Source organism: Oncorhynchus kisutch, linkage group LG13 (assembly GCF_002021735.2).
Source record: "Oncorhynchus kisutch isolate 150728-3 linkage group LG13, Okis_V2, whole genome shotgun sequence".
Classification (NCBI taxonomy): Eukaryota; Metazoa; Chordata; class Actinopteri; order Salmoniformes; family Salmonidae; genus Oncorhynchus; species Oncorhynchus kisutch.
This window is the reverse complement of record NC_034186.2, coordinates 58,493,638-58,637,816: the sequence shown is the minus strand read 5'-3', so window position 1 is coordinate 58,637,816 and position 144,179 is coordinate 58,493,638. Positions and strand designations below refer to the sequence as shown.

The window sequence follows — 144,179 nt, the reverse complement described above, 5'->3', positions numbered from 1 at the left end:
TTCATAACCCCCCAAATTAGCGCTAGAGCACACAGGCTAATGAGCTGACTGTGAACCTGGAGGATACAATAACCACACCACACCTCATCTATCAATACTGAACTTTCTCTTAGCTACCCAAATAGGCCCAGGCATGACTTCACTGAATCTCTCTATTTCTCTCAGTATTTACAGCCTTGATCATGATAAAATACAGTTATTGAAATGGCCCATGCCTTTTCTCTCATATCCCATAGCATTGTCTGTCTCACAGGCTGGTCTTTCTCACCCCATCCAACTTGAGTGACTATACCTGGCCAGTGAGCTCACCAGTCTCAGCCAGAGCCCCAACCAGCACTGTCAGTGTCAAGCCTAGTGGTGGTAACGACAGCTGCACAAACTCATTCGGTGTAGTTCTTATTTCTTACATACTGCAAACAAACCAAATGCATTATTTTTCCATTGAGTCACAATCTCCTGATAGTTTTCTGGTGGACACAAAACAAACATGTTACCAAGACAGACCTTGTTAGCTTTCAGAGACCTCGCTAACAGCTAAACCCACTTGGCCTGTAAGCCACATGGTCCCATCCCGAGCTGCCGGCCGCTGTTGCCGCGGGTGATGATGAAGATGTTGGCACAAGCAGCAGAGACTCCGGTGCCATCTCCAAGGGAACCAGCATGCACTGTGGCGATGTGATCACCTCTCAGGCGACTGACACCTGCTAACCTCAGCCTGCGACGCTGCCCAACTGGAAGCAGATTGATAAGGCTGTTGTATGAATGACACAATGCCTTTTATGACAGGTTATAAAAGGTCATGACAAGGGAGATAAAGACAAAGGTTATGGTAAAAAAAATACTGTGTATGCTACTTTATGTAGGAACGACGATGTAGGCTACTTTAAGTAGGAAAAACTGTGGGATACTATATGTAGGAAAGTCTATGGGATACTTTATGTAGGAAAAACTGTGGATACTTTATGTAGGAAAGACTGTGGATACTTTATGTAGGAAAGACGAATACTTTATGTCACTGACATGTATTATGATAATTGACTTAACACAAAGTTCTGCATTTGATTATCATTATCTCATTGTTGCTTCAGTTTAATATGTTTAAGAGGTTTTACTTGGGTGATTTTCCTTAACTGTGTTGACCACGGTTAGTATATAAAAAATACAAGTCGCGCTCTCTTTCTCTCTCTTTCACTCTCTCACTCCCTCTCTCTCTCATATTCATATATATATATATATATATATATATATATATATATATATATATATATATATATATATATATATATATATATATATATATATATATATATATAACTCCCAGTAATGTATTGGGTAAAACACTAATGTTTGGGGATCATTGTGCCTTCAGGATTAGTATGACATGTATGTTGAATGCATACAGTATTTGGCAATATCATAAGATGTGAATTGAGTTTGTAAGCTTTTCTTATATGATGACATATTGTAAAGTTTTCCAAGTTGGAGCTGAAATATACGTAGGCTCTTGAGCTCCTGGGTAGCTCAATCAAGTTAATTAGAGTGCAATCATCGCTTTATCATTATTTAACATTTTCCCTCTTTGATGTTGATGTTTCGGGTTCATCCCTCCCAGCTAAGTACTGTACACACTCCAAGCTTTTTCATATTTAGGTGATGTCCCCCTGAAGGAGCTGTTTGACAGAGCTCAACTCCATGTAAACAGAATCAACTTTTCTTTCCTTGTTAAGCCTAGGCAATATTCTCAAAGGAATACAGCCATGAAATACTGCTGGGCCATGTCAAATGTATTACTGTACTGTAAAAATCAGGCATAAAATGTTTATACTACCAGAAACCAGCAGTATTTTGTTCAAGGCCACCAGTTTATTCATAGACATGTTGTTTTGAATATTGGTCATTTATGTCATATAGGGCATTTGCCCAGGTCAGACAACCTCAATAGCTCATTGCTAAATGGAAGTCTTTTAAATGTTCATTGGTTCATTAGATAAGTGTGCCCATTTTGATTGGTAAAAGCATTCACTGGGCATTTTCTTATTGGCTCTCCCTTATGGGCCAGATGACCATTAAGCATCCATGGGTCCAAAAGCCTTTTCATTACCTATGTCACACGTCGCCACCGACAACAACAACAAGGAGGGAGAAAGGATTTAAGCTCCCTCTTTAAAAGTGTAATGCTATATTTATAAGCCAGTATTTATAAACACATTTGCATATATCAAGATGAAAAAGTTGTTTGAATTGGGGGCAATTTGCATTTGGTGAAACATATGGCGGAGCCGTGGAAGCCATGGGCCATGCCTTCATTACCCGATCTTCGTTTCATCAGCTCCTCGCTCCCCCGCTGAGCCTCCCCACGGTGTCGCCTTCTGTCCCCGAGGTTCCAGTGACAGGGGACAATATGTCCCCAAGGTGAGGAGCAGGGGGAAAACCGTGCTCGCCGCTACTCCAATGATTATTTAATCAGACTTTTCACTCTGGATCTTAAGAGAGGAACAAGGGGAGAGAGACGGAGAGGTACAAAGTGGTGCTTATTACCCATTTGTTCAATGCTGGGAGGAGGACGAGGGGAGACGAGGTGATTGGTGATTCGTTAACGTGGAGAGAGGAAAGATGAGAGAGAGAGAGAAGATGGAGAGAGGTTTATGACAGAGAAAGAGGAGGGTGAGTGGAGAATATAGTAGAGAAGAGAAGTGAGAGGAGCGGAGAGATGGGGACGGTTGATAAGAGAGGAGAAAAAGTCCAGTGAAGAAGAGGAGAGCAGAAGTGAGAGGAGAGGAGGAATGAGAAGGGTGAGAAAGGAGAAGTGAGAGTAGAGGAGGGGAGAGGAGAGGAGGAATGAGAAGGGTGAGAAAGGAGAAGTGAGAGTAGAGGAGGGCAGAAGGGAGAGGAGAGGAGGAATGAGAAGGGGAGAGGAGAGGAGGAATGAGAAGGATGAGAAAGGAGAAGTGAGAGTAGAGGAGAGGAGAGCAGAAGGGAGAGGAGAGGAGGAATGAGAAGGGTGAGAAAGGAGAAGTGAGAGTAGAGGAGGGCAGAAGTGAGAGGAGAGGAGGAATGAGAAGGGTGAGAAAGAAGAAGTGAGAGTAGAGGAGGGCAGGAGGGAGAGGGGGGGGCATGCAGGTGAAGTGCCGGTTGGCAACTTGGCACTTGCCCATCACGGCTGGCTGCAGCTCGGCGTGCCACTTGCGCCACATTTGCATGTGCAAAAAGGGCTTGTGTTGATCCGCTGCGGTGGCAGTCTCTCTCCCCTCCTCTCCTCTAAGCCTGTGTGGTTGTCACTGCTTGTGCTGTGTGTAAGTGTTTATGAAAGGGGCTCATCACAACTCTCCTTAGCTCTGATGTGTTTTGACAGACGATACCTAGTCTGGTCGCATCTTTTCATGACTTCAGTGATTGAAAATAACCTGTAGCCCGAGTGCACAGTCAGGGAGGGCAGAAATAGTACAGGTCACAGTTGTCCGTCACGGTTTCTCTCCTCAATGTTTGTCTTGCTATTTCCATAGTTGATTACATTTGGATGCTGCTGGATTTAGAGCCAGGTGGCTTTTACTGAAGACTACTTTTAGTCAAATATGGTGAGGTGAAAGACCTGTTTAGCAGATTCGGTGTTATTCCATTTGAAAATGAGTGACCCATATTGTTATTGGAGAAAAATCGTTCAATTGCACTGAAATGACCAGTAGTGAAGAAAGTAACCACCCGTTTAGAATTTGTTATTGCAATTGCTGTATATACTGAACACTTTCCCTTCTACAATTTTGTTCAATCTTTTCTGCAGGAACTGTACTGCAAGAACAGACAACAGAGAATAAAAGGACATTGTCTTTCCTGCACAGAGTAGCCCAGTCTTTCCTGCACAGAATAGCCCACATAGTCTTTCCTGCATAAAGTAGCCCACATAGTCTTTCCTGCATAGAGTAGCCCACATAGTCTTTCCTGCATAGAGTAGCCCACATAGTCTTTCCTGCACAGAGTAGCCCACATAGTCTTTCCTGCAAAGAGAAGCCCACATAGTCTTTCCTGCACAGAGTAGCCCACATAGTCTTTCCTGCAAAGAGAAGCCCACATAGTCTTTCCTGCATAGAGTAGCCCACATAATCTTTCCTGCATAGAGTAGCCCACAGTCTTTCCTGCACAGAGTAGCCCACATAGTCTTTCCTGCATAGAGTAGCCCACATAGTCTTTCCTGCACAGAGTAGCCCACATAGTCTTTCTTACATAGTAGCCCCAATTGTATTTTCTACATAAAGTAACCCCAATAGTATTTTCTACATGGAGTAACCCCAATAGTCTTTTCTACATAAAGTAACCCCAATAGTATTTTCTACATAAAGTAACCCCAATAGTCTTATCTACATAAAGTAACCCCAATAGTCCTATCTACATAAAGTAACCCCAATAGTCTTATCTACATAAAGTAACCCCAATAGTCTTATCTACATAAAGTAACCCCAATAGTCCTATCTACATAAAGTAACCCCAATAGTCTTATCTACATAAAGTAACCCCAATAGTCTTATCTACATACAGTAACCTCAATAGTCTTTACTGCATAAAGTAACCCCAATAGTCTTTTCTACATGGAGTAACCCCAATAGTCTTATCTACATACAGTAACCCCAATAGTCTTTACTGCATAAAGTAACCCCAATAGTCTTATCTACATACAGTAACCCCAATAGTCTTTACTGCATACAGTAACCCCAATAGTCAAATTTACATAAAGCAACCCCAATAGTATTTTCTACATGGAGTAACCCCAATAGTCTTATCTACATACAGTAACCCCAATAGTCTTATCTACATAAAGTAACCCCAATAGTCTTATCTACATAAAGTAACCCCAATAGTCTTTACTGCATACAGTAACCCCAATAGTCAAATCTACATAAAGTAACCCCAATAGTCTTTTCTACATGGAGTAACCCCAATAGTCTTATCAACATACAGTAACCCCAATAGTCTTTACTGCATAAAGTAACCCCAATAGTCTTATCTACATAAAGTAACCCCAATAGTCTTTTCTACATGGAGTAACCCCAATAGTCTTATCTACATACAGTAACCCCAATAGTCTTATCTACATAAAGTAACCCCAATATTCTTATCTACATACAGTAACCCCAATAGTCTTTACTGCATAAAGTAACCCCAATAGTCCTATCTACATAAAGTAACCCCAATAGTCTTATCTACATAAAGTAACCCCAATAGTATTTTCTACATAAAGTAACCCCAATAGTATTTTCTACATAAAGTAACCCCAATAGTCTTTTCTACATAAAGTAACCCCAATAGTCTTTTCTACATAAAGTAACCCCAATAGTCTTTTCTACATAAAGTAACCCCAATAGTCTTATCTACATACTGTAACGGCTCTCTTCTATCTCCTCCTCTGACGAAGAGGTAGAACAAGGATCGGACCAAAATGCAGCGTGATGATGATTCATGATATATTTTAATGAAGGAAAACCTATACATACAGAAACTACAAAACTAACGAAATCAAATAATGAAAACCGAAACAGCCCTATCTGGTGCAAACACAAAGACAGGAACAATCACCCACGAAAACACTCACAGAATATTGCTGCCTAAATATGGTTCCCAATCAGAGACAACGATAATCACCTGACTCTGATTGAGAACCGCCTCAGGCAGCCATAGACTACGTAGACACCCCACAAAACCCCTAAGACAAAAACACACCACAATAACCCATGTCACACCCTGGCCTGACCAAATAATTAAAGAAAACACAAAATACTAAGACCAAGGCGTGACACATACAGTAACCCCAATAGTCTTATCTACATACAGTAACCCCAATAGTCTTATCTACATACAGTAACCCCAATAGTCTTTACTGCATAAAGTAACCCCAATAGTCTTATCTACATACAGTAACCCCAATAGTCTTTACTGCATAAAGTAACCCCAATAGTCTTATCTACATAAAGTAACCCCAATAGTCTTATCTACATAAAGTAACCCCAATAGTCTTATCTACATAAAGTAACCCCAATAGTCTTATCTACATACAGTAACCTCAATAGTCTTTACTGCATAAAGTAACCCCAATAGTCTTTTCTACATGGAGTAACCCCAATAGTCTTATCTACATACAGTAACCCCAATAGTCTTTACTGCATAAAGTAACCCCAATAGTCTTATCTACATACAGTAACCCCAATAGTCTTTACTGCATACAGTAACCCCAATAGTCAAATTTACATAAAGTAACCCCAATAGTATTTTCTACATGGAGTAACCCCAATAGTCTTATCTACATACAGTAACCCCAATAGTCTTATCTACATAAAGTAACCCCAATAGTCTTTTCTACATGGAGTAACCCCAATAGTCGTATCTACATACAGTAACCCCAATAGTCTTATCTACATAAAGTAACCCCAATATTCTTATCTACATACAGTAACCCCAATAGTCTTTACTGCATAAAGTAACCCCAATAGTCTTATCTACATACAGTAACCCCAATAGTCTTATCTACATAAAGTAACCCCAATAGTCTTATCTACATAAAGTAACCCCAATAGTCTTATCTACATACAGTAACCCCAATAGTCTTATCTACATAAAGTAACCCCAATAGTCTTATCTACATAAAGAAACCCCAATAGTCTTATCTACATACAGTAACCCCAATAGTCTTTACTGCATAAAGTAACCCAAATAGTCTTATCTACATACAGTAACCCCAATAGTCTTTACTGCATAAAGTAACCCCAATAGTCTTATCTACATACAGTAACCCCAATAGTCTTTACTGCATAAAGTAACCCCAATAGTCTTATCTACATAAAGTAACCCCAATAGTCTTATCTACATACAGTAACCCCAATAGTATTTTCTACATGGAGTAACCCCAATAGTCTTATCTACATACAGTAACCCCAATAGTCTTTACAGCATAACATAACCCCAATAGTCTTATCTACATACAGTAACCCCAATAGTCTTATCTACATACAGTAACCCCAATAGTCTTTCCTGCATAAAGTAACCCCAATAGTCTTATCTACATACAGTAACCCCAATAGTCTTATCTACATACAGTAACCCCAATAGTCTTATCTACATACAGTAACCCCAATAGTCTTTACTGCATACAGTAACCCCAATAGTCAAATCTACATAAAGTAACCCCAATAGTCTTTTCTACATGGAGTAACCCCAATAGTCTTATCTACATACAGTAACCCCAATAGTCTTATCTACATAAAGTAACCCCAATAGTCTTATCTACATAAAGAAACCCCAATAGTCTTATCTACATACAGTAACCCCAATAGTCTTTACTGCATAAAGTAACCCCAATAGTCTTATCTACATAAAGTAACCCCAATAGTCTTATCTACATAAAGTAACCCCAATAGTCTTATCTACATAAAGTTACCCCAATAGTCTTATCTACATACAGTAACCCCAATAGTCTTTACTGCATAAAGTAACCCAAATAGTCGTATCTACATAAAGTAACCCCAATAGTCTTTACTGCATAAAGTAACCCCAATAGTCTTATCTACATACAGTAACCCCAATAGTCTTATCTACATAAAGTAACCCCAATAGTCTTTTCTACATGGAGTAACCCCAATAGTCTTATCTACATACAGTAACCCCAATAGTCTTTACTGCATAAAGTAACCCCAATAGTCTTTACTGCATAAAGTAACCCCAATAGTCTTATCTACATAAAGTAACCCCAATAGTCTTATCTACATACAGTAACCCCAATAGTCTTTACTGCATAAAGTAACCCCAATAGTCTTATCTACATAAAGTTACCCCAATAGTCTTATCTACATACAGTAACCCCAATAGTCTTTACTGCATAAAGTAACCCCAATAGTCTTATCTACATAAAGTAACCCCAATAGTCTTATCTACATACAGTAACCCCAATAGTATTTTCTACATGGAGTAACCCCAATAGTCTTATCTACATACAGTAACCCCAATAGTCTTTACAGCATAACATAACCCCAATAGTCTTATCTACATACAGTAACCCCAATAGTCTTATCTACATACAGTAACCCCAATAGTCTTTCCTGCATAAAGTAACCCCAATAGTCTTATCTACATAAAGTAACCCCAATAGTCTTATCTACATAAAGTAACCCCAATAGTCTTTTCTATATGGAGTAACCCCAATAGTCTTATCTACATACAGTAACCCCAATAGTCTTTACTGCATAAAGTAACCCCAATAGTCTTATCTACATACAGTAACCCCAATAGTCTTTACTGCATACAGTAACCCCAATAGTCAAATCTACATAAAGTAACCCCAATAGTCTTTTCTACATGGAGTAACCCCAATAGTCTTATCTACATACAGTAACCCCAATAGTCTTATCTACATAAAGTAACCCCAATAGTCTTATCTACATAAAGAAACCCCAATAGTCTTATCTAGATACAGTAACCCCAATAGTCTTTACTGCATAAAGTAACCCCAATAGTCTTATCTACATAAAGTAACCCCAATAGTCTTATCTACATACAGTAACCCCAATAGTCTTTACTGCATAAAGTAACCCCAATAGTCTTATCTACATAAAGTTACCCCAATAGTCTTATCTACATACAGTAACCCCAATAGTCTTTACTGCATAAAGTAACCCAAATAGTCGTATCTACATAAAGTAACCCCAATAGTCTTTACTGCATAAAGTAACCCCAATAGTCTTATCTACATACAGTAACCCCAATAGTCTTATCTACATACAGTAACCCCAATAGTCTTTACTGCATAAAGTAACCCCAATAGTCTTATCTACATACAGTAACCCCAATAGTCTTATCTACATACAGTAACCCCAATAGTCTTTACTGCATACAGTAACCCCAATAGTCAAATCTACATAAAGTAACCCCAATAGTCTTTTCTACATGGAGTAACCCCAATAGTCTTATCTACATACAGTAACCCCAATAGTCTTATCTACATAAAGTAACCCCAATAGTCTTATCTACATACAGTAACCCCAATAGTCTTATCTACATAAAGTAACCCCAATAGTCTTATCTACATAAAGAAACCCCAATAGTCTTATCTACATACAGTAACCCCAATAGTCTTTACTGCATAAAGTAACCCCAATAGTCTTATCTACATAAAGTAACCCCAATAGTCTTATCTACATACAGTAACCCCAATAGTCTTATCTACATAAAGTTACCCCAATAGTCTTATATACATACAGTAACCCCAATAGTCTTTACTGCATAAAGTAACCCCAATAGTCTTATCTACATAAAGTAACCCCAATAGTCTTTTCTACATGGAGTAACCCCAATAGTCTTATCTACATACAGTAACCCCAATAGTCTTATCTACATAAAGTAACCCCAATAGTATTATCTACATACAGTAACCCTAATAGTCTTTACTGCATAAAGTAACCCCAATAGTCTTATCTACATACAGTAACCCCAATAGTCTTTACTGCATAAAATAACCCCAATAGTCTTATCTACATAAAGTAACCCCAATAGTCTTTTCTACATGGAGTAACCCCAATAGTCTTATCTACATACAGTAACCCCAATAGTCTTATCTACATAAAGTAACCCCAATAGTCTTATCTACATACAGTAACCCCAATAGTCTTTACTGCATAAAGTAACCCCAATAGTCTTATCTACATAAAGAAACCCCAATAGTCTTATCTACATAAAGAAACCCCAATAGTCTTATCTACATACAGTAACCCCAATAGTCTTTACTGCATAAAGTAACCCCAATAGTCTTATCTACATACAGTAACCCCAATAGTCTTTACTGCATAAAGTAACCCCAATAGTCTTTTCTACATAAAGTAACCCCAATAGTCTTATCTACATAAAGTAACCCCAATAGTCTTTACTGCATAAAGTAACCCCAATAATATTTTCTACATAAAGTAACCCCAATAGTCTTATCTACATACAGTAACCCCAATAGTCTTTACTGCATAAAGTAACCCCAATAGTCTTATCTACATAAAGTAACCCCAATAGTCTTATCTACATACAGTAACCCCAATAGTATTTTCTACATGGAATAACCCCAATAGTATTATCTACATACAGTAACCCCAATAGTCTTTACTGCATAAAATAACCCCAATAGTCGTATCTACATACAGTAACCCCAATAGTCTTATCTACATACAGTAACCCCAATAGTCTTTCCTGCATAAAGTAACCCCAATAGTCTTATCTACATACAGTAACCCCAATAGTCTTATGTACATAAAGTAACCCCAATAGTCTTTTCTACATGGAGTAACCCCAATAGTCTTATCTACATACAGTAACCCCAATAGTCTTTACTGCATAAAGTAACCCCAATAGTCTTATCTACACAAAGTAACCCCAATAGTCTTTACTGCATACAGTAACCCCAATAGTCAAATCTACATAAAGTAACCCCAATAGTCTTTTCTACATGGAGTAACCCCAATAGTCTTATCTACATACAGTAACCCCAATAGTCTTATCTACATAAAGTAACCCCAATAGTCTTATCTACATACAGTAACCCCAATAGTCTTTACTGCATAAAGTAACCCCAATAGTCTTATCTACATACAGTAACCCCAATAGTCTTATCTACATACAGTAACCCCAATAGTCTTTACTGCATAAAGTAACCCCAATAGTCTTATCTACATACAGTAACCCCAATAGTCTTTACTGCATAAAGTAACCCCAATAGTCTTATCTACATAAAGTAACCCCAATAGTCTTTTCTACATGGAGTAACCCCAATAGTCGTATCTACATACAGTAACCCCAATAGTCTTATCTACATAAAGTAACCCCAATATTCTTATCTACATAAAGTAACCCCAATAGTCTTTACTGCATAAAATAACCCCAATAGTCGTATCTACATACAGTAACCCCAATAGTCTTATCTACATACAGTAACCCCAATAGTCTTTCCTGCATAAAGTAACCCCAATAGTCTTATCTACATACAGTAACCCCAATAGTCTTATGTACATAAAGTAACCCCAATAGTCTTTTCTACATGGAGTAACCCCAATAGTCTTATCTACATACAGTAACCCCAATAGTCTTTACTGCATAAAGTAACCCCAATAGTCTTATCTACCCAAAGTAACCCCAATAGTCTTTACTGCATACAGTAACCCCAATAGTCAAATCTACATAAAGTAACCCCAATAGTCTTTTCTACATGGAGTAACCCCAATAGTCTTATCTACATACAGTAACCCCAATAGTCTTATCTACATAAAGTAACCCCAATAGTCTTATCTACATACAGTAACCCCAATAGTCTTTACTGCATAAAGTAACCCCAATAGTCTTATCTACATACAGTAACCCCAATAGTCTTATCTACATACAGTAACCCCAATAGTCTTTACTGCATAAAGTAACCCCAATAGTCTTATCTACATACAGTAACCCCAATAGTCTTTACTGCATAAAGTAACCCCAATAGTCTTATCTACATAAAGTAACCCCAATAGTCTTTTCTACATGGAGTAACCCCAATAGTCGTATCTACATACAGTAACCCCAATAGTCTTATCTACATAAAGTAACCCCAATATTCTTATCTACATACAGTAACCCCAATAGTCTTTACTGCATAAAGTAACCCCAATAGTCTTATCTACATACAGTAACCCCAATAGTCTTATCTACATAAAGTAACCCCAATAGTCTTATCTACATAAAGTAACCCCAATAGTCTTATCTACATACAGTAACCCCAATAGTCTTATCTACATAAAGTAACCCCAATAGTCTTATCTACATAAAGAAACCCCAATAGTCTTATCTACATACAGTAACCCCAATAGTCTTTACTGCATAAAGTAACCCCAATAGTCTTATCTACATAAAGTAACCCCAATAGTCTTATCTACATACAGTAACCCCAATAGTCTTATCTACTTAAAGTAACCCCAATAGTCTTATCTACATACAGTAACCCCAATAGTCTTTACTGCATAAAGTAACTCCAATAGTCTTATCTACATAAAGTTACCCCAATAGTCTTATCTACATACAGTAACCCCAATAGTCTTTACTGCATAAAGTAACCCCAATAGTCTTATCTACATAAAGTAACCCCAATAGTCTTATCTACATACAGTAACCCCAATAGTCTTATCTACTTAAAGTAACCCCAATAGTCTTATCTACATACAGTAACCCCAATAGTCTTTACTGCATAAAGTAACTCCAATAGTCTTATCTACATAAAGTTACCCCAATAGTCTTATCTACATACAGTAACCCCAATAGTCTTTACTGCATAAAGTAACCCCAATAGTCTTATCTACATACAGTAACCCCAATAGTCTTTACTGCATAAAGTAACCCCAATAGTCTTATCTGCATAAAGTAACCCCAATAGTTTTATCTACATAAAGTAACCCCAATAGTCTTTTCTACATGGAGTAACCCCAATAGTCTTATCTACATACAGTAACCCCAATAGTCTTATCTACATAAAGTAACCCCAATAGTCTTATCTACATACAGTAACCCCAATAGTCTTTACTGCATAAAGTAACCCCAATAGTCTTATCTACATACAGTAACCCCAATAGTCTTATCTACATACAGTAACCCAATAGTCTTTACTGCATAAAGTAACCCCAATAGTCTTATCTACATACAGTAACCCCAATAGTCTTTACTGCATAAAGTAACCCCAATAGTCTTATCTACATAAAGTAACCCCAATAGTCTTTTCTACATGGAGTAACCCCAAAAGTCGTATCTACATACAGTAACCCCAATAGTCTTATCTACATACAGTAACCCCAATAGTCTTTACTGCATAAAGTAACCCCAATAGTCTTATCTACATACAGTAACCCCAATAGTCTTTACTGCATAACATAACCCCAATAGTCTTATCTACATAAAGTTACCCCAATAGTCTTATATACATACAGTAACCCCAATAGTCTTTACTGCATAAAGTAACCCAAATAGTCTTATCTACATACAGTAACCCCAATAGTCTTTACTGCATAAAGTAACCCCAATAGTCTTATCTACATAAAGTAACCCCAATAGTCTTTTCTACATGGAGTAACCCCAATAGTCTTATCTACATACAGTAACCCCAATAGTCTTATCTACATAAAGTAACCCCAATAGTATTATCTACATACAGTAACCCTAATAGTCTTTACTGCATAAAGTAACCCCAATAGTCTTATCTACATACAGTAACCCCAAAAGTCTTATCTACATACAGTAACCCCAATAGTCTTTACTGCATAAAGTAACCCCAATAGTCTTATCTACATACAGTAACCCCAATAGTCTTTACTGCATAAAATAACCCCAATAGTCTTATCTACATAAAGTAACCCCAATAGTCTTTTCTACATGGAGTAACCCCAATAGTCTTATCTACATACAGTAACCCCAATAGTCTTATCTACATAAAGTAACCCCAATAGTCTTATCTACATACAGTAACCCCAATAGTCTTTACTGCATAAAGTAACCCCAATAGTCTTATCTACATAAAGAAACCCCAATAGTCTTATCTACATAAAGAAACCCCAATAGTCTTATCTACATACAGTAACCCCAATAGTCTTTACTGCATAAAGTAACCCCAATAGTCTTATCTACATACAGTAACCCCAATAGTCTTTACTGCATAAAGTAACCCCAATAGTCTTTTCTACATAAAGTAACCCCAATAGTCTTATCTACATAAAGTAACCCCAATAGTCTTTACTGCATAAAGTAACCCCAATAATATTTTCTACATAAAGTAACCCCAATAGTCTTATCTACATACAGTAACCCCAATAGTCTTTACTGCATAAAGTAACCCCAATAGTCTTATCTACATACAGTAACCCCAATAGTCTTTACTGCATAAAGTAACCCCAATAGTCTTATCTACATAAAGTAACCCCAATAGTCTTATCTACATACAGTAACCCCAATAGTATTTTCTACATGGAGTAACCCCAATAGTATTATCTACATACAGTAACCCCAATAGTCTTTACTGCATAAAATAACCCCAATAGTCTTATCTACATACAGTAACCCCAATAGTCTTATCTACATACAGTAACCCCAATAGTCTTTCCTGCATAAAGTAACCCCAATAGTCTTATCTACATACAGTAACCCCAATAGTCTTATGTACATAAAGTAACCCCAATAGTCTTTTCTACATGGAGTAACCCCAATAGTCTTATCTACATACAGTAACCCCAATAGTCTTTACTGCATAAAGTAACCCCAATAGTCTTATCTACATACAGTAACCCCAATAGTCTTTACTGCATACAGTAACCCCAATAGTCAAATCTACATAAAGTAACCCCAATAGTCTTTTCTACATGGAGTAACCCCAATAGTCTTATCTACATACAGTAACCCCAATAGTCTTATCTACATAAAGTAACCCCAATAGTCTTATCTACATACAGTAACCCCAATAGTCTTTACTGCATAAAGTGACCCCAATAGTCTTATCTACATACAGTAACCCCAATAGTCTTATCTACATACAGTAACCCCAATAGTCTTTACTGCATAAAGTAACCCCAATAGTCTTATCTACATACAGTAACCCCAATAGTCTTTACTGCATAAAGTAACCCCAATAGTCTTATCTACATAAAGTAACCCCAATAGTCTTTTCTACATGGAGTAACCCCAATAGTCGTATCTACATACAGTAACCCCAATAGTCTTATCTACATAAAGTAACCCCAATATTCTTATCTACATACAGTAACCCCAATAGTCTTTACTGCATAAAGTAACCCCAATAGTCTTATCTACATACAGTAACCCAAATAGTCTTATCTACATACAGTAACCCCAATAGTATTTTCTACATGGAGTAACCCCAATAGTCTTATCTACATACAGTAACCCCAATAGTCTTTACAGCATAACATAACCCCAATAGTCTTATCTACATACAGTAACCCCAATAGTCTTATCTACATACAGTAACCCCAATAGTCTTTACTGCATACAGTAACCCCAATAGTCAAATCTACATAAAGTAACCCCAATAGTCTTTTCTACATGGAGTAACCCCAATAGTCTTATCTACATACAGTAACCCCAATAGTCTTATCTACATAAAGTAACCCCAATAGTCTTATCTACATAAAGAAACCCCAATAGTCTTATCTACATACAGTAACCCCAATAGTCTTTACTGCATAAAGTAACCCCAATAGTCTTATCTACATAAAGTAACCCCAATAGTCTTATCTACATACAGTAACCCCAATAGTCTTTACTGCATAAAGTAACCCCAATAGTCTTATCTACATAAAGTTACCCCAATAGTCTTATCTACATACAGTAACCCCAATAGTCTTTACTGCATAAAGTAACCCAAATAGTCGTATCTACATAAAGTAACCCCAATAGTCTTTACTGCATAAAGTAACCCCAATAGTCTTATCTACATACAGTAACCCCAATAGTCTTATCTACATAAAGTAACCCCAATAGTCTTTTCTACATGGAGTAACCCCAATAGTCTTATCTACATACAGTAACCCCAATAGTCTTTACTGCATAAAGTAACCCCAATAGTCTTATCTACATAAAGTAACCCCAATAGTCTTATCTACATACAGTAACCCCAATAGTCTTTACTGCATAAAGTAACCCCAATAGTCTTATCTACATAAAGTTACCCCAATAGTCTTATCTACATACAGTAACCCCAATAGTCTTTACTGCATAAAGTAACCCCAATAGTCTTATCTACTTAAAGTAACCCCAATAGTCTTATCTACATACAGTAACCCCAATAGTATTTTCTACATGGAGTAACCCCAATAGTCTTATCTACATACAGTAACCCCAATATAGTCTTTACAGCATAACATAACCCCAATAGTCTTAGCTACATACAGTAACCCCAATAGTCTTATCTACATACAGTAACCCCAATAGTCTTTCCTGCATAAAGTAACCCCAATAGTCTTATCTACATAAAGTAACCCCAATAGTCTTATCTACATAAAGTAACCCCAATAGTCTTTTCTACATGGAGTAACCCCAATAGTCTTATCTACATACAGTAACCCCAATAGTCTTTACTGCATAAAGTAACCCCAATAGTCTTATCTACATACAGTAACCCCAATAGTCTTTACTGCATACAGTAACCCCAATAGTCAAATCTACATAAAGTAACCCCAATAGTCTTTTCTACATGGAGTAACCCCAATAGTCTTATCTACATACAGTAACCCCAATAGTCTTATCTACATAAAGTAACCCCAATAGTCTTATCTACATAAAGAAACCCCAATAGTCTTATCTACATACAGTAACCCCAATAGTCTTTACTGCATAAAGTAACCCCAATAGTCTTATCTACATAAAGTAACCCCAATAGTCTTATCTACATACAGTAACCCCAATAGTCTTTACTGCATAAAGTAACCCCAATAGTCTTATCTACATAAAGTTACCCCAATAGTCTTATCTACATACAGTAACCCCAATAGTCTTTACTGCATAAAGTAACCCAAATAGTCGTATCTACATAAAGTAACCCCAATAGTCTTTACTGCATAAAGTAACCCCAATAGTCTTATCTACATACAGTAACCCCAATAGTCTTATCTACATAAAGTAACCCCAATAGTCTTTTCTACATGGAGTAACCCCAATAGTCTTATCTACATACAGTAACCCCAATAGTCTTTACTGCATAAAGTAACCCCAATAGTCTTATCTACATACAGTAACCCCAATAGTCTTATCTACATACAGTAACCCCAATAGTCTTTACTGCATACAGTAACCCCAATAGTCAAATCTACATAAAGTAACCCCAATAGTCTTTTCTACATGGAGTAACCCCAATAGTCTTATCTACATACAGTAACCCCAATAGTCTTATCTACATAAAGTAACCCCAATAGTCTTATCTACATACAGTAACCCCAATAGTCTTATCTACATAAAGTAACCCCAATAGTCTTATCTACATAAAGAAACCCCAATAGTCTTATCTACATACAGTAACCCCAATAGTCTTTACTGCATAAAGTAACCCCAATAGTCTTATCTACATAAAGTAACCCCAATAGTCTTATCTACATACAGTAACCCCAATAGTCTTATCTACATAAAGTTACCCCAATAGTCTTATATACATACAGTAACCCCAATAGTCTTTACTGCATAAAGTAACCCAAATAGTCTTATCTACATACAGTAACCCCAATAGTCTTTACTGCATAAAGTAACCCCAATAGTCTATCTACATAAAGTAACCCCAATAGTCTTTTCTACATGGAGTAACCCCAATAGTCTTATCTACATACAGTAACCCCAATAGTTTTATCTACATAAAGTAACCCCAATAGTATTATCTACATACAGTAACCCTAATAGTCTTTACTGCATAAAGTAACCCCAATAGTCTTATCTACATACAGTAACCCCAAAAGTCTTATCTACATACAGTAACCCCAATAGTCTTGCTGCATAAAGTAACCCCAATAGTCTTATCTACATACAGTAACCCCAATAGTCTTTACTGCATAAAATAACCCCAATAGTCTTATCTACATAAAATAACCCCAATAGTCTTTTCTACATGGAGTAACCCCAATAGTCTTATCTACATACAGTAACCCCAATAGTCTTATCTACATAAAGTAACCCCAATAGTCTTATCTACATACAGTAACCCCAATAGTCTTTACTGCATAAAGTAACCCCAATAGTCTTATCTACATAAAGAAACCCCAATAGTCTTATCTACATAAAGAAACCCCAATAGTCTTATCTACATACAGTAACCCCAATAGTCTTTACTGCATAAAGTAACCCCAATAGTCTATCTACATACAGTAACCCCAATAGTCTTTACTGCATAAAGTAACCCCAATAGTCTTTTCTACATAAAGTAACCCCAATAGTCTTATCTACATAAAGTAACCCCAATAGTCTTTACTGCATAAAGTAACCCCAATAATATTTTCTACATAAAGTAACCCCAATAGTCTTATCTACATACAGTAACCCCAATAGTCTTTACTGCATAAAGTAACCCCAATAGTCTTATCTACATAAAGTAACCCCAATAGTCTTATCTACATACAGTAACCCCAATAGTATTTTCTACATGAGTAACCCCAATAGTATTATCTACATACAGTAACCCCAATAGTCTTTACTGCATAAAATAACCCCAATAGTCTTATCTACATACAGTAACCCCAATAGTCTTATCTACATACAGTAACCCCAATAGTCTTTCCTGCATAAAGTAACCCCAATAGTCTTATCTACATACAGTAACCCCCAATAGTCTTATGTACATAAAGTAACCCCAATAGTCTTTTCTACATGGAGTAACCCCAATAGTCTTATCTACATACAGTAACCCCAATAGTCTTTACTGCATAAAGTAACCCCAATAGTCTTATCTACATACAGTAACCCCAATAGTCTTTACTGCACACAGTAACCCCAATAGTCAAATCTACATAAAGTAACCCCAATAGTCTTTTCTACATGGAGTAACCCCAATAGTCTTATCTACATACAGTAACCCCAATAGTCTTATCTACATAAAGTAACCCCAATAGTCTTATCTACATACAGTAACCCCAATAGTCTTTACTGCATAAAGTAACCCCAATAGTCTTATCTACATACAGTAACCCCAATAGTCTTATCTACATACAGTAACCCCAATAGTCTTTACTGCATAAAGTAACCCAATAGTCTTATCTACATACAGTAACCCCAATAGTCTTTACTGCATAAAGTAACCCCAATAGTCTTATCTACATAAAGTAACCCCAATAGTCTTTTCTACATGGAGTAACCCCAATAGTCGTATCTACATACAGTAACCCCAATAGTCTTATCTACATAAAGTAACCCCAATATTCTTATCTACATACAGTAACCCAATAGTCTTTACTGCATAAAGTAACCCCAATAGTCTTATCTACATACAGTAACCCCAATAGTCTTATCTACATAAAGTAACCCCAATAGTCTTATCTACATAAAGTAACCCCAATAGTCTTATCTACATACAGTAACCCCAATAGTCTTATCTACATAAAGTAACCCCAATAGTCTTATCTACATAAAGTAACCCCAATAGTCTTATCTACATACAGTAACCCCCAATAGTCTTTACTGCATAAAGTAACCCCAATAGTCTTATCTACATAAAGTAACCCCAATAGTCTTATCTACATACAGTAACCCCAATAGTCTTATCTACTTAAAGTACCCCAATAGTCTTATCTACATACAGTAACCCCAATAGTCTTTACTGCATAAAGTAACTCCAATAGTCTTATCTACATAAAGTTACCCCAATAGTCTTATCTACATACAGTAACCCCAATAGTCTTTACTGCATAAAGTAACCCCAATAGTCTTATCTACATACAGTAACCCCAATAGTCTTTACTGCATAAAGTAACCCAATAGTCTTATCTGCATAAAGTAACCCCAATAGTTTTATCTACATAAAGTAACCCCAATAGTCTTTTCTACATGGAGTAACCCCAATAGTCTTATCTACATACAGTAACCCCAATAGTCTTATCTACATAAAGTAACCCCAATAGTCTTATTCTACATACAGTAACCCCAATAGTCTTTACTGCATAAAGTAACCCCAATAGTCTTATCTACATACAGTAACCCCAATAGTCGTATCTACATACAGTAACCCCAATAGTCTTTACTGCATAAAGTAACCCCAATAGTCTTATCTACATACAGTAACCCCAATAGTCTTTACTGCATAAAGTAACCCCAATAGTCTTATCTACATAAAGTAACCCCAATAGTCTTTCTACATGGAGTAACCCCAAAAGTCGTATCTACATACAGTAACCCCAATAGTCTTATCTACATAAAGTAACCCCAATATTCTTATCTAAATACAGTAACCCCAATAGTCTTTACTGCATAAAGTAACCCCAATAGTCTTATCTACATACAGTAACCCCAATAGTCTTTACTGCATAACATAACCCCAATAGTCTTATCTACTACAGTAACCCCAATAGTCTTATCTACATACAGTAACCCCATAGTCTTTCCTGCATAAAGTAACCCCAATAGTCTTATCTACATACAGTAACCTCAATAGTCTTTACTGCATAAAGTAACCCCATAGTCTTATCTACATACAGTAACCCCAATAGTCTTATCTACATAAAGTAACCCCAATAGTCTTTTCTACATGGAGTAACCCCAATAGTCTTATCTACATACAGTAACCCCAATAGTCTTTACTGCATAAAGGTAACCCCAATAGTCTTATCTACATACAGTAACCCCAATAGTCTTTACTGCATACAGTAACCCAATAGTCAAATCTACATAAAGTAACCCCAATAGTCTTTCTACATGGAGTAACCCCAATAGTCTTATCTACATACAGTAACCCCAATAGTCTTATCTACATACAGTAACCCCAATAGTCTTTACTGCATAAGTAACCCCAATAGTCTTATCTACATAAAGTAACCCCAATAGTCTTATCTACATACAGTAACCCCAATAGTCTTATCTACATAAAGTAACCCCAATAGTCTTATCTACATAAAGAAACCCCAATAGTCTTATCTAATACAGTAACCCCAATAGTCTTTACTGCATAAAGTAACCCCAATAGTCTTATCTACATAAAGTAACCCCAATAGTCTTATCTACATACAGTAACCCCAATAGTCTTATCTACTTAAAGTAACCCCAATAGTCTTATCTACATACAGTAACCCCAATAGTCTTTACTGCATAAAGTAACTCCAATAGTCTTATCTACATAAAGTTACCCCAATAGTCTTATCTACATACAGTAACCCCAATAGTCTTTACTGCATAAAGTAACCCCAATAGTCTTATCTACATACAGTAACCCCAATAGTCTTTACTGCATAAAAGTAACCCCAATAGTCTTATCTGCATAAAGTAACCCCAATAGTTTTTATCTACATAAAGTAACCCCAATAGTCTTTTCTACATGGAGTAACCCCAATAGTCTTATCTACATACAGTAACCCCAATAGTCTTATCTACATACAGTAACCCCAATAGTCTTTACTGCATACAGTAACCCCAATAGTCAAATCTACATAAAGTAACCCCAATAGTCTTTTCTACATGGAGTAACCCCAATAGTCTTATCTACATACAGTAACCCCAATAGTCTTATCTACATACAGTAACCCCAATAGTCTTTACTGCATAAAGTAACCCCAATAGTCTTATCTACATAAAGTAACCCCAATAGTCTTATCTACATACAGTAACCCCAATAGTCTTATCTACATAAAGTACCCCAATAGTCTTATCTACATAAAGAAACCCCAATAGTCTTATCTACATACAGTAACCCCAATAGTCTTTACTGCATAAAGTAACCCCAATAGTCTTATCTACATAAAGTAACCCCAATAGTCTTATCTACATACAGTAACCCCAATAGTCTTATCTACTTAAAGTAACCCCAATAGTCTTATCTACATACAGTAACCCAATAGTCTTTACTGCATAAAGTAACTCCAATAGTCTTATCTACATAAAGTTACCCCAATAGTCTTATCTACATACAGTAACCCCAATAGTCTTTACTGCATAAAGTAACCCCAATAGTCTTATCTACATACAGTAACCCCAATAGTCTTTACTGCATAAAGTAACCCCAATAGTCTTATCTGCATAAAGTAACCCCAATAGTTTTTATCTACATAAAGTAACCCCAATAGTCTTATCTACATACAGTAACCCCAATAGTCTTTACTGCATACAGTAACCCCAATAGTCAAATCTACATAAGTAAACCCCAATAGTATTTTCTACATGGAGTAACCCCAATAGTCTTATCTACATACAGTAACCCCAATAGTCTTATCTACATAAAGTAACCCCAATAGTCTTATCTACATACAGTAACCCCAATAGTCTTATCTACATAAAGTAACCCCAATAGTCTTATCTACATAAAGAAACCCCAATAGTCTTATCTACATACAGTAACCCCAATAGTCTTTACTGCATAAAGTAACCCCAATAGTCTTATCTACATAAAGTAACCCCAATAGTCTTATCTACATACAGTAACCCCAATAGTCTTTACTGCATGAAGTAACCCCAATAGTCTTATCTACATAAAGTAACCCCAATAGTCTTATCTACATACAGTAACCCCAATAGTCTTTACTGCATAAAGTAACCCCAATAGTCTTATCTACATACAGTAACCCCAATAGTCGTATCTACATACAGTAACCCCAATAGTCTTTACTGCATAAAGTAACCCCAATAGTCTTATCTACATACAGTAACCCCAATAGTCTTTACTGCATAAAGTAACCCCAATAGTCTTATCTACATAAAGTAACCCCAATAGTCTTTTCTACATGGAGTAACCCCAAAAGTCGTATCTACATACAGTAACCCAATAGTCTTATCTACATAAAGTAACCCCAATATTCTTATCTAAATACAGTAACCCCAATAGTCTTTACTGCATAAAGTAACCCCAATAGTCTTATCTACATACAGTAACCCCAATAGTCTTTACTGCATAACATAACCCCAATAGTCTTATCTACATACAGTAACCCCAATAGTCTTATCTACATACAGTAACCCCAATAGTCTTTCCTGCATAAAGTAACCCCAATAGTCTTATCTACATACAGTAACCTCAATAGTCTTTACTGCATAAAGTAACCCCAATAGTCTTATCTACATACAGTAACCCCAATAGTCTTATCTACATAAAGTAACCCCAATAGTCTTTTCTACATGGAGTAACCCCAATAGTCTTATCTACATACAGTAACCCCAATAGTCTTTACTGCATAAAGTAACCCCAATAGTCTTATCTACATACAGTAACCCCAATAGTCTTTACTGCATACAGTAACCCCAATAGTCAAATCTACATAAAGTAACCCCAATAGTCTTTTCTACATGGAGTAACCCCAATAGTCTTATCTACATACAGTAACCCCAATAGTCTTATCTACATACAGTAACCCCAATAGTCTTTACTGCATAAAGTAACCCCAATAGTCTTATCTACATAAAGTAACCCCAATAGTCTTATCTACATAAAGTAACCCCAATAGTCTTATCTACATAAAGAAACCCCAATAGTCTTATCTACATACAGTAACCCCAATAGTCTTTACTGCATAAAGTAACCCCAATAGTCTTATCTACATAAAGTAACCCCAATAGTCTTATCTACATACAGTAACCCCAATAGTCTTATCTACTTAAAGTAACCCCAATAGTCTTATCTACATACAGTAACCCCAATAGTCTTTACTGCATAAAGTAACTCCAATAGTCTTATCTACATAAAGTTACCCCAATAGTCTTATCTACATACAGTAACCCCAATAGTCTTTACTGCATAAAGTAACCCCAATAGTCTTATCTACATACAGTAACCCCAATAGTCTTTACTGCATAAAGTAACCCCAATAGTCTTATCTGCATAAAGTAACCCCAATAGTTTTATCTACATAAAGTAACCCCAATAGTCTTTTCTACATGGAGTAACCCCAATAGTCTTATCTACATACAGTAACCCCAATAGTCTTATCTACATAAAGTAACCCCAATAGTCTTATCTACATACAGTAACCCCAATAGTTTTACTGCATAAAGTAACCCCAATAGTCTTATCTACATACAGTAACCCCAATAGTCTTATCTACATACAGTAACCCCAATAGTCTTTACTGCATAAAGTAACCCCAATAGTCTTATCTACATACAGTAACCCCAATAGTCTTTACTGCATAAAGTAACCCCAATAGTCTTATCTACATAAAGTAACCCCAATAGCATTTCTACATGGAGTAACCCCAAAAGTCGTATCTACATACAGTAACCCCAATAGTCTTATCTACATAAAGTAACCCCAATATTCTTATCTAATACAGTAACCCCAATAGTCTTTACTGCATAAAGTAACCCCAATAGTCTTATCTACATACAGTAACCCCAATAGTCTTACTGCATAACATAACCCCAATAGTCTTATCTACATACAGTAACCCCAATAGTCTTATCTACATACAGTAACCCCAATAGTCTTTCCTGCATAAAGTAACCCCAATAGTCTTATCTACATACAGTAACCTCAATAGTCTTTACTGCATAAAGTAACCCCAATAGTCTTATCTACATACAGTAACCCCAATAGTCTTATCTACATAAAGTAACCCCAATAGTCTTTTCTACATGGAGTAACCCCAATAGTCTTATCTACATACAGTAACCCCAATAGTCTTTACTGCATAAAGTAACCCCAATAGTCTTATCTACATACAGTAACCCCAATAGTCTTTACTGCATACAGTAACCCCAATAGTCAAATCTACATAAAGTAACCCCAATAGTATTTTCTACATGGAGTAACCCCAATAGTCTTATCTACATACAGTAACCCCAATAGTCTTATCTACATAAAGTAACCCCAATAGTCTTATCTACATACAGTAACCCCAATAGTCTTATCTACATAAAGTAACCCCAATAGTCTTATCTACATAAAGAAACCCCAATAGTCTTATCTACATACAGTAACCCCAATAGTCTTTACTGCATAAAGTAACCCCAATAGTCTTATCTACATAAAGTAACCCCAATAGTCTTATCTACATACAGTAACCCCAATAGTCTTTACTGCATGAAGTAACCCCAATAGTCTTATCTACATAAAGTAACCCCAATAGTCTTATCTACATACAGTAACCCCAATAGTCTTTACTGCATAAAGTAACCCCAATAGTCTTATCTACATAAAGTTACCCCAATAGTCTTATCTACATACAGTAACCCCAATAGTCTTTACTGCATAAAGTAACCCAAATAGTCTTATCTACATACAGTAACCCCAATAGTCTTTACTGCATAAAGTAACCCCAATAGTCTTATCTACATACAGTAACCCCAATAGTCTTTACTGCATAAAGTAACCCCAATAGTCTTATCTACATAAAGTAACCCCAATAGTCTTATCTACATACAGTAACCCCAATAGTATTTTCTACATGGAGTAACCCCAATAGTCTTATCTACATACAGTAACCCAATAGTCTTTACTGCATAACATACCCCAATAGTCTTATCTACATACAGTAACCCCAATAGTCTTATCTACATACAGTAACCCCAATAGTCTTTCCTGCATAAAGTAACCCCAATAGTCTTATCTACATACAGTAACCTCAATAGTCTTTACTGCATAAAGTAACCCCAATAGTCTTATCTACATACAGTAACCCCAATAGTCTTATCTACATAAAGTAACCCCAATAGTCTTTTCTACATGGAGTAACCCCAATAGTCTTATCTACATACAGTAACCCCAATAGTCTTTACTGCATAAAGTAACCCCAATAGTCTTATCTACATACAGTAACCCCAATAGTCTTTACTGCATACAGTAACCCCAATAGTCAAATCTACATAAAGTAACCCCAATAGTCTTATCTACATACAGTAACCCCAATAGTCTTTACTGCATAAAGTAACCCCAATAGTCTTATCTACATAAAGTAACCCCAATAGTCTTATCTACATACAGTAACCCCAATAGTATTTTCTACATGGAGTAACCCCAATAGTCTTATCTACATACAGTAACCCCAATAGTCTTTACTGCATAACATAACCCCAATAGTCTTATCTACATACAGTAACCCCAATAGTCTTATCTACATACAGTAACCCCAATAGTCTTTCCTGCATAAAGTAACCCCAATAGTCTTATCTACATACAGTAACCTCAATAGTCTTTACTGCATAAAGTAACCCCAATAGTCTTATCTACATACAGTAACCCCAATAGTCTTATCTACATAAAATAACCCCAATAGTCTTTTCTACATGGAGTAACCCCAATAGTCTTATCTACATACAGTAACCCCAATAGTCTTTACTGCATAAAGTAACCCCAATAGTCTTATCTACATACAGTAACCCCAATAGTCTTTACTGCATACAGTAACCCCAATAGTCAAATCTACATAAGTAACCCCAATAGTATTTCTACATGGAGTAACCCCAATAGTCTTATCTACATACAGTAACCCCAATAGTCTTATCTACATAAAGTAACCCCAATAGTCTTATCTACATAAAGTAACCCCAATAGTCCTTATCTACATACAGTAACCCAATAGTCTTATCTACATAAAGTAACCCCAATAGTCTTATCTACATAAAGAAACCCCAATAGTCTTATCTACATACAGTAACCCCAATAGTCTTACTGCATAAAGTAACCCCAATAGTCTTATCTACATAAAGTAACCCCAATAGTCTTATCTACATACAGTAACCCCAATAGTCTTACTGCATAAAGTAACCCAATAGTCTTATCTACATAAAGTAACCCCAATAGTCTTATCTACATACAGTAACCCCAATAGTCTTTACTGCATGAAGTAACCCCAATAGTCTTATCTACATAAAGTAACCCAATAGTCTTATCTACATACAGTAACCCCAATAGTCTTTACTGCATAAAGTAACCCCAATAGTCTTATCTACATAAGTTACCCCAATAGTCTTATCTACATACAGTAACCCCAATAGTCTTACTGCATAAAGTAACCCCAATAGTCTTATCTACATACAGTAACCCCAATAGTCTTTACTGCATAAAGTAACCCCAATAGTCTTATCTACATAAAGTAACCCCAATAGTCTTATCTACATACAGTAACCCCAATAGTATTTTCTACATGGAGTAACCCCAATAGTCTTATCTACATACAGTAACCCCAATAGTCTTTACTGCATAACATAACCCCAATAGTCTTATCTACATACAGTAACCCCAATATCTTTCCTGCATAAAGTAACCCCAATAGTCTTATCTACATACAGTAACCTCAATAGTCTTTACTGCATAAAGTAACCCCAATAGTCTTATCTACATACAGTAACCCCAATAGTCTTATCTACATAAAGTAACCCCAATAGTCTTTCTACATGGAGTAACCCCAATAGTCTTATCTACATACAGTAACCCCAATAGTCTTTACTGCATAAAGTAACCCAATAGTCTTATCTACATACAGTAACCCCAATAGTCTTTACTGCATACAGTAACCCCAATAGTCAAATCTACATAAAGTAAACCCCAATAGTATTTTCTACATGGAGTAACCCCAATAGTCTTATCTACATACAGTAACCCCAATAGTCTTATTCTACATGAAAGTAACCCCAATAAGTCTTATCTACATAAAGTAACCCCAATAGTCTTATCTACAACAAGTAACCCCAATAGTCTTATCTAACATAAGTAACCCCAATAGTCCTTATCTACATAAAGAAACCCCAATTATGTCTTATCTACATACAGTTAACCCCAATAGTCTTTACTGCCATAAAGTAACCCCAATAGTCTTATCTACATAAAGTAACCCCATAGTCTATCTACATTACAAGTAACCCCATACGCATCGAGTAACCCAATAGTTTTATCTGCATGGAAGTACCCCCAATAGTTTCTAGTACCCAATAGTCGTATCTACATACAGTAAACCCATAGTCCTTTACTGCAGAAAGTAACCCCATAGTCCTTATCTACATAAAGTTACACCCCAATAGTCTTATCTACATACAGTAACCCCATAGTCTTTACGCATAAAGTACCCAAATAGTCCTTATCTACATACATTACCACCCCATGGTCCTTTACTGCCTAAAGTAACCCCATAGTCTTATCTACATCAAGTAACCCCAAATAGTATTGTTCTACATGGAGTACACACCCAATAGTTCTTAGCTACATACAGTAACCCCAATAGTATTATCTACATACAGTAACCCCTAATAGTCTTTACTGCATAAAGTAACCCCATAGTCTTATCTACATACAGTAACCCCAATAGTCTTTACTGCATAAAAGTAACCCCAATAGTCTTATCTACATAAAGTAACCCCAATATCTTATCTACATACAGTAACCCCAATAGTATTGTCTACATGGAGTAACCCCCAATAGTCTTATCTACATACAGTAACCCCAATAGTCTTTACTGCATAACATAACCCCAATAGTCTTATTACATACAGTAACCCCAATAGTCTTTCCTGCATAAAGTAACCCCAATAGTCTTATCTACATACAGTAACCTCAATAGTCTTTACTGCATAAAGTAACCCCAATAGTCTTATCTACATACAGTAACCCCAATAGTCTTATCTACATAAAGTAACCCCAATAGTCTTTCTACATGGAGTAACCCCAATAGTCTTATCTACATACAGTAACCCCAATAGTCTTTACTGCATAAGTAACCCCAATAGTCTTATCTACATACAGTAACCCCAATAGTCTTACTGCATACAGTAACCCCAATAGTCAAATCTACATAAAGTAACCCCAATAGTATTTTCTACATGGAGTAACCCCAATAGTCTTATCTACATACAGTAACCCCAATAGTCTTATCTACATAAGTAACCCCAATAGTCTTATCTACATAAAGTAACCCCAATAGTCTTATCTACATACAGTAACCCCAATAGTCTTATCTACATAAAGTAACCCCAATAGTCTTATCTACATAAAGAAACCCCAATAGTCTTATCTACATACAGTAACCCCAATAGTCTTTACTGCATAAAGTAACCCCAATAGTCTTATCTACATAAAGTAACCCCAATAGTCTTATCTACATACAGTAACCCCAATAGTCTTTACTGCATGAAGTAACCCCAATAGTCTTATCTACATAAAGTAACCCCAATAGTCTTATCTACATACAGTAACCCCAATAGTCTTTACTGCATAAAGTAACCCCAATAGTCTTATCTACATAAAGTTACCCCAATAGTCTTATCTACATACAGTAACCCCAATAGTCTTTACTGCATAAAGTAACCCAAATAGTCTTATCTACATACAGTAACCCCAATGGTCTTTACTGCATAAAGTAACCCCATAGTCTTATCTACATAAAGTAACCCCAATAGTATTTTCTACATGGAGTAACCCCAATAGTCTTATCTACATACAGTAACCCCAATAGTATTATCTACATACAGTAACCCTAATAGTCTTTACTGCATAAGTAACCCCAATAGTCTTATCTACATACAGTAACCCCAATAGTCTTTACTGCATGAAGTAACCCCAATAGTCTTATCTACATAAAGTAACCCCAATAGTCTTATCTACATACAGTAACCCCAATAGTCTTTACTGCATAAAGTAACCCCAATAGTCTTATCTACATAAAGTTACCCAATAGTCTTATCTACATACAGTAACCCCAATAGTCTTTACTGCATAAAGTAACCCAAATAGTCTTTACTGCATAAAGTAACCCCAATAGTCTTATCTACATACAGTAACCCCAATAGTCTTTACTGCATAAAGTAACCCCAATAGTCTTATCTACATAAAGTAACCCCAATAGTCTTATCTACATACAGTAACCCCAATAGTATTTTCTACATGGAGTAACCCAATAGTCTTATCTACATACAGTAACCCCAATAGTCTTTACTGCATAACATAACCCCAATAGTCTTATCTACATACAGTAACCCCAATAGTCTTATCTACATACAGTAACCCCAATAGTCTTTCCTGCATAAAGTAACCCCAATAGTCTTATCTACATACAGTAACCTCAATAGTCTTTACTGCATAAAGTAACCCCAATAGTCTTATCTACATACAGTAACCCCAATAGTCTTATCTACATAAAGTAACCCCAATAGTCTTTTCTACATGGAGTAACCCCAATAGTCTTATCTACATACAGTAACCCCAATAGTCTTTACTGCATAAAGTAACCCCAATAGTCTTATCTACATACAGTAACCCCAATAGTCTTATCTACATACAGTAACCCCAATAGTCTTATCTACATAAAGTAACCCCAATAGTCTTATCTACATACAGTAACCCCAATAGTCTTATCTACATGAAGTAACCCCAATAGTCTTATCTACATAAAGTAACCCCAATAGTCTTTACTGCATAAAGTAACCCCAATAGTCTTATCTACATAAAGTAACCCCAATAGTCTTTTCTACATGGAGTAACCCCAATAGTCTTATCTACATACAGTAACCCCAATAGTCTTATCTACATAAAGTAACCCCAATATTCTTATCTACATACAGTAACCCCAATAGTCTTTACTGCATAAAGTAACCCCAATAGTCTTATCTACATACAGTAACCCCAATAGTCTTTACTGCATAAAGTAAACCCAATAGTATTTTCTACATAAAGTAACCCCAATAGTCTTATCTACATACAGTAACCCCAACTGTCTTTACTGCATAAAGTAACCCCAATAGTATTTTCTACATAAAGTAACCCCAATAGTCTTATCTACATACAGTAACCCCAATAGTCTTTACTGCATAAAGTAACCCCAATAGTCTTATCTACATACAGTAACCCCAATAGTCTTTACTGCATAAAGTAACCCCAATAGTCTTATCTACATAAAGTAACCCCAATAGTCTTATCTACATACAGTAACCCCAATAGTATTTTCTACATGGAGTAACCCCAATAGTCTTATCTACATACAGTAACCCCAATAGTCTTCACTGCATAACATAACCCCAATAGTCTTATCTACATACAGTAACCCCAATAGTCTTATCTACATACAGTAACCCCCAATAGTCTTTCCTGCATAAAGTAACTCCAATAGTCTTATCTACATACAGTAACCTCAATAGTCTTTACTGCATAAGTAACCCCAATAGTCTTATCTACATACAGTAACCCCAATAGTCTTATATACATAAAGTAACCCCAATAGTCTTTTCTACATGGAGTAACCCCAATAGTCTTATCTACATACAGTAACCCCAATAGTCTTTACTGCATAAAGTAACCCCAATAGTCTTATCTACATACAGTAACCCCAATAGTCTTTACTGCATACAGTAACCCCAATAGTCAAATCTACATAAAGTAACCCCAATAGTCTTTTCTACATGGAGTAACCCCAATAGTCTTATCTACATACAGTAACCCCAATAGTCTTATCTACATAAAGTAACCCCAATAGTCTTATCTACATAAAGTAACCCCAATAGTCTTATCTACATACAGTAACCCCAATAGTCTTATCTACATAAAGTAACCCCAATAGTCTTATCTACATAAAGAAACCCCAATAGTCTTATCTACATAAAGTAACCCCAATAGTCTTATCTACATACAGTAACCCCAATAGTCTTTACTGCATAAAGTAACCCCAATAGTCTTATCTACATAAAGTTACCCCAATAGTCTTATCTACATACAGTAACCCCAATAGTCTTTACTGCATAAAGTAACCCAAATAGTCTTATCTACATACAGTAACCCCAATAGTCTTTACTGCATAAAGTAACCCCAATAGTCTTATCTACATACAGTAACCCCAATAGTCTTTACTGCATAAAGTAACCCCAATAGTCTTATCTACATAAAGTAACCCCAATAGTCTTATCTACATACAGTAACCCCAATAGTATTTTCTACATGGAGTAACCCCAATAGTCTTATCTACATACAGTAACCCCAATAGTCTTTACTGCATAACATAACCCCAATAGTCTTATCTACATACAGTAACCCCAATAGTCTTATCTACATACAGTAACCCCAATAGTCTTTCCTGCATAAAGTAACCCCAATAGTCTTATCTACATACAGTAACCTCAATAGTCTTTACTGCATAAAGTAACCCCAATAGTCTTATCTACATACAGTAACCCCAATAGTCTTATCTACATAAAGTAACCCCAATAGTCTTTTCTACATGGAGTAACCCCAATAGTCTTATCTACATACAGTAACCCCAATAGTCTTTACTGCATAAAGTAACCCCAATAGTCTTATCTACATACAGTAAGCCCAATAGTCTTTACTGCATACAGTAACCCCAATAGTCAAATCTACATAAAGTAACCCCAATAGTATTTTCTACATGGAGTAACCCCAATAGTCTTATCTACATACAGTAACCCCAATAGTCTTATCTACATAAAGTAACCCCAATATTCTTATCTACATACAGTAACCCCAATAGTCTTTACTGCATAAAGTAACCCCAATAGTCTTATCTACATACAGTAACCCCAATAGTCTTTACTGCATAAAGTAGACCCAATAGTATTTTCTACATAAAGTAACCCCAATAGTCTTATCTACATACAGTAACCCCACTGTCTTTACTGCATAAAGTAACCCCAATAGTATTTTCTACATAAAGTAACCCCAATAGTCTTATCTACATACAGTAACCCCAATAGTCTTTACTGCATAAAGTAACCCCAATAGTCTTATCTACATACAGTAACCCCAATAGTCTTTACTGCATAAAGTAACCCCAATAGTCTTATCTACATAAAGTAACCCCAATAGTCTTATCTACATACAGTAACCCCAATAGTATTTTCTACATGGAGTAACCCCAATAGTCTTATCTACATACAGTAACCCCAATAGTCTTCACTGCATAACATAACCCCAAATAGTCTTATCTACATACAGTAACCCCAATAGTCTTATCTACATACAGTAACCCCAATAGTCTTTCCTGCATAAAGTAACTCCAATAGTCTTATCTACATACAGTAACCTCAATAGTCTTTACTGCATAAGTAACCCCAATAGTCTTATCTACATACAGTAACCCCAATAGTCTTTACTGCATACAGTAACCCCAATAGTCAAATCTACATAAAGTAACCCCAATAGTATTTTCTACATGGAGTAACCCCAATAGTCTTATCTACATACAGTAACCCCAATAGTCTTATCTACATAAAGTAACCCCAATAGTCTTATCTACATAAAGTAACCCCAATAGTCTTATCTACATACAGTAACCCCAATAGTCTTATCTACATAAAGTAACCCCAATAGTCTTATCTACATAAAGAAACCCCAATAGTCTTATCTACATACAGTAACCCCAATAGTCTTTACTGCATAAAGTAACCCCAATAGTCTTATCTACATAAAGTAACCCCAATAGTCTTATCTACATACAGTTACCCCAATAGTCTTTACTGCATGAAGTAACCCCAATAGTCTTATCTACATAAAGTAACCCCAATAGTCTTATCTACATACAGTAACCCCAATAGTCTTTACTGCATAAAGTAACCCCAATAGTCTTATCTACATAAAGTTACCCCAATAGTCTTATCTACATACAGTAACCCCAATAGTCTTTACTGCATAAAGTAACCCAAATAGTCTTATCTACATACAGTAACCCCAATGGTCTTTACTGCATAAAGTAACCCCAATAGTCTTATCTACATAAAGTAACCCCAATAGTATCTTCTACATGGAGTAACCCCAATAGTCTTATCTACATACAGTAACCCCAATAGTATTATCTACATACAGTAACCCTAATAGTCTTTACTGCATAAAGTAACCCCAATAGTCTTATCTACATACAGTAACCCCAATAGTCTTTACTGCATAAAGTAACCCCAATAGTCTTATCTACATAAAGTAACCCCAATAGTCTTATCTACATACAGTAACCCCAATAGTATTTTCTACATGGAGTAACCCCAATAGTCTTATCTACATACAGTAACCCCAATAGTCTTTACTGCATAACATAACCCCAATAGTCTTATCTACATACAGTAACCCCAATAGTCTTTCCTGCATAAAGTAACCCCAATAGTCTTATCTACATACAGTAACCTCAATAGTCTTTACTGCATAAAGTAACCCCAATAGTCTTATCTACATACAGTAACCCCAATAGTCTTATCTACATAAAGTAACCCCAATAGTCTTTTCTACATGGAGTAACCCCAATAGTCTTATCTACATACAGTAACCCCAATAGTCTTTACTGCATAAAGTAACCCCAATAGTCTTATCTACATACAGTAACCCCAATAGTCTTTACTGCATACAGTAACCCCAATAGTCAATCTACATAAAGTAACCCCAATAGTATTTTCTACATGGAGTAACCCCAATAGTCTTATCTACATACAGTAACCCCAATAGTCTTATCTACATAAAGTAACCCCAATAGTCTTATCTACATAAAGTAACCCCAATAGTCTTATCTACATACAGTAACCCCAATAGTCTTATCTACATAAAGTAACCCCAATAGTCTTATCTACATAAAGAAACCCCAATAGTCTTATCTACATACAGTAACCCCAATAGTCTTTACTGCATAAAGTAACCCCAATAGTCTTATCTACATAAAGTAACCCCAATAGTCTTATCTACATACAGTAACCCCAATAGTCTTTACTGCATGAAGTAACCCCAATAGTCTTATCTACATAAAGTAACCCCAATAGTCTTATCTACATACAGTAACCCCAATAGTCTTTACTGCATAAAGTAACCCCAATAGTCTTATCTACATAAAGTTACCCCCAATAGTCTTATCTACATACAGTAACCCCAATAGTCTTTACTGCATAAAGTAACCCAAATAGTCTTATCTACATACAGTAACCCCAATGGTCTTTACTGCATAAAGTAACCCCAATAGTCTTATCTACATAAGTAACCCCAATAGTATTTTCTACATGGAGTAACCCCAATAGTCTTATCTACATACAGTAACCCCAATAGTATTATCTACATACAGTAACCCTAATAGTCTTTACTGCATAAAGTAACCCCAATAGTCTTATCTACATACAGTAACCCCAATAGTCTTTACTGCATGAAGTAACCCCAATAGTCTTATCTACATAAAGTAACCCCAATAGTCTTATCTACATACAGTAACCCCAATAGTCTTTACTGCATAAAGTACCCCAATAGTCTTATCTACATAAAGTTACCCCAATAGTCTTATCTACATACAGTAACCCCAATAGTCTTTACTGCATAAAGTAACCCAAATAGTCTTTACTGCATAAAGTAACCCCAATAGTCTTATCTACATACAGTAACCCCAATAGTCTTTACTGCATAAAGTAACCCCAATAGTCTTATCTACATAAAGTAACCCCAATAGTCTTATCTACATACAGTAACCCCAATAGTATTTTCTACATGGAGTAACCCCAATAGTCTTATCTACATACAGTAACCCCAATAGTCTTTACTGCATAACATAACCCCAATAGTCTTATCTACATACAGTAACCCCAATAGTCTTATCTACATACAGTAACCCCAATAGTCTTTCCTGCATAAAGTAACCCCAATAGTCTTATCTACATACAGTAACCTCAATAGTCTTTACTGCATAAAGTAACCCCAATAGTCTTATCTACATACAGTAACCCCAATAGTCTTATCTACATAAAGTAACCCCAATAGTCTTTTCTACATGGAGTAACCCCAATAGTCTTATCTACATACAGTAACCCCAATAGTCTTTACTGCATAAAGTAACCCCAATAGTCTTATCTACATACAGTAACCCCAATAGTCTTATCTACATACAGTAACCCCAATAGTCTTATCTACATAAAGTAACCCCAATAGTCTTATCTACATACAGTAACCCCAATAGTCTTATCTACATGAAGTAACCCCAATAGTCTTATCTACATAAAGTAACCCCAATAGTCTTTACTGCATAAAGTAACCCCAATAGTCTTATCTACATAAAGTAACCCCAATAGTCTTTTCTACATGGAGTAACCCCAATAGTCTTATCTACATACAGTAACCCCAATAGTCTTATCTACATACAGTAACCCCAATAGTCTTTACTGCATAAAGTAACCCCAATAGTCTTATCTACATACAGTAACCCCAATAGTCTTTACTGCATAAAGTAAACCCAATAGTATTTTCTACATAAAGTAACCCCAATAGTCTTATCTACATACAGTAACCCCAACTGTCTTTACTGCATAAAGTAACCCCAATAGTATTTTCTACATAAAGTAACCCCAATAGTCTTATCTACATACAGTAACCCCAATAGTCTTTACTGCATAAAGTAACCCCAATAGTCCTTATCTACATACAGTAACCCCAATAGTCTTTACTGCATAAAGTAACCCCAATAGTCTTATCTACATAAAGTAACCCCAATAGTCTTATCTACATACAGTAACCCCAATAGTATTTTCTACATGGAGTAACCCCAATAGTCTTATCTACATACAGTAACCCCAATAGTCTTCACTGCATAACATAACCCCAATAGTCTTATCTACATACAGTAACCCCAATAGTCTTATCTACATACAGTAACCCCAATAGTCTTTCCTGCATAAAGTAACTCCAATAGTCTTATCTACATACAGTAACCTCAATAGTCTTTACTGCATAAAGTAACCCCAATAGTCTTATCTACATACAGTAACCCCAATAGTCTTATATACATAAAGTAACCCCAATAGTCTTTTCTACATGGAGTAACCCTAATAGTCTTATCTACATACAGTAACCCCAATAGTCTTTACTGCATAAAGTAACCCCAATAGTCTTATCTACATACAGTAACCCCAATAGTCTTTACTGCATACAGTAACCCCAATAGTCAAATCTACATAAAGTAACCCAATAGTCTTTTCTACATGGAGTAACCCCAATAGTCTTATCTACATACAGTAACCCCAATAGTCTTATCTACATAAAGTAACCCCAATAGTCTTATCTACATAAAGTAACCCCAATAGTCTTATCTACATACAGTAACCCCAATAGTCTTATCTACATAAAGTAACCCCAATAGTCTTATCTACATAAAGAAACCCCAATAGTCTTATCTACATACAGTAACCCCAATAGTCTTTACTGCATAAAGTAACCCCAATAGTCTTATCTACATAAAGTAACCCCAATAGTCTTATCTACATACAGTAACCCCAATAGTCTTTACTGCATGAAGTAACCCCAATAGTCTTATCTACATAAAGTAACCCCAATAGTCTTATCTACATACAGTAACCCCAATAGTCTTTACTGCATAAAGTAACCCCAATAGTCTTATCTACATAAAGTTACCCCAATAGTCTTATCTACATACAGTAACCCCAATAGTCTTTACTGCATAAAGTAACCCAAATAGTCTTATCTACATACAGTAACCCCAATAGTCTTTACTGCATAAAGTAACCCCAATAGTCTTATCTACATACAGTAACCCCAATAGTCTTTACTGCATAAAGTAACCCCAATAGTCTTATCTACATAAAGTAACCCCAATAGTCTTATCTACATACAGTAACCCCAATAGTATTTTCTACATGGAGTAACCCCAATAGTCTTATCTACATACAGTAACCCCAATAGTCTTTACTGCATAACATAACCCCAATAGTCTTATCTACATACAGTAACCCCAATAGTCTTATCTACATACAGTAACCCCAATAGTCTTTCCTGCATAAAGTAACCCCAATAGTCTTATCTACATACAGTAACCTCAATAGTCTTTACTGCATAAAGTAACCCCAATAGTCTTATCTACATACAGTAACCCCAATAGTCTTATCTACATAAAGTAACCCCAATAGTCTTTTCTACATGGAGTAACCCCAATAGTCTTATCTACATACAGTAACCCCAATAGTCTTTACTGCATAAAGTAACCCCAATAGTCTTATCTACATACAGTAAGCCCAATAGTCTTTACTGCATACAGTAACCCCAATAGTCAAATCTACATAAAGTAACCCCAATAGTATTTTCTACATGGAGTAACCCCAATAGTCTTATCTACATAAAGTAACCCCAATATTCTTATCTACATACAGTAACCCCAATAGTCTTTACTGCATAAAGTAACCCCAATAGTCTTATCTACATACAGTAACCCCAATAGTCTTTACTGCATAAAGTAGACCCAATAGTATTTTCTACATAAAGTAACCCCAATAGTCTTATCTACATACAGTAACCCCAACTGTCTTTACTGCATAAAGTAACCCCAATAGTATTTTCTACATAAAGTAACCCCAATAGTCTTATCTACATACAGTAACCCCAATAGTCTTTACTGCATAAAGTAACCCCAATAGTCTTATCTACATACAGTAACCCCAATAGTCTTTACTGCATAAAGTAACCCCAATAGTCTTATCTACATAAAGTAACCCCAATAGTCTTATCTACATACAGTAACCCCAATAGTATTTTCTACATGGAGTAACCCAATAGTCTTATCTACATACAGTAACCCCAATAGTCTTCACTGCATAACATAACCCCAATAGTCTTATCTACATACAGTAACCCCAATAGTCTTATCTACATACAGTAACCCCAATAGTCTTTCCTGCATAAAGTAACTCCAATAGTCTTATCTACATACAGTAACCTCAATAGTCTTTACTGCATAAAGTAACCCCAATAGTCTTATCTACATACAGTAACCCCAATAGTCTTATATACATAAAGTAACCCCAATAGTCTTTTCTACATGGAGTAACCCCAATAGTCTTATCTACATACAGTAACCCCAATAGTCTTTACTGCATAAAGTAACCCCAATAGTCTTATCTACATACAGTAACCCCAATAGTCTTTACTGCATACAGTAACCCCAATAGTCAAATCTACATAAAGTAACCCCAATAGTATTTTCTACATGGAGTAACCCCAATAGTCTTATCTACATACAGTAACCCCAATAGTCTTATCTACATAAAGTAACCCCAATAGTCTTATCTACATAAAGTAACCCCAATAGTCTTATCTACATACAGTAACCCCAATAGTCTTATCTACATAAAGTAACCCCAATAGTCTTATCTACATAAAGAAACCCCAATAGTCTTATCTACATACAGTAACCCCAATAGTCTTTACTGCATAAAGTAACCCCAATAGTCTTATCTACATAAAGTAACCCCAATAGTCTTATCTACATACAGTAACCCCAATAGTCTTTACTGCATGAAGTAACCCCAATAGTCTTATCTACATAAAGTAACCCCAATAGTCTTATCTACATACAGTAACCCCAATAGTCTTTACTGCATAAAGTAACCCCAATAGTCTTATCTACATAAAGTTACCCCAATAGTCTTATCTACATACAGTAACCCCAATAGTCTTTACTGCATAAAGTAACCCAAATAGTCTTATCTACATACAGTAACCCCAATAGTCTTTACTGCATAAAGTAACCCCAATAGTCTTATCTACATACAGTAACCCCAATAGTCTTTACTGCATAAAGTAACCCCAATAGTCTTATCTACATAAAGTAACCCCAATAGTCTTATCTACATACAGTAACCCCAATAGTATTTTCTACATGGAGTAACCCCAATAGTCTTATCTACATACAGTAACCCCAATAGTCTTTACTGCATAACATAACCCCAATAGTCTTATCTACATACAGTAACCCCAATAGTCTTATCTACATACAGTAACCCCAATAGTCTTTCCTGCATAAAGTAACCCCAATAGTCTTATCTACATACAGTAACCTCAATAGTCTTTACTGCATAAAGTAACCCCAATAGTCTTATCTACATACAGTAACCCCAATAGTCTTATCTACATAAAGTAACCCCAATAGTCTTTTCTACATGGAGTAACCCCAATAGTCTTATCTACATACAGTAACCCCAATAGTCTTATCTACATACAGTAACCTCAATAGTCTTTACTGCATAAAGTAACCCCAATAGTCTTATCTACATACAGTAACCCCAATAGTCTTATCTACATAAAGTAACCCCAATAGTCTTTACTGCATAAAGTAACCCCAATAGTCTTATCTACATAAAGTAACCCCAATAGTCTTATCTACATACAGTAACCCCAATAGTATTTTCTACATGGAGTAACCCCAATAGTCTTATCTACATACAGTAACCCCAATAGTCTTTACTGCATAACATAACCCCAATAGTCTTATCTACATACAGTAACCCCAATAGTCTTATCTACATACAGTAACCCCAATAGTCTTTCCTGCATAAAGTAACCCCAATAGTCTTATCTACATACAGTAACCTCAATAGTCTTTACTGCATAAAGTAACCCCAATAGTCTTATCTACATACAGTAACCCCAATAGTCTTATCTACATAAAGTAACCCCAATAGTCTTTTCTACATGGAGTAACCCCAATAGTCTTATCTACATACAATAACCCCAATAGTCTTTACTGCATAAAGTAACCCCAATAGTCTTATCTACATACAGTAAGCCCAATAGTCTTTACTGCATACAGTAACCCCAATAGTCAAATCTACATAAAGTAACCCCAATAGTATTTTCTACATGGAGTAACCCCAATAGTCTTATCTACATACAGTAACCCCAATAGTCTTATCTACATAAAGTAACCCCAATAGTCTTATCTACATACAGTAACCCCAATAGTCTTATCTACATACAGTAACCCCAATAGTCTTATCTACATAAAGTAACCCCAATAGTCTCATCTACATAAAGAAACCCCAATAGTCTTATCTACATACAGTAACCCCAATAGTCTTATCTACATACAGTAACCCCAATAGTCTTATCTACATAAAGTAACCCCAATAGTCTTATCTACATACAGTAACCCCCAATAGTCTTATCTACATGAAGTAACCCCAATAGTCTTATCTACATAAAGTAACCCCAATAGTCTTATCTACATAAAGTAACCCCAATAGTCTTATCTACATACAGTAACCCCAATAGTCTTATCTACATGAAGTAACCCCAATAGTCTTATCTACATAAAGTAACCCCAATAGTCTTTACTGCATAAAGTAACCCCAATAGTCTTATCTACATAAAGTAACCCCAATAGTCTTATCTACATAAAGTAACCCCAATAGTCTTATCTACATACAGTAACCCCAATAGTCTTTACTGCATAAAGTAACCCCAATAGTCTTATCTACATAAAGTAACCCCAATAGTCTTATCTACATACAGTAACCCCAATAGTTTTTACTGCATAAAGTAACCCCAATAGTCTTATCTACATACAGTAACCCCAATAGTCTTTACTGCATAAAGTAACCCCAATAGTCTTATCTACATAAAGTAACCCCAATAGTCTTTTCTACGTGGAGTAACCCCAATAGTCTTATCTACATACAGTAACCCCAATAGTCTTATCTACATAAAGTAACCCCAATAGTCTTTTCTACATGGAGTAACCCCAATAGTCTTATCTACATACAGTAACCCCAATAGTCTTTACTGCATAAGGTAACCCCAATAGTCTTATCTACATACAGTAACCCCAATAGTCTTTACTGCATAAAGTAACCCCAATAGTGTTATCTACATAAAGTAACCCCAATAGTCTTTTCTACATGGAGTAACCCCAATAGTCTTATCTACATACAGTAACCCCAATAGTCTTATCTACATAAAGTAACCCCAATAGTCTTATCTACATACAGTAACCCCAATAGTCTTTACTGCATAAAGTAACCCCAATAGTCTTATCTACATACAGTAACCCCAATAGTCTTATCTACATACAGTAACCTCAATAGTCTTTACTGCATAAAGTAACCCCAATAGTCTTATCTACATACAGTAACCCCAATAGTCTTATCTACATAAAGTAACCCCAATAGTCTTTTCTACATGGAGTAACCCCAATAGTCTTATCTACATACAGTAACCCCAATATTCTTTACTGCATAAAGTAACCCCAATAGTCTTATCTACATACAGTAACCCCAATAGTCTTTACTGCATACAGTAACCCCAATAGTCTTATCTACATAAAGTAATCCCAATAGTCTCATCTACATAAAGAAACCCCAATAGTCTTATCTACATACAGTAACCCCAATAGTCTTATCTACATACAGTAACCCCAATAGTCTTATCTACATAAAGTAACCCCAATAGTCTTATCTACATACAGTAACCCCAATAGTCTTATCTACAAGAAGTAATCCCAATAGTCTTATCTACATAAAGTAACCCCTATAGTCTTATCTACATACAGTAACCTCAATAGTCTTTACTGCATAAAGTAACCCCAATAGTCTTATCTACATACAGTAACCCCAATAGTCTTTACTGCATAAAGTAACCCCAATAGTCTTATCTACATAAAGTAACCCCAATAGTCTTATCTACATAAAGTAACCCCAATAGTCTTATCTACATACAGTAACCCCAATAGTCTTTACTGCATAAAGTAACCCCAATAGTCTTATCTACATAAAGTAACCCCAATAGTCTTATCTACATACAGTAACCCCAATAGTTTTTACTGCATAAAGTAACCCCAATAGTCTTATCTACATACAGTAACCCCAATAGTCTTTACTGCATAAAGTAACCCCAATAGTCTTATCTACATAAAGTAACCCCAATAGTCTTTTCTACATGGAGTAACCCCAATAGTCTTATCTACATACAGTAACCCCAATAGTCTTATCTACATAAAGTAACCCCAATAGTCTTTTCTACATGGAGTAACCCCAATAGTCTTATCTACATACAGTAACCCCAATAGTCTTATCTACATAAAGTAACCCCAATAGTCTTATCTACATAAAGTAACCCCAATAGTCTTATCTACATACAGTAACCCCAATAGTCTTTACTGCATACAGTAACCCCAATAGTCTTATCTACATACAGTAACCCCAATAGTCTCATCTACATAAAGTAACCCCAATAGTCTTATCTACATACAGTAACCCCAATAGTCTTTACTGCATAAAGTAACCCCAATAGTCTTATCTACATAAAGTAACCCCAATAGTCTTATCTACATAAAGTAACCCCAATAGTCTTATCTACATACAGTAACCCCAATAGTCTTTACTGCATAAAGTAACCCCAATAGTCTTTACTGCATAAAGTAACCCCAATAGTCTTATCTCCATAAAGTAACCCCAATAGTCCTATCTACATACAGTAACCCCAATAGTCTTATCTACATGGAGTAACCCACTAAGGGATCTATTAAATCTGTATCTCTGAAGCGAGATAGAAATGTAAATGTAATTTCAGATTGAGCCGTCTTGATCACCGGGAATGCAGTCTCCACTAATGCGGGAACATTGCCTTGAAGTTTCAATCACTCTATAACGCTGAACTTCCGCAATACAGACTGAATAGAGCCCATAGTCTTTTCTACATCAAATAACCTACATAGTCTTTCTAACATTAAGTAGCCCCAATAGTCTTTCCTACATAACCGTTGTCTCCATGTGTTCTGTTGGAATGAGCTGATCTCCACCAGGGTTAAAACCATCAGTGGGCCGGGCCCTGAAGAAACAGATGCATTAAGCACAACCGGGCCAAAACGGCTTTTCAGCTATGTACACAGTCAATTCAAAATACTGGTTTAATTAATTTCCCCTTATGATAATGATTTCATCTGGGTCAATAAATAGACATTTTCACTTTAGTTTTATCAGCGCGCGGAATAACCCTAATATTTTTTTCTGCCATTTAGTTCAAGTTAAAATAGGGGTATATGGGATGGGTGCATGTTTAGAGCCACACATTCACACATTCAGACTGGGGGAAAGCATCCAGTGAGTTAATAAGTAATGACTGCCCGAGATCACAGGAACCTTACACTACAGCAAAACAAGTTAAGCACAAGCTTTGATAATGACTGTTAATAATTCAATGTGTGTAATTATCCCAGTGTGGAAAGCAACAATGGTGGCGAGGCGCTGTAGGGATGACGAGAGCAATTACAGCGAGAGATCGGGGTCACAAGATCAAGGGGGACATGACAGGCTACCATCTTGTCGAGTCGACTTGGTTGAACGTACAGGTGTTGTCGTCGAGACAGACTCCGTCAAACTAACTTGATCTTCTGGGATTCTTTGGATGACTGACAATATGATTTACATGCCACTTCAGGTGATAGACACGAGCACAAATGACAGTATTTTCTCGAATTCCATATATTTTTAGGGGAAATGTATGAATTTAAATCAATTCATGAGACACTGCCCTAGGGTAGTGCTTAACATTCACAGGTTCACAGTATGCTCTGGAGTTTTGAGTAACCTAAATGAACTGTGACCTATTGCTTCCTCAGATATGTACCTCCTTTGTTTGTGCCTCTGATTCACTCAGGGCCCACATTTTGAGGTGAAGAATTTACAACTCAAAACCATTTACATTAATGCCAGAGCTAATCACTCTATTTGTCATCTCCAGATTTGAATCTCATAATGTGCTCCAAAAACCTGGAAAGAATCTGGCGTCACACAAAATCACTGTCTTTCAACAGCCTCTCTCACTCTTTTACGTGAAAAGGGCATTCACACGCATTCGGCATCCATTGTTGGGGGGTAAATGACTAATCATAACATCATTGAAGTGTGAAACAACAAACGCGGTGTCATTGACAACCTTTGCTCCCGAGTAGTGAGAGTTAATTTGATCTTGATGACACCAGGCTCTTTCAGGCCTTTTCAGGCCACAAGCAGCTGGAGCTAAGAGCACGAGATGAACGAGGGATGAATTCCACATGAGGAGAGAGAACAGAGGGGTAGAGTTGTTATTATACCTCTATTGAGGGGCTAAGAGGGGCTGCTGAATTGCCCTGGATTACATGTGTCTAATTCCAGCGCTAGGCCCTGTGAGCACTGAGCAGCCACTGGGCCTAGGGCCAGTATTAGGCGCTGGTGGAGCGCTGGTAAGAATAAGATCACAATTGCATTTAAAGCCCAGAGAGGGAGCGAGAGAGAGGAAGCCTATGAACCCTAATTGCCAGATGGCGAATATTTTCGCTCCCTTTCAACGGCGCATTAATTGCAGGGCTGCCCGGGGGTTGAGACGCACTGATCAGTGTGGTAGAGGATCCTGACCCTGATTATCCCCCCTTGAAGGAGGGAGGTAGGGAGGGCAAGGGGGGTTGCAACAGATATTCACCCAATCATTTGCCTATCGAGCCACCTGGGCCTTGACACTAGGGGTGGCGAGTGTGGAAGGAGGGGGGAGGGGGGTGCGGCTTGGAGGGTCTGTGGGGGCAAGGGGAAGACTGGTGGGGTGGTAGGGCTGCTTGAGGGGTTGTTTCAACATTCCGTGACCCCCCCCCATCCCACACAACCCCCCTCTACCCACCTAACTCTCCTTACAAATCCCTCTTACCCCACCACTACCACCCTAACGCCCCTTATACGACTCGCTTACATATCTCCCAAAGATGTAATTGAATTAAATAAAGCTTTCTCGGGGGCAGCTGCCACAGCTGCTGTTTGTGGCATGTCAAAAGGGCCGCCACTTTAAGAGCACTTACATATGATCCAAATTAGCAGGTCAGATAGACAGGCACTCGATGACAGGGCTGAGGCTGCCAGCGCTACGAGGGGCCTACAGCTGGGAGCATTTCATTGGGAGTGAGGGGCCTTTTCAGTTTAGACCCCTGATTAGGAAGGGTGAGAGACACACACACACACACTGGTCACTGGGGGAATTAGGGAGCATTAGTTAACTGTCCCATTAGGGGCCTATAAACACAGAAGAGCAGGGGTCAGGGAGTCAGAGAATGAGCTCTCTAACCAATCAGCTGTGATTACCCTAGGACAGGAAGTGGTGCATTGGTAAACTGCCCCTCTAAAGTATACATTGAGGTAAAATGATTTTTTTTAAACACACACATTTTGAATCTATTCCGTTACATGCAGTGTTTTTCTGAGGATTGTCAAAAGTATTTATAGCCAAAATCCAAAATAGGCGCAACAGCACCACTGTCAGCCCCAGGCGCATTTGTTATTGTTTTTGTTTTTAGTAAATGAGCATCCAGCATTGTGGTAAAAATACATTTTAGTACATACTCGCTGTTTTATCGCGCGTGCAATGATGTCGGATGGGAAAAAAAACTGTGTTAGTAGTTTGAACTAACGTCTTTTCGGTTTTAATATCGCAAACGGACTTGGCAGTTTTACCACTATGGATTCCAGCATTAAGGATGATGTTATTTCGAACCAATGCATTGTTTGTCATTGCTCATTGCTCATTGTGTTGTCAAATGATTTCAAAGGTATACTTTAGTAAAGTCACTGCTTATTATAGCGCCAATAGTTTGCATTAGTTGCGCATCCAGGGGATACGTTTATATTCCTCAGTGCCTGTCATAGTAATCAGCTTTCGCAAACAATTATCTAATGACTTGTCACTCAAAATCCGTCTGGCAATTATGTTTATTTTTTACTGCATTGCAGTGTGGTGTTTATGACAAATGAACCATTATGTAATGGCACCTGTTTTCTTTAAGAGGTGTGCTGTATGATTAGCTAGCAGTAGGATTGACATCATTAGACAAATTAGCCTTAAAGTTAACACGAACATTGCCAACCTTATGTAAACAACCTTGTACTTATAAAGTGGTCATCAAATATGCGATGACAATGTGTGACATGTAAATATTTGGCGTCACACCGCTATCAAAATGTGTTAAATGACATATATCTAAGCTATTAGATACGTGCTTTACAGTGTATGTATAATTACGGCGAAGCTATAGATCTGAAGAGTCAAGTTAGAGGAATTGTTTGTCATGATTCCCTCTGCATATTAAAACTCATGCCGTTCATTATCTAGTCCATTCAAGGCTCGTTGGATTGGTGTATATTGAAAAGATTATTTCCAGAATGCTATATCCACACATTTTTCATATTTGTGTTTTTCCATCAGAAATGATTGCTTATACACACCTGCATGTGTGTGTAAAATATGACTATTCTTTTATTCATAGATTTTAGATGAGTATGAAAATGTGTTTATTTGCAAAACGCTATAAACTGGAATACAGTGTTTGTATCCTGTAAATTTGACTGTGATATGTGCTTGTCTTGCCTACCTGTAGCTATCTTAAGATGAATGCACTTACTGGTATTCTTTTTTGATAAGAGCATCTGCTAAATGACTAAAATATCAAATGTAAATGTTTTACATACAGATATTACCTGATTTAACTATGTGTTAAAACAAATGTTGATGTCACGTGTGTCATTGTACAGTTCTTTATTAAACATAGTTAAGTGTTACATTTGACTCTGTAAATCCTAGCACTACTACTTCTTTCTCTGAGAGTGAGGTGGATATATAGCATTTTGCAAAAAAAAAACATGACTATTTGTCTCTCTGTAATGAAACCATCAAGTGATAGATTTGAAAACAAATACATGTCTGTCATTGAACAACCCCGTTCCATGATTAGATAGTGAAAAAGCACACCTCTTTCAGAATTTCTTTAAACAATTAAAGCTTATTTACCAACATTTCTGAAAATGGATATACAGCGTTTTGGAAGGAAACTCTTCGTCTGCCTTTATCAGATTTATCATCTGTGAGTTCTACCTGTCCCCTCCAAAACCTACCATGTTTCCTAGCTTCTACCAAAGCTAGGGAACACCACTACTAACCAAGAGTATGAGGATTGAAGTTGAGTTATCGTTACCATTTGTGTATTTATTTGTCTTACTATTTTTCTATTACTTCTCTTGTCTTCCCTCTGTGCATTGTTGGGAAGGGCCATAAGTAAGCATTTCACTGTTAGTCTCTAAACCTGTTGTTTTATGAAGCATGTGACAAAGAAAACACTTGATTTGATTTAAATCTAAGGCGTTATTGTTTTTTTTCCTGTCCTGTGGCGAGCAGAAAGCCTGTGACTCAGCTGTTTCCATGCTGCATTATAGAAACTGAATGTGAAGGCACACCAAACAGGCCCTTTAAAAATGCATGAGCGCTCCCTAAACCTCCCTCTCCCTCCTTCCAATAGAGCTATCACTGGGGCCTGTTATCTCCCGAACCCCCAGGTAGAAAATGGTAATGATACCACTTAACATCGCTGCACATATGGAGGGAAAATGGAAATGCCAACAGCACCTCAACTATAAAGCAAATCAAATTGAAATATTAATCCGCTGATTAATATAACATTATGAGAGCCCATTCTCTTTGTTGTTTAACAACAAAGGGTTGCAAAATAAGCAACTGCCTAAAGAGGTAAGGGGTTTAAAAGAGTCCCACAGAGGTGCTAAAGCCCCTTTCAAACATCATTACTGTGCATAATGTATTCACTTCCACAGTGCTGAGATTTGATATTGATGTTTACTCATTTATTTTTTTAAATTAATGTTCGTTGTTAATGAATTCTTTGATGAGAGGCATTTTGTAAATCATTATCCAAGGGAAAAAAAAGGGGTGTAGCGTTTCTCGGCCGTTGGACTGGGTATATCAATGCTAGGTGTAAGGAGAAAAAGTTGATGAAAAGTGGGGTCATTGTCAAAAAAACAAACAAAAAATCCCCGGTGATACATTTTTGTTGTTGTGGATTTGTGATCGCAACTTCTATCAACGCGGGGATGTGTGTTGAGAAGTCAACTGGGAGTTGCACGGGAGTGTTGAGCGAGTGAGATACTTAGCTAATTAAACTAATCTTACTCAAGGCACCAAGAGGAGGAGATACAGGTTGGTTTCTCCACAGAGCCTTTGGTGGAGCGCTGTCCTTCCCCTCATCTATATTGATCACTGGGGATCTTATGGAGGGACAGAAAGTGAGCAGGGAAAACAGGAAGTAAAGTGAAACCACCATCGCTCAGCATCAGCAAGAGATAGTTGAACAAATTGTTTACTCTGAGTTTTACCAACGCCTCTTCTGTTATTGGTGAAGGACTGTACTGTATGTTCCTCAGTTACCACCAAAAGAAAGATTGTGATATGGCCTTGGATGATACTGAATCTTTGGAACAGTAGGCGGTTTGTACCATGTGGCCATTGGTGAGTGTTGAGTCCCCTACCCATCTGGAGACCGCTTTGAGGAAGCAAAAACCTGGACCTCGAACAGCTCTTGGCAAGGCCAGCCCTGTCTCTCTACAGATACTGTACAAGGCTGTTCAAGGCTCTAATCCTACCAAACAATTAATTGTGTAATTGGATCAATTAGGCATCCCAATTGGTCACACTGATCTGCCCCAGTTGCATTCTGGTTTGTAAATTCATGGCAAACTTTAACGCAATATAACAACATGTTCCATTCTGCTACTTTTCAGCTTCAGAATGGGTTATTCACCTACATAAAAAATCTAATCTGCCAAACGTTTATTCAAAAATGTTGAAAAAAATTGAATGAAGTGTCTCTAAAGTTGAATTTGAATTAAATCTTGATCCTTTCTAGGTTTTAGGCAACATATGGCGTTTTTTAAAATTTAGTAGGCTTTGGTCTGTATCACAAAGATTTAAATTCCATTCCAATCATGAAAACACTTTTCAAGTTTCCATGTCTTGTCATTACGCTGTATATGTTTTTGAGACAGCAGGGACAATCTTCATGACTTATTGTGTTTGCAATATCTCAATGCTCATACAGCTTCTTTCTCTTCCTATCCTTCCAGCCAGTCTCAAATGGAGCCCAGCCACACCGCTTTAACGGCACATTTATCAAAAAGTGAAAGCGAGCATGGTGCAGATGTTACGCGTGTCGTAAATGATTGCTCCCACTTTCCCCAAAAATGTCGCAACTAGAATTACGGCTTTTCATCAGCCGATATATTTCACTTGTGATTAATTGCAACACTCACATTTGGATCATTTCTGCACAAGAGAGAGCATTTCTGCTTTGTGAAATTGATATAAAAGAAATGCAAATCGATGGTGTTCTTGGCACCAAACATATGCTGCCACAATGCCAACAAGCCTGCCCCTGACAACCCCAGCTGGGGGCTTGTAAGACTTGCTCTTGGCAAAAGACGTTTTTTTCCCCAGCCGCTTTGCAAATGAACACCAATTAATACGAACAGCATCCAATTCTAGTCCTGCACCTGGTTAAGTCTCTGAGAAGAATCGTTCTCCAAATCTAATACATGCTGAGGATCCAATGGATTGAAATTCCATAAAGATCCTCATTGTATTGGTGATGTGTGTTAAATCCTCCTGAAATCCAAACCGAGGCAAATGACTGGCCCACCATCTCAGTTCATTTTTTTGTCTTGATCACCAGGTACAATGTAACATTTTTGTCCTTTATAGCACACCACTAACCTAGCTGTCTCTCAGCAAATGCATAGACATCTCGACTAGACAGTTTCCCATCGACCAAATTCTGAGCTGCTGTGGTATCATCCTTGTCATCCTCTCTCCCTCTCTCTCTCTCTCTCTCTCTCTCTCTCTCTCTCTCTCTCTCTCTCTCTCTCTCTCTCACATTTCTCACTTTCACTTTCTCTCTCTCTCTTTCTGTCTTTCTCTCTCACACACACTTTCTCACTTTCTCTGTCTCTCTCTCTCTCTCTGTCTTTCTTACATTTCTCACTTTCTATCTTTCTCTCTCTTACACACTTTCTTACTTTCTCTCTCTCTCTCAAACTGATAGGCTCCATATGACTTATGATGGATAGGAAGCTTTAATGAGCTCTTACAAGCAATTAAGTAATCAGGGAACCCCGTTGCTCGGCGCTGGAGCTAAGCGAGAACGTGATAAATGGAGGCCCATCAGTACTGTAATCAACACAGGACAAGCTCCTCTCCTTCACTCACCACTCCCAAACAATGACACGCAAGGACAGCGATGGGACAACCAGCATGGACCAATCTCATGTTGTTGTTGTGTCTCCAAATAGGATCTGAACCATTGGACATTCCAATGAGCTCTTTTCAAATTGTACGCACATTAGACGTTACTTGCAATACCTACATGACAGGTTATCGGCACTGAGTGGAGATAAGTGCAATGTTCATGCTATGTGATGTTTTTTTCTGTTTTCTGATCAATACAAACATATTCCTGTGCACGATTCCTATCAATGATATCAGTGTACAGTGGAAGCCTTTCATTACCACTTCAGTGGGTTCCAGACATACAGGTTTATATGGCAACATGTTGTGGCAAGGAAAATTGAATCTAATTGCAAGACTTGGCCTGCTCAGCTCCCAGTCCGCCTGGGGCTACGGTATGTATGTAGTGAGCCTCTACGTTCTCAGTTTCACATTCTCACCCACCTAAAACATGGTGTGCACCCCAGGGTGGTATGACACCTCTCGCACACTCCTGATCTACCCTGAATAATTCAACTCTTACCATACGTCTGATGTCTCCGTGTTGGATATCAGAACAGAGTTGGAGCCCGACACAATACCTTGCGTATTGAAAATCAAATATGTTGCTTATTAATAGGGCGGCTTTGGCGAACGCTACCTGGAGAAATGCCTAAGGGAGGCTGGGAGAAGGGCGCCCATAGGGTAACGCTCTCATGTGAGTGAGGGAAACAGCTGATGGTGCAGATTTGACATCACTGAAACTGGCACAGTGAACACACACCCACACAAACGCACGCACTGTATGGAAATCAGAGAGCTAGGCCAGCCATGCATGACAAACTGTGTGTGTGTGTGAGAGAGAGAGAGCCCTGTTTATACCTGGTGTTAACATGAGTCCTTTGTCTTGATCTTGTCTACATTCTGATTGTGCCCACATTTTCAGAAATGTGTCGACACATGCTATTAAAATGTGTCTGTTATCCATCCACTGTGTCTGCACTGTGTCCAGATTTCCTGGTCCCTTCCTTTATGCAAATTATTTCACAGCTATTCTTTCAAAAATAATACTTATTTATTTATTGTAAGATACATATTGATGTAATCAGTCAATGGTGCCACCTGTCAGAATAATATATATCAGAATAATGATGATTTAAATGGTTTCTGATCACAATCAGATCACAATGTGTCTTTTGAATGTCTACACCTGTCTAAAAATGTAGTCACAATGAGCTCTCTCTCTCTCTCTCTCTCTCTCTCTCTCTCTCTCTCTCTCTCATTCTCTCATTCTCTCTCTCTCTCATTCTCTCATTCTCTCTCTCTCATTCTCTCTCTCTCATTCTCTCTCTCTCATTCTCTCATTGTCTCTCTCTCTCTCTCTCTCTCTCTCTCTCTCTCTCTCTCTCTCTCTCTCTCTCTCTCTCTCTCTCTCTCATTCTCTCTCTCATTCTCTCATTCTCTCATTCTCTCATTCTCTCTCTCATTCTCTCATTCTCTCTCTCTCTCTTTCTCTCTTTCATTCTCTCATTCTCTCTCTCTCTCTCTCTCATTCTCATTCTCTCTCTCTCATTCTCATTCTCTCTCATTCTCATTCTCTCTCATTCTCATTCTCTCTCTCTCTCATTCTCTCTCTCTCATTCTCTCTCATTCTCTCTCTCTCTCTCTCTCTCTCTCTCTCTCTCTCTCTCTCTCTCTCTCTCTCTCTCTCTCTCTCTCTCTCTCTCTCTCTCTCTCTCGGGGACAAAGAAAAGGGCTAGCTGGCAGGAAGTGAGTCCAACCCTCAATTGACCTCTGCTTTGAGTCAATGACAGCACACAATCAAAACAAGGTTTGATGTTTGGGTGGTGGCGGTTATCACAATAAAGCACCGGACCAGTTATGTTTTGGTTAGCTACCATCTGGCCCAGTGCCAAATGGATTGTGTTCCTTCCAATTCAAATTGGCTCAGGGAGGTACTCATGTCCTTTCATTTACTGCTCATTATATTAGCCACCAAACTGAAGGTATAATAATTACCCCATCCACTGCAATTATTTCTTCACATTTGTAAGTCATTGTGTAAGCAACAATGTTACTGATATCTGTGGGTCCTTACAGTGAAATGTACACACTGAAGAGTGAGCTCTGTTGCACTGCTAACTTGGCGTCATTTCCTCAGATTCCGTACAGATTGCACCAGCTAATTATGATCTAATAACTGGCAGACTGTCTCAATATTATTACAGGAAGAGTAGGTTTAAATGAATAGCTCATCATCTGCCCTCAGTATCAGTCATGTTGTTTTAATGATCATAATTCCACCATTAAATCTTAATAATATGCCAAGGTCTTAAGGGAAGTATGTCAATTTGCTGCTTCAATTGGAATTAACCCAAGTATTGCTCAAGTTAGGTCTGTTTTTCCAAGGAGGCAAATTTTGTTAGCAATGTACACAGCGCGCAAACAGGCGCAGAGCCACATCATTCTTAGTCAGAGACACAAAAATGTATGTTCATTCATTTATTAATCTGTTGATGTAACAAGATACAGACAGACCAATGTTTTTCTCCTTTGAATATTTGGGCACTGGCATGTGCAAATACACAACCATTCAAATGTTGGAAAAATGAACGCAGTTTTTAAAGAGGTCCGTGTTGTTTCCATTTGGATATGCATCCCTAAATTAACTGATTTTCAGAGTAAATGTGCATCTCTGAATTATAAAACATCCATAAAAAGACTCAAAGGACCCGTGGAGAGAGATATGGCGCTTTTGGCTGGACTTTCAGAATCTCTAAAATCACTGCTTTGAGGTCTAAATCTGTAAGATAACTTCTCCCCAAGGCTTTCTATTTGTGAGGGAGACCGACACTGCAAACAACTTCCAGCTAGGAATCGCTGTAGGAGACAGAGAGAACAAGAGAGCAAGAAACAGAAGGGAAACAACAATAGAGAAAAGAGAGGGAGAGAAACAGAAGAGGGGGAGAAATAGAAAGAGAGAAAGAGTGCAAAAAGGCGTCTGATATAGTAAACATCATCACTCCCATCCGGTAGTGTCTAAGATTGTCTAGCGCCGCGCTGCACATGTTACTGGAACACTGGAGGGGCGGTGGAGCACCAGCAAGACATCTAAATCAATCAAGTGTCCGGTCGGTGGGGAGAAGGGTGGACGGGTGGTAACAGGGTGTACCCAGCCCCAGGCCTAGGGGTCACCACGGGCATGGGAGGGGGAGCAAGGGAGGGGAAGCAAGGGAGGGAGTGCAAGGGAGGGGGTGCAAGGGAGGGAGTGCAAGGGAGGGGGTGCAAGGGAGGGGGTGCAAGGGAGGGGGAGCAAAGGAGGGGGTGAATGGCGCACAGTGCCAATGGCCCTGTTGAGGAATAGCATCAAGAGACAGCGCTAACGAGAAGAGCACAGTGTAAAACTCACATTAGTGTTGTATTGTGCAGTAGATAAGAGGGAGAGATACTGTTTTATAGACTGCAGCTTTAACTTTAGGCTAATTATAGCAATCGTGTCCATATTACAGTCTTATAATACGTTGCTGTTTGACTTAGTGAGAGTGGGCTCATGATCTCTGTCATTCTACTGTGACAGATATGACAGATATGTGGTAATAGGTCATTGATGAACCTACTGTACATACTGTACGTACATCAGTCAAAACAGTGGAAATAATAGTTTTCTATTCCTCTGAAATGCCATGAATAGAAAGGTGAAATATAGACTAAATGGCAAAAATAAAAATGTTTCCGAACATGAGCTTTACCACACACGCGCCACACAAATATACAGAGCCCATTAGAGCAACAACGTCTCACGAACTGAGAAACACAGTTATCCCCGAATCCCCTCCTCCTCTCCAACAGATCCTCACCTACAAAACAACTCCAAAATTAGGTGAACGCTCGCTCAAAATAGGCCCTGTCCAAAATAACCATAAGCCATTACACCTCCAACACCAATTGATCAATTGTAATTACCTACCTGTGGATTCGCCTAGTGCTGTAGTGCTGCTTCTTAGGCCCCTGGGGCCGGTGCTATAGACAGACCTGGAGCCTGAGAGCCAGTCACAGGTAGAACTCCATAGGAAGGAGGGGAGAATGAGCTTTTAATTGCTTTGTGCACTGTGTGTAATTGAAGGTTGAAGTGTGTTTGCCATGAGGAGTGTGACTTCACTTGGCCCTGTCTAATTAATCCTGTCACACGAGCCTTCTGCCTTCAATTTTCACTTTGCCGCTCAGCATCGCGAGGTGAGAATACAACTGGAAATATAGGTTGGTAACTGTCTATCGCTCACTGGGCCAGACGCAGCACAAAAACAGCAATATGAAAAGGAGAGAGAGAGACTCTGTTTTTCTCAAAGTGGGGGAACACGTATTGGGAGATGTTTGATTCAATCAAGCTTTAGCGAAGCAACTTTCCCAGTACACACATTTGATGGCAGTTTTTTTTGTTGCTATAGGGACCTTGTAACGGCCGTTGGTGGAAGAAGGTGAGGACCGAAGCGCAGCGTGGTACGTGTTTGTCATTTATTAAATAGAACTGAACACTAAATACAAAGTAACAAAAAGAACAACCGAAACAGCTCCGTCAGGTACGAAACAGGAAGCAACTACCCACAAAACCCATGTCGGCAAGAGCTACCGAAGTGTGGTTCTCAATCAGAGACAACGATAGACAGCTGTCCCTGATTGAGAACCATACCTGGCCAAAAACAAAGAAATACAAAAACATAGAAAAGGAACATAGAATGCCCACCCTAGTCACACCCTGGCCTAACCAAAATAGAGAATAAAAGCCTCTCTATGGCCAGACCTATACTGTAGATTCAAGTTTATCAATATTGCTTCATTAACATAGAGATTAATTACATTTTTAATGAGTGAAATCTCATATAGGATGAGGATGACTCATTCAGACCTTCTGGCTTGAACATGTATATATCTTTCTTATATGATGAAATCTTATCTAAAGATAAGAAGTTTGCAGTTGTAGGATCTTAATTTAACCTATATTGTCACAGCAAACAGGATTTGAACGTTTAGTCCATAATGTTACTTGATCGGTGTTTAGGCTACTAGCTGGCCAAAAGTAGGCTACATAAAAAATGCAATACTGTTAATATAACCGTGTTTAAGTGCAGGTTTTCAGTGAATTTATGTAAATTATGAAGCTCATCTGCATTTCCGACAGTGCAGGAAAATTGCCAGCAACAAAAGAGTTATCAAATTAAGATCCTACATCTGTGGCTAAATACTTCACTTCTCACTACACTAGAAAATGAACACCTTCTCATAAAGTAATCACACATCTTACAACCATACCCTCTCCAGCCTACAGACACTGAAGGGCAGAGCCAGAGACAAAACAAACAACCTCCCTGCCTCCCAACAGACTTAATGCTGACATCTTTGGCCCACATTCTGCACAAAGAGTCGGATCATCATCACTTTTTACTACTTTTCCCCCCATTTCCACTGTTCTCCCTGCCTGGACTTGCAGGAGGAGTAAAGACGAGCCGTTGCCCACAGTGAGTCCCCCTGGCACAGATAGACATGGGATGGCCGTGCAACAGTATGTACAGCCTGCCTTCCTTCTGTTAGCAGTGCATCTGAAGATAGCAAACTGCACTGTTGCTCGCACTCCCCGATCCTGTTGTTGTCGTTGGCCAACAGCCACCGCTATAGCGAGCCAACTGAGTTAACAGACACTTCCGCTCGGCACATAAGGAACCATCTGTTTAAAGGCAAAAAAAATAAAAAATAAAGAGCCTCTCTATACCACCCGTTTCCTCCCTCCTCCCATCCTTCTATGGCCATGCTACAGTAAACAGTGTTTTACAACAGGGCTACTCCTCATACTTCACTGAATAGCCAATGAAATAGCGTTAAAAGTGTCTAATGTGCCTATTGTCTCTATCTTAAAGGAATGACTTAACAAGTACTTCTCGACACCTAGATGGCCTTGATTCAGGACTCTCCTCGCTGTCTAATAGGCTTCATTTAATCTCCCATATTTTTTTGATTCTCTTTTTCTGTCCGCAACATTATTCATTGGTTGACTTCACACAATAAGTGTTGTTATCCCCTATCGATTATTTCATTGTCGTGTAACTTACTAGGGCAGAAATGACAGTCTCCTGCCAGAGTCTTTGAGCGGTAGATTACTGTGGTCAATGTCAAGTAGGGTTTTGAAGCCTGATGATCCTAATATCTCGTTGTGTTTAAACCAGGGTTCCACAGTAGCCTTGGCTCTGTAAAACTCTTCAGACATGCCAGCTTGTAGCTAAATAAATATTGGCCGAGGGGCATTTGAAAAAACATATTGTCCTGGCTCGGCATCCAATCCTTCGGCCCTCTGTTGCCAAAACAAGACGACGGGGGTCTACAGCAGAATTGATCCTCACATGAGTGGGTTTGTAATGGTCAACTCAAACTCACTGCCATGGCTGTCTCTCAGGCTTTGTTCAGGTTTTGTGTATATTTCATATATATTTCATATATATTTCATATACCGTACATGTCATACATAGGCATATATTACAGTGTAATATATATATATATATATATATATATATATATATATATATATATATATATATATATATATATATATATATGACGTTACATCATGTAAGCTTGTGGAGGAGCCTGGGTGTGCCATTTACAATATCACACAGCGCCTTTGTTGTTCCCAATACGGTTCACGAGAAGAGGAGGGTTCTTGGTCTTCTGTCTTCTGTTTACACCTTGAAAGAAACACATTCAGAAATATATTTGTCTCCCATGTTTATGACATGTATTTTGAGATAGTGTTCTAAATCTGACTGGCGCCACACTGGGGTTTATTTTTTCTTCTTTACAAATCATTGGCCAGGGTCTGTGTAGGCCTCCGCAGACAATTGTTTGCTTGTGTCATTTCATATGTACACCATTTGGAGCATTTTGTTAAGCTTGAAATCATAGTGTTGCTATTTTTGGTTTCGCTTACTTTGTTGACTCTGTTAAGTTCCAATGCACATCCTTAGAATCTTGCCTGGTCCTGGATCAGGTCCTGGTCCTTTTCTATGCCTACCTTATTTAACATTGAGGAAACTTTAACATTGAGCTAGGAAAGAATAAAATAACTTTAAGAGAGTTATGACTAGAATATTACCACCTGTACTCAATCTCACATGTGAATGGCCCATAAATTCTCATCACAAAGAAATGAAGGTGTATTGTAATAGGTGCATTATTTAGTAGATTTGACATGGCTGCCATGTATTAACACAGCGAGCGCGTCTGTAAAAACTCCACAGAGAAAGAAACTGATAATTGCCTCAGAACCTATTTCTATTTCTCCTCTTAAGCCTATTTTAAGAGCATTAGGTCGTTATAAATGTGAGATGGTCTAAATTTAGCCATGCAACATCTATCATCATCTGACTACATTAGTGTACTTTCCAGGCTCTGTACTGACTAAACTCTCTCTAGGAATTAAACGAGTGGGTTACGTGACTCTTATATTAAGACTTATTTTTATAACTTCTCCCAGATACATTTTTCTTAGTGTTGTCATTATTATTATTTACACTACTGTCTATATGGCAGAACATGTTTGTTTAACAGCTGAGAAATGGCATGTAAATGGTTGAAAAAATGAATCATGTATGTATGCACTGAAAAGCAGCCGTATGGGAATTATGTACCCCCCCTGGATACACTTGCTGTATGTAGCAGAGCTAATGGTCCAGGGGAGGGGAAACTGTGCGTGAGGAGGTAGAGCCCTACGCTGCTAAGGTCTCTGGGCCCGGCGACAGATGGTTGGCCACCACACTGACACTGGGTGGCTGTGTGTACTAGGGTCTGTCGTGAGACTGATCTGTGGTGTTGGCGTGGCAGAGATCAAACGACATTGTGGAAGGTGAAGAGACGGGTCGAGCGCCAGGCCAACTGTGTGACACCCGGAGAAGGAGATGCGAGACGAGGCGCCGTCGTGGCAACCCTGCCTCGACTGTTGGTTTTGACAGCCTCCCGTTTGTGTGTACAAAACGTCTCCGGAGTCGAGCGTTGGCTGGCAGGGAATGTGGCACGCCACATGGTGTGTTGGGGCTGTCGTGTGAGAGTGTTAACCCTCACTACTCGTAGTGCAGGGAGGAGATGAAAAAAGTAGCCACACTAGCAATAAGTACAACAACAAATTATCACCATCATCATCATCATCATCGTCATCACTAAATGCAAAAACAATTTGCAGATGCAGGCAGCAATCATAACTTCAAAGCTATGTGAACAATAGATGCCATACTGCCATGCAATCACAGATCATCATCAAGACACAAACACAGTGTCAGCCATTTTGACAAAGGACATTGTGTAAATCGTAAGAAAGGTAGACCTACATAAATACTTTGAATGGCAAAGTACGTTTGTTTTCATTTAAATGGTAGTAGACGAAATTAGATGAATGTGAGAAATCCCCATTGAAAACAAGCAGGGCATCCATTCTACAACAGATCCACCCTGGGAAAAGGATAGGACTGTCAAGCGATTACTACCCCGTCTTACATTCCCAATGATCAGAACATCTTCTGCCCACAGTCTAGTCAGAAACTACTTCGACCCGACGCTCCCACCTGAAAGCATCTCAATATCCAATTTCACAGCTTTCTAAACATGGACCACGCCCCTATTTATTACTGCCATGATCGTTGTGTCAGTTTCTGTCAGTCAGCGCCCAGTCTGCTCTTTGTGTTTCATCTGCTCCAGAACAGGAAGATGGCAACCAGATCAACAGGGGCAACAGTGTAATGAGTGTGGATGGAACCACCGGCGATGCCTAGATCTGAGAGGGTTCCTCGTCAATTACAGATGACGCTGTTCGTCTCAGGAGTCAGCAGCTTCTCCGAGACCTTTGATCCATTCGCTGTGACTGGCTACTGGAGATAACAATTACAGCAGCCTATACAGTACACGACCTGGATGGGTACGGTGCAATTGATGAAACTGTTGTAGATGTATGCCCACCTATATTGGACATTAAAGGGCCAATGTGTATTTATGAAAATGCGTGTTTTCATGTTTTACTTTCATTCTATTCCTCATGTTTAGTGGATGAAATATGATTGGTGTGTAATATATATATATATATATATATATATATATATATATATATGTATATGTATATATATATATATATATATATATATATATATATATATATATATATATATATATATATATATGTGTGTAAACAGTACCAGTTGAAAGTTTGGACACACCCACTCATTCTAGGGTTTTCGTTATTTTTTACTATTTTCTACATTGTAGAATAATAGTGAAGACATCAAAATTGTGAAGTAATACATATGGAATCATGTAGTAACCCAAAACGGGCTCAACAAAACATATTTAATATTTTAAATTATTCAAAGTAGCCACCCTTCGCCTTGATGACAGCTTTGCACAATCTTGACATTCTCTCAACCAGCTTCACCTGGAATGCTTTTCCAACAGTCTTCAATGAGTTGCCACATATGCTGAGCACTTGTTGGCTGCTTTTCCTTCACTCTGTGGTCCAACTCAATCCAAAACATCTCAATTGAGTTGAGGTTAGGTGAATGTGGAGGCCAGGTAATTTGATGCAGGACTTCATCACTCTCCTTCTTGGTCAAATAGCCCTTACACAGCTTGGAAGTGTGTTGGGTCATTGTCCTGATGAAAAATGAATGATAGTCCCACTAAGCGCAAACTGCAGAATGCTGTGGTAGCCATGCTGGTTAAGTGTGCCTTGAATTCTAAATAAATTACTGACAGTGTCACCAGCAAAAGCACCCCCACACCATCACACCTCCTCATCCATGCTTCACGATGGGAACCATACATATTCACCTACTCTGCATCTCACAAAGACAGTGGTTGGAAACAAAAAATCTCAAATTTGGACTCATCAGACCAAAGGACAGATCTCCACCAGTCTAATGTCCATTGCTCGTGTTTCTTGGCCCAAGCAAGTCTCTTCTTCTTGTTGGTGTCCTTTAGTAGAGGTTTCTTTGCAGCAATTCGGTCATGAAGGCCTGATTCACATAGTCTCCACTGAACAGTTGATGTTGAGATGTGTCTGTTACTTGAACAATGTGAAGCATTTATTTGGGCTGCAATTTCTGAGGCTGGTAACTGTAATGAACTTATCTTCTGCAGCAGAGGTAACTCTGGGTCTTCCTTTCCTGTGGCGGTGCTCATGAGAACAGGTTTCATCATAGCTCTTGATGTTTTTTGCGGCTGCACATGAAACTTTCAAAGTTCTCGAAATTTTCCATATTGACTAATGATGGACTGTCGTTTCTCTTTTCGTTTTTAAGCTGTTCTTGCCATAATATGCACTTGGTCTTTCACCAAATAGGGCTATCTTCTGTATACCACCCCTACCTTGTCACAACACAACTGATTTTCTCAAACGCATTAAGAAGGAAAGAAATTCCACAAATTAACTTTTAACAAGGCACACCTGTTATTTGAAATGCATTCCAGGTGACCACGTCTTGAAGCTAGTTGTGAGAATGCAAAGAGTGTGCAAAGGTTGGCTACTTTGAAGAATCTCAAATATTACATTTATTTTGATTTGATTAACACTTTTTTGGTTACTACATGATTCCATATGTGTTATTTCAAAGTTTTGATGTCTTCACTACAAAGTAAAAAATAGTCAAAATAAAGAAAACCCCTTTTTTGTGTGTCCAAACTTTTGACTGGTACTGTATATGGAACCTGTTCAGGGAACAGAACAGAAAACCGGCAAAGAATGACATTTTTCAAGGAACAGAAATGGAACTTGGAACGAAATAGCCATACTGTTCCAGAACAGAATAGTTATTTTAAAGCATAGAAATCGGTTAATAATGCTATTTTATGTTCCAGACATTTTTTTAACATTCCCACAACAAAGCACCTATGCAAAGCCCTCACTCTGCCAATCAGAAACTTATTCCAGTGTCCCTTCTGAAGCATAGTTTAGTACAGGTACTGAAGTTACAAGAGTGATTGTGAGATTATGGAGAGAGATTTTTTATAAACTAGAGAAGAATGGATTAACATTTTTCAATGTTAGTTAAGGACACTATAGGCCTAGATACCACTTTTCACGTTGGATTTATTAACTACAAAAGGTAAGATGTGTTTTTAATTCTGGTGGCGCTCTGAACACACAAGCTTGCTAGCTAGCTAGCTCAAAGGACATTCAAACTTCCTCGATAAAAGTGGCTTCTCCTAGGTTATAATTCTGTAGACCTAGTTCATATAATGCATGCCATAGCAAGATGCCCAGCACTTCAAGCTTCCTCCTCACGCTATAATTTTTTTTTAAATCAGCAGACAGTGCCTTTAACTGTCCCAACAGCTGTAATGGGCCTGCTGTTACAAAGGCTTCATTATCTCCCTGCTTTTCCCTGTAAAACCACTGTTGTTCCTCTGATTTACCCCTGAATGATTTATGCTCACTGGTCTGGCCACTGATAGACCATGGCAGGAAAGATACCCTGGCAGGAAAGATAGAAACACACTTAGGGGCTTTCTCACGGGTAAACACACCATATTAAAAGCACACTTGTTTCGAAAGCCCAAACACATTTGCTACATGGGGGTGGCCCAATGTCATTTCACTTGTCAAATACTACAGTGTCAGAGCCAATCAGGCGACTCGGCTGGCAACACAACCCATTTAACCTGAGCAAACATGGTGTGTCATAAAGCCCAAAGAGAACTTAGAGCCTCTGCAAACACCGGCGAGGTATAGCGAGGACCATCGGGCACGAATCAAGGCAGCCACGGTGAACACGAGTCACTCCCGTAATGGGTTTGTGATGACTCAAGAACCAAGGGCCATCTGCTTGCTCCAGTGGGGGAGGACAGAATGGACAGAATCACAGTTCAGAGACACACAAATCATCCCATATTAGCGTGACTGGTAGTAAAGGGAAAAATGTAGCTACTGTCACACAATGCATAAGGTTTAAAAAAATAATTCTTAAAGTGATAGTTCAGTGATTTGTCATACTAAGATACGTGTTTTCTTTGAAAAGCAGTATATGGACAATGAAAGAAAAATGTAAAATGGCTGAACTATCCCTTTAAGCCATGTTCTATGTATTGTAACCATATAACAGGATTAGCATGGCGATTTTCAGCTCCTATACATGAAGTCTAGAGTGCTTCACAAAATTAACTCCTTTCTCTGAAACCTGTTTATTTCTTGGTGAAATAAAATGTTATAGGATTTCTAAAAGCTCTCTTGCTTAGTCCTCTTTTGTAGGGCATTCAATTTCCCTGATGACATGAATGCTCACCACGTATTTAAAACACAGAGGTTTGCATGGGATTTCAATGTGGAACTTTGAATAAACCACAGTCATTTGTGTCCGCTCTGGAACCGTGAAGTTCATTTCAACAGCCAAAGTCAACCACAGCCTTGGACACACACAACTGCGATGAGGCACCAAGACAAAAAGGCTTTTTTCCGGAAGCACAAGTTTGACTGTACGGTCGTTCCACGAAAAGAGTGCATTTTATGTTCTTTTGATATTTTAAGTAGATATTGTGCATCAATATTTTAAATGCCTGCTATATTAAATGAAATGTCCTTTAATATATACCATATAATCACATTTGTGATATGAACAGATGCTTGCTAAAGTGAAAAAGGTCCATGTTTCGCCATCATTGCAAAGCCCTAGTTATTTTGTTGCTTTGATGAAGTCATTTCTGTCCCTCATTTTAAGGTCAACCCTGTTACATGAACTGAACTCTCATTTTAATATGGTGAAACTATTCCTTTAAAACCCAAAGAAACATTGAACATCTAACAGTGAAATCAGTGTCAAATCAGAAGAGCTGGTTTGACCATTTTTGGCCATTTACTGATGTTTGTGGTGGATAACTGAGCGGATTGAGCATACCACGTTAACCCTGTTATCCATAAATAGACAGACTATAAATATTTTTGCAATTAAATTGCCACATTAAAAGCTTGTTGCACACAAGCTTCCATTCCTCCTGTCACAAGGGGATTTATGGCTGATTTAAGATGAAATCTCCAACCCTGTTATGGTCAATCTAGTTTTTTATGTATACTTAACAAAAATGTGTTTTTCTGTTTGTAATAAAGCCCTTTGTGGGGAAAAACTAATTCTGATTGGCTGCGCCCCTGCCCAGTCATGTAAAATCCATAGATTAGGGCCTAATTCATTTATTTCAGTTGACTGATTTTCCTTATATGAACTAAAATTGTTGCATGTTGCAATTATAATTTTGTTCAGTATAGTTGAACATGTGTTCTTTATGACAGAATGGTAAAATTAGGTCAACTCTTTTACCAAGTCACACTTCTCAAAGCACTGAATTGGTGGAACGACCCTGTAATCAAACATGTAATCCATCATATTAAAAGTTAGGTGTTAGTAAATGCTTCCAAAAAGCAATCAGATGGATAAAGTTAAAGGGGCAATACATTGCACTATAGGCAATCAATAAAAACATCTAGGAGTAGGACCTATAATAGGGTTTGCCTGTAACCTGGCCTGACAAATTAAGGCAAGCTGTGCTTTTTCATTACTTACACATCCGTTTTCATTTTTCCCCCAGTGAAACCAATTAAACAACGCTTCCTTAAATTAGTCATTGATTTTTTTTTTGCGAGTGACACTTTACACAAGGCAATAATAACTTTAAGGCAGTGTTACTTTTTCATTACTGACACTCCAGCTTTTTAAGAGTAGGAATAAAAGACACCAACAATTGTCCAACATGAAAAAAATACTGCTTTAAATTAGACATAGATTTTTCTTTGTGTGTCACTTTTGGCTAAATGCTTTGCGGTAGAGAGTATCCCCACCAACCTGGAAATTGACAAGTTACTTTTCTCCATTGCCCTTCTCTACACCAACCCACACATGCTTGGTTGAACTGCTCTAATTGTGTTTATGCTTGTCAGTAAATCTACTGAGTAATGTGGTTTTGAAACCTTACAGAATATTTGTGATTAAATGCAACAAGAGGTTTTGTGGTAAGATTGGCTGTGGAAATTACGACAAAAATTATATTTTCTATTTCAATAGTTGCCATAGATAGCTCACCAAGATCCCATACTTCTATTATCTTTACAAATGTTCACTTGTTAAGACTTAAATAAATCAGAAAAGATTCTATTCATGGTAAAAAAAAATATATATATATTTTCATGGGTGACAATCACGCATATACCAGTTTTTCAGCACTATTTTATTACAGAATTATTGGCTATTGCTAATCCCATCCCAACCTGTTAACTTTTTACAGAACTTCATCGTGGTGACTTCATTTTTTTCATTTTTGAAGAATATAAAACAAAACATGTGAATAAACAAAACAATTAAACATAGAACGCAGAATTGCAGAATTGCAGACGCCATTATTGTTAGAATATAAAATGACGGTTACAATTAGAAGCAGCAACCAATGTGCATTTACCTGATAACACATGGAAACCCTATTTCATATATAACATGGATCTTTATAATACTATAAAATTCCAAATATTTCTGATACCTTTTTATTAAAATGCAACTCCTGTATGCAACATTTACATAATTTGTCTACAAAAAAAAAAAAAAAAGTTAGATATGATTTCATTTAGCATGTTTTTCTCTTTTTTTGTACGGGATGCATTCCTCACATTACCTTTGATTTTAAAAGGGGGAAAGCAACATTGTGTAATGGGATTTAAAAGGAACATTTTGTTTTGTACATTTCCCACATTGTGGCCTTGAAATATCGGATGACTAGTGTTATGGCTGAACTGCTACACATCATTAACATAAAAACCATTTGCGTCATATAATGTAGGACAAATCAGAATGAAATGTTTGTTCTAAATATGTAATTCATTAAGTCGACTGCTGGTGTGATATACATAAAAATGCAAGGACTAAATAAAGGTACAGTCTCCGCTTCATTTGTCTTTTAGATACAGGTCATTTGCATTACATATAATGAAGTATGTTTAGGGTGAATTTGATTGCATCTGACCGTTTCGTGTCGAATTCCTACAGGTCTACACAGTCAATGGAGTTTTGAAAAGGAACCCAAAACTCAGTCATATCATGATGTACTGTTGGGCAGTCAGTATTGGCAAAGGGGCACGTTTAAAACTGGCAGCAAGGCAGCATGTAGATGTCAACTAAGATTGGTATAATTACATTACTGTTTCAAGTATATAATTATGTCACTTCACCATAAAAGTATCTTAAAAGCATGTCATTACAATACATTGCATTATTCACTTAAATGAGTAAGAAAGTACACATGATGGAGATGAAAGGGCAATTGAACAAAAAGAGGACTGAGAGAAATAATTGAGGATGTTTCCTGTAACTGTCAAAAAGATCAGGATGATTTTTTTCCCCCTTCAAGCTCTGAGGATTCACCTGCCTAGACTGCAGGAATATGTCCATATGTGACCTTTGGCCTTTGAGTCCTGTTTCATACGAATACGGCATGCTCGGGGGGGAATCCCTCCTTTAAAATCAACATAAACATCTGAAACAACCCAATTACATAGCTAGCCCCCGCAGGTTCACACACTGTCAGTCAGTCCATAAAGTGCACTCTCTATCCTGCAGTACGGTTTGGAGGTCAACAAACATGTGAAGAAAAAAAGGTGGAGTTTGTGAGCGAGGGTGAGTCGGGGTCCTCTGAATGACAGTCTTTCCCCCCCCTGTTCGTAGTGACTGTGAAGTACATTGCAGTTCGGCGTCTTGGGGCGTTAATAAACATAGCCCTCGCTGTACGGGTGTGGCGGGTTGCAGTAGGGCCCTGCCTCCTGCACGTAGGCCATGTTCTCGTCAAAGTGTGACAGCGGCACTGTGTCCTCCTCGTTGATCTGCCGCTCCATGTCCGTCTTCAGCACGGGCCGCTGATTGTCAGGGAAGGCCATGGAGAACAGAGCCTCGGGGTCGCACACAAATTTGTACACGTATCTCTCCCCTGCCACCTGGAGATAAGATAAGATTAGATAAGATAAAATGAGATTAACTTTATTGTCCCCAAAGGGACATTTGTCAGAGCACATGGTTGACTATGGAGAAGAAGGTATTACAGCTAATCACACGCAGAACCATCGTCATATGTCTCTTGTCAGGGTGCAGCCTTAGGCCTCTTTTACCTTCTGCATAATGCCTTTTTCGTAGTAATAGCGTAACGATCGGCTGAGTTTGTCGTAGTTCATAGCTGGTCGATTCTTCTGGATTCCCCATCGACGTGCAACCTTTGTTACACGCATCCACGAACAGACAGACACACATAAACAAAGGGGAAATGGCCGCGGTGAAATGAATAGAACCAGAATGTCATAGAAAGATCACGTTCATTATGTTTGGTTGAGGATTAGTGGCTTCAGCCTTGTGACATATTCCTTGTGCATAATAGGTGAGAACATAACACACCCCCTGTTACACAACTTCCCGGTAAGAATGGAATGACGTTGTCTAAATGTCAAAGCTTACTAATCCATATTTCCTAATAACAGCAATTAGAGTGGGACCAGACTCCACACCCCTTGACAGGGATGTGTTCATTAGGAACTTGTCACCCACCCAGTGGAGCAGGCAGCAGATGTTACAGCACCTGTCTACCAGACCACACAACCTCCCATCCTCCATTCTAAAGCCCTGCTCCCACTGTCTCTGTATACCATTCTCTCTCTCCCTGTCTCTCTCTCTCTCCCCGTCTCTGTCTCTCTCTCTCTCTCTCTCTCTCTCTCTCCCTGTCTCTCTCTAACCCTGTCTCTCTCTGACTCTCTCTCATCCCCTCTCTCGCTCTCGCTCTTTCTCTGCCTGGACCAAACACTAAAAACATTGCGCCCCCTTTCATGTCCTCATGCTCATTCATGTGTTACACCTGCCCGGGCCAAAGGCAAAATTTACGGCCACCCAAAGCCCAAAGTTAGCGCGTTTGGTCACCTGATGGTATGAATGGCCGCCCTGTTCGCTGCAGCTGGCTGGTCGCACTGAGTTGGGCCATGTGGGCCGATGCCAAGTTACACCCCCCCCAACACACACATACACACACACTCCACTAACCATTACCCAACCAACACACCGGACACTGACACTGACTGTGCCTCTCTGTCTGCGATGTGAGCGCACAAACCCAGACCTGTTCCATTTCAAAGGGCCGAAAGTCAACACCGTTTATATTTTTAGGAACAGGTTCATTGAAACGTTTAGTAGGCCACTCTCCGGTTGACAGTGTGTTTGATTGGATCAGATGACATACTTTTAGCACGTGGTGAGGCAATAAAAAAAGAACGTCAGTACGGTACATTGCCTCGTTCAAAACGTTTCCTAACACATTATTCTGACCATTTGAAGAGCAGATTTCACCTCAAACTCAAATCAATGATCAGAATAATCTGGTCACTGTTGCTCGAATGGACTAAGATACTCTATGTGGAATATGATGAGACAGGCATGCTCTCACCTCCTCAGGCTCGATGAGTTTGAACTCCATGCCCCGGCCAGTCCAGGCGATAAAGTGAGAGTTGGACGGGTCGTCCAGGAGAGCCACCAGGAACTGCCAGAGCTGCAGTGAGCCTCGGCGCTGGTAGGTTGGACCTTCACGATACAGACCTGACTCCTGCTTTATGTCACCTAGAGGGGGGATGGAGGAAGGAGGGGGATGGAGGGACGGTTGGGGTGGTGGGAGGAGGTTGTCATTTCACATGTTTCAATGGCTTAAAATGTCTTTGATTGAAATTACAAGTCAAAGCAGCAGTGTATGTGTCAACTCTTGGACGTCTCACCTTCGACCTTTTCGGGGACCACGCAGGTGTCGTCGTAGAAATGTCTCGCGACTTTATCGAACATGCAGCCTGAGAGACGAGACAGTGTTGAGAAATCGCATTAGGAAAATGGCAACTTGGACGGGATGAATAACCCAACCAACATGCACGTCTCCAAGTGTCATCCCTCACCTTCAGTCCTGCTGCTGTGAGCCAGATAGCCGTCTTGCCTCAGGTAGACAGAATGGCAGCTAGGCACTTCTGCTGGAGACAGGGGAGAATGAGTGTCAGAAGCCCTTAAGGGAGCATTAGGACAGTATCAGATATCTGAGAGCAGTCAGTTACTGCTCACTCACTGCCCCTGATAAAACAACATGTCTTCTAGCATCACACTGGAGCTCAGTCAACACCAAGCATACAATATGAAACTGGTACTGAACAGTGTAGTGTCTTGGCTAAGTTCAAGATAACCTATTAGCAGCGTTGGAGTAAATGTAGCATACCATGCCGGCCATGTTTTCTGCCTGTTCTGTTTCTTCAGCAGTGAAGCATGATGGCTGTGATGACTTTGTTTCACTGCCGACAACTTCACTGGTACTATTTACAACAGTATAATAGTGTATATGTCTGGCCCTCCTACCACATTACAGGTGCTGGGTACAATCAAAGGGCCGAAACAGTTACAAAGTGAATGGTCAATAAAATGACTAATCCTGTTAATTTAATTCATCAAAGTAATGGGCTTGTCGAGGAAATTACTGCTAATGAAATGACCAGGCTCCCCTCCCATCCTCTCCACAGACCTGGTCTAGTAACCAAGCTGCAGAATGACAGCTAATAAATTCGCCAAAATGGTCAATCTGGGATACAAAACATGCTGAAAAAGGACTCCCCCTGTTCATCCATGCCAAAATGGAAACCGGTGTCAATGTTTGCAGGGTAATGTTCATTAGACACCAAACTGGAGACAACAGACTGAAATAAACCGCCCCGTGTGGCTCAGCTGGTAGAGCATGGCGCTTGCAACACCAGGGTTGTGGGTTCCATTCCACGGGGGAACAGTATGTTTGCACTTACTACTTACTGTAAGATGCTCTGGATAAGAGAGTCTGCTGAATAACTCAAATGTAAATAATGAGGACTACCTGGATCTAGAAACATTTGTTTTCTGTTGCAAATATTTTCTGTTGCGCTCTCCTATGAACATGTCCCTGTTGAAAAGGGCTCATGTTACAGAGAGAAGGCCAACTCAAAGGGAGCTCAGTGCTGTTGATATTGAAATCCTTCTCTGCAGTGGATGCCACATTCCACCCTGACTGGGCACACTATTACACCACTCCACAGTAATCTCTCCTTGGCTCTATCTTATGAATGAAGCCAGCAGTCCAGTGCAGGTTCATTCATTCATGCCCCGGCGTGGCCTCAGGCCTCTGGGACCCGGGGGGTTTGAACACTCCACCACCCCTTCTGCGGGGGCGGACTGTGACCAGGCACAAAGATTAGAGCACCACAGGAAATGGAGCCCGGCACAGACATCCAAACCAGAACCCCCTGCGCTAATAATGGGTTAATCCAATCAACAGGCCCATTCCTCAAATGACAACTATCTGATCTGATTAAAAAGAGGGTGGTTTGATGCTGTGGTGGGTCCAAATGCTCAAGTATTTGGTTATATTATTGAGTGAAAAGAGTGTCCTTTGGTTGAATTTCTCATATTTCTCTAATGATGGACACTAAAATATAAATATATAGTAGGCTGCATTTTTCTATAGCTCTTACCCTAGTTATAGATTCAATGGTTGTAAAGATGGGGAGAGGTCCGGCCGTAATAAAGAGATGTTCTGCTTTTTTTGACACTCCACAAAGCATGTCCTACAGGCCGTATATATTGATATGTAGGCTACGTGTGAAGTTTTTAAATGTGTGTAGTTCTGTCCTTGAGCGGTTCTTGTCTATTAACGTTCTCTATTATCTCATGTGTCATGTTCTGTGTGGACCCCAGGAAGAGGAGCCGCTGCTTTCGCAACAGCTAATGGGAATCCTAACAAAACACCAAATAAGATACTGACAACACAATATTAAATACAACATATTTTACTGTATCTCTACGACCACCCCCTCCTCCCCCCAAAAAAATAAGAAGACACCCATCACGCCCACTCACCTGAGTCATAGGTGAAATCCCTGGGCTCCTGTTTGATCATCATGGAGGGGTACGTGGGGGGAATGGGCGCCCCGACCATGGCAGGGTGCTCAAACAAGGGGTCGGGGTACTCCTGCTTGAAGCCTTGTGGGGGGAACAGGATGTTGGGCTCGGACATCTGTCTGTGGTACATGGGCCTTCCGTCCCGAGACATCGACGGTGGGGAGGGGAACGAGTGGCAGGGCTCCGACAGCTGACGTCGAAATCTGACAAAGGCAAAAATATTACATTTTCACAAATTTTCATGATAACCGATTGAGACAGACGGACTGACATAAATACATGTTTATACCTAAAGCTTGACAATTTATACAACCCTTGTGTCTACTTAGAATGGTACATCTGGATTCTGGTAAAACTGTACTGAATGAACTAAAATGATCAAATAAACGTAAAATGTACACTTGAAACTATGTCGATAATGTTTTGTTAGTGCCAGTTTAAAGATGATGTAGTGGTAGCCTACAGTATACAGTAGCTGTGTAGTACAGTACCTGTGGTCTATGGAGTAGGCGCTGTCCGGGAGGGGCTGGGAGGGCTGGAGGTGGGGGTACGTCCTGTCTGGTTTGGGGGTGGGGACTGTCGTGGGGGAGCCATGATGAAGGGGGGACACGGGGGTGCTGCAGGGGGGCGTCGCTGGGCTGGAGGGCTTCATGCCTGTGGGGTGTTTGTGCTGCTGGTAGGCACTGAGAGACACACGGGGTGAAGGGATCAGTCTGATGTTGTTTTTACATTATATCCAAGCATGCCATTTGACAGAAGCCATTGTAGTGTGGCCTAGTATTTGAACTCAATCCCTTTTCATATCCAATCGTCTTTTATGTTATAGTTATTGTCAAAATGACAGTTTTAAAACCTTTTCCTTCTTGAAGAAAATATATATTTTAGCATATATGTTTAGGGTTTCAAATACATCTGTGTCGCCTCTTCTAGAATACTTCTTCAAGATGACCCTTGACGTACATGGTTCTGTAATATCGTAAGCATATATCACAATGCCATATATCACAAGTCAAATCAATTCAAGATTTAACGTAACTAGCCGACTCTTGTGCCATGGGCATATTGGTTCATTTGAAAAAGCAGTTCATTGAATTGAATTTGCACCTTAGGTAGACAGTATAATATCCTAGATCTATTCCAAGTCAAGTGCATCCAACTTGAAACATTTAGCACAGCACCTGGCCTTTTGTTTCATAGGGAATGACTGCAATTAAGTAATACAACATTGAAAACAGGGTGGGAAGCCAGAAGTACTGTAGTTTATCAAGCAATCATCATGAAGCAGTCATTATCCATCTAACAGTGTGGAGATATATTGGACAGCCTGTGGAGATTAAAAAAAGATTGCACATAGTGGGTTTAAAGTTGATTTTTAATCAAACCACATTTACCTGCAGAATCCTTGTGAGATGTCGCTACAGGTCAAATAAATTCTATTTCAATATCCCACGGGATATTTTCCAAACCACCAAAACCTAGGATGTTCATTTTTTGGGTGTTAGTCTATTTCTTTGTATGCAATCTGGCTCTGTTGGTTCCAGATAGGGGAAAGTGACTGGTGCTGTGGCTTACCTACCTGATGTTGTACAGGCACTTCTCCCCATAGTGGAGCTTGAAGGGCCGCTCCTGGCCACAGGTGGAGCCCAGCTCGGAGCAGGGGCTGTGGGGCTCCTTCTTGATCTTCAGCTGCAGTCCGTGGAATGCCACTACGACATGCATGTGTGAGAGGGGGGGGGGGGGGGGGGGAATGGAGAGGAGACAGGTGGAAAGGTACATTAGATTGGTGATGTTGAAACATTTATTCAGTAACTAATTCATTATTTATCAGTACTCTATATGTCCAAATGTACAATAGTCATATCACCATGGAAAGTAAACCTATTTTGAAGGCCCTTCCACCACATATAAAATCCCTACTCAACACTTGGGTAATAGGTGTACATAAAAGCATATCCAGTACTTCATCCTACTCCACTGCTATCCCTAAGGACAGGGTCGGGAATATCTATGCAGACTATTTCTAATTCTAAGTCCAGAATCCCAGTCTTCATCACTCACTTGTAACTCACTCTCTTCCTTCCTGAAATATGACAATCTCAAAGCAGGGCTAGACTCCACTAAATCCATATCACGTTTCAGCTAACTGCCAATACTGTCCAGACAACACTAACAAGGCCCATTGATCTGAGCCCACTCTCTGTACCTATGCCCAGTTTCCCACAGTGGCCTGTGCATTTAAGAAGCTGTTAAGAGCCAAATCAGTCCTGATCAACGTCCCATCATCTTGAGTCATGATCAACACTAATTAAATTGGCCACGCTGATGAAAACCCAGTCAGTCAGGATCAAGTCAGTCCTGGGTACCTGGAGAGCTACCGTGTCATCGCTAATAAACACACAGGCTACGTGCACGAACATGCACATGGGGTTGTACCAGGAACATCCACAACTACTGAGGAGAGTATACACCCAAAGTGCTTTACTTATGCAGAGAATAGGGCACAATCCTTTCCTCGTTACAGTTGACAGGAAGAGGTTGGTCAATTTTCATGTAAAATTTCGCATCAGACACACTGTGACGTCAAAACAAAGTAGATAGCGATCATGAAGGGAAGTGAAAATCAATCAAACAAAAAAAAAGGCTAAAATTGCTTGTCTTTTCACCCGTTATTTAGAGCTACAACCATGCTCAAATGTCTACATGAGTGATTGCCAGCCCAGTGTATATTTTTCTTGAATGGGCCTTGTAAAACAAGTCCATTCCGGGGCTGATGACTGAGGAAGTAGTTTAGGGGTTGAGGAGCTGAGAGAAGCGGATGTTTTGAGTTTTTCACTGCTGACTGACAGCTTGGCCTGTGTGACAGTGTCACAGTCTCTCTGTGTGGAGGAGTCAATCTGTCAACACCCCATCTGACGCCTGGGTCTCAGGGGAATGATGCACGGGGCACGTTGTGGCAAAGCACAGGGGATGTTCACAGGTCTCGCTGGCCTCGGTGGGGCGCAACCTTTACGGGTCATCGATCGGAGGTCAAAGTGGTACTTCCTGAGGGGAGACCTTTGACGAGGTCGAACGGCGTCACAGGAGTCGCAGACACAGAGGCTGCAGCCTTATCTGGCTAATTAAAGGCTTATGGCAAGAGGGACAATAAGTATCAGAGACTTATTGTTTACCTGTTTTGTGATGTACATGTATTTATCAATGGACATACACTGAATAAAAATATAAACGCAGCATGTAAAGTGTTAGCCCCGTGTTTCATGAGCTGAAATAAAAATTCCCAGAAATGTTCCATATGCACAAAAAGCTTATTTCTCTCAAATTCTGTTTACATCCCAGTTGGTGACAACTTCTCCTTTACCAAGATAATCCATCCACCTGGGCAGGTGTGGCATATCAAGAAGCTGATTAAACAGCATGATTATTACATAAGTACACCTTGTGCTGGAGACAATAAAAGGCCACTTTAAAATGTGTAGTTTTGTCACACAACCAAATGCCTCAGATGTCTCAATTTTTGAGGGAGCATACAATTGGCATGCTGACTGCAGGAATGTCCACCAGAGCTGTTACCAGAGAATGTAATGTTCCTTTCTCTACCGTAAGCTGCTTCCAACGTCGTTTTAGAGAATTTGGCAGTACGTCGAAACGGCCTCATAACCGCAGACCACATGTAACCACGCCAGCCCAGGACCTCCAAATCTGGCTTCTTCACCTGTGGGATCGTATGAGGGGGCTGGGGGTGCTGAGGAGTATTTATGTCTTTAATAAAGCCCTTTTGTGAGGAAAAACTCATTTTTATTGGCTGGGCCTGGCTCCTCAGTGGGTGGGCTTGGTTGCCAAGTGGGGCCTATGCCCTCCAAGGCCGACCCAAGGCTGCACCCCTGCCCAGTTATGTGAAATCCATAGATTTAGGGTCTAATGAATTTATTTAAATTGACTGATTTCCTTATTTGAACTGTAATCAGTAAAATCTTTGAAATTGTTACATGTTGCATTTATATTTTTGTTCACTATAATTATGGTTTATGAAATTATGTTTTTCTGATACAACACAGTAAGTTAATATGCAAATGAACTGAATGAACTACAATGTTAAGAACAGCTCATGCGCTCTAAGAGAGGCACCTAAAATAGAGATGGAAATGTCACAATAGATTTATCAGTGGGGTGCCAAATGTACACCAATCAATATGGAAGACATCACCTGTAACGAGAACAGATAAACCTTTTTAGAATGTCAGGTCCATAAATGTTAAATTGCTGTGATTATCTACAGATTGATTTATCTAAATTACTGTGTTTCATAAGAACAAGCATTTACGACAGTTAATTACATCATTTTGAATGGATTTCATTTGAATTTCTCAAATATTCTGTAAATTTCTTTGGCTGGTTTTCTGTACAAAATGAACATGCGTTATGCTTGCCCACATTATTACCATTTTCATATTTTGATAACAAATTACTATTGTTTGTTTGGCCCTATTCCCTATTTAGAAACCAAAGCATACATTTGGTTCAAAACAACATTTTGATCATTGATTTTTATAAATACAGATTTGAGTCTATTTGCCTTTTGTCTCTGACTTTAAACTTTGCAGTGCACAAGGTGCACACAATCTCTTTCACTGATTATTTTGGTTCCCTTATTTTTAATATTTGAAATATCTCCCAACCAGCTATGCCGTTCACAGTGAATTTTCTCAATACAGCCACTATATTAGCTGCAAGCTAATAAATGTAATTTTGGTGCCAATCATTCCAAATTACCACAAAACGCCCTTGAGGGCAACAGTTGTGTGCGTTGGGTTACAAACTGTGTATTTTGGCATTTACAGTGAAGTCTACTTTTGGCAGATATTTCTCCAGTCCATTCATAAAATAGCAACGGGGGGGGGGGGGGGGAATCAATTTTCACAAACTAAGTGCTTGCCATTACTGTTAATGTTAGTAGCTTATCTGCTGATTACGTGGTTTTACACCACCTACAGTACTTCTTCATACCCTGCTAAGTTATGCTAATGAGAGCATGGAAGCCACTAACATTGAAGGTATTAGACAAAGAAAATGTCTCCTCCATGTGCAAAGCCTTAAGATTCAGTGTCTGGAAGTTTCCCTTTCAAATTTGATGTTAACTATGGTTGATGGACATGGACATTTTTTCCACAAGTGAGGTGATAAAGTGAGGACATGAATGCTTCTCTATGAACAAAAATATCAGCTTATATCAACAGTGTTCTCAAAGTCTATTGCCACATTTCCATCTGTTCTCAATGTATATTTCTTCATACTGTAAGACTGAATGGACTGCACATGTCATACACCTCGTTTGACCTCTAAACAATCCCACCATCCTCTCTCACTCTCTACTTGGTGAAACCCATATTGGAGTGATGCAGGCTGGGACGCCTGCTCGAGAGCCCAACCACGGTGCCCTCGCCCTCCCACCATCTGTTTGTGCCTCTCCAGTCTGCTCCGGCATGCCAACAGGACGTTTCCTATGGTCGGCAGTCTCCTACTACAATGGACACGGTGGGCCCTGGATGGCTTTGAAGGACATGGGGACCTCAAGACCTTATGGATGTTACTGTACAACCATTTTGGATCCTATAGTGGATATGTACCATACTGTACGTCTATGGAGCTCAGAGAAACTGGTAGGAGGTTCCTCAAAGCCAAACAGTTCCTTGAGACAAATGTAGAAATAAAAGTATTGAAATGAATAAAATATTCTGAGGTGAATATCAAACATGTGAGTGATAAAAGTGGGGTAATGGTCATTACAGACACAGTTTCCTGCTTTCTCACTGTTGCACAGGCCTTTTGGCTCATCTAAAAGACATGTGCTAGCACTGGATCCCACTGAGCTCCACTCACTCCACTTCTGTCTCCACGTTGGCTGACTTCCTTCATAACCCCACTGTGCCAACAACAGCCTCGTCTCCACTCACTTTAAATGCTCATTGTACTGTGCCACCAAGTGCATTTTAATGTATAGCGCATTTATGTCAAGATATATTGGATTTCTTCCAGTATAACCACCACAACACATACTGACAGTTACAGAGGATAAAATACTGGAGTTTGAGATGATTATATCTTTTATATAAATAAAATACTATTTGATTATTATCCCTCATTGCAAACGACTCAATATCTGGATGTTTTCCTACATAAATAAACCCCAGTGCTATAATATCATAGCTACCTATTCTACCCCCTCTCTTCTACCCTCTCTTCCACCCCCTCTCTTCTACCCTCTCTCTTCCACCCCCTCTCTTCTACCCTCTCTTCCACCCCCTCTCTTCTACCCTCTCTCTTCCACCCCCCCTCTTCTGCCCGTCAGCCAACCTGCAAGACTAGCTCTCTGGAGAGCACATGTGAGAGTGAAGGTGGGGATACTGAGAGACATGGAAAAACACACACACACACACACAAGTGCAAACACACACACCCACACACACACACACAGACTCACACATACATATACAAATACAATAACATTGTGGCATCATATACTCACAGTTTTCAGTCTGGAAGTCTGGGACAAACTGCTCGTCATTGTCGGGAACTTGAGCTAGAGAGAGAAGCAGAGAGGAGAGGAAAAGGTTATTTTCATGCCGCTGGACAACACCAGACTCATGATATCCAGTCTAACCATCGCAATCCTTTCCTTTGGCGAAAAGCCCCTAAAGACATAAAAAATCCCTTTATGGACATTTATCTATTCATGAACAAAGCAATGTAACCGCAGAATCCTCCCAATGTTTATCCAAGGTATAACGCACCGATGGACAAACAGAGTAGCTAAAAGTTTTTCCCCTAAAAGTTTTTTCCCTCTTTCTCTTGATTACACATGTCCTGAGGTTGTCTAGTCCGTTTTTTGATGATGCTGTAGCTTCAGGAGTTTGCTATCTCCACGCCGATAGCAATAACACCCATTGTTAACAGTAGCTAATTGGGTTCTTCCCCACTGCTGAATCCACCTGTACCTGCCAAGTCAGCTCTGCTCCAATCCAGAGTGTTTCATCTATCATTCACACTCCTGTGCTTTCGGCTAATGCTAAGACCATGAAGGCTCTGCACAGGGTCCAATTAGGCATGTACATATTTATATCACATACATTTGTACTTTTTAGGTCCCTGAAGTTTGACGAGTTTGGAGAATTGTGGCAAACAGCAATATTAGAAATGTAAATGTGTCATTAGCACGTCTATTTTTACACACAAAGAGGTGGATTCTCATTATCACTGAATCAGTATCATGTCGAGGCAGGTCTGTGTCACATGATCGAGTTGTTCTGTATTTTCCCTTTCAAAAGGATCTGTTCACTTTTCAAAACGAGAGAAAACAAACAATCCAAGAAAATAGAAAAAGAAAAACTCCTATTTTGTCACAATATAAGTTGTGTAACAACAAGTGAAAAACTATTAGCTCAAGCCTTGTGTGAACTAATGTTCACCGTAAAACAATTGTCAATAAAGTACACTGTTCTGATACACACATGGAAAGATGAATTGTATTTCGTGGTGCAATACTGTATAGTGATAAAGATCAACAGAACAGCAACTGAAGTATAATTGTAAAACCCTGTGCACCTGCTGACTTCAACTCTTTGTGCCAGCCAAGCCCCCTCTTGTAGAGGATGTGTGGTATGCACTGTGATTTCTGCATCAATATGGCCATTGTAAGAACATGAACCGTTTCATACAAAGCACCTTTTAGTGCAAAATAATGTCACACCTTCTCACTATAAATAATTACAGACCAGAACTTTCTCTCAATTCAAAATACTGGCTCCACCACAAGACCATGACTGGCAAACATTCACCCAGTGCAAGCCGGACCACTCAAAGAAAAAACAACAACGTCTCGACCACAACCGTGTACAACTTCTATCTGCCTCAAGTTTGCGAGCACTGTGTAACACACGCGCACTGCAGACATCACAAAGTCGCAAGGTTCAAAGCGAGAGGGGAAGAAGGATGGCAACGGACAGGCGGAAACTAAAGGAGAGCGGGACAAAGTGATGTTGCAGCCAGGAGCTGCAGCAGGATGTATGAGTCACTGGACCCAGTCTGTGAATGGGCCAGCTGATCCCTGCAACAATTCCTGGGGAGAGCACCAAAACTGGAACTCTGCCGCCATTCACAAAAAAAGAGAGAGAGAAAAGAAGAGAGAAAAGAAAAACAGCAAAGCCCCATACACAGGCCCTGAGCAGTAGTGGCACATCCATTGTCTTTTCCTCAACCCGTTCTTTTCATCTCAGCCCTGTTGTTGGCGCGCTAGCTAGATTTGTTTGAAACCCAACACCATCATGGTCCTGTACCTACAAGTGCTGTGTGTCTGATGGTGTTGGGTTTCAAACAAATCTAGCTCGCGCGCCAACAGGGCTGAGATGAAAAGAACGGGTTGAGGAAAAGATTTACCGTCTCCTTTTAAAACGTTGAATTCAATAGGCCAGACTACGTCAACTATCCTTTTTACATTTGTGTCAACATTTTATTCCAAAAAATTACAGTATCCTAAAATTGTGGCAACCTCAGCAAATAGATCTCAAAGTGAAATTGATACTTGAAGAACTCCCAAAAAGAGAGAGAAAAAAAAGCCTTGACCAAAATGGCCAGGTTAAGAACCCTTCAACCTCTCGGTTTGTGATGTCGGAAATTCAGTCTGTCTCCCATAATTCCTCCTCTTATTTCCAATTACCTGAATGAATAAATCTTTGAAATAGGTAGCTAGGTATTCCTTTTTATCTTAATGGACAGGAAGTAATTTATTAAATCTACTTCAATCTTGAAACGTACATCACATTGATCCATGACATGCAGAACTGTACTCCTTACAGTAATATCTATATCAGGAACCAAGGCCTTTTCCCCCACTTAAATACTAAAATATTAAAACGACATCTCACTCTTTTACAAGCCCTGCGGTATATACTTCATAATCTAACTGGCAGAGAGTAGCTGGTAAAGTATTCCAATATCTATTTCAAAGCATACTTTTCATTTTTAAAACCCCTAAATTACACTGCAAGCATTTTTAAATGTATTAAAGAATAGATGAATCTCATCAATGATTAAGTTGCCCATCCACCTGTGCAAAGCAGGGAGAAATATGTTTCTACCTCCGTGGAAAATGTAATAAGATAACCGAGAAGTAAAAAAAAAAGACCAGAAAAACATTACAGTTGATTGAGTATAATAAAAATGTATATTATTGGTTAACGATCTGCTGTATACTTTAGACCTTAACATTACGACTAGAATCATCTGCCAGTAGAGACTAAGGCCTACTGGATAAAGGAACAGGTTGTGTTGTTCAATACTAATGTAACAGTAGCTGTAACTATTTGAATTTGAAATATCTGGTCTGAATATAAAACATCAAAAGTTCAATCTGTCATCAAACGTCAATTCCCCCTCAAAGCTTGAGAGACCAAAGGGCAAAAGTCCTGACACTGACATAGATTGAACCACAAAAGAATGATGGCATTATTTATACCAAATGTAGCCTAATTCTAATCCAAACAATATTTCTATGAAATAGTTAGCTGACACAAGATGTTGGCATGTTTTTGTCTTCCATAATGCAGTCCACATAAATCAATGATGTGTAGTGCATATAAGGAGAAAAATAAATATGCAGTGCATTGAGAAGGATGTCCCACTTACAGAGATCAACGCTGTTATACTATGTGTAGAAAGGGAACTCATGGTACATTTACAATACGAGTTAAGGTGATGGGACCAAATTATACAGCACACAATGTCGTGGGCTTGTTTTGGTCCCTAAGCAAGAGGCAAGTACAAACTTCACGCATGCATACAATCATATCGACAAGGGAAATGATAATGATTAAAAAGTCATGTAGATGACTTATATAGAAGCCACAAAGAACTCGCACGTTGAATCCACATCCTACTTCATATTTACACCACTATTTACTCAGAGTCTGAACCTTTGTGATTTCATGTTTTAAAACCCAATGCCAATAACATAGATTGGACATACTGCATATTTTAATTTACAGGTCACTCTAAAGGTAATCAAAGCAATAGTAACATCCAAAATGTACCAACAAAAGTTAAAGAATAAAAGGCCATGTATTTCTATTAACACACACTGCAGCTTATTGGCAATCAATTGTAAGGAATAAACATTGCAAACTTTTCTTTGCATGTCCCATGCAAAGAAAAGCATTTTCAACATGTAAGTGATATTCAAGAGAAGATCAAATGTATATACAAGCAGCAGACTAACACGTTTACAAACTAAGACATGCACAAACACAGGCATCTCACGAAAATGGTACAGGCACAATATGATCAATATTCTTTACTGACCAAAAATTCTGTGCTGCAAACAGGGTGGAAAGAAGACACCCGCGCTTAAATCCTGAAGCATCACGTCTGAGTTATACCACGCAGAGCAAGTCTTGCCATTAGAGAAAAAAGTATTAAATAAACAAAACAAAAAAATGAACCCTCAACCAAAAAAAATCTCAGTTGCTGATCACAGACCAACTGATTTTTCTAAGTCAAAAGTAAATCCGTTCTTTTTCTTCCAAAGAGAAAAAGAAAGAAACGGAAAAGACAGCTGATACTACAGCTATGGAGGATGATCTTTAGAGAGATGCGCCGAGAGGAAAAGAAAGGGATTGAGTGAGGGAGTGTGAGAGAGAGAGAGAGCGATAGAGAGTGAGAGTGAGGAGATGGTAGACGACCGGTGGAGTTGGTGCCGGTGGTGGCGGCTCGTGTGCGTTAGCTCTTGCCAAAAGCAGAAGAGACAGTGAGCAGCGGACAGCTTTCTCCTGGTAATTTGTGATGACACAGAGTAGAGCCTCCTCAGTCTCCCTCAAGACCACGCTCATCACAGTCTCTCATGTATGCATGACACACAAGGTGCCTCTTCCACAGAAGCTTTAATTGGACTGCACGTTAGTAGGAATGGAACTTGGGGCCGATTTTTTTGGTCTACATCTCTACCTTTCCCTTTCCTTCTCTCCAATTCTCTTACTCTGTCTTTTAAACTAAGTGAGCTTGTTGAGCTTCGACACTACAGTAAACGGGTAAACACTTACCTTCCGCCAGCCAGGTCTCTTGCAGTTGACTGAGGTCCTGGAAGAGTTCTAGGAGAATAAAACAATGGAGGACAATCATGGAGGGGAAGAAAAAAACAGGACAAAAAAGCTTCAGAAACAATTCCCTCCACTATGACAGGCTGATAGGCTTAGAATGCCATTGGAGGCTTGGCTGGATGATTCAGAGGCACGTGTGTAACTAATAACAACTCAGTTTGGGTCTGTAGCCACTGATAGACGCTACTCGCAATCTTCACAGGTGAATGTGTTGTAATTGAGATTTTACTTAAGAGTGCAGGTGGCCACAAACCAATTGAATTTTGCTAAATGTTAAGAAGCCGTGAAATTAACCTTTTCGTTCCCTCTGCTCTACCTACCTTCAGTGTCCAGGGCCAGGTCAGAGTTAATGAATTTTATTTTTCTGTCATTTGCTGGTCTCTCGCTGTAAGACGTCTTCCCTTGTGGCCTCTAAAAGGGAGGAAAGAAATCAATGTTTCCCACTGGAGTGATTCTGTTGTGTACTAGCACACTTACACAGATGACAGCTGAGAGGGCAATAGATGTCCATCAATCACACAGCTCACACACTTTTAAACTTGACCCTGTCCCTTTTCTTTACCTATAACTACAGAGGAAATGCAACACTTTAGTGATTACTAGTAATAACGTTATTACAATATTTCTTAGAATATATAACATCATGTATTACACAGTAATAGTTTAAATATTACGCTATCCGTTCATACATCTGCACATGGAGGTGGCTGAGCGACCAACTGAGTGACCAGCTCGCAGGTTTTACAGCAACTTAATAACACAATAATGAATAACAATGTCATGATATCTAAGTGCTGTTTTATTTGTTATTTGGTCTTGGATTATACGTAAAACTCTCACTCACATTGGATTTAATATAAGGCACTTGTTGGTCTTGAATCCCATCCATTCTGCAACGCTAATGCTCTACTTTAATTGATAAGCAATTAGCCAGAATTGTCCGCAGATGTGCCGTCCGACCCTATATCAAGATGGATTGGGGGAAGAATAAAATGAATGGACCGTCTAAACCTACCGAGGTAGTCGACCTGAAACAGTTTCATTCATAAAGGTACAAACACCTCCGCAGTAAACTTGCACTACGATTATCCCACTACAAACGTAAATAATTGATATATTAGCTGCATAGCTCACAATGAGTTGTGTTTACTCACCTTTGTAAAGAGGTAGGCTATGCATAAGGTTGTTGACAAACGGTCCACTTCTAGCTATAGGCTGTGCCAAGGTTGGCGATACATTTTGAGAACAACCACATAACGTGACCAAAAGCTCTATATAATATTCCAAGGGAAAGGTAAACACAAAATAGAAAATAAAAGAACAGGGACACTCACCTAATTAACATGCGCCGCATTCATTCACGGGTTTCTGCCTGTATTTAGTAAGAAACAGAAGTCAGCGACGTGAAGCCCGCTGCTGAATCTACCGGCTGAAGCTTGCGCACACTCTGCTCTAGTGTTGCTTTCGCGCGGCTTGGCTTCGCCTCCTGGGGCCTCCGGTGGAAAAAGAAGGCTCTCCGTTTCCTATTGGTTGTCAATGTCTTTCACTGGATCCGATTTCCACCCTTCAATCAGGCAGTTTTAATCATGTGTGTTTAACTTCTAAAGAGAACAACTTGTGAAGAACAGTGTCACAACTGTGCGCATGTCTCTCTCTCTCTGTGTGTGTGTGTGTGTGTGTGTGTGTGTGTGTGTGTGTGTGTGTGTGTGTGTGTGTGTGTGTGTGTGTGTGTTTGCGTGTGCATGTCATGTTGGTTTAAACTTTTATCACTTTGCACAATGTTTCTCAAAAATTGGGCTCTTAAAAAGCCACTTATTATACTTTTACTTTATGCTACATTTGAAAGAAGGAAATAGCTTACCTGTGTACAGAACCTGTTTTGTTTGAGAGCACGTTTCTCAGAACACGTTCTTGATCAAACACACACACAGTCACATACACGTACAGTCGCATACACACACGGTCACATACACACATGGTCACAGTCACATACACACACACACACCTTATGTTCTTCTATTTTCCCTAACTCTAAACCTAAACCTTACTCCTAACTCTAAACCTAAACCCTTGCCCTAACCCCAAACTTAAAATAGCCTTTGTCCTCATTTGGACATGGGAAATGTCCCCACAATAAAACATTTTACTATCCTTGTGATTTTAGGTCCCCACAAGGATAGAATAACCGACACACACACCCACACCCTAAATCTAATTCTAACCTTAACCCTAAACCCCCTAGAAATAGCATTTGACCTTTTGGGGACTAACAAAATGTCCCCAGTTGGTCAAATTTTTGTCCCCACAAGTATAGTTAAAACACATCCACGTACACACACAATCGCTCACACAAACACATGCTCCCTCTGTCCTTTCTCATTCAGAGGCAACACACACAGACGTGAGCACACACACTTTGTGACCATGGAAACAGCGTTTTGAAGTGGTTCCAGAGGGACTTGCTAAAGCTGCAGCTCTCCCCTAATGTAAGGGATACATTGTTGTGTGCCTCAGACCTGCAGAAGGCACTGACCTGTAAGCAAATCACAGGTCACCGGGCAACTGAGGACAGGTTTGCATCACAAACAATGGGACACTAACACACAGTGAGAGCAGTCTGGGGCTTTACAAAAGAAAGATATCACTAACACTCACACCTGACCCCCCTTACTAGCTCCGACTTTGCTGAAAGCTACTTTATTGAGGAAACGTACTTACTATGACATGTGGTTGTCCTACCTAGCTATAAATGCACTAAATTAATGCACTAACTCTAAGTTGCTCTGAATAAGCCGTCTGCTAACTGACTAAAATGTAAATATAAAAATCAAATGATTTGGGGGAAAATTCTAAACAGTTATTCCTAATATTATACAAACTCCCCCTTTTTCTTCCAAACATAATGATGGTCATTATGGCCAAACAGTTCTATTTTTGAATCATCACACCAGAGGACATTTCTCCAAAAAGTACCATCTTTGTCCCCATGTGCAGTTGCAAACCATAGTCTGGCTTTTTCATGGCGGTTTTGGAGCAGTGCCTTCTTCCTTGCTGAGCGGTCTTTCAGGTTATGTCGATATAGGACTCGTTTTACTGTGGAATATATATTTTTGTACCTGTTTCCTCCAGCATCCTCACAAGGTCCTTTGTTGTTGTTCTGGGATTGATTTGAACTTTTCTCACCAAAGTGTTCATCTCTAGGAGACGGAACGTGTCTCCTTCCTAAGCGGTGTGACGGCTGCGTGATCCCATGGTGTTTATACTTGTGTACTATTGTTTGTACAGATGAACGTGGTACCTTCAGGCGTTTGGAAATTGCTCCCAAGGATGAACCAGACTTGTTGAGGTCTACAATTTTTTTCTGAGGTCTTGGCTGATGTCTTTTGATTTTCCCATGATGTCAAGCAAAGAGGCACTGCGTTTGAAGGAAGGCCTTGAAATACATCAACAGGTACATTTTCTGGAATTTTCCAAGCTGTTTAAAAGGCACCGTCAACTTAGTGTATGTAAACTTCTGACCCACTGGAATTGTGATACAGTGAATTATAAGTGAAATAATCTGTCTGTAAACAATTGTTGGAAAAATGACTTGTGTCATGCACAAAGTAGATGTCCTAACTGACTTGCCAAAACCATAGTTTGTTAACCAGAAATGTGTGGAGTGGTTGAAAAACAAGTTTTAATGACTCCAACCTAAGTGTATGTAAACTTCCGACTTCAACTGTACATACACTGGATAGGTGCAGTGAAATGTGTTGTTTTACAGTGTCAGCCATAGAAGTACGGCACCCCTGGAGCAAATTAGAGCAGATTTTTCACCTTGTCGGGTATTCAAACCAGCGACCTTTCGGTTACTTGCACAAAGCTCCAACTGCTAAGCTACCTGATGCCTAAGACATTGATGGGGATAGGAAGTGAATTATCTTGTCACTCCTGTGGAACCCCCCGGAGGCCTGAGAAACACAGGTCGAGCGTAGGTGTCCTGTCCATCTGACACCAAGCGAAGAGGTAAACATACTCATTTGCAACATCCCTTAGAGAGTTAGGAAAACAAGCATTAGCTATGTGTTCCAGTTTATATTTTACATGGTATTGAATTAGTAGCAACACCATGTAGTTACTTTGTACAGAAGGCATTGATTGTTTTATGTGTCACATAAGCCTACAGTAAAGATATAAATGAGATCATAATGAATGAGGAGTTATGAAAGAAAGGATGTAATACAATCAAAATTCTTCTCATTATTTTAAAAGTAATATAGGCTAAAGGAAATGATTAGATTTGGTAAGGGGCATTTCTTTTAAGACTAATCATATATTGATTTAGTTGAATCAAGCAACAAGAAAAAAGCATGCTAAAGGGTCATCGCAGGATCAGGGTGTAAACAGTTTGACAGGCATCTCTCATGGTTTGAGTGTATCCACTGTATAAATAGCAGGTGTTTAGAGCAGGTGTAAGAACACTAACAGGATAGTGAGTGTCCTGTCGGTGACAGTCAACTCGTCTCAGGTGACATTGTGCCATTGAGAGCCATTAGGTGTCAACAGGGTCAAAGGTAAAAACACGTGTAGATGAGCATGTCAAACGACAACAACATTTAATTGTTTTTCGTGTTCTGTTCAGTTTTTGAACAGAACTACACATTGATTTACAGAGAAGAGCTATACTTTATGCAGAAAAATAACATTGTGTACAAAAATACAACTTCACTGTACAAAACAAACACTGCACTTACAAAGCAAAGTAATGGAAAAGTTAGCAGACCCACATTTTCCATAGGCAGGATGGCACTTTGAACAGAGACAGAAATCCAATAGAGTAATCTTCTATCCTTGAATTGTACTTAGAAAACATGCAGAAATGCATTTCAGTTGAAAACTTGTATCTATTCATGTACAGTTTGACTGTCATTCTTGTTTAACAGATTTGAAGAATTTCAAATAGTGTATGGATCTGATCTGAATATGTAATCTGAATATGGCCTTCCGTTCTGTTTATCTTTGGTAGTATATTATATTGAGGTATGGGTCAGTGGTTTAGGTGAAAACTGGAGGAATCATGTCAATACAATAAAAAGTCTATATAGATTTCTGAAATTAAAAATACAAAATACTGTTCAGGTTAACAATATCAGGTCATTCTTACGGTTAGTCTTATATGCATATCATGTGCAAGACCAAATAGCCTCTGCAGATATCTAGAGGGAGAATACATAACTTCTTCTCGTCTCTGAATAACCCAGTCATACAAATTGATTAGACTGATTCTCATGATTGATTCTTCAATTCCAGCTCAAGTATGTCAATAGTGATTTCACATTTTGGAGTTGAGTTCTAATTGGTTAATGTATGCATGCATCAGTGATGTATTGGAATCATTCTCAATGGCAAACAGCTGAAAAAGACTGAACAAATCAATAACCTAAGGAGGTCAAAACCTGCTCTGGAGTCTTGACTGTGATGATTGTAGAACATGGTGTACTCAATTATATTTGTTGAAAGGTTTTTCTATAATAATAGTTAGTGTATAAACCTTTGAGCAATCTTATATCTTAAAAATACCTGAGTACCTGGCCTTGAAAAACAGGACTCCCTGAACACAAAAGGTTGATTTCAGGTTGATATGATTTCATATATTGTGAGAGAAAGGCAGTAGTTGAACCCTGACAAAGTGTTTTACTTCCAAAATGACCAACACAGTACAATTATACAGGTTCAAGAATACAGTAGATCTTGGTTATCCATGCCACTCAAGATGTGCAACTGCACAATTAGAAGAAATTGTCTGGATACCCCGTGCAATATAGAAAAAGTGTATGTCATGTGACGTGTGCATGCGTTTGTTACCAATTCATTTTCCTTAATTGGTCTATGATCCTTAATGGAAATAGTTTCTATGATCCAGCTGCAAGACATTTGAGCATTAACCTGTCAAACATGTTTAGCGAGAAACCTAACAGAGCCTTTGAGATTCTTAAATCCATTCTCGGATGAAGTCAACATTGAAGAGCTGGTCAGTGCCCCGTTGAATTGTGAAGCAAATAACCTGAAACTTTACCTTAGACCAAAAGCTTATACCATATGTTGACTCAATATCATCACTGTCCTTATGCACCCTGAAAGATATGTTCACTTCATAAACAGTAATCCAAAGTCCATCATGCATTGGGGTGTTTAAATGCAAACACATTCAAAATATTGATGCAGATCAAATCAATACCTTACCATACAAATGACTTTCAATGATTGACAGAAATGTGTCGCTTCCTTCAAAGGACTTGATCCACATGGCACGTTGCACAAGACCACTATAAAAATGACATTTAGAAAAACATGCCATCGTAACAGTATAAAGTTATAATCTGGAAAGGTAAACAACTGTTCCAGAAGGACAACGCCACTGCGTTGGCATTGTGGAGTGGCACTGCATCGTGAACCAAAGCCTCTGCCCTTGTAGTTCCTCACTCTAAATAAGAAAGGGGAGCACTGACATTTCCATGGCAGAAATAGCATGCACAGCTACAGTATGCTATTGAATGGAGCTAGGCTAACAAATTGGAATCCTAGCATCATAACCTAGTGACCCAAATGGAGCTAACAAATTAGCATTCTGGCATCAAACCTAGAGACTTCCATGGGTAAAATTGCCTGTTTCTCTGGAGAAGAGGCCCGAAGGCTAAGTCTCTCACTCAGTCTTTGCTCTCGCTGCATGTTCGGCGGACCACAGAGGAGAAGAAGCTGTTGCCTTGTGGGGGACCCATCAACATCGGGGCCTGGTTCTTATGCACTATTTCAATCTGGTGTGGACAGAGAGTGAAGGAAACAGGATAGAGTTACATGGTGATATGATACTTGGTGAATGCTTTCATAACATAGAGCACATGGACCCACTGAACATACCTGTTCATTGTACAGCAAGGGAGGTCATAGCCTGTATAATAATGTAATCATGCCATTCCAATAAGCGATCACAGAGAAAAGCTTGATGCTTGAAGTCTATGAGTATTAGACGCTAGTAGTATTTCAGAAGAAGAAAAGGTTAAATTACCACAGACCAATGAAATGGTAAATATCAACCCTCAAGGTATGCCCTGACCTGTACCTAGCTCATTATACTATAGCCCTCGTAGTACAAACAAGAATAATGAGCAAGGTAAATGGTATCATCAGCATTAAAGAAACCCTTTTTACTTCAAAGACAAGCGTGCCGTTCATCGTTCATGAACTCTAACGCTGTAGTGGTCGCTATTGTGCGTGGGCTTGATGTCCAAATTATATTCAACATGATTGAACTTAATGTTACTGGAGTATCATTTAATTGACAAATTAACCTTTCCATGAGAAATGAGGTCAAAAAAAGGTTCAGCACAAAATAAGAACTTGAAAGAGAAGCTGGCCATGTTTGAAAGCTTAAATGGCAAAAAAAAATTGTATTTTATGTTAAGGAAATGTATTTGATTTTTCAAATAGATTAATTAAAGGGGAAGTCTGCACAGCACAACAAAGTGGCTACACTAGCGCTGATTTGGTAAATAGTTGAGGGGTGGGGCTAGAGAACGGAACCAAACAAAGCTATCAATATGGGGACTAACCATCCATTAGATCAAAATGATAGTTTTAACCATGTTTTAAACCTACACAGTCAGTGTTTGTTTACAATTAAATGGTATACAAACAATGGAGTAAAACAAATATTATGGGGTTCTGATGGTGTACTGTCACACCCTGTCCTTGTGATTGTCTCCACCCCCCTCCAGGTGTAGCCCATCTCCCCATTATCCCCTGTGTATTTATACCTGTGTATTTATACATGTGTATTTATACCTGTGTATTTATACCTGTGTTCTCTGTTTGTCCGTTGCCATTTTGTCTGGTTTGTTCAAGTCAACCAGCGTTTTTGTTATCAGCTCCTGCTGTTCCCAGTCTCTCTTTTTCTCGCCCTCCTGGTTTTGACCCTTGCCTGTCCTGACTCTGAACCTGCCTGCCTGCCGACCTGTACCTTTACCCCACCTCTGGATTGTTGACCTCTGCCTACCCTGACCCTGAGCCTGCCGACCTGTACCTTTACCCCACCTCTGGATTGTTGAACTCTGCCTACCCTGACCCTGAGCCTGCCGATCTGTACCTTTACCCCACCTCTGGATTGTTGACCTCTGCCTACCCTGACCCTGAGCCTGCTGACCTTTACCCCACCTCTGGATTGTTGACCTCTGCCTACCCTGACCCTGAGCCTGCCGTTCTGTACCTTTACCCAACCTCTGGATTGTTGACCTCTGCCTACCCTGACCCTGAGCCTGCCGACCTGTACCTTTACCCCACCTCTGGATTGTTGACCTCTGCCTACCCTGACCCTGAGCCTGCCGACCTGTAACCCACCTCTGGATTATTGACCTCTGCCTACCCTGACCCTGAGCCTGCCGACCTGTACCTTTACCCCACCTCTGGATTGTTGACCTCTGCCTACCCTGACCCTGAGCCTGCCGACCTGTAACCCACCTCTGGATTATTGACCTCTGCCTACCCTGACCCTGAGCCTGCCGACCTGTACCTTTACCCCACCTCTGGATTGTTGACCTCTGCCTACCCCGACCCTGAGCTTGCCTACCGTCCGGTACCGTTGCCTCACCTCTGGTTTACTGACCCCTGCCTGCCTTGACCTGTCTATTGCCTGCCCCTGTTGGAATATTAAACCATTGTTAATTTGACGTGTCTGCATCTGGGTCTTACCTTGATTCCTGATAGGGTACAACAGTTAAACTAAGATAATTAAGGAATTATAGTTGTCAATAATCAATAGTTATATATAATTTAAAAAAAAATGCATGGCCCTTTAAAGGTTATGCCAGTGTACAATAGAGATGTAGTCACACATGATATAAGTGCAAATTAATGGGGTTAATTATCTTATGTATGCAAAACATGATTTGCATAACAGTTGTTGTTAATAATTAGTTGGATAACATCCCATTTTAATGAACATTTAACAGGTTGACTGATTCAAAATTCAGCATTGAGACGTCTAACTCACCATGGAAATCACCCAACACACAATTATACACTGCTCAAAAAAATAAAGGGAACACTAAAATAACACATCCTAGATCTGAATGAATGAAATATTCTTATTAAATACCTTTTTCTTTCCTAAGTGAACAGTTTGATTTCACAGAAGTGTGATTGACTTGGAGTTACATTGTGTTGTTTAAGTGTTCCCTTTATTTTTTTGAGCAGTGTATATTGTCAGAGCCTAACTTTGATTTGTGGAGTTTTGCCAACAGACACAAGTGCACTTGTAAACTACTTGTTTTGTCATGCACTAGATTCTCCCATAACGACTGAAAGATCTGTATGTAAATTCTGGCTCCACTTCATCTGTGATGCTGCTGTCAGAGGAGTCACATTGTAATTAAAAGCAAACACTGGTTTAAATCAGCACAAGTTGAGCCATTTCATTTTGAAAAGCGAACAAAATGTAAAACAAAACAAACACTTGTACTTGTGCAGGGGAGTAGATTGAGGAACCAGGTGAACACATTAAAATAAAGCTTTGTGTTATTACATATCAGTTAGGATAAATTACAAATATTTAAAACAACGCAGCTTCACTCTCGAGAACTTCTGCCGGGGTACTTTAAAGCCTTAATATCTTATGTGGGAGCATAGTGACAATTAGATGATGAACTTTCCATATGAACCACCTGTGTGTAGCACATTGTACTGTACAGTACATGCATTAATAATACCACAATGCACGGAACATTGACATGACTTACAGTACAGGGAGTCTGCATCCATGGCTCCCCATCAATCTGCATGGGGAGGGCTTTGGTGGTCCTGACAACCACAAACAAAAATCCCTCTTAAAACATGATTCTTGACTTCTGTTATGTCATCCATCTAGATTGTTTCTATGTTGTTAGACGGTAAACAGTGTTCAAAAAGGTAGAATGTTGAATGGAAGGGTTAAAAGAAGGTGACTGTGGTCAGACAGTGATAGACAGTGATCAGTGGTTGTGGTCAAGGGGTACTGACCTGATGGTGACCGAGGAGCACTGGGCCAGGCGTCTTCCTGCGCTCCTCAGGCCAATGTGGATCTGTCCCATCTCCATGGCTCCCTCCAGACCCACCACCTCCAACAGCTGGTCTGACGGGTCTACAGACACGGAGACACAGCCACACATAGAGCTCAGACCATCTCTCGACCATCCTGTTGAGCTGAGCAATAAGGTTTGAATGGATCCTAAATCAACCCATTGGTTAACTCGGGAATCCACGCACCTTGAGTAAGAAAAAGAAGAAGAAGAAGGAGGAGAAGAAAGATGGCGAGAACAGGAGGGATAAAAGAGGCGAAAAAGAGGTGTGCTTCATTTTCAGGGTGCACAGTTTGCCTTCCGTTCTCCAAAGCCTGACTATTCACTGTTGAAAGGAAAAAAAGAAGCGACAAGAACAACAACCAGCAGCCATAAACAAAACACCTATTAATTAGATTGCGCCGGCAATGCAAAGCAATCTTGTCTTCCTATAATTATTAATTTATTTTCTGTTTTGAAGTTATGAGCATTGATTTTGCCCCTGCTGGAAGCCCAGTGTCGTGCTGAGCCCATCTGTTTCAGCGGGCCTGTTACTCCTCCTACTCTCAGACTACTCGTCCCTCCGCAAATTAAGCCCTGTTGGGAGTGCAGAGAGACACTAATTGAAACTAAGACCCATTTTAGGGACTTGGTGGGTATGGTAGAACAAACTAGCATGCTGTCATTGATCGTGCTGCTGTATGGTGCTGTTGCTAATGCTAGGTTGCTGCTGCTAGGGCCAGGCTGATGTTCAGGGCTTCTAAGATGTTCGAGTGATGCCTTAGACACAGTATATAAATCAACCATATTTGTATTTCTATGGATGTTACTGTTGAGGGGTAGTGTCCAGCTGTCACTATAGCAACAGGTTGGGTCGGCACCGTCTGTGTTAAATTGTGAATGGAAAGCTTGCCGTGGCATGAGAGCTAAAAAGAGAGTTTGTGTGCGTTTGCACGTGCGTGCTTGTGTGTGAATACCTGTGTGTTCACACCTGTGTGTGTATGTGTGTGTTTATGCCTGTGTGTGTGTGTGTGTGTGTGTGTGTGTGTGTGTGTGTGTGTGTGTGTGTGTGTGTGTGTGTGTGTGTGTGTGTGTGTGTGTGTGTGTGTGTGTGTGTGTGTGTGCATGTGCGTGTGTATGAGTCCGTGCCTGTGTGTGTGTACACAATGTGCTAGCCCCCTGACACTGGGCCCCCCCTCCCAACATGCCTTCTCACGTTAGCGCTGCTGGCTCACACAGCTCCTGGCTGACATGTATGATGGACAGCATCACCACGGCGACGGATAAACGTGTGGAGCTTCCTGGTTGCCCGGGGCTACACACAGGTCATATTGTATACCCCAGAGTGCTTACTGTGGGCAAGGCCAGGAGTGTGCTCTGCTCTCAGTAACCAAGGTCAGGGCGATCATCAATGGGCATAAGGCTTCATGAACATGCGAATGAGGAGGATTGAGACGCAGCCCATACAAAAAAAAAACGGTTAACTAACTAACTTAAACTAACTTAAACTAACTTAAACTAACTTAAACTAACTTAAACTGACCGATTTTGATGGGGATTTTTTGATTATGTTTCTTAGATTGAGGCACGGGTGAGTCAATAGACCCTTAAGGATGAATGAATGCGTGTCTAATACTAGCTGACTGTTACAACCAGTGCAGTGCCCGTTTAATAACAGTGATGGATGCATAACCACAGCCTGGTCTGCAGTCTATAGTCATGGAAGAAAGAACAGACTCCTGTTTTCCCAGATTTGAAAAGAAAATCATGTGAGCTCAGAAGCACTGGTTACACTTGTCAGATGAGAGAGACCGATTAAAGATTTATAATTTTTTTTTTTTTTAAAGAAGAACACTAGTGACACCAGCACTTCCGGACAGGTTTCTCTAACTCAAAGCCATGTAAATATATGGCTGTGCTCTCACTTATCTACTACATTCTGGCTAAGTGTTATTGGTTGAGAGTTGGTCATAGCGGAGATGTTTTGTAACATATCAAGCGCTGTACTCTGAGAGAAGACCCACATTCACTCATCATGCAGTGTTTAAAAGGGGTAAAAGGTGGAGGGTGAAGTAGAAACATAGATCTGGCAAAAATAAAAACTTGTTAGTGTTGAGCGATTAGTGATTTTTATAGGTCGGTTTGGTTTCGGTTCGATTAGTAAAAAAATAATTGGTTTAGATTGCATTTACATTCAAATGATTTTAGAGCTTTTTAATAGAAATTCCAAAGCCAAAAACAGTAATCATTCAATCGCCAAAATATGGAAAATATTCCATTGTCTCGGTCAGGTCCACACTGGGTAGACATCAATAGAAACATAGAAATTTACTATGAAATAATACAATATGTCAGTTGTGTATATTACATTTTCATTCCTTAAAGTCATCATCTCATCTCTGCTTTGGCAGTAGAAGCCATACTGTACTGTCTGTAGTCATCCTAGCCTAGCCTACCTAAGTATGCTGCGAAGCTGTCTGAAGAAACCATTTTACTAGTTCTTCAAGGTAGATAAGGCATACTTTCACAAACTGTCTCTATCTCTCTCACTCGTAGTAGTGTTGTGTACATTCCTCTCTCATGTGGTCTATACGGTCTCTGTGTATCTAACCTAATGTAGCAGGCATAAAGTGTATCCATCTCTGTCTGAGCCAGAAAGAACAGGTGCAAGAGATCATGGCCATTGTAGTTAATTACCACGTTTCTGCAATGAACTAGGTTAAATATTTGCTTAATGAAAACTACAACTCCCTTCAGCCCAGCTCCCACATAGTTCTTGACTTGATTTCTCTCATGAATAATTTGATTTTGCTCTAGGAAAACGGCACATTGGTCTCACAAAAAGCCAGGACTAAATGGAATTCAAGTAATTGAACTGATTAGTTGTTTAATAACTGGGGTGATAAAAATACATTTTGGTTAATCGCTTAGCACTACAACTTGTCTTTTTCATACATCAACACCCCTTATCGTAGATAAATGGAAAATACAGTCATACAAATAATACAAATGTAGTTTTACACTCAGAGTGTTCAAAACAATCTGTTTTAAAAGAGGGGACCAAATAAAGACCAAATCATTCCTGTTTGCACATCAACATCACTTATTTCAGATAGAAGACAAGACCGAGTCACAGAGATGTTACAGTGGCTTACGCACACAGCCAAGTCCTATATTAGGCAGCCCACGCCTCATAATCGAGTTGTCACAGTGCAAGATTAGTCCCAGCATCCTTGTCATTGTCAAATACCTGTCCGTGGCAGTCTCTACTCCACTGACAATATGCAGGGTGACAGAGAGGGAGTGGGTGAACGACGTTGAGACCACCTTTAGAATCTTCATGGTACATGTCTCAGGGCATCAGTCCCCCCGTCCCCCCCATCCCTCCCCCCGTCCCCGTTCTAAATAATTCACCCATAGCCATTCCCTTCCACCTGAGGGGCTTGTCTCCTGGCGTCAACAGCGGGACGACTTAACAGTTCCAGAAAGGTCAGTCGTTTTTTCCCAGTTTGATCTGCACTTCGCACTCCGTGCTCTGGGTACACGTACAGCCCCCAGCCCCCATTGCCCCCAGCCCCACAGGCTAATGCACTCTGTGTTTACGGGCCCCTCTAATACGCCATTCTCTGATCTGACAAGTTGGGCCTCTCATCTTGAGCACACCTTCAGCAAGGGCAACCAGCACTCACTCACTGGCCACTAAGTGCCTTTTCAGGTTCAGGCTGAGGGTTAGGATAAAACAAAAAAAATCCGTTGCACCAAATCGAATGATTTTTGGGTGAATTAATGGAAGGGAGGGACTACTGTAGTGTATCAACAGTGTGTGAATTGATCATCTCCGACCACCACTACCATCTTAACCCCCCTTGCCAAAGCTGACATTTCTTGGGCTCTGTCCATTGCCTCTCCCAGTCTATAAGAGTAAAACTCAGTGAAATGGATGATGCCCTAGGTTATTAGAAAGAACATGCATGATCCAAATGGGTTCATCCATCAGTGCTTGACTTGTATTGACTGAAATTAAAGAGCAGGTGGAATCTCCTCGATACTCCACTGTGCGAAGCACACTGGCAGATAATGGGAGCACACTGGCAGATAATGGGAGCACACTGGCAGATAATGGGAGCACACTGGCAGATAATGGAAGCACACTGGCAGATAATGGAAGCACACTGGCAGATAATGGAAGCACACTGGCAGATAATGGAAGCACACTGGCAGATAATGGAAGCACACTGGCAGATAATGGAGGCACACTGGCAGATAATGGAAGCACAATGGCAAATAATGGAAGCACACTGGCAGATAATGGAAGCACACTGGCAGATAATGGAAGCACACTGGCAGATAATGGAAGCACACTGGCAGATAATGGATTTGGTATGTAGTCAATGGGTTGCCTATTATACAGTGCCGTGTACATCGCAGTGTTACTAATTCATGAAAACATCCTTGGTATGATTGTACATTTGACTGTGAGAAATTGTCACATGCCCAGTCATGTATGATTTGACTTTCACTGTACACAGTATGAATCTGATTTGGTTGATCTATGATCTAATCAAGCCTGGACATAATACACCAGCAAAACACTACCACATACCACAGATGTAGGATCTTCATTTGATCACTCTTTTGTTGCTGAGAATCTTCCTGCGGTGCAGGGAAGGCAGATTAGTTTTGTGATTGACATAAATTCACTGAAAACCCGCACTAAAACACGGTTGTGTTAACAGTATTGCACTTTTCATGTGGCCTACTTTTGTCCAGCTAATAGCCTAACCACCAATCAAGCAACTACTAAACGTTTAAATCCTGTTGCTATTATTTTGCTACAACAATGCTGGTCAAATTAAGATCCTATATCTGTACAATGCCCTTGTAATAAAATACTGTACACCTTCTAATACAAACACCTTGATTACAGCTACAGTGTCATTGTGCAAAATGGTACACGGCATCATCTGGACATGTGTGCAACAAAAGTTTAACATTCACATTTCTGTCAAGCGGTCTACGCATACAACTTGATGATATTGTTTGATAAATCCAAAGCATGCACCTCACAGAACTCACTGCAACTTCCTCTGCAATGGGATGCTGCAAAGTAAACGCAGCGTTCCGTTGAAGACAATTTACCAGTTTACCGGTAAACTCCTCCTAAACAATCATCTGTGTTAATTCATAGATCCTCATTGATGAGCTCCCATCTGACAAATTTCTGTGTTCAGGGCCCATAAAGGCGGCAGAATTGACACTGAGCTCCCTCAGTCTGCTCCTATTAAGCCGGGTTGTCCACTTCTGCCTACAAAAGCCATTACCAGTCAAGTGACAGTGCGAAACAGTGACATTAAACCGCACCCCTTCATCCCAAACCAAATCTAAGCACTGTGATTCAACTTGTCATTGGTGAAATATTCATACCAGCAGCCAGGGAAAACTTTGTCCCAAAGTTTGTCTCTGATCAGTCTAATGTGAGCTTGGACAAGGTCTTGCCTCTTAGTGTCACAGGTTATTAGGAGAAAGGGTCTTCTATGCTAAAAAATCTATACACAAAATGGCAGCCGATCAGCCATTGAGTTGTAGCATTTCAAGCCTGGTGTTATCCTGTGTACGTTTGGTTGTAGTACTGATCTGTAAGAGGCATACCTGAATATGAGCAAGCCTTTGACAATTTAAAAGACCTTAAAGGACCTATGTAAAATACCCCATGTAAAATAAATGTGGCAATTCCTCAAAGTTGGAATTGCAATAAATCCATTTCAAATTCACCAGTATCCATCATTACGATAGCTACCTTGGACAGCAAATTGAAGCTCTTTGGGGTCCAGCACTGTTGTCCTCTTATCCTGGGTCTTCTTCCCTCCCCGGCGGTTGCCCCGCCTTTTCCTGCTCTCACCCCACAGGTTGGAGCCGCCATGCATGCTGGGAATGTTTAAAATTGCGATGCCTTCCAAAGAGATGCTGTCTAGGTCCAGAGTGATGCCGTCGCACTTTACAAAAGGACAAGGGTCAGGAAAGAAAGTGAGAGAGAGGGAAGAGGGAGGGAGCAAGAGAGAGAGAGAGAGAGAGAGAGAGAGAGAGAGAGGGATTACATCAAATCAAAAATCTAAATGTTCCTCTTGAAACATTTGTGTAGCAATTAAATAACATTAAGTAGATCATGCTAATTATGCATGAGCCAGAGCTTCTCAGTTAGGTGTTATCAAAACTTGACCATGCTCATCTGGCAGCCTTCACTGCTGAGTGATAATTAACAGTTTATGTCGAAGCCATTTGATCTTTGACAAGCTGGAAATGTCCACCAGAAGGGGACCTGCCACCAGCCATGACTCCTAACAACCTTATACCAGTACGGCATCCATATTAGGAATTCCCTCAGTTGCCAGCTGTATAATAACAGGCCACTTCTCTGTCCTCTCTCAGTGGAATTTAAATACATGGCCTGTAATTCCACACCGAACCTGCTCCCCTTCAGTACCATACTAAGTAGCCATCCACGGCTAATTAATGAAGACCTCTACCACCGCTGATGGCTCTGAGGAGGGGAGATGGATCGGCTAGACACCACCTTCATTATCCCTCAATATCACACACAGCAGGACCGTGCCGGGATAATTACCTGTGTGTTGGGCTGAGGATCCGTTAGGGGAGTGGGAGGGGGAGAGGGGAGGCCTCCCTCCCTCCTCAACACTTCCAGACTGAAATTGGTACAAATGGAAGGCTATTTGTGGATCAGGAGGTGGCTAGTGCTCAGTGTCTTAAAATGGTGTGCACTAGATTAGAGGCATTATTCTCTCTCCCCGGGAGATTGTACTTGGGTGTTATACTTTTTGCTTCTCGTTTCCCACTGCATTGTGTCTGCTTTCAAAAGACTTCATTTTGCATGTTAACAGTAGGTGTTCTTGTTGCAGAGAACAGTGAGAGTAGTTTATGTTGAATTATTGCTTATTCATTACACAGTAGTGCAATCAAATGGTGACAAGTCATAGCATTAAATAGCATAAAAATACTTAGTCCCAATCTCCCAAAATTGAAAGCAGGCAGTTGTACTTACCTCAACCTCCAGAAAGTCGTGGAGCTTCTTGCATGTGGCCGAGAAGGTCTCAGAAGTGCCAAACTCAAAGTACCACAGCTTATTCTTTGTTCTGAAAAACAAGACAACAAGAAGTGTAAGGGGACTAGGAGGAAACAAAAATCTCTCTCTCCCCACATCAAAATCTCTCTCCCACAGTCAGCAATACAAAAAGGGGGTGAAGCGATTTCCCTCTCTCTCACATTCCTCTCTTTTAGTTAGTCTGGGTTTTATGGAATAGCTCTCTATCTATAATAGCTTTAATTCATGTACAGTTTTTATTTAAATGTATTTATTTCAGACTTTTCAGAATTGACTTGGAAGTATTCTCCACCATTGTTTATCAACAAAAAAAATCTATAATAATACAACAAGTTTTATTGTCATATATACCCAAGAGGTGCAGTGAAATGTGTTGTTTTACAGGGTCAGCCATAGTAGTACGGCACCCATGGAGCAAATTAGGGTTAAAGGCCTTGCTCAAGGGCACATCGGCAGATTTTTCACCTTGTTGGCTTGGGTATTCAAACCAGCAACCTTTCAGTTACTGGCCCAACACTAAAACCGCTAGGCTACCTGCTGCCCTATAACCCGCTACAGTGAATACCATCCACTATTGTCTGAGAATTTAAAATACATTTGATATTGGATTTAAAACATATTCACAAAATCCAATCTCCGAAAACATACGTCATTCATTAATCATAATGTCTCACACACGTAGAAGCCGAAAGACTAACGTAAAGCCGAATAACCACTAGAGTATGTGGGGTGGGTACTTAGCATTAAAACACAGCAAGGGGTGAGAGAGGGTAATCTAACTGGCCCTTCGTTTAACTGAGGACTGGGGTGCTGCTCCCCTGGTTTCCTAGGGGCACATGATCCCAGAGCTAAGCCTGATGATCAATGACCCTGCTAGTTAGAGTCACCATCTGTTGTTATAACAGTGTGATACTCTGTATAGAGCCTATATGCTTTTGCTTTCCTGAGCCGGATTGTATTTATTAAGCGTCCCAGAGCAGGAGTGCAGATTTAGGATCAGGTCCCCGCTTGTCCATTCATTGCAATCTAAAAAGGTCAAACTGATCCTAGACCAACACTCCTACCCAGAGACGCTTTCTGAATACTGTCCCAGGCGTTAATCTGAAGATTGGTGCAGAACGTAGGCTACACCTTAAGACAGAGCAAGCTTTGAAACAAAGCAAATGGAAACTCTGAAATACTCCACGTGGACCGATGAGTGAGAATTAATAACTGTAGGCCTAATACCCAAAGGGAAACTATTATACAGAACAGAGAACAAAATATCTATGAAGACAGGATTTCTTCTAGACTCTCCTGGTTTAAAAGGCCTACAAGGTGAATCAATATTACTAAACGCTCTGGTAGCCACAGTTTGGCCAGCAAAGATGACTTGTCTCAACCTATTGTACTCTGCCCATAGAGTTAGTGAGCCTTGAAAGAGTCATAATAACTCACAGCCCTTTGAGCACGAATTAAGTGGGAGAAAGAAGATATCTATCTTGTTAAGAAAGATGTTCAAACATCTTTCGCTTGGCAAAAACAGATGGAGCAGTCTCTGAATGAGGAATATTAGCTAGTCTTTGTAGATTCTGTACTGTACATGTAGTACACATTGGAGTTCAGTTTAATAAGTGAAGTTAATGAGGCATTAATCAACCTCAGGAGGCTGAAGAAATTTGTCTTGTCACATAAAAACCTCACAAACTTTTCCAGATACACAACTGAGAGCATCCTGTCAGGCTGTATCACCGCCTGGTACGGCAACTGTGCCACCCACAACCGCAGGGCTCTCCAGAGGGTGGTGCAGTCTGCACAACACATCACCGAGGGCAAACTACCTGCCCTCCACCTACAGCACCCGATGTCACAGGAAGGACAAAAAGATAATCAAGGACAACAACCACCCGAGCCACTGCCTGTTCCCCTGCTACTATCCAGAAGGCGAGGTCAGTACAGGTGCATCAAAGCTGGGACCGAGAGACTGAAAAGCAGCTTCTATCTCAAGGCCATCATACTGTTAAACAGCCATCACTACCGCAGAGAGGCTGCTGCCTACATACAGACTTCAAATCATTGGCCACTTTAATAAATGCAACACTAGTCACTTTAATAATGTTTATACATCTTGTATTACTCATTTCATATGTATATACTGTATTCTATACTATCTATTGCATCTTGGCCTATACAGCTCTGCCATTTCTCATCCATATATTTATATTTATATATTCTTATTCCATTCCTATACTTATTCAATTAGGTATTTGTTGTGGAATTGTTAGATATTGCTTGCTAGATATTGCTGCACTGTCGTAACTAGTAGCACAAGCATTTAGATACACTCGCAATAACATCTGCTAAAGATGTGCATATGACCAATAACATTTGATTTGATGGCGGACTAAATGCTGCTCTAACATTCATAGCATCACATCACATCCGTATAGAGAAAGTTTATGAGCACCAATGTCTATTTACAGCTAAATGCTTGACTTTCTTTAGAGATTTCTTTGAAAGCACACCACACAGCCAACAGAAGATTTATCATCCTGGGGCTTTCGCGAGAGAGAAAAAAACAACCTTACCACAGTGCTGACATGCAGAACTGAAGACAATAAAAAATGGCCTTCTTTTTGCTGGAATCAAAGCCTTACAAGCGGGATGTATTAGTGTAAGCAGAGTAACAATCACTAAATTATTGATTTCCTCATTAGGAGTTTTGTCAGGGCCATTTAGCTGCTTTATAAATTAGCTTTCATTAGCCACTTGCAGGATAGCCCAGCCTCAATGTTGATTTATAATGTGCAAGATGGTCAATAGGTGCGGGAAGAGAGGAGTAAGGAGAGAGAGGGAGAGAGCGAGAGAGGGAAAGAGAGAGCAAAAGAGAGAGCGAAAGAGAGCGAGAGACAGTGGGGGAAGACATGGGGCATGCTGAGAGGCCCTACTACACAATGACATATCTAGCATCTCTCAAACATGACTTCCAACAGCTGCCCTGGGCTCCATGTGCAACCCTCACCATAAATCTGGGTGCTTAGCAGACCTAGCACAAGGCCGGCTACAGCAAATGCGCAATGTAGGCTATTTCAAATACTATTTGAACCCAGGTCTGGTTCCTTCTCACGAGAGACTTGTCTATGGCAGCCGAGAACGAAAACACACAAGCACTCCTGTCGCAGACAAAACACAAATGCAGACATGAGCATCATTTGCAAACAAACAAATGTGGTGGCCTATTCGCGAGTCTATTAAAAAACAAAGCAACTTGTGGTGTGACTGAAACTAAACGATGTGCAGCCTTTTACACCTGCAGTGAGCTGTTGGAGGAATAATTTGCAGCACTCGCTGAGGTGAAATTGTTTTGGTTTGTTTTTGTTATTTTCAAGAGGCTCTAGCACATCTGAAGCACTGCGACCTTTAAGTCACAGGGGAACTACCCAGGTTTCCAAGCAGCTGTATTATTTGGTTGCCAGGCGGAAAGTTCCTCTCTGTTTACATGAGAGGCAAACTCAAGAGGCTATTACTCTCCTCTGATGTACAGTACCTTTTGTACAGTGCACCACTTATCACCACAGTAATAGGCTTAATACAGCATGTCTAAAACACATAACATACAGTACACACAGCACACAGTACACACAGCACATACAGTACAATATAACCAAAACCAAACACAGCACTTTCTAGGCAGTCTCAAGTCGACTTTGTAGTAGTTAAAGATGGGAATAGATAGTTGACATCTGAATGTCCTGATTGTTCCCTCTACTTAATGTAGGATGTCTGAAACATGTGTAAAACATACAGTAGTTTATACAGCAAATTCACTCTTTCAGTACAATATCAAGGTTATATTTTACTGTAAACTAAACCAAAACACAGCACTTTGTCGTTCTCAAGTCTACTTAACGTAGTCAAAGAAGGGAATAGACAAAGTCAAAATCAACACAATACTACTACAGCATTGACTTCTTTCCAGTACAACATAACCAAAACGCAGCACTTTTCCGTCTATTACTTTGTGTAGTAGTTAAACATGGGAACAAGTAGAACTGATAGAGTCGACATCTGACTGTCCTGTCGATTCCCTCCACTTAACCTAACAAGAGAGCCATGGCAACAAATCACGGCCTTATCTCCCTGTTCATGAGATAATTAGGAGCATCCCATTGGCCCCATCGGATTCCCATCCTTTATGTGCTGATAGACTGGCGCTCAGCACCATGATCTGAAACACAGCTGGAACAGGGAGAGGCTCCAGTGAGATGGCCATTGAGGATCAATGGAGAATCAACTGAAAATGATGATCATCTGAACACATTGATACTTTTAATGTGGGTCAAGAGATTTGACTTTTGAATATAAAGGGGTTTCATTAACCAGAGTGTGTCAATAATATCATAACTTATAGTATATTGCAAATGTAGTTCAAAAGTTCATTTTGAAGATCAGATAAACAAAGAAAGGTACTTTTTTCCACATTTGAGTGCACGAGAGACAATATGTAGCTACAACTGCGATGTCAAAAGACAACACTGTCTCAGGTTTCACCAACCAGTGAAGCAAGCAGCTCCCTGCGCAGACTTAGCACAGTATTATGCCCCTGTTCTCTCCTCATCAGTCAACTCATCTACTTTATAAACCCCTGTCTCGTCACTGTATTAAAAAGTGTCAAAGGCAAACGGGCTTCTGTGTAGCATGGCTAGGCTCTCCCCAGGCCACAGCACCTTGCAATACTCTTCAATGATCTTTCTACTGTCCACTGTTAGCATGAGGCACAGAGCCATTGATTTTTCCCTCTGACACTTAATCTAAGCCCCCATGATCTATGACCTTATTTTCACACTAATTTATTTTTGATCAGAGGTGATAAATATCACGTTGACATAACCAACTCTTTGTGCATTGCATCAATGCACTGTTTTGTTTAACATGACACCACCCCGAGTGCTACAACTCTGACTGGCAGCTTGAAAAATGGCCTGTGTCGTGTTGTCTCCCCTTTCTTAAAGAGACATGCCAAATAAAACAGTACAATGAATGGGTTTGTTTGAACTCCAGGCAAAGGATCCCTGGGTGTATTTATAATATCAGTATCCTCCCAGCAAACCAAAAGTGTTTGTCAAATGTCTCTGAACATTTGTTATGTTGCAAATGTTCTCATAACACAAAAACTGTCCAGTCTTGCTAATTATTGGACAATGTTTGCATAAAACATTCGCCTGATGTTGCAAGATCGTTCCCAGGACACATTTAGTCTGTTCTTTAAAGGTTCCCAGAATGTTTCATTAGATTGTGGGAACATTGTGGGGATATGACAAGGTTCTCAAAACACTAAAACTGTCCAGTTGTGCTGACATTCAGATAATGCTTGTATCAGGGTGCACAAAACATTCCTTTGATATTGCAAGAACATTGACAGAACAGCGTTTCTAAGTTTTTAAAGGATCCCAGAACATTTAATTAGGTTATGGGAACAGTGTGGGTACAAGATATGCTCTGTTGTGATGACATTCCATGTTTAAGTTAGGTTGCTCTCGACATTCCCTTAATGTTTTAAGAATGTTGACAGAACACCTGGTCCAACATTTTTAAAGGTTCCCAGAACATTTAATTAAGTTATGGGAGTTGTCTGGATGTTGCAAGAATATTCTCATATTGTACTTAAGAGGTTGCACAGAACATACCCACAATGTTCCACAATTTCCAAATGAGTCTGTTTTTATTACTTTTATTTGTTTTAGGTTTAGTATACCATTCCATTGATGTTCACACAATATATATTTTAATGTTTTTGGGATGTTATCATCATAATGTTAATAAAACCCTAACTATAACTTAATGGGAATCTTAGCTAATGTTCTGGGAATGTTCCTGGTTTCCTGGGATAGCTCGAATCATTTTATATGAGTTAATTAAAAAAAATCCTTGTCATTGGAACTTTTCTGTTACAAAGCTCAGCTCATATTATAATACTTTTTTGTGTGTTTTTTGTCCAATATTGAAATAGAAATAATCCTAGATTCATCACAATAAATATACTGAATGGCTTGTAAGAGATATGGTCCTATCAATTGTTATAATATAGGGACTACAATAATCACATAAAATCTAAAAACTATCTATCTAATGTATATTATTTGCTGTCTGTTATCTCTCACCCTAGACGTGAACATACTGCTGGTGGGAAGGTGTGAGAAGGGAACTGTGTAGCCAGCTGGTGGCTCTGCAGGGGCTATGGGGGCTCGACAGAGGATGGGGGACACAACAGGGACTAGGAGACTTTTGGAGGAGTGGTGGGGAGTCAATATGTGGCTGGGGTCTTGGACAGTAAGAGCTGCTGCTACAATATGAGAAATCAGAGGGCATTGAGACTACTATAGGGCTTTCATCTACAATCTTAGAAAAAAGGTATCCAAAAGGGTTCTTCGGCTGGTTTTAGGTAGAACCCTTTTTGGTTCCATGTATCACCCTCTCTGGAAACGGTTCCGCATGGAAGCCCAAAGGGTGATATTTGGAACCCAAAAGGGTGATATCTGGAATCCAAAAGGGTTCTACACCTTTTGTTTCTAAGCCTGTATATAAGTGTCATATTAAATATTACATACCAACCAGTTAGAATTAGAGTCTATGGGATTTACTGAACAAGACTGGTGGCTCACTTCTGAGGTCCAGACAAGTGTGAAACTATGTTTATATACGATACGGCTGTATGTGTGTGTATCCATTCATTAGTGAGTGTGTGCGTTTGTTCATTTTTGCGTATACAGTATATGTATGCGTATGTGTGTGACTGTGTGTACATTCACGCTGGGTTGGGGACAGGGCCACAGGTGAGGTCTCTCTAAATTACACTCACAAGTGGCCATTAATTATAGATGACATCCTGGTCAGACAAACGATTTCATCCTCAAATGAGGTCCGAGGGCGGCCCCTGCCCGGGTCCACAGGGGCCCTGTGAGGAAGCGGTTTGGGAGTGTGTGTGGCAGTGTGTGAGTGGATCCAGTGGGCCCTGCGCGCTTTGATGAACACACTCATTATGCTAAAGAGCGCTCCATGCCTGGGCTTCCCTGTGCCTCCAGGAAAGGTTAACGCCAGAGTGGTTCAACAGAACAGCCACAGGCTACATGAGGGAGAGTGGTAATAGAACCAGTGCTTAAGACAGTAGTAGTAATAGTAATAGACTGCCATACATCAAATACAATACCTCAGGCTTAGAACACAGACCTGTGTTGGTGGCCATTGAACTGTTGCTAACAGGTTATTGAAATTGGCTGAAAGTGTAACTGTTTTTTGAGGGTACAAAGGCAAAAACGATGAGAAAATCTCTACCTGGCTATAAATCACGTATTTTTCTGTCTTTCCATCTCCCCCCCTCCCTCCCTTACATTCTCTCTCTCTTTCTGAGGCAGAGATTAGTGTGTAATTACATGGGAGATCAGTAACAAAGAGAGAGAAAAAGGAGCAGTATATTTTAACTAGGCAGAGGGAGGTAGTGTGTGGCGTCGTCACGGGTCGACTGATTGTCTTACTTTTAATCCTCGACCTCATTATCACCTCTTGGTCAGGCTGCAGTCAGTAAATGAATCTATCTGCCGACGTGTCAAATCTTCACACATTCTCCCTCATAACCGCCCAGAGGTGCCAAAACAGAGAGGGAGTCACCCCCGGCCCGGCCCCAGCATTCATTACATTCATCAACCAAATCCCCTCGTTTCATAATTTAAAACACAATATGCCATTATTTTGTTGCTAATTAAACCTGATCAAATATGTATGTCTTCTTTAAGGTCAACCCGATGACAAATGTAATTGATATCCTCTGAAGAAAGAGAGAAAGACTGCGAGAAAGAGAGAAAGAAAGTAGTGCAGTCTCTGTTGTGATTTCGATGGGGGAGGAAGGGAGGAATGGAGTGGGGGGATTCATTGTAACTTAGTAGTCTCTCATGACAGGCCTGATGGCTGCTGAAAGACAGTAATACAGTAACTGAGAGATGGTGAATTTATCTGATTTGGAAGAGTCAGACATGTATATGCAGTTCAACTGTGACATGTGGGAATGTGTGTCAGGCTGTGTTTTTGAGTTGGGGCTGCTGTGAACTTTGAATGTGTCTTGGTGTTGGCTTTACACAGGCCCAAATGTTCTATCCTGTACAGACAGACAGTGTTCTCTGCCTTACACCCGCTATTGAACACTGTTCATACACTCGGAAGGAAATGGCTCCATGATAAGTTGCATTCTACTGGCAATGGACATGAGCCCCTTGGACAAATCCAACAAAATATATGCTACCTTGAAAAACTATAATCATGCATTATTCAATTGGCAAGGATAGTGTGTAATAGAGAGATCCTAAACCCATTCCCTCCTGTAAATTATTCATTGAATTCAAATAACAGATGGTATCATTTTCTTAAAATATCTCAATCATTTTTCACATGGGCTTAAAATGGTATAAAACAATATATTTGATGTCTTTGTATACATGTTTCGTGTACTGTGTATTAATATATATAGCCATATAGTGTTAATGATTGATATTAACAGTTTGGGAATTGAGATTTAACCCAATGATTTAAAAAGATGGTGTGGCTAAACCTGTACCTTCAATGTATGGCTACACTAGCATTGGAATATGCCTAAAACACACATACTGGAGAGAAAAAAAACACAAACTGCAATACAAGGAAAATTTGAGTACTCTCCCATATATAATTTTGCACTGCAGCAACCCTTTGCAGATCACGTAGCCGAAACAAACCTTTGGATAATAGTTTGCTAAATGTTGAACTAAAGTCAGAGTAAATATGATAAATGAATACAAATGGGATTATTAGGAGACTGTGTGTCATCACTCCGACAGATACACGATGTCAAACTACCCAAGCAAATTCAATTACCCACGCCATTACTCCCTACTGCTAGTGGAGACGTATTGGTCGTGTTAAATATTGATGGGAACATAGACGCCACATTTGTTCATCTCCAACGATATTTAAGGTAATCACAGATGCTAAAATTTGAGGCATGTCCATTTACTGCATCAAGTGACTACTGAAAAAAAAAAGAAGAAAGAGTCTATTGCAATAGGAGGGTTCCAGCCATGTTTTTAAAGGACCAAGGTTCAGTATTGTATAGAGCTTTCTGACTTGGTGAGTATTTCTGTTCACAGGTGTCACACTACCAGAGGTCTTGAATGCCACTTTTTTCCCATATTGCTAAATGAAGGATCCACTTTAGAACTATCCCTAGTATGTTTGAACTGTATACTTTGACAGAACCTACTGTATACATTGACCAATCAAACAATCTAAAAGTCCCCCCTGTACCAATGCAAAATCCGCCTGACTCCTAAATATATTTGTAGTAAACAAACAAAAAAATTCAGTAAGACATGGGTTAAAGTATGAGGAAAGAGAGAGAGGAGTTAACCATATACCAGTAAGAAGTGGCAGCTTCACAGGTGCTGACATTCAACAGGGGGGGGAGGAGTTAACATGCAGTGTTGGTGAAGTGTTGGTTAAAACCCAACAACACATACCTGCTATTAAAGCGTTCAGGGTGTCTCTCCCTCATCATGTGGAACCGATGTGCAATGGAAGCATCCTAAATAAGGGAGAGAAAATAACATGGATTCAGCAATGACTTAGATTTTTATACTAATGTATGCAGTGGAAAAGGCCTATTAACCAACGACTGTATAAATAAGGGGTACATTCCTAGTCAAAGGTTTGGACACACCTACTCATTCCATTTTTTTGTAATTTATTTGTAAAAAAAAAAATGTTTTGGTTGCTACATGATTCCATATGTGTTATATCATAGTTTTGATGTCTTCACTGCTATTCAACAATGTAGAAAATAGTTCAAATAAAGAAAAACCCTGGAATGAGTAGGTGTGTCCAAACTTTTGACTGGTACTGTATATACTGTATACTGTACTGTACTGTATATTAGGGGTATAAAACTGTATACATATTTTCATTTTGTAATAAGCTACAAGACTAAAAGAGTTTACATTTACATGTGGGATATTGTTATTTAAATTAATTCATTTATGAGATACAAAGATGTCGCAAAATATAGGCAAGATGTTGGTACTAAAATCAATACTATGGCTTTTTAACACCAATTAAAGTCAACTTCTTCCCCTCTGGTGATAAGCATCTCAGCCAACTTTCTATTGCACCCAAAAAACGACAAATATGCCCGATGCATATTGATATGCCTAAACAGAACCAGGGTGTTTTTGAATTCCTGGCCAACTGGAAGGCGGGCGGTGGTTGAGGTTTGAGCCAGGGATGAGGGTATTGACAGAGAGCTTGACGAACAGCACGCCGTCTTTCCACACAGGCTAATTAATTAAACACACATTGCTAGTAATCACAGCTCCCAACGTACAGGATGCTGCCGGCTCCCCTGGCAACCAACTTGTTCTCTCTCTCTCTCTCGCTCTCTCTCTGACCCGGGGCTAGAAGTGCACCCCATTGGTAGACTCACTGGTAGTGTTGGGTGTGTGTGTGTGTGTGTTTGCATGCATGCAGGCATGTGTGATGATAATGACAGACTGAGATTGACAGCTACTCTATTAATCAAGAGAATCTAAGGAAAGAAAATCTGTGCCTGTTTGTTGAAGATTCGGTGTATTCTATGAAATGCTACCAAAAAAGTAGACTACCCTTGGGCCATTTGAAGATGAAACCTCACTAGAATTTACCATGGTCTTTGTGAGTCACGATGATTGCCAAGTAAAAACAACAACTGACGAATAGTCTTCAACCACAAAAAGGGGGGAAAACTTCAGGAAACTTTTAGGGTTTGTTCCTATCCCCCCCCCCCCCCCCCCCCACTTGAGCAATCTGTTTTGACCCGCTCCATGTTGAGTGGCTCTATTGAAACGCCAGCCACAGGGAGGACCCCCTGCTAGCTCTCAGTACAACATGTAGGAGAAACCAAAAAAAAATCAATGCCGTTTTCTTGATGTCTTTTCAAGACGCTGTTAAATAAAGACCAAAGAATTTCCAAGATCCCCGCAGACTCTATTTATCTTCAACATGAGCCAGAAGAGGTGAGATGATGGATATATCTGAAAGATTGGAACTTGATTTTCTTACAAACAGGACAATAACTGAAAACAAGAGAGTGAAAGGAAGGAGGAGTTGTTTCCCTTTTGGTTTGAAATCTGTGAAAATATACTGCAGCTCAGAAACCAGTGAGCAACCACTTCAAGTAACCTCCAAATTGAAGAAGGTACACTATAACCTTGTATACAATATGTCAAATCAAATCAAAGCTAATTTTATTGGTTGCGTACACATATTTTGCAGATGTTATCGCGGGTGTAGCGAAACGCTTATGTTCCTAGCTCCAACAGTGCAGTAATACCTAGAAATACTAAACAATACACGCTAATCCAAAAAATTCAAATAAAGGAATTAAGAAATATATAAATATTAGAACGAGCAACGTCAGAGTTCGGTGTGCATAGACATTGGTGTGTATAGACATTATGGACAGTATATGAATGGAAAATGTGTTTACAGTAGTAGTTACATAGGATGAACCTTGACTAGAATACAGTATATACATAAGAAGTGGGTAAAACAGTATGTAAACATTATTAAAGTGACCAGTGTTCAATGACTATGTACATATTGCAGCAGTCTTGAGTACCGGGTGTTAGCCGGCTAGTAACAGTGACTAAAGTTCATTGCAGGGTACTGGGCGGAGGCCAACTAGTAGTGACTATTGAAAAGTCTGATGGCCTGGAGATAGTAGCTGTTTCTCTGTCCAAGCTTTGATACACTTGTACTGTCTCCGCCTTCTAGATGGTAGCGGGGGGAACAGGCCGTGGCTCGGGTGGCCGAGGTCCTTGATGATCTTCTTGGCCTTCCTGTGACACCAGGTGCTGTAGATGACCTGGAGGGCAGGCAGCGTGCCCCCGGTGTGGTGTGGGGCTGACCACAGCACCCGCTGGAAAGCCCTGCAGTCCCGGACGGTGCAGTTGCCATACCAGGCGGTGATATAGCCCGACATGATGCTCTCAATGGTGCATCTATAGAAGTTCCTGTCCTTCCTGTAGATGTTCCCGTCAGTCTTTAACTGTAACTAGATGGACTGCAACTACATTCCACTAAAGCTACTTTGTTCCTCAGGGCCAATTTAATGTAGCGCAAGTTCATATGTACAATAAGAGGACATTAACAATAGATTATCTGAGCTGATGATACAAACATCTTCAACCTCAATCCCCAAACAGCAATAGGACAATGAAGTCTCACTCTCACACTCCCTCTCACTCATCTTGGGGGCGCCTTCAAATAATTACCATTGTAAAACTCTGGCACCCAAATTAATACAGGACGTGTGTAATGTAATGTGCCCTCATAGCTCAAAGTTTAGTCCAATTATGAGTGGTGCTCAGGCAGCTGATGACTCTCCTTCACGGGGAGAGTAATGACTTTGACATGCGAGCCTGGGTCATTAGACGAACTGACTGCATCATCTTAGGACCTCCTCTGTGATTAGGTCTGTTCCTTCAGCACGCTAAGCCCTGATTGAGATCATTACACTTCATGTCACTTTAACATCCTCATAAAGGGATGGCGATATTAATTCCATTCAACTGGACGGAATGGCTGGATTGGAAGGATAGGAACAGGAGGTGTGCTACAATAGTTGACGATGTGGTCGGATGATGGTCTATTGCGAAGACTTTATGACTTGGCGTTTGGTGTAAATCTTGTACAAATGGAAGAGGAAGTTGTAGGTGATCCTGGTACTTTGTGAAGTTTGACAGGGATGGTGGGTTTAAAATATGTTTTGAAATATACTCTCCCCATCCAACACGGTTACCTGTTCATTCACCAACCCCTGGGCTTGTGCAAGTTCAATCACGCCTTTCGGTTTGTGCAAAGCCCGAGCCACCTTCAACGCCTGATGCAATGGCAGGTTGATGCTTATTGTCATGAATCTGAAATGAGTGATTTCCGCTGGATGGGCCAGCTGCAAAGTAAAAATGGGCTATATTGTAAAAATTCAGGAAAACAAAAATTTGATTTTTGGTCTTAATTTAAGGTTAGGTTTAAAATCAGATGTTATGACTTGGTGGCTGTGCCAGCTAGGAACCATTCTGTAGAGCTGCCTCCAGTGCTATAACAACAATGAATGCCAACCTGTGTTGCAATGCTTAGAATTTTTAAGACGAAAAAAGATGTGTACTCTGCACATGAAATGTTTGAAATCCAATAATAAGATGCTTATGATTACACTTTTCTGTGGCTCGACATAGTGAACCCTTTTGGTTACTACTGATCCTCCGAGGTTGACTCGACAGAAATGTCATTACAGAAACAATCTTTCTTCATCTGCATAATCTCTGAGGTAATTATTAGCTTGACTTGTTTTGTAATCTTTATTGTATTCAGTGTTTCTTTCCAACGGAAAGCAAGATTTGATGTGAAATGTGACAAAATATATCACACTCAATTCCATCGAGAGCTCCGAATCTTCCTAATCCTGGGAAAACAACTTCATTTGTCAACACATTCGTTAGATACTAATCCCACTGTTAGAAGGCCATGAAAATAGTGTTATAACAATCAAGTCTATTGGTTGCAATGGCTTAAAGTAATACTTCTGCTAAGGCTGCTACCCTTCTTTGGTTGAAGGTTATTGCAATATCTGTACATACATTCAGAATACACGTTTTGCCTCAAGCCACGACGAATATTGAGGAATTATGAGAGAAATTATCTTTATCTATTCCAATGCTTACAACCCCGTCTGTTAAGTGGACCTACCTTCATCAATACGGGACAAAGCCAAGGTATTTATTTGACTAACATTTCTAAGGACATGCATCCCTCATTTCCACGTCATGTTCGAATGTCACAACACCAAGATGCCGCCGTCTCCCAACCTGCAAATGTCAATTACCGTATTTCCCCTGACATTTATCAGTAATGACCCACACGAGCTGGGTGTAATCAGTGTCATTATGTTGAAGATGGACAGAGATGGGCCCGACTCTTCTGTTGATGAGTTTAAAGGTGCGTAACACCACGCAGATGCACAAAATACAACATATTCTTCAATCAGAAGTGGTTGAAGCTTTAACACATCTCAATGAAGGCGTATTAACTAGCATTTGATCAAAATGAGTAAGATTACTCAGAAGAACATATGATTGTGATCGGTATACAGTATCCAATTTATCCAATTGAGGCCTTTGTATAGATTATTCGATTGAAATGGATGATCCACGATAAGCATGAAGCTGTCAGTCGTGTTGTTTTAGGTGAGAGCCTTAGATCAAACTTGGCCCTCTCCTATTGACTAGTCCAGTTTGTTGACCCACCATTCTTGCTGAAAGGGATAGATCATTTTAGATATTTACATATGTGTTTACTTATCTTGAAAGCCATCTATGGACAAGGAATGACTGCAATCCACACTTTCGCTTTGTTAAAATAGCCACTGCCAAGATTTGCTAATATTAGGAAACAAATATTTCAAATCACTGAACTAGGCCTTTAATGTGACATATGCTCTGTATATTAGTGTAAGTAACTCACCACCCCAATAGAGAAATAGTTGTTGACGATGCTGTAAGGGACAGGGTCTCCCCTCTCTTCTTTGTCCGTGGGTGTGACGTTAATCTTCCAGCGGTCCAACATCACCTCAGAGCTGTTCTCTATGCCCCTCAGGATGTTCAGAATGCTCTCTCCCTCATAACCTAATATACAAACAACATAGGATAGCTTATGTTGTAGATAATACCCCAGAACATAAGCTATACCTGTTACAGTATAGGCCATAAGTATTTTATTATAACATTATTCTCTGTAACTATTTATGCCTACTGATTTATTCCTACATGCAAACATAGGTAACATTTACAGTCAAAGGAGAAAATGAATATAATGTTCAAATCTAAATTCAATCTCATGAATCATGTAATTGGACAACAAAAATGAGGCCACACATTTATGTGAAAAAATTGCACACTTTGGGTCAGTAAATTGCTATTAAACATACCTCCTCCCCATCGCAGACACCTTGCCAGGTCATTTCCTGTTCCAAGGGGAAGTACACACACAGGGGGGTTCCTGTCCAGATTGGCCTTATCTACACAAGGGATACAACAAAAACATCATACTGTATTATTATTACTATGCCATTGAGCAGACGCTTTTATCCAGAGCAACTTACAGTCAAACAGGGCTCCCGAATGGCGCAGCGGTCTAAGGCACTCCATCTCAGTGCTAGAGGCGTCACTACAGACCCTGGTTCGATTCAAGGCTGTATCACAACCGTCCGTGATTGGGAGTCCCATGTAACCTTACTTGACCAGGCAAGTCAGTTAAGAACAAATTCTCATTTACAATGACGGCCTATAACGGCCAAACCCGGGACAACATCGGGCCAATCCCCCCTATGGGACTCCCAATCACGGCCGGTTGTGATACAGCCTGGATTCGAACCAGGGTGTCTGTAGTGACGCCTCAAGCACAGAGATGCAGTGCCTAAGACCGCTGCGAGCCATAGGGTGGCGCACAATTGGCCCAGCGACAGAGGACCTCACCCCCACATTCGGACCACAACAACAAAACTGAACACGGTTCCACTTTAATATACTGTATACATTTTTATTTAACTTTGATTTGCCCAGGTCTCTGAGTAAAAAAAGAAAAATCCCATTCAGTGCAGCATGGTTATCTGACCATCACTCAAATCTAAACTCTGACATCTGTGCAACAACAAACGGCGACGTGAATGTCCAGTCTCACAGGCTATTTCAGGAGTAGCATTCATTCTGTCCATGTTATTACTTCTCTTTGTTTTGATTGATAAAAAAATGGAGGCAATTTTTAAAGGCAGAACCAGGAATAAGTCTTCAAGGAAAAATGGACTTGAGGCTGTTTCTCAAATGACGACTAATATGCCGATTTTGAACTCACATAATCATCCTGTTTTACCTCCCTCGAACACGCCGGCTTGGACGTAATGGAAATGTTTATATACAAATCATAAAAGTATATTTGATGTTTTCTTGCAAAATAACAAGAGCACTGTTAATTTCACCAAAGTAATACAAAATAATACAAATTGAAACGCACAAAAAATGTCACTGTACGGCACAATTGTACAGGTTTTGAAGAAAGCACAATGAAATGTTAAGGAAAGGGGGAAAATGTTATAATGCAAAAGTTATGTTATATTTAGAATTGAGAGGACCAAATTCATACTTAGGCCTATTTCCATTCATCCCAATAGTATAATCACTAGTATTTACCAGGATGTGTTCACCAGTCTGTTCACCAATGTAGCACTGGTGTGGCAGTGGAAGTGCACACTCACCTATGAAATCCAGAATCCAACCGACTGTCCCATCCCCACCACAAGCTAGCACTCTGAAATCTGGAACCTCTCTGAAGAAATTCAACCTTGAGCACAACAAAAAAATCATATACACAATGTCAATCATGTAATGCAGAAAATAATCCCCTTTTAGAGAGAAACACATTATTTTCTTTATCTACTATAAATTCAATAAAAATCTTCAGACATCTTCAGACATTATCCCTATTTTATCTCACATCTACAGTATATTGTAACTCTGCTGCACTGGAGCGGCTCTGCAAAGGCCCCTATAATCTCACAAAATAACACATATCACATTGACAATTATTCCTTCAGCCAGCTAGTCTGTTCAGAGGCTAATCGGATCAAGATGGCCAATGTTCAGTCCAACTTCTTCCGTTCCTTCACAATAACAAAGCCCTAACTGAATGAGGGAGCCTCCAAACCTCATACGACGGATAAATGATTCGCTCAATTACTCTCCAACTGGGACTGTAAACCGCATTAGGAGCAAAACAGACAGCCGCGAACATGAAAGGCAACTTTGGGGATATTTAAATACAAAGAAACAAACACTTCATTTGGGCTAATTGCATTAGCGCTAGTGCTAATTGACAGCAGTGTGTGCGGCTGCCTCAGCCTGCTAGTGACCACGGTGACCAGTCACCTTGCTAATGCCAACCGCATTACGTACACTTCACCAAATATTAACAAGGTTACAGCCGGGCAAGGTCATCTGGAATGTTCCCAACTAAAGATAGAGAGGGGCATCTTCTGAGTGCAACACGTCTCTTAGAGCCTCGTCAATAAACATGGCCTTCCCAGCCAACAAAGCTCCAAACACAGAGAATCAATACTGAAGACACAATATGGCCGACAAGGTCAATTTCAAATCTTACAACTGTGTAAGATAAATATATGGCGTAAAGCCATTTTTTTGCCCCTCTGGGCCACTGTAATTATGAGCATAAACTTAACGGTCTACAAAAGTTTATATTGGACTTTTCCTCTTCGCAAACCATTTACATTCTGCTTTCAAAACCTAATCAAAGTCCAGCAACATCAGAGCACGGCAGTGACGTGTTCCTGCATTTCAGAATTTTCCGGAATTGGTGTGTCTAAAACAAAAGGGGCGGAACCTTGTGCATCGAGATGATCTGCTCATCTTCTTAATCATAGACACGCATACTCCAACAACCCCAGACCCATGCCTGTGCAGCCTACAGCAGTATACTTGATCACACATCAGCATGCCTCGCATCATTCACAATATATCACTATTCCCACACACTGTAACCAATACTAGACTCAAGCACAGTGTTGTTGTCTCACTGTTTGTGATCTCCGATCTCACCTTTCAATCACGTCTGCATATGAATCCGGATTGAGTGAGAGGCTCAAATTGAGAGACCTCCCCTGCATGAGATGTTGGATATTATGACTGGGCAACAGCGGAATACATTAGGGCTTTGTAAACAGTCGCTCATCCACCACTCTGATTCCACATGTAACTTGAGGATAATAATGATAGTTGAATCATGACTGTAGAGTGTTCTGTACACTTTAGGTGATGTTGCTTAGTCTGTGTGAGATGATTAGAGCAGAACTTACCCAGGCATGGGTCCGTTCTTGGCCAGGTTGTATACCTGCCTAGGGTTTAAGAGGTACTGGAATTTTCTGTAGATCCTGGAGGAGAGGAGCGGAGAAGAGAGAAGAGGAGAGGAGAAAAGAGGAGAGTAGGAAAGAGGAAAAAAAGAGGAGAAACAAGGAAAGAAAAGGATGAAATTGTGTCAACCAGCAATATAGTGTTGAGTTGACCCACAGAAACATCTACCCTTACAGCTACCACAGAACATCTGGATCGTGAAGAAAAGTCCAAATGCAAACGCTTAATTGAAATGTGATCAACTGAACATAGTCCGTATGCCGTTTTGCTACAGTATGATTGACAGCTCCAATGCCGAGGACGAAGTCATTAGAAAGACTAATTCATTTTCATTTCAATTTCATTATATCAACTGGCTCAAGTCATATTTTGATCTCATCATTTAAACAAATGAGGACTGGAGTAATAAGGCGTAGAATGAATGTGTTCAGTAATAACCCAATTAGGCCCTGGGTTAAAGAAGAAGGTCTAAATCTATACACTGACAACCAGGGATGTGACAGTCAAAGACAGTGCCATCTAAGAACCTCTGCAGAATCAACCAGGAGTCTGTAGGTCAATGTTATTGTGTTTCTATTTGACTAACTAAGCCTTGAGCACTCTGTGTGCAGCCAGGCTTTGCAGCTCTTTGATTGAAGAGCAGTTCTGAGAATCCCTTTTTTTTTTACAGAGAGTTAGAGTGTGGGGAGAGAGTGTGCTTACCTGTCTCCCTGCTTCCCTCCACTCTTTGGATTCACAAACACTAGCAGAGGATGAGTTCCCTCTATTGTTGTGATCTATGCAAAATATATCAAAACAGAAAGAGATTTCAGTCCAATTGCTTATAATGCAGTAGGCTGATCTGACGTTAGAGCATAGCGTAAAATCATTATTATAAACAGTGAATAAAAAAACCATTCATATTTATTTAAAGAATTGCCTGGATGCTTCACCCTGGCCTCTCTTGTTACTGTTAAGGTTCAAACATTCATCATGTGAACAACAGCCAATACCCAACAAAATCCCAGGAAATTGAACAAAGATACCCCTCCTTATTCAAGTTATAACCATCACCATCTCCTGATTGGGAGAAGCACTTTGAGTCTTGCGTGACATGGGGGCCATCCTTAGGGACAAGCCTCTTCATTGCTACCTCTGGTAGAGCAGTGGACAGAGAGAAGCAGCAGGCCTCTACCACGGAGGAGGCAGCCAGGGCTGGGGCGAGGCATAAACAAAACAAGCCCTAATCGCGGGCTGAAGCCTACGAGTTGGCCTTCCTGCCACTCAGTGGCGGGCGGCGGTGACAGTGCTCCCGTGCATCTCCTTGACACAGACGAAGCTCTTAACTCTCCCTGTCTGCTATCCCAGCAGGCCGAGCGGTGGATTAATGAGCTCCCTGTCCAGCCAGGAGTGATCCATTACTTCCTCTAATTATAAATAATAATCCTGATTATTACTCTGGTTAGCCGGAGAAGGCAGAGATGGATGTGGCGGGGAGATGATTCAGGTTGATTGTCACCGGTTGTCTGTCTGTTAGATATTAGGGAGGATTTGGATGGAGCTGATTCTTGTTTTGTTCACCAGTAGAAACTAATCTCATATTAATCCCACCAGTGTCATTTCGTATTATCCTGCGCCCATCAAAGGCTAAATTGTGGTTAGATTAGAAATGTCAATTTACAGTACACATTCTTCACAAATTTCTAATTTTTTTTGAATAAAAATAACAATATTTGGATTGTCACCTGTAGTCCTTGGCCATCCACTGTGACTGAGTTGGCTCTCTGCATCTTCCCTCTGCCTCCTGATTGGCTGGATCTGGAATCTTTCCTCACCGTAGACTGTCTTTCCTGGGGGTCAAAGTGCAGACAGTAGAAATGGGCACCTTGAAAACAATCTAATAGACATTATCAAAAAGATATTGCCTCTATAAATATGGGAAACTGTGATCTATGTATGAGGAAATATACACATCTTTTCATAAAGCTATCATGTGGTGAATTTGTATACAAGCAGAATATGGCATCGTTTTGAAAGTTAAACTCACCAGTACGACAGGACAGATTGTGTTAGGGGGCAGGATATGGTCCTTCAGTGGTCCACAGTCACACTCAGGTTTCACATGGGAGGCACACTTATTATGAAGCTGGATGAGGGGAAACACTCAATTACAACCATATTAGTATTAGGGTGACATTCAAGATCATAACATATTATTCAATGTTACCTTTCATTTGATTGTAATTCGATATTATAGTTCAGTTCCTTTAAAATGTATGAGGGCCATAAAATATAACGTTCAGTTTGTATCAGCTATGTAGAATTGTTTTAAGCTAAACACCAAGTGCTGTTGAGTAAAAAGTAAGAGCATGTTGTGTGATTTACAAAAACACAACTGCTAACACTGGATTTATTTAAAAAAGAATGATATCAAAACACATTTTCAATGTGGTTTATTTTCTATTAGCAGAATACTGGAAATAACTGTTACTTGGTGTAAATTGGCAAAGTGATAGGACTCGGATAAAAGGTGCAAAAAATAAATCATAAACAGCAAGAAACAGTGGAAAATAATGAGGAGGTGGCTGATTCTCCTCGGAGGGGGGGGCGTACCGTGACTTGGCACCACACACAGTGAAGCCCAGTCAAACCCTGGTAACACTTAATGGTTTTGTGACACTTGTCACACTTGGTCGGGCAGTTTCCCTCCACCCAGAAATGGTGCATCACCTGTGGAGCGAGAGACAGAGAGAAACAGAGGAGAAAAGCAGAACAGAAAACAAGTGAGAAATCCACAATAGTAAGAAAGAAAGAAATCAAGATAGAAAGTAACAAAAATTTAACAATACTGTCTGTGTATTGGGCATGTATTTAAACCAGACTAAATATTGTAATTAGCTATGCTTAGTATCAGAATGAGTTGTTTAATTCCATTAGTGAGGAAGGAGCCCTGGATCTAAGCTCCGTGGAGCATCGCTGATCCGAGCGTGCCGATTAGTAAACACTCCAATTGGACGCACCTCTGTGTTTTTCTTGCTCTTCATGTAGGTTTTGATGCACGACGGAGGAGCACGGGCCACACAGCGCTCATGGACAGTGTACTTGCAGACTGGGAGAGGTGGAATACACATTTTGACCCCTCAAAAAAATCACAAAAACAACTAAGAATAGCAAACACTAAACTGAGGTTGGGGACACATTTCCGAGGGGCAATTTGGGTCACAAAAATGCCTTCTTAATGATGAAAAAGTGCTATGGAATAAACCTTTTGGGAATGGTAAAAATGAGAGTAGACATGAGACAACTGTTGACGTTGCCATACTCACATGAGCAGCACAGCCCTTGCTTGCCCAGGCCTATAAGCATGTTCAGACACAGGTTACAGTAGGCCGGTTTGTTGAAGTGCTTCAGTCTCCACACGTGCTGCCCATCGTCTTTCACATTCTAAAGGAAAGATGACTGATTGGTTTGAGTGATTGGTTAATTATTGACTGGTTGATGGTTGGGTGATTCGTTACATGGCAGATATAAATAGGCCATGTAAAACAAACATGCCTCTCTGACACGCACAATAAGGAATCACATCGGCTCTATTCGTGGCACTTTCATCTCCAGCGTTCGACAACGTTTGGCAACTGAATGTGGCCCATGTGAACGATTGTGATATTTGTTTTACTGTTCTCCAAAGCCATCATCTTCAGTGGGGAGGATTGCCTGGGTTCTTCCCTTTAATCCTGTGTCATTAATCATGTCACCTATTACGTCAATCACAGCAAAATGACAGTCTGATGTCACTGTAAGAGACTGTCTCATTAGCCTGTGATAAGTGACGACTTGTTCAAGATCATTGAAGACAAAGGCAGCAAAAAAAACTGAAAAGATGACTCCATCTAGTGGACAAGGAGAGCTGGGACATCAGTGGTGCCGTCTGACGAAGCTATTGACTAGTTAGGAAGTGGTGGGAATGTCCAGACCTTGTACCTGATTCACACAAAAGGGCCCACCCCAACCATACTATGCTGGCTCAAATATGGTTTTCCCACATTGTCCTTTCCAGCAGGGTTCCAGCAACTATATTGGATGAGGAACCAGGCTGGCCTAATACAGCTCGCCTTGGCTCGGTTTGGCTTGGTGTATAATTTCTACTTAAAATATCAAAGGGACGCAAAAGGCACCCATTTTGTGGAACAACCCAGTTGCTGGTTGAAAATACAATCTACACAGGACCTAATTAGCAGTTTTTGCATGAACGGAGTTCAAATAAGTCAACACTGTATTTTATTTTAACTGTGTGCCAAAAACAGCTAGTTTGTTTATTTTTTTACAGTAAGGTACTACATTGTTACCCAGATATGATTTGATATTGAAATAAAAATGGCTGCATTTGGCCTTTAACTGGGCTTGAACTAAATCCTGCACACACTATGGCTTTCCAGGACCAGAATTGGACACCTCAGAGCCATACATAGACAATCTCTATGGCTCTGGTCTAGAAAATCTGCCATTGAAAGTAACAACAGTGATAATGTTTAGGTAACACTTTCTTGACTACTCACCGTCTCTAGTCCCAGTAGTACAAGTAGGGGGATGGTGGTGCTGCCTCCCTGGATCCACTCCTCTAGAGACACAGTACCGTCATGGTCATAGTCAATCTCCTGCATCATCTCCTGCAGAATCTACTCACAACCAATCAGAGACAGTACAGTAGGATCTGTCAACACCGATTAAATATATGACACCCTCATTCAAGCTTTACAAAGTTACAGTATTTTCCTGTTATTGATATAACCGAAACTAGGGGGCCATAGATCTTTAGGTCTATGGATCTGCAGTATATTAAATGTTTATAAAAAATATGTATTTTACCGGCTTCAATTCTGTCACGTCCCATTCCAAGTACTCAGCAACATGCATCATTTGAGAGACGATGTGCTCCAGTTCCTAGAAGTAGAAAACAAATCGTGTGTCAAAAAACATCTATGGTACAATAGCCATTCTTCAGTTGATCACAAACAATGGTTTTAGACAGATGAACAGCATGTAATAGTCAGTTGGTTCAATCTTCCCTCTCCAAAAGAGAGTTGTACAATGCACAACAAAAGCAGCTTGAAAACTGATACAGGCTTGATGACTTAATTACAATGGTTGCCCTACGGGAGGGCAATTATCGTCTAGTGGAGAGTCATCACATGCAGGCCAGAGCAATGAACATGAGACATTCACTCGCCTGCCCCTCCGCAACAAGCCAAAGCTTTTTATTTATTTATTTAACCTTTATTTAACCAGGCAAGTCAGTTCAGAACAAATTCTTATTTACAATGACGGCCTACCCGGACGACGCTGGGCCAATTGTGTGCTGCCCTATGGGAATCCCAATCACGGCCGGATGTGATACAACCTGGATTCAAACCAGGGACTGTAGTGACGCCTCTTCCACTGAGATGCACTGCCTTAGACCGCTGCACCACTCGGGCTTGTGTAATGTTACTTTAGATTATATTGTACAAAATATTCTACATTTCCATATGTCAGTGTCATGGTTAGAATGACTAAGATTCAGATTTCCAGAAGGTCCTCTAAAGAATAATTGTATTTATAGAACATTAGGTAGCTATTATGTACAATTTTACCCAGCATGGTCTCATAGACTCATAGACGTATCATAGTAAATGTAGTAAATGTATCATAGTAAATGTAAATCTGAGACACTCAAATTAGTATGATATGTTATGTTTGGTATAGTTACATAATACAGAAGGTTACTTAAGGCAAAAACAAAAGCAGGGTGGTTGGTCGGGGTGAATCGGTAGACTTATAACGCGAACGTCTAGCAACCCAAAAGGCTGCGTGTTCGTATCTCATCACGGACAACTTTAGCATTTTAGCTAATCTGCAACTTTATAACTACTTACTACTTTTTAGCTACTTTGCAACTACAAGCATTTTAGCTAACCCTTCCCCTAGCACTAACCTTAATAACCTAACTCTTAACCCTAACCTTAACATTAACCTTAACCCCTACCCCCTAGCCTAGCTAATGGTAGCCACCTAGCTAACGTTAGCGTTAGCCACCTAGCTAACGTTAGCCACAACAAATTGGAATTCATAACATATCATACATATTGCAAATTTGTAACATATCATATGAAATGAATGACATACAACCACAAATGAATACATGCCATACGAAACGAATTGGAGAGTCTCTTGGATTTACATTTACTATGTTAAGTCTACCCTTGAGCTCAGGTTGCAGCACCAAATCATTTTTCAGTACAGTAAACAACATGGCATGTATAGGACAGAACCAGACATGGCACTGGTATAGGCTTTAAAAAATAACAAAGATGATGTTTCATGTAAGGCTGTGTTCAAATAATGTTTGGCATATTTTTTGAATATGTATGAAGAAGGAAAAATGATTACCGAACTATCCAGAGACCCATTCCCATCTGTATCATAGAGACGAAACATAACTGTAGAGAAAGAGATCAAACATTTATGAGTTTCAATTGTTGTTTGAGATGCAATACATGTCATTGAGACACATTTTTACTACCAATTTAGTTTCATGGATGCACTTTACTATGTTGAAGCACAAAAACTTCCTTTAGTTTTTAAGGGTACAATCAGCTATTGAACTCCCATCAATTCAAAGCAATGTTTCCCCTCATAAAAGTGTTCTTAGCATCTCAGTGTTGAAGTCTGATTGGTTCTTGCACCAGCCACCAGCCACAACTTAACACCATCACCATGGAAACAGACAGCTCCCTCACCAGAACATTGATTGGCTATCTAATACAAGAGTGACTGACAGACACACACACATCAGTTCTATAGTAATATAATCGTGACAACACTCTCCTCTGCCCCATGTAATTGACATACTAATGGATATTCCCAATACGTGGAAAAAGTGTTTTTAGCCCAGTCTCAGCCTGACGCTACCCACTCCCTCAATCTCAGTAGTGGTGCGGCTAGTGACAAACCCAGCTGGATTGAAGAGGGTGAGCTGGTGAGTTCACTAAGGACTCGAAGAGGGGGGTTGTTCATTTCATATGGGGTTGACGTCAAGCTGCTGTTTGTCAGACGCTAATTAGGAGCTAATTGACAGCTTCCTGCTATGGTGCGGTCACGTCGGTCCACTGGGGCCGGAGGAAGGGGAAGTGAGGTAGATGCCTGGAGGAATGAGAACTCTGCTGGAGCTGGGAAGGTGTTTGTGGTGGAGAGAGATGAGAGGAATAGCATACAGTCGAGTCACTCAGAAAAGGCAGAGAGCTAACTTGTATAACCCTATGAACCTAGAGTATAAAGACTGTTATTTATCGTTGTCATCACCTCACCTCCTCTTCAAAGCTGAACTAGTACTAGTTGCAGTAACAATAACTGAATCCACTGTGGTGACGTAGGGTATATTTCCTCAACCATACAGAACCAAGGGAATTTAGCTTGCTACTGATGATGATCAATACTCACTTTTTAGATGTTTCTCTTTTTGCCATGCATTCCCTGACTTTGCACAAGGTATGTAGACCTACAGATATAGCAGCTTAAATGAATGTACTGTACGTGTAAATTGAAACCTGTCATTCTTAGAAGAACCAGCAGAGGGCCATATTTAGCTCCACAAGACATCATTGAGGCTGGACGGAAGGAGGGGTAGGGTGGGCAGAGTGGGATTCTCTCTACAAGGAGAGATACTGTAGCATCCAAGGCTAAACCAATGATGTGCTCCCTGGGCCAGACCAGCTAAATTATTAACACACTTAATGCTTAATGAACGGCTCTGTTCTTCAATTATTCAGCAGTTGGATGAGAATTATAAGAACACATAAAAAGTCTGATGTTCAATTATCTAATATAATCTCATAAATAAATAAGTACACATCTAAAGTTTAAGTAGAATAAAGAGATCCCCATGGCAACGCTAATAAGGGCTTTCAGTAAACATAATGATTCAAGTAGACTACAGTGAAAAGGCTAGACTGCTACTCCTGCTTAGGTAATGGGAAATATCTAGCAGTTTATTGGGATGAAGCTCTATCTCGTTTGGCTATGCGTGTCTGTATTTACGTTACACAAATGTCATTATTCTCACAGGTAAACCACAAAATAACATTCTTGTTCTGGAAATCTTAATTCTGCATTATAGCCAAAGGAGCTCCAGTATACAGTGGGGCAAAAAAGTATTTAGTCAGCCACCAATTGTGCATGTTCTCCCACTTAAAAAGATGAGAGAGGCCTGTAATCTTCAACATAGGTACACTTCAACTATGACAGACAAAATTAGAGAAAATTATGGTGGAAAATAAGTATTTGGTCATCTACAAACAAGCAAGACTTCTGGCTCTCACAGACCTGTAACTTCTTCTTTAAGAGGCTCCTCTGTCCTCCACTCGTTACCTGTATTAATGGCACCGGTTTGAACTTGTTATCAGTATAAAAGACACCTGTCCACAACCTCAAACAGTCACACTCCAAACTCCACTATGGCCAAGCTGTCAAAGGACACCAGAAACAAAATTGTAGACCTGCACCAGGCTGGGAAGACTGAATCTGCAATAGGTAAGCAGCTTGGTTTGAAGAAATCAACTGTGGGAGCAATTATTAGGAAATGGAAGACATACAAGACCACTGATAATCTCCCTCGATCTGAGGCTCCACGCAAGATCTCACCCCATGGGGTCAAAATGATCACAAAAGAATGGTGAGCAAAAATCCCAGAACCACACGGGGGGACCTAGTGAATGACCTGCAGAAAGCTGGGACCAAAGTAACAAAGCCTACCATCAGTAACATACTACGCCGCCAGGGACTCAAATCCTGCAGTGCCAGATGTGTCCCCCTGCTTAAGCCAGTACATGTCCAGGCCCGTCTGAAGTTTGCTAGAGAGCATTTGGATGATCCAGAAGAAGATTGGGAGAATGTCATATGGTCAAATGAAACCAAAATAGAACTTTTTGGTAAAAACTCAACTCGTCGTGTTTGGAGGACAAAGAATGCTGGGTTGCATCCAAAGAACACCATACCTACTGTGAAGCATGGGGGTGGAAACATCATGCTTTGGGGCTGTTTTTCTGCAAAGGGACCAGGACGACTGATCCGTGTAAAGGAAAGAATGAATGGGGCCATGTATCGTGAGATTTTGAGTGAAAACCTCCTTCCATCAGCAAGGGCATTGAAGATGAAACGTGGCTGGGTCTTTCAGCATGACAATGATCCCAAACACACCACCCGGGCAATGAAGGAGTGGCTTCGTAAGAAGCATTTCAAGGTCCTGGAGTGTCCTAGGCAGTCTCCAGATCTCAACCCCATAGAAAGTTTTTTGAGGGAGTTGAAAGTTGGTGTTGTCCAGCAACAGCCCCAAAACACCACTGCTCTAGAGCAGATTAGCATGGAGGAATGGGCCAAAATACCAGCAACAGTGTGTGAAAACCTTGTGAAGACTTACAGAAAACGTTTGACCTCTGTCATTGCCATCAAAGGGTATATAACAAAGTATTGAGATAAACTTTTGTTATTGACCAAATACTTATTTTCCACCATAATTTGCAAATAAAATCATAAAACATCCTACAATGTGCTTTTCTGGATTTTATTTCTCATTTTGTCTGTCATAGTTGAAGTGTAGCTATGATGAAAATTACAGGCCTCTCTCATCTTTTTAAGTGGGAGAACTTGCACAATTGGTGGCTGACTAAATACTTTTTTGCCCCACTGTATTCCCCTGTTAGAGGAAAAACAATCATTAGTCCTCACACTCCAGTTTGTCCTCGGGTCGGCCACCCTCCAGCAGTGAGAGGTAGCAGACGATGTCCTTCAGTTGAACCATGCCTAGAGGTCTGGGCAGAGTCCTGGGTACAGGGGGCACCTTCAGAGGGGTCGAGTTCCCTTTGATCAGCTTGAGGCCTGCAGAGAGAAGAAGGCCAGAGAAGAAGGTCAAAATGTAGACCGGTTAGGATCATTGCTGAGCTTTATGCCTCTAATGTCAACCTCAAACTGTCTTTCAAACTGTCTACCAATAAATCTAAATTCATGTTGTGAAATTGATTGCAGATGTTATATAGGTGTGGTCTTTGCCAATATTACGGTAGTAAATGTTGACTAGACAGCACAGTTTTAGTTTATGATGATTGTCGGTAGTACCTCAGGACACGTACAGTTTGGACATTTTGTGAAAAAGTATAAGCTGTGGCTACATACACTGCACTCAATGACTTGCCTGTAAGCTAGTCCACAACAACAAGGCAATCTGGGGGGGTCTGACGACAGAGTTAACCATACTGAACCAATTACAACAGTACCTATCACCCAGTGAACATGCTCTTTGTGGTAGGAGTAAAAACTAAAGCAGACCTAAACAACTTTAGGCTTTTATTTGTCTGCTGCTGAGGTCATAGAGGTCATAGTTTCTATGCGTTCTTGATCTGTTCCTTTGCTTTTGTCTGAAGTGAAGGTACGGTGGTCCTAAGGGCAAAGTAGCTTTAAAAATTCAGTAACAGCGCACGCAGACAACATAAAAGCTACTTTGCCCCTTAGGGACATCATCTGAAGGTTATAGCTGAAGTGCAGGGTCTTACCAGTAACTCTGGGCTTGTCTATTGAAGAGGGGCTGGGTTTTGGTCCCTTGTTACTGAATGATAAGAAGAGGTGTTGACAGAACTCCTCTGCCAGCTCGCTCTCCAGAAACGTATGCATGAAGACCTTGAAGCCTTCAAAGTCAATCTCCTGAAACAAGACCCAGAACATGATCCTGGTTGGTATAATTCCCATGAAGGAAGCTTTGATTACCATATCATTACCATATCATGCCAGGGAGAACAAGGAATGCATTACCTGATTGAGTATATCTTTCTTCTATGCAGCATTGAATAAAGACATTGGGAATCTCAATAAATCAAACTTTTAAAAAAGTAAGTTACTCATATCCTGAAAAGCACACAAACAACCATGGTGTGACATTTTCGGCATTTCCACTATAACCAAAGTAAGTAGCGCCTCTTACATTCAAATTCCAAAACTAAACCAAGATATATTGGTCTGAGGTGACTATAGACCGACACCAGTGTTGAATGTTGTTGACATCCAAAATGACCAAGACTTGGTAGCAAGTCTGAAGTGATGGTAGTTTTCTACATTATGAAGAAGTCTCAAAATAGTTCTACAAATGGTTCATGCAATGCTAATGTTGCCACATCACTTCCAGAACTGTGTCTTATGGGAAGAAAGACTACCTCCTCTGGGTTATATTTCGCCAACACTCCGTCTCCATGGAACTCCTGCAGCACATCTTTCAGCTTCTTGGTCGAGTCTAAAAGAAAAACACTCAACAGATGTTATAACCATAAAGGCTTCCCGTTAAATAGCAATTGATATCGTGTCCGTGAAGGGAGATCCCACTGCGGGATCTCATCCAATTATCTCTAAACTTGGAGTTAGAGTGCAAAAGATCCAGTCTACGGCTCAGGAGGAATTCGATCGGACACCCACCAGACCGCATCGAAATTACAGGAGGAATCATCAGACTCTGGAACCAGTAGGAGGTTAGACTCCTCTGCCTGGCCCGTTTGGTCTGGTTCCTGTCAAGGTCTCTTCCTGTATTTTCAAACTATGGGAGTGTAGCCCTAGGAGTGTCCTGGCAGGACTGGTCCATTTGGGCCCCTGGTGTAGACATTGTTTTATTATGTTATTCTAGCTGTTCCATTATGATATTTGTAGCTTCTGGAGCAACAAGACTAGATTTGGAAGGATGACCATGTGAGACCATGAAACGTGTGACTGGTTGCCTGCGTGATAAAACCCACCAAAAATAAGTTATAAAGTATTAACTATTAACTCATGCACTGTTTTTTTATCACTCCTCTACATGGTCAAAAAACTGTCACGTTGTCGTCCTAATGCTAACACTTTAAAGGAAATTACTTAGTGTAGGTTACTTTAGGCCAAAATGCATGTCACATCAGTGTTCTACTACACAGCACCTGGGAAAATACAAACCGCAACGTCACTGTGCAAAAAAATTATAATAATAATAATCGTCTCTGATTATGAAGTCATAACTAGTAGACTGTGGAGTATTGGTGCTCATGCGGTATCTGAAGTGAGGAAAGTGTGCAATATCGTTCACTTCACCTTTTAATGAGAATAGGGTGTGGGGGGGAGGGGCTAAAGTAAGCTGGTGGGACTGAAAAAGGAGGGAGGGAGAGGTGGAAACAGAGGAAGGTCCATTGTTGCAGCTCGGAGAATGGGATATTGTATAACCTGTCGCTGCACACGGAGCACAATGACTAGCTGTGAGCCCATTGAAACACGGTTATCCAAATCTCTCTATCACACACTGTCCTTCACTCTTTCTTTCCTTCTCATTTACCCTGGTCCCAAACCCCGTCTCTTCTCAGACTTTCAGACATTTATTAGCGGAGCTGGATTTGTTTTAGAGGTTAGATGAGCTTTAATATTGCAGATGTAAATTGTCTGCATCATTTCCAATCCCTCAATCCCCCCCACACACTTCTAGAACCAAAGCTGCGCCCCTGATAAACCCTGCAGAAGAAGAAAAACGATCCCAGTCAGAGACGGTAAAGAGAGGCTGGAGAACTGCTTACAGTCGGCGGAACAATGTTGTCAAAACGCGTAGAGCAATTAACTTGTCATGGCCAAGTGAAACCCTTGGCCTGCAGAAGAAAAAAACCCATTCCTTATTAAGATTTGGACTGAGGTCTGTGAATATGTAATAAAATAACCTCCAGTCAAGACACTATATAGATTTAGGGTCTTTATTGCTGCTCAAATGAGCTCTGTTGTTTCATTCTCCTCTACTATACTGGGATGAAGTTCTTATTGTTGTGGTCATGTGGGAAGTCTTTTGAGATTCCTTCTTTTTACGAAAACTATTTTAAAACCAAAATATAATAAATATTGCAAATAATAATGTTACTCCATTTAATTGTTACCCTGGAAACCACCAACACAAGAAAGACTTCAGTATATCTCACTATTCCCATTGAAAAGGCAACAAAACCATCCATCTCAAAACTTGCACAGTCAAATCTTTCATTTCCAAAAACCTGAATACTTGCAGTATAACTTCAAGACGTTCATAACTCTCGTTGGCCCGCAAGGGAAGCTTTTGTGTTATGATTAATAATGGTTTAACATAAACAGCACCAGAGCACCAGACAGATTTAATGCTTGACCTGGTATGCTGCAAAATCAGAAGGGGTGCCAAATAACAGATTACAGACATATGGATGATTCCAAGTCATCAGAGAAAGAGGGGGGTTTTGTACTGTTTGAGCTTTACACCAAATCTAGTTGGATTAGGCTGGGTTTCATAACGCAGTGACAGTGCATGGAGATATTCTCTGCTCTTATGCAGTCACCATTACAGTAACTGGGCTCTGTTATCCTGCCGTAGTCAAGCAGTAGGAAAATCTCTCTCTGTGTGAGGTGGATTAGGACATACTGCTGGGATGGGCTCTACAGTAGTTTACTAATCAAGTGTCACATTTTATACCTGACTAGATTCAATTTTCAATGAAGTTTAAACTTTATTGTGAGAGCCTAAGCGACGGTGTACACGTGCACACACACACACACACACACACACACACACACACACACACACACACACACACACACACACACACACACACACACACACACACACACACACACACACACACACACACACACACACACACACACACACACACACACAGTCAGAGACACAGACTTACATTGAGCGTACTCCTGCAGAAGGGAGAATTCAGCTGGGGTCAGAGTGACCCACTTGTCCTGGTTGGTCATTGTGATGAGTCCTCTTCTCCCTCACATCCCCAAACTATCATCCCACAGTCCACTCTCTGGAACAGAACGTAGAACAACATGTTGTTAGGCCTCTTTCATCATAGTGGCGGACTGTTAACAGAAAGAGATTTGGTTTGGGTTCTGACATTCATTCCATCATCTCCGGTCATAGAATTGCATAGAAACTAAAATGTCCATCTGTAACCAAAAAGTATATCCGTCTGTCAGTCAATTAGAGACTGAGGACTTTTTTAGATTCATTATATGTATTGAACCCCCTAATGAACGCATTTTTCATGCTATCATAAGTATTACATCAGACAAGTACATGACTCTTAGTATGACTGACAATCAAGCTAATGCTATCTTGTCCTATCCAGCACTATGTGCTATAGCTAGCTCGTAATTTGCTAAATGGCATGTCAATGTCCAACATGAACTCATCAACTCAATGCATTATTTGACGTCTGTCCTACTTACAGACGTAGGATCTTAATTTGATCACCCTGTTGCAGGAGAACTTTCCTGCAATGCAGGACATTTAAAACATGTAGTGTATTTGAGGTTTAAAAAGGCTGATATTTCAGGCTTAATTTTCCCTTACAAAAATGTACCAACCGCTACAAAAATGTCCATCAATTATAATCATCACATAATAATTCACATTTCCTGTTGCCTGCTTTAGCAAACTGGCTCAAATTAAGACCCTACAACTGTACCTAGGACAACATTTAGTTTATGCGTAAAGAAGCATTTATGACAGACAGTATAAGGGACATGTAGGAGTTTAAGTCATGATTGTCCAGGACTGCTGACGCTGTTTGAAGACAACAGAATGATGGGCCAGCTGGCATCACTGATTATGGACAATGCCATGGTGACAGAAGATTGGACAGTGTCAGAAAAGAGGGGATGTTATGCCACTTTTCCCTTGCAGTAGACGACCCCCCCCCACACACACACACAATGGGTTAGCACAATACAATATATGCTTACTGTAATCTTAATCTGTTCTACATTGTAACTACTTTAACTACTGAGAAGGGTTTAAAAAGCATTACACATTCATGTAAAGAGAAATAAAGAGTGTGTGTGTGTGTGTGTGTGTGTGTGTGTGTGTGTGTGTGTGTGTGTGTGTGTGTGTGTGTGTGTGTGTGTGTGTGAGAGAATGAGTGTTTTGGGGTTAGTCGGTTGCTACATTATATAGCCTGGGGTATTGTGCTCTGTGGGCTACTGAATCTAAATGTTCCACTCCCCCCTGCTCTCTTAATGCACCTGTGTTAGTCTCAGAGCCAGCTTCCTTCCTTTTTGACCCAATTATAAAACCTCACAGCAACAAATGCATGTAACAGTACTTTACCACCTCAGTTCACAACTATTTCATAATGAAAGAGCTGGCATGAAATCATCCGTGTGTGTGTACTAGTATGCGGGAATTCGTGTGCGTGTATGTGTGTGTCTGTGCATATATGTGTATCTGTGTACAGGCATAGTTTGTATGTGGATGTCCTGAACATACCCATAGTAATTGCACAGTTCTAAACTTAAGGAACCCTTGAGACACTTGAATATGCATGGACACGTACGGTGCGTTTGGAAAGTATTTCCAACCCTTCCCTTTTTCCACATTTTGTTACGTTACAGCCTTATTCTAAAATGATTCAATTATATTTTTGTTCTAATCAATCTACACGCAATACCCCAGAGTGACAAAGCAAAAATATGTTTTTATAATAAATAAGGTATTATATTTTTTTTCTCCACCTTATTTACATAAGGATTCAGACCCTTTGCTAAGACACTCAAAATTGAGCTCAGCTGCACCCTGTTTCCAAAGCTCATCCTTGAGGTGTTTCCACAACTTGATTGGAGTCCACCTGTGGTATCTTAAATTGACTGGACATGATTTGGAAAGGCACACACATGTCTATATAAGGTCCCACAGTTGACAGTGCATTTCAGAGCAAAAACCAAGCCATGAGGTTGAAGGAATTGTCAGTAGAGCTCAGAGACAGGATAGCAAACCAAAATAACACAGTGGACTCCATCATTCCTAAATGGAAGAAGTTTGGAACCACCAAGACTCTTCCTAGAGCTGGCCGCCCGGCCAAACTGAGCAATCAGGGGAGAAGGGCCTTGGTCAGGGAGGTGACCAAGAACCCGATGGTTACTCTGACAGAGCTCCAGAGTTCCTCTGTGGAGATGGAAGAACCTTCCAGAAGGTCAACCATCTCTGCAGCATTCCACCAATCAGGCCTTTATGGTAGAGTGGCCAGATGGAAGCCACTCCTGAGTAAAAGGCACGACAGCCCGCTTGGAGTTTGCCAAAAAAGCACCTAAAGGACTCTCATACCATGAGAAACAAGATTCTAGGGTCTGATGAAACCAAGATGGAACTCTTTGGCCTGAATGCCAAGCGTCACGTCTGGAGGAAACCTGGCACCATCCCTATGATGAAGCATGGTGGTGACAGCATCATGCTGTGGGGATGTTTTTCAGCGGCAGGGACTGGGAGACTAGTCAGCATCAAGGGAAAGATAGACGGAGAAAGTGAAGCGAGATCCTTGATGAAAACCTGCTCATGAGCGTTCAGGATCTCAGACTGGGACAAGTATTCACCTTCCAACAGGACGACGACCCGAAGTACATAGCCAAGACAACGCATGATTGGCTTCGAGATTACTCTGAATGTCATTGAGTGGCGCAGCCAGAGCCCGGGCTTGAACCCGATCGAACATCTCTGGAGAGACCTGTAAATAGCTGTGGAGCATCCAACCTGGCAGTGCTTGAGAGAAGAATGGGAGGAACTCCCCAAATACAGGTGTACCAAGCTTGTAGTGTCATACCCAATAAGACTTGAGGCTGTAATCGCTGCCAAAGGTGCTTCAACAAAGTACTGAGTAAAGGGTCTGAATACTTATGTAAATGTGATATTTAATTTACATTTCAAAAAATAAAAAATGCTTTGTCGTTATGGGATATTGTGTGTAGAATAAGGCTGTAACGTAACAACATGTGGAAGAAGTCAAGGGGCCAGAATACTTTCCGAATGCACTATATATAGTGCTATATATTATATATTATTGATGCAATTGTACAGTACTGACAGAAGACTTAAGAATAATATACTGTACATCTGAAATACATTCAGTATCTGTGGCTAAATAGACCGTAATGTGGTGCCATGTATGCATTATTATGCTATTTAGACTGCGAAAAATCACAGAAGTCAATCGAATCGCTTGCTACAGGCATTGGCACTACCTCCCATAAACTTTGATCAAAACTACTCTGCAATCCCTCTCTAGGACTCGTACATACTTATCCCTATCATAAATACCAGTTGTTACATTTGTCTTGTAATTCACATTTACAATCCCTTCCCTACGAGTGTTCGATACACAGGAAAGCAAAATGATCAAAATGATTCTCATTCTCTATTGTTTATTATCCTTTTACATCAGTGGAGGTCGGTGAGAGGAGTTATAAGAGAACGGCCTCAATGTAATGGCTGGAATGGAATAAATGGAATGGTATCAAACACATCAAACATATGGAATCTACATTTGACTCCATTCCCTCTAGTCTGAGATGTGGACGTTGATTAAGGCAGCCACCCCCCCCAGACACATTTCAGTTGAAGGCATTCAGTTGTACCCCCTTTCCCTCTTCCTTTCCATTCCGTTCCATTACCATGAGCCTGTCCTCCTATAGCTCCTCCCACCAGCCTCCACTGGTATACATACAGTATAATGCACATAATCCTCATCAAAATGTCCATAGAACTGCAACAGCAGCATCACAGCAGTACTTCAACCCTTTAGCAAATGTCTCAATGCTGCGAGTCTAAATCCACGAGCAGTGAACTGTATTTGTTGTAGCAGCACTGTGATACCGATAGGCTTGATTCATTTCCAGTGGTGCCACCGCAGGTTATCAAACACTGTTGCTGCATCTATCAATTAATTCATCGGCAATATGACACCCGGTAGAGGATTCTACTGCAAGAGACACCAGCGATACGACTAGAGTAGCTGACACTACACATGAACAAATACACTCACTACATTACACACCCACTAAATACACGCTCGCATACGGTCAATGAACGAACAAACAATAGACTGCAGTATCAACATGATACTCACCTGCTGGAGAGCCAAGGCAAACTGCCTGGAGCAGGGAGTAGTCTTCCAGACAGATGCTTACAGATGACGCTTACACACTCTCACACACACGCATCTTGCTCTTTCTCACACTCTCACATACAAAATACACACACTCACTCACATCATGTCCCCGCTGAATGTACTGGAGGAGAGCGTAGAGGGTTTGTCATCAGATGGTGTGTATGTGAGTGTGTGTGTGTATGTGAGTGTGTGTTAGACCCCCCCCCCCCCCCCCCCCCGTCTGCTGTGTGTGTAAGAGTATGCGTGTGTGGCTGTGTTTGTGTGTGTTTGTGAGTGTGTGTGTGTTAGACCCCCCCGTCTGCTGTGTGTGTAAGAGTATGCGTGCGTGGCTGTGTTTGTGTGTGTAAGTGTGTGTTTGTTTAGAAGCAGTCAGTGCTAGAGGATAGAATCTCCAATAGAAAAGTGGGAGTGTGTGTGTGAGAGGGAGAGAGTGATAAAAAGCACAGAACGATCTTCGCTTGTCCGCAATGATAATCAGTTCCCATACTCACTGCTTACGTCACCCTTATCCCTCCTCTCCTCCTCTTTCTGCTCCCCCACTATTCCCTCGTGAGGATGATGTCCTGAGCTCCCGCTCTCTCTCCCTCTCTCTCTCTCACCTGCTCTCTCGCTCCCGCTTTCCCTATCCCTCACTTTCTCTCTTCTGTTCTCTCTCTCCCGTTGCCGTGGCGCTTGTCACCATTAGCATTCAGCAGGCAGGTGGTAACCGCGGCGACCTGTGGGAACACCTCTTGATTGAACTGATGGGATGTGAAAGGGACAAGGGCCGGCAGTCTCGGGGAGGGGGTGTCGTGTTCAACAGACATGAATCAGGAGTAATATTCTCTCATCACTGTGGTGCTGCAGCTGTGGAGGGCTATTGGATAGCAGCCCAAGGCCAATTACATTCAGAATCAACAGGAAAAATGATAGACAAGGGTCCTTGACATTTTAGATACTTAAAATACATTATGTGTTTTCTATGGCTGTGGCTGAAATGCAAAGGGAAAAAACTGGAGGGATACAATATATTATAGTTTGACACCATGTGTTCACCAAAGAAGCACACAACATATGAGTACAATAACAGCTATTGCTGAAAAGCAGTGACATTATTTCTACTCATACAGAATGTACAACTTGCTGTTGTTATATACCAGCCTCACAAAAGAGAGAACATGTCGGACAAAAAATACTGCGCCGCCCAGCAGTCTACTCTGCTATTTGGACCAAAGCTAATACCCACCAATTCATTTAACAGCTCCGGATTATACATAGTCAGCTATCTATCGCCCCCACACCTTTCACATAGCCATTATTTGGGAGGTTGTCTGATTGGACACTAAGCTCTCAGTGTATTGAATTGAATATCAGATGCCTGAAACAATGAGTGAAAAATAGAGGCCAAATCTGCCAATACTGTTTATGTTTTCAGAAACACCTACAGGCTCTCTCTCAGTCTTTAGTCGACCGAGGCCAAGGGTATTTGTGTTGTTTGCCAGTGGGCCTGGCTCCAGTCTAGTTATTGACATTTTCTCCCATGTGACAGTCGGGGGGGTTGGGGGAATGCTCATCACATTGACGTAGAGAACATATAATTCCCTAGCAGTTGTTTATCACATTTTATGTACTTGTCATATTCCACTCCAGGTTTCAAATTCACTATGGATTTACTATACAGTGTATTCTAGTGCTAACCCATGACTGTGCAATTAGTGTATATAGTAGGGTAGTAGCGGCTGGCTTCTTTTTTGGGAGGGAACATCCACGCACACGCATCACCCATCCATGCTATGGATGGGTCCAGTGACGCAGACCAAAACAATGGCGGCTGAACGACATGAAAGCACCACTACGTAAATGCTAATAGAATTGCGTTATGATCAATGTGCAGTAGCTAGGTGAGTCAGATTGTCTGTCTGTTGTGCCGTGCTTACATCATCCCTACTATGAATGAAAACAGTCAGTCGCTGTGGGGATGAATAGTCACTCAAACAAAGTCTGAACCAGGGCATAGATGAGACCTACGTCATTCCACTTCCTGACACAATTGTTATTGATCTTAGCATCACTGTATAATTGACTGTTGTCTTCTGTAGATCATCCACCACACAGATGAGGCTTTAGCCTGTGGGCTTACTAATCAAATATTATTACTTAGAAAATATATATGCTGAAGCTATAAACTGTATGTAAGCTGTATACTGTAGACCCATTATATAAGCTATATACTAAAGATAGAAGCTATATTTCAAATAACTGTCCAGTGTTTCCAGATTTGAGGAAATATGACCTATAATTAATTACAAAATTACAATATGAGTGCAATTTTTTATTAAATATGTTAAAAAGCACATTTTCTCTGTTGGAATGATATAGGAGTACTCCAACAAATAGAATGGTGTGTGTGTATACCAGTCATTCAAAATATTCATGTGGGTAGACTGCTGATTGGCCAGCTCGGCCAATGATCCAACATGATATCATGTTCTATGTCCACAAATGTGAGTATCGGACGAGTCAACAACATTATTTGGATGTGAGTTAACAGAATATTGACTTTCCCTGGACAGATACTTGTACGGTATCTGTATAGTAATCATATAACCTAGTCTCACTAATGGATGGCAAAGCATGTTGTCTCACAAATAGTACATATGGAAGTATGCTATTTCAACAAACACATATAATGACTACCCCACCTAAAGCTTCTTCCCTCTCTATGCTAAATATAGCCACAGTATAGTGGTTGGAGTCTAGTATAGCTGGCTGGCTGGCTGGCTGGCTGGCTGTGTATAATAATAGGATATTACATAAGTGCCATACAGCAACTACAATATGGGTCCCTAGTCAAATCAAATCAAATACCACTTTATTGGTCACATACACATGGTCAGCAGATGTTAATGCGAGGGTAGCAAAATGCTTGTGCTTCTAGTTCCGACAATGCAGTAATCTCTAACAAGTAATCTAACAAATTCACAACAACTACCTTATCACACAAATGTAAACGGGCGAATAAGAATATGTACATATAAATATATGGATTTTACAGTAGATGGTATAGAACAGTATATACATATGAGATTAGTAATGTGGGATATGTAAACATTATTAAAGTGGTTTTATTTAAAGGGACTATTATGTACATTTATTAAAGTGGCCAGAGATTTGAGTCTGTATGTTAGCAGCAGCCTCTCTATGTTAGTGATGGCTGTTTAACAGTCTGATGGCCTTGAGATAAACAGCTTCTATTGGTCTCTCGGTCCCAGCTTTGATGAATCTGTACTGACCTCACCTTCTGGATGATAGCGGGGTGAACAGACAGTGGGTCGGCAGCTTGTTGTCCTTGATGATCTTTTTGGCCTTCCTGTGACATCTGTAGGTCTCCTGGAGGGCAGGTAGTTCGCCCCCGGTGATGCGTTGTGCAGACCACACTATCCTCTGGAGAGCCTGGCAGTTGAGGGTGGTGCAGTTGCCATACCAGGCGGTGAAACAGCCCGACAGGATGCTCTCGATTGTGCATCTGTACAAATTTGTGAGTGTTTTAACAAATTTATTCAGGAAACTGAGGTTGAAGAGGCACCTTCTGCACCATGTTGTACAGTGGGGCAAAAAAGTATTTCGTCAGCCACCAATTGTGCAAGTTCTCCCACTTAAAAAGATGAGAGAGGCCTGTAATTTTCATCATAGCTACACTTCAACTATGACAGACAAAATGAGAAAAAAATCCAGAAAATCACATTGTAGGATTTTTAATGAATTGATTTGCAAATTATGGTGGAAAATAAGTATTTGAGCTCTTCAGTAAGGGCCATTCTACTGCCAATGTTTGTCTATGGAGATGACATTGCTGAGTGCTCGATTTTATACACCTGTCAGCAATGGGTGTGGCTGAAATAGCCACTAATTTGATGGGGTGTCCACATACTTTTGTATATAAAGTGTATATTACAATATACTCTGCCATCCTTGTCCATACTATAGGCGTTCACTCAGAATTCATCCTGGAGTATTTCTCAGTGGGGGACATTTAAGACAAGAATAGAACAGAGATTGAATCAAGCGTTCCGACGAATAAGGATTCATTCTTGGAAGACATTATGACAGTAAATAGCGTTAGTGTCTATGCATTCTTATTGATGTCTGCCTGAGATCTTGTGTTGAAGGCTTGGTGTTCCCCGCGGGAGATTGCAGAGATGCTTTACTCACCCAATAACTCTGTCTGCAAGTGATCACGTGGGCCTGTAGAAGACATTAATTTGTTGGATGATATCATGGAACTGTTTGGATCGTTTTAGACTGAGATAGAGAGGAAACAATGTTTTCTTTAGTCAGAGAAAAGGCTTTTTGTAAATTTCGATCATAAAAGCTATATGTCATATTAACTGCATAACAGATGTCATAAGAAGATATCAACGTGTGATAACTGACAAAATGACGCTGTCATAACACAAAACACTGTGATGTTGATATCACTTACAGGTATGCTGTCTCTCAGTGCAGCTATTGAAGAGGCCAAAACAAAACAATTCCGGTACAATTACTGTATAGTATCTCATACAGGAAATCTCACAAATATTCTTCATTTTCATTTTCATTTTTGATGTCACTATTTGATGTTCTGGGACTAGGGAACGGAGGCACATGGTGTGCCATGCAGTGAAGTGGACATTCATGCAGTCTGAGTCTTGCATTCATTTATGATTTAGTTCAGAAGTATTAAGACGGAGACAAAACGAGTGGAAGTGGAGGAAAACAGATACTGAGGCTTCATTATGTTTGTAGGGGAAAAGGACTGTTCCTAATGGCATTGCATTCCTTTTTCATTAGGGTAAACCCAGGGGGATAATTCTCCCACACCCTGATTTATTTTTACTTTATTTAACTAGGAACAAATTCTTATTTTCAATGATGGCCTAGGAACAGTGGGTTAACTGCCTTGTTCAGGGGCAGAACAACAGATTTTTACCTTCCGATCTTGCAACCTGTACGACCTATAGGGAAAAATGTAGGCCCACTTACTGTCGGATATTTTCCCGAAGTTGCATATTGTTGATCCCCTGTGAAAAGAGAAGAAACGTATGTTTGTGGTCCGAATGCCGGCAATAGGATTGTTGCCAAACAACATTCTGCACGTCCCCCGGTACAAATAGGTTACCCTTCCTATTCATGCATTTTACTTAATGTTACTACCAAAAGGGATCATGTTTATCAATTGGGGAACATTAGGCTAATGTCATGTTCCAAGGCAAAATGCATTGTGGGTAAAATGTATTCAAACGGTAGATGCTGAGAGAGATCCTTGGGATGACCTTACCCTGTCCTTAACCACGTCCCTTACCCTAACTTTACCCTAACCTGGGGTCTGACGCTGCCCAAATGCTCTGTCTAAACGTTGATACTTTCATATCGGCAAGAAATCATTTTCAATAAACTAAATGTTAAATTATTACACACATTTATATGGTTCGGGTCCCCACACGGCCATATGTCCATGCTACAGCTCTTGTTTACGAAAGCAGAGACGACCAGCTATTCTTATGAGATATCTAGAATCTCCGAACACCTGTGTGTAATGGAAGGACGTCAGAAAAGTTTTAGAACTGACAAATACTGTTAAAACAGAGTTAAACGTGTACAGTAACTGTTTATTTTGCATTTGTGAAATGAAAGTAAAGGGCTTTATGTTTCTAGAACCATATCTCAATGAGAATCAATTCACATTTAGATGTAGTATTTGGCTGTTTTGGCTGCCAGAGCCAGTTTACCTCTATCACATGACCTGGATCAGATGGTTCAGCACCATCCTATGACAATTGCTTACATCTTTTGTGTAATTATCATTTATGGAAAAGGCTTAAAAAAAAGGTTAAAATCCAGGTCAAGTGACATGATCAACCAAAACACTGGGCCAACATTTGCATAACAAATAAAGTCCTCAGACGTACAGAGGAGGAGGCTCGCCTACACTCCATAACAGTACATGTTGGGCGAAGCCTACCTTTACAGGTAAGAGGAAAAATCCTGTTAACTGTGTATCTCCAAGTAACAGTGCATGTGATATCCTTTCCTACACCAAAACAACCTGCAGTAAATACTACTGACTGAATGGAACACGTCTTTCGTGTAGCTTTATTTGGCATATGCTGTGTAACATACTGGCATTTTGGAAAGCGACAGTGCAATATCAAACAGTGCTGAGGGAATATGTGAGACAGAAGCCATCTGACTCTCCTGTTTGTTTTGAATAATTCACAGTGTTTTCACACAACAACAACAGAACAAACAGTAGCATCAGACGACCAGGGCTCAGCTAGTGACTCTGATACACTTCTCTACCAACCATGGTCATGTCTGCAGAGACATTGTTTCAAATTGTATTAGTCGTGTGTACAGGATACGAACACAACAACGCAACGATAAGAAATAATAAAGTATAAGAACACGTACATAAAGTAAATGTCTCAGTAGAATTGAATAAACATTTTAGCATAAGTATAATACAGGAAGGCACAATTTATAGTCCAATATTTACACGTGTTTCAGGGAAGGGGGGATTGGGGGGGAAAGGGTTTAAATTGTGCAGTATTTAGCAGTCATAGTAAGAGTCTGGTAGTAGCAGTTGTGATGTGTGTATAGCATGAATGTATATGTGTGTGTCTTTGTGGACGTATGTACACTGAGTATACCAAACATTAGGAATACCTTCGCAACATTGAATTCCCCCCCCCACCCCACCCATCCTCCACCACAAAAGGTGTCAAAAGGCTTAAAGATCTTTCTTGAACCTGTTTCCTCCCCTTCGTCTACACTGATTGAAGTGGGTTTAGTGACATCAATAAGGGATCATAGTTTTCACCTGGATTGACCTGGTCAGTCTATGCCATGGAAAGAGCAGGTGTTTTCTTAATGTTTCGTACACAAAAGTGTATGTCTGTGTGGGTGTACGTGTGCTAAGGTGAGGAGAATGGTGGTCAGTCCAGTTCAAGTGTTCAGCAGTCTGATGGCTTGAAGATAGAAACTGTCTCTGAGCCTGTGGGTATCAGACCTCATACTCCGATACCGTCTGCCCGACGGTAAGTACGTGAACAGCTCATTGGACAACAGGTACCAGAGATATGTTCTGTAGGCCTACGAGTCTACTCACGTTTCTGCAGTTCAACTAGGCTTCCATTGGGTAGGCCACCTACACTGTTTTTGTTTGTTTTATTCTATGACCAGGCCAGCTGCCCACGGTCTGATGTACAGGTAACTACCCAAATGAAGGAAACACCAACATGAAGTGTCTTAATAGGACATTGGGCCACCGCAAAGCCAGAACAGCTTCAATGCACCTTGGCATTTATTCTGGAACTCTGTTGGAGTGAGGCGAAACCATTCTTCCATGAGAAATTCCATAATTTGGTGTTTTGTTGATGATGGTGGAAAACTCTGTCTCTCGTGTCATCCCATCCCAGAACCGCTCCGGTGACCACTCTTGCCCTGTGGATGGGGGCATTGTCATCCTATAGTCTCTTTCTCTTTCTTAGGGGCATAGCCATGGAAGCCAAAAATAATGGTCAGCCCAGCATTTTTATACATGACCCTAAGCATGATGGGACGTTAATTGCTTAATTAACTAAGGAACCACACCTGTGTGGAAGCACCTATTTTCAATATACTTTGAGTCCCTCGTTTACTCAAGCATTTCTAATATTTTGTCAGTTACCTGTATTAGGCAACCCCAGGTACAGATCTTCCTTCTCCAATCCTTACCTTAACTATTATTTGGGAAAATACAAAACTGACCCAAGACCAGAGTCTAGGGGCAACCTTATCTATAAAATGAATGCAGTCTTAAGGCAACAATAGTGCCACCTGGTGCAGAATCCTGAAACTATTTTCCAGCCCATGGTAGTGAAGTAGAGTAGTGGTGTACTGTAGTGTTACTTATTCAGATACCATAATACAAATTAATCACAGTTTTAGTTATATAAAATACATGAATATCTAATACAGCGTTTATTTCTGAAATTGATGAGTGAAACTGGTAACAGAAAAATGTTTAGTCAAAAATGGAACTGAAAAATATAGAGTTAAGAAGTATTATATTTAATGAAAAAAGAGATCCTAGGAAAAGTTATCCTGCAGTTTTAGGAGATATTTGATGTACAGGTAAAGGTGTAGGTAAAGTTTTAAAAGTCATTCATAATATTCTCAATGGCTCAATCAGTCAATCAATAGCAGCATATAACAGTATAATTTGAACAAAATCAGAAAAGCTGCCTTCCCATAAGATAAAGCGTAGAAACACTATGAATGGCCATAGGTATAGGGGCCTATGGCCATTCATACATAATATGCTTGTCCGATTAAAAACACTAACAAATATTGTTATGAGGCAAGATATGCTCATTATATATCATCTTTGATTCATAGAAGCTTGTAAGTTGGTTAATACATGGTAAAGTGTGGCTACCTAAAGTCATGGCTAAAGTCCTTCAAACATTTGGTGAAGCCAGGTACAGTAAGCCAATGGGACCTGACAATCTCATGTTGTCTTCTTCTTGACTGCAATCATTTGGCTGAATGTCTGCAGGCCCCAGTACAGCAGGGAGATGGAGACAAAGGCCTTACAGAGAGAGACAAAGAAAGAGACAGAGAAAGAGACAGAGAAAGAGACAGAGAAAGAGACAGAGAGAGAGAGAGAGAGAGAGAGAGAGACAGAGAAAGAGACAGAGAGAGAGAGAGAGAGAGAGAGAGAGAGAGAGAGACAGAGAAAGAGACAGAGAGAGAGAGAGAGAGACAGAGAAAGAGACAGAGAGGGAGAGAGAGAGAGAGACAGAGAAAGAGACAGAGAGAGACAGAGAGAGAGACAGAGAGAGACAGAGAGAGACAGAGAAAGAGACAGAGAAAGAGACAGAGAGAGAGACAGAGAAAGAGACAGAGAGAGAGACAGAGAAAGAGACAGAGAAAGAGACAGAGAGAGAGACAGAGAAAGAGACAGAGAGAGACAGAGAGAAAGAGAGAGAGACAGAGAGACAGAGAGGGAGAGAGGAGTTAGGCCAATGTGCTCTTTACTTTATTAGGTGTCTGTGAGTACTGACTGACTCATTTTACACCTACATCTTGTTGTGACTGGATGCTGTTCTTGAGCACTTACCCCAAACAAACGTTACATTTTTTTAGCTATGTTTCCAAAGTACTCTGGATTGCTTCTAAGTAGATTTGATTTGCTTCTTTCGCTTACCCTAATTTTTTGGTGCACCATTGTATGTATTGATGTGCACTGGACATGATTGATGATCAGATTGACAGAGCTAGATACATAGGATATTAAGGAAGGATAGATATTATATCCATCCCACACTTGATAAAGGAAATAACACAGCATCAACTTTCACTTAATACCTGATTGAAAGAAAACACAGAAAGACTGCGACCCAGACATATTAGCACGGGATATATAAGGACTGGCAAAGGTTAAG

The 144,179-nt window shown here is 39.9% G+C and overlaps 2 protein-coding genes across 8 annotated transcripts; both read right to left on the bottom strand.

The window, feature by feature from the left end:
* Window positions 1-64,645: 64,645 nt before the first annotated feature.
* etv1 (ETS variant transcription factor 1) lies at window positions 64,646-83,157 on the bottom strand. Of its 4 annotated transcripts, none has more exons than XM_031786699.1 (13): window positions 82,889-83,157; window positions 82,399-82,515; window positions 81,875-81,965; window positions 81,498-81,545; window positions 76,934-76,987; window positions 71,987-72,116; window positions 70,902-71,093; window positions 70,369-70,613; window positions 68,397-68,468; window positions 68,226-68,294; window positions 67,904-68,073; window positions 66,588-66,689; window positions 64,646-66,416 (listed from the first exon to the last, which is right to left on the bottom strand). In XM_031786699.1, the coding sequence occupies exons 2-13, from the start codon at window positions 82,441-82,443 to the stop codon at window positions 66,189-66,191; spliced, it is 1,446 nt and encodes a 481-aa protein (XP_031642559.1). In that variant the 5' UTR covers window positions 82,444-82,515; window positions 82,889-83,157; the 3' UTR covers window positions 64,646-66,188. The 4 variants fall into 4 exon arrangements, with proteins under 4 accessions (XP_031642559.1, XP_031642561.1, XP_031642563.1 ...); XM_031786701.1 differs by having other exon boundaries at window positions 68,397-68,465; window positions 82,889-83,155; XM_031786703.1 differs by lacking the exons at window positions 81,498-81,545; window positions 81,875-81,965; window positions 82,399-82,515; window positions 82,889-83,157 and adding an exon at window positions 80,761-81,271 and having other exon boundaries at window positions 68,397-68,465.
* Window positions 83,158-86,125: 2,968 nt separating this feature from the next.
* dgkb (diacylglycerol kinase, beta) lies at window positions 86,126-134,888 on the bottom strand. Of its 4 annotated transcripts, XM_020498165.2 has the most exons (25): window positions 134,689-134,888; window positions 130,471-130,596; window positions 127,966-128,042; window positions 127,568-127,588; window positions 127,312-127,459; window positions 126,491-126,640; window positions 123,158-123,207; window positions 121,598-121,672; window positions 121,288-121,407; window positions 120,058-120,175; window positions 119,752-119,840; window positions 119,345-119,461; window positions 118,779-118,877; window positions 118,477-118,581; window positions 117,455-117,528; window positions 116,698-116,772; window positions 115,084-115,169; window positions 113,761-113,850; window positions 113,298-113,458; window positions 108,263-108,327; window positions 98,682-98,772; window positions 97,422-97,617; window positions 91,587-91,707; window positions 91,328-91,388; window positions 86,126-88,351 (listed from the first exon to the last, which is right to left on the bottom strand). In XM_020498165.2, the coding sequence occupies exons 2-25, from the start codon at window positions 130,538-130,540 to the stop codon at window positions 88,244-88,246; spliced, it is 2,367 nt and encodes a 788-aa protein (XP_020353754.2). In that variant the 5' UTR covers window positions 130,541-130,596; window positions 134,689-134,888; the 3' UTR covers window positions 86,126-88,243. The 4 variants fall into 4 exon arrangements, with proteins under 4 accessions (XP_020353754.2, XP_031642556.1, XP_031642557.1 ...); XM_031786696.1 differs by lacking the exon at window positions 127,568-127,588; XM_031786697.1 differs by lacking the exons at window positions 126,491-126,640; window positions 127,312-127,459; window positions 127,568-127,588; ... (1 more) ...; window positions 130,471-130,596; window positions 134,689-134,888 and adding an exon at window positions 123,721-123,775.
* Between the last annotated feature and the right edge of the window lie 9,291 nt (window positions 134,889-144,179).

Excerpts from the sequence above, each read along its gene's own strand:
- etv1 (XM_031786699.1), bottom strand. The coding sequence starts at position 82,443 with ATGGATGGGATTCAAGACCAACAAGTGCCTTATATTAAATCCAAT. Across the intron at positions 76,988-81,497 it reads AGAGACCTGGCTGGCGGAAG|CTCAAGTTCCCGACAATGAC; the intron begins GTAAGTGTTTAC and ends TTCTCTCTCTAG. Across the intron at positions 66,690-67,903 it reads AACTCATCGAGCCTGAGGAG|GTTGCACGTCGATGGGGAAT; the intron begins GTGAGAGCATGC and ends CGTGTAACAAAG.
- dgkb (XM_020498165.2), bottom strand. The coding sequence starts at position 130,540 with ATGACCAACCAGGACAAGTGGGTCACTCTGACCCCAGCTGAATTCTCC. Across the intron at positions 115,170-116,697 it reads AAGAACGGACCCATGCCTGG|GTTGAATTTCTTCAGAGAGG; the intron begins GTAAGTTCTGCT and ends GTTGTGCTCAAG. Across the intron at positions 97,618-98,681 it reads ACGACTTTCTGGAGGTTGAG|TGCGACGGCATCACTCTGGA; the intron begins GTAAGTACAACT and ends CCTTTTGTAAAG.